Source organism: Centroberyx affinis, unplaced genomic scaffold, assembly GCF_046629955.1.
Source record: "Centroberyx affinis isolate AG114_WGS23_722 - 3 ecotype Tasmania unplaced genomic scaffold, CSIRO-AGI_Caff_v1 ptg002083l_1, whole genome shotgun sequence".
NCBI classification, from domain to species: domain Eukaryota; kingdom Metazoa; phylum Chordata; class Actinopteri; order Beryciformes; family Berycidae; genus Centroberyx; species Centroberyx affinis.
Genome location: NW_027280410.1, coordinates 79,637 through 204,176, shown reverse-complemented (window position 1 = coordinate 204,176; position 124,540 = coordinate 79,637). Strand labels below are relative to the sequence as shown.

The 124,540-nt window shown below is 42.3% G+C and overlaps 5 protein-coding genes across 8 annotated transcripts; 2 read left to right on the top strand and 3 right to left on the bottom strand.

Annotated features, from left to right (window-relative positions):
• The first annotated feature begins 16,768 nt into the window (after positions 1-16,768).
• bnip2 (BCL2 interacting protein 2) lies at positions 16,769-28,579 on the top strand. 4 transcript variants are annotated; one of them, XM_071531442.1, is made up of 11 exons: positions 16,769-18,047; positions 21,171-21,266; positions 21,399-21,466; positions 21,566-21,754; positions 24,473-24,655; positions 24,851-24,953; positions 25,036-25,167; positions 25,332-25,418; positions 25,536-25,634; positions 26,290-26,325; positions 27,827-28,579. In XM_071531442.1, the coding sequence occupies exons 1-11, from the start codon at positions 17,680-17,682 to the stop codon at positions 27,882-27,884; spliced, it is 1,419 nt and encodes a 472-aa protein (XP_071387543.1). In that variant the 5' UTR covers positions 16,769-17,679; the 3' UTR covers positions 27,885-28,579. The 4 variants fall into 4 exon arrangements, with proteins under 4 accessions (XP_071387543.1, XP_071387544.1, XP_071387542.1 ...); XM_071531443.1 differs by having other exon boundaries at positions 16,769-18,050; positions 21,578-21,754; XM_071531441.1 differs by having other exon boundaries at positions 16,771-18,047; positions 21,578-21,754.
• Positions 28,580-29,853: 1,274 nt separating this feature from the next.
• On the bottom strand, positions 29,854-31,135 carry gcnt3 (glucosaminyl (N-acetyl) transferase 3, mucin type). The gene has a single exon (XM_071531448.1). The coding sequence runs from the start codon at positions 31,078-31,080 to the stop codon at positions 29,854-29,856; it is 1,227 nt and encodes a 408-aa protein (XP_071387549.1). The 5' UTR covers positions 31,081-31,135.
• A 536-nt stretch (positions 31,136-31,671) lies between these two features.
• LOC139654391 (proprotein convertase subtilisin/kexin type 5) lies at positions 31,672-45,494 on the bottom strand. Its single transcript, XM_071531447.1, has 16 exons — positions 45,284-45,494; positions 43,023-43,226; positions 42,859-42,927; positions 42,618-42,660; positions 39,854-39,999; positions 38,693-38,887; positions 36,741-36,827; positions 36,456-36,654; positions 36,101-36,324; positions 35,680-35,922; positions 34,987-35,232; positions 34,152-34,347; positions 33,741-33,946; positions 33,434-33,534; positions 32,596-32,767; positions 31,672-32,519 (listed from the first exon to the last, which is right to left on the bottom strand). The coding sequence occupies exons 1-16, from the start codon at positions 45,462-45,464 to the stop codon at positions 32,137-32,139; spliced, it is 2,895 nt and encodes a 964-aa protein (XP_071387548.1). The 5' UTR covers positions 45,465-45,494; the 3' UTR covers positions 31,672-32,136.
• A 1,720-nt stretch (positions 45,495-47,214) lies between these two features.
• otud7a (OTU deubiquitinase 7A) lies at positions 47,215-89,925 on the top strand. The gene is made up of 13 exons (XM_071531455.1): positions 47,215-47,331; positions 63,676-63,802; positions 65,921-66,074; positions 68,776-68,961; positions 69,076-69,294; positions 70,842-70,943; positions 77,259-77,386; positions 77,897-78,009; positions 79,743-79,870; positions 79,965-80,114; positions 86,369-86,483; positions 87,170-87,254; positions 87,721-89,925. The coding sequence occupies exons 3-13, from the start codon at positions 65,990-65,992 to the stop codon at positions 89,293-89,295; spliced, it is 2,886 nt and encodes a 961-aa protein (XP_071387556.1). The 5' UTR covers positions 47,215-47,331; positions 63,676-63,802; positions 65,921-65,989; the 3' UTR covers positions 89,296-89,925.
• A 5,606-nt stretch (positions 89,926-95,531) lies between these two features.
• Positions 95,532-114,022, bottom strand: klf13 (Kruppel like factor 13). Its single transcript, XM_071531451.1, has 2 exons — positions 113,228-114,022; positions 95,532-102,388 (listed from the first exon to the last, which is right to left on the bottom strand). Exons 1-2 carry the CDS (start codon positions 113,664-113,666, stop codon positions 102,084-102,086), a joined length of 744 nt encoding a protein of 247 aa, XP_071387552.1. The 5' UTR covers positions 113,667-114,022; the 3' UTR covers positions 95,532-102,083.
• Between the last annotated feature and the right edge of the window lie 10,518 nt (positions 114,023-124,540).

Genomic DNA, 124,540 nt, shown 5'->3' with positions numbered 1-124,540 from the left:
ACCATGCCTATGATAATATATCTTAGAGTTAGAAATATCACAGGTGTCTCATACATTCTAGCAACATAACCTTGGTCAAATAACTTAATGAACTCAGCATCACATTCAAATTCATTATAAAGAAAAACTGTTGGTTTTGAACAGTTTAGGCACCTCTCATTAGAAAGTCAAACATGGGATTCATCATTGTAATGTGTTTCCCCCCTGAGGCAGATATTCATGTAAAATAGAAAGAACATGGCAGGGCACTCCATGTTTACAGACAACAAATCATGTTTGTCAAAACTGACAAACCCAGCGTGAGACAAAGGCTGTGGACTCCTAGTGATCTTAACTAGGAGGAATCCATAAACACATGTTCCCTGCAGCGCACCATCACTCTGCAGCCGGCCTGACGTCAGAGGACAGGGCTCAGACTGTCCACAGAGTACAGCAACTTTGCAAACAAAGCCCCAAGTCCAGCCTCTCGGAAGTCCCGACTTTGACTTTCTCCTAGCTTCGTGTCAACACTCTGCTCCGCAACCCCCTCCACACAAAAAAATACCACTGTTACAGCACAATTTGGGAGTCATTCATCAAATAAGACATAGGATTAATTAAGCCTGAGGACTGAATTAGCCTCCCTCTTCACTCATCAAGGTGTACCCTTGGCCTGGGGTTGGAGTCGGGGGTGGGGGCTCGACGCTGGTGGAGAGGGGTGTGGGGGCAGGGAATACATCCACTAGCATGTGTTTAGCACACCCAACATTCACGCCGGGACAAAAAAATGAAAATCCCTTTATCCCCAATTTACATATGATGTATGACAATAAAAAACTCCAGAGGGTAATGCTATCACAGTGCTGTTCATTACATATTAGCTTTATAGCAGTATATTTACAAGGGTTGAAGGCCTAGTAGGGAAAAAAGTTGGCAAAAGATTGAATGAATTTGATTATACACAAACAAAACTTCTACCTCAGCAGGTTCCCATTCACACCAAAACAAAAATACCCACTTTTTTTCCATGTATATGTGTTGCTCATTTTGCTGTTGAGGGCCCCAGCATTGATTATCACTTAAAAAACAGTCAACAGCTATATTCATAAAGCATTTTACATCACCCCAGTGTAACATCTGGTACTTCACCATGACATTCAGCCTAACAGTCTTTCTGTAATGTTTTTAATTTAACCATTTCACATTCAGCACAAGGACAACGACAACAGGAGCACAACCTTTACACACTAGACAGAGACTGACGCCTCTATTCGTATTGAAATGTGATGCATGTATGTCTTATTTGTTGTACTGGCTTTTGTACTATGTGTAAAGAATCCCTCCCCTCTGTATATACAGAGGTATGACACACATAACGTTCATACCATGTAATGAGTTCATTAGTCCATAGCATCCTGTCCCTCACTGGAGAGGGTCACGCTTTTGATGAATGGACTGTGTAGCTTGTAGCTTCAGGCTAGGATTCAGCACCTCAAGAGGCAGAGAGGACCCAACCTCGGATAGAGCTAAGAAAGAGAAGAAAGAAAGGAGGAAATGAGGGAGAGAGAGAGAGAGAAAGAGAGAGATGAATTTGGATTACCCAGGAGTTCTGTCTCCCCCGAGTCCTGTATCTGAGAGACATTAGGAATCTAATGTGCTATTATTCTCCATCACCCCCCTAAGCCTAAAACATCTGTCCTTGGGGTGTCTCCAGTAATAGACAAGGGCTTTCGGACCCTTCACTAAGACAAGACAGCAGCATCTACAAGGGCCCTTGACGTCCTGCCGACTTAATCTGCAAGTGCTTCCACAAAATTGACATTGCCTAGAGAGTAAAGCAATCAGCAGAAACGGTGTTACAGAGCATTTATATTTGAGCTGTGCTTCCACAGACAGTGAAGCCTGACCTTTACAAAACCTGGCAAAGAATTACATTTCTTTTCACTGTTTTTTTTCTAACTTTCAAAAGGATTTGCTTTGTCATTTGAGTTTCTTCAAGGTTATCGGTAGGCAGGTGAGTTAATTCAGGGGATGTGTGGGCGTGTTATATCGAGATAAAGGCCCTACTGTTCTCTTTCTCTGTTTATCATGTAGGACTGCTGGTTAGATTAATATGCAATATTAAGGTTTTTGCAGTGGCTGCTAATCGTTTCCTCATTGCTTCCACGTTTGCATCATGGGAAGTTTTAGGGAAGTAATTGTGCCCTCTGCAAGTAACAAATATATTTTGTCTGTTTTTGAAGATATTCTTTAGAGTGCATAGGTTGCAAAGAATATTGTATTCCATCTTTTATTCATTTAATTGTGTAGCACTTTGTAAGTTGCATAAGAAAAGTGCTATATAAATAAAGTTTCTTATTTTATTATTATCTGGATTAATCTTTCTTCACACTCAACTCGTGCTTCTCTCTCTCTCTCTCTCTCTCTCTCTTCTCTCTCTCTCTCTCTCTCTCTCTCTCTCTCTCTCTCTCTCTCTCTCTCTCTCTCTCTCTCTCTCTCTCTCTCTCTCTCTCTCTCTCTCTCTCTCTCTCTCTCTCTGTCTCTCAGCCACGATTACAATGTTTTAATGAGAAAATCCTATTCAGGTGAAACAGTCTACAGCAGTTGTAATCAAGGTATCTAAAGGCCAGAGCCCGTGGAGCACCAGTAAAATCCTGTTGCTGCCCATCTTCCTTCCCCTCTCCTGGCTTTCTGTGACCTCAGTTGAAAGCAAACCTGTGGACATTTCTGTTGAAATCCCTAACTACATTTTAAATCTAAATCACTGCATGAACTCTGTTGTTACTTGTCAGTGCCATTTGAATTTCATCGGTTAGATCCCTGCGTTAAGTGGTATGCTAAAGCACAAAATGCCAAAAAAGTCAGAGGTCATAATGCTGAGAGAAGATGATCCAGTAATGATCTAGACATAAAACAATTTTCTTCAAAACTTTTTAAAGGGAAAGCTAAATGCTCTGCTGCTCTGCTTTCACTGTCACATGACCTCTGATCCAGCTTGTAATATTTATCATTTAATATTTTTGCTACATAATTTATATAATGTCCTTTGTGAAGCAGCATTTTTATATCAAAATAGTCTAGTGATTACATGGATATTAAGGCCTAGACTTAATATTTTTTTTCCTCTACATCTTACCATTACACCGCTACAATAGAGGGAATTCACTTTCACAGATTATTTTGTTTTTGTCTATTTTACTCCACGGCGTTAGAGGATAATTGCTGTCATATGAACAGAGATGCAATATTCATGATACTCGTTTTTAACATGAAAGATCAATTAATGCAGGCATAGTATTTGATGTTGTATTTTTACTAATTGAATTAAATCTAGTCAAAGAGCAGAAATATTTGTCTTAAAGGCTTTCAGCCCCCCAGGCTCTAATTATAAATACATCTCCTTAAACAGAAAATAATACATCTTGATTCATTAATTATTGAAGAGAAGGCGAAAAAAATACTATGGATCATTTACATACCCAGTGATTTAACAGAAATAATGTTTCATCATTACACAGTACTGCATAGCAACAATCCTGCTATGAGATATGTGTCCCAGTAGATCCATCACACAGAACAGTGGGAAGCATGCAACCTGTTTAAATAGGAAGTTTCTCTGTTAAAGATATGGGGTAGACTGAACAGATGGCCAAACCTGTGTCTTTCACTACTGTTTCTGTTGAGCAATTAAAAGTTTCTGGCTGTTTTTCTCCCTTCCCCCCCAAGTACAGATTGCAAACATGACAAGAGGTCAAATATCTGCAAGGAAAAAGGAGTGGAACAACTGTTCCATCGAGCTGCCTTGGCCTCAGCTGGTGTGCAAGCGGACGAGTATTCACCTGAACGAGGACTGGTAATCACCCCACACCAAAGTGAATAATTAGTGTAATAATTACCAGGCTTAAAATGAATCTGTGTGCTGCCCTCTCTCACAGTGCCATCAAGAATAACAGGTGTTGAAAGTGCCTTGAAGGGACAGAGATTAAAGATTATTTCGTTATCCTGGGTCTCCTTCAGGCACAACTGTCTTGTGTTTTATCCTGTCATCCACAGCCAGGGTCGTGTGGGGGCTCATTTTCCTCTGGCTTGGCAGTTTTGGGAGCTGGGCATTTGACAGAGAGTGAATGTTGTTTAATCTGGGAGTGTGAGCTGTCCTTGAGCTTCCTGGACACTCCATGTCCACATAACCTCCAGCTACATGGAGTTGGGTTGTTGTACTAATGGTTATTATTAGCTACTACACTGTGTTTTTTTTCTAGAAAATATTTGCTAGTTATTCTGGAACAACACATTTTGTATATAGTAAAAAAAATGGTGAAAGAAATATCATAATCACAATCGGAGTAATATTAAAATTTTAATAATTACACAGTGATGATACATATACTGATGTATAATGGTGACCAAATTCATATTGAGTTTACGCCATTTACATCAATAAATTAGACTATATTTTCCTCAGTGAAGACAAATTAAAACTGCTTTGACATAGGCTGTGATATCAAAGGTGTGGACAATACTTATAAGATTTCTTTAGTAGCCTATAGGCTGCATACAGTATATTCTCTGTTTTGATTTAAGCAATGAAGCAAGTGAGCCTAGGGGTGTTTGTTCTTGTAGGAATTACTTAAAGACTTGTCAAGATGCCACAACTACTCCTTTGCTTCCCAGGCTCTTTCTCTGTTTGTTATGCAGACTTACTGTGTGTTTTTGAAATTGCTACAGCAGGTGTAACAGATCTTAGACACAGCAATTCTAAATATTTGTTTGCAATCGTTGACAAAGTGTATTTTGTATTTTAAAGTGGAACTGAACATTCCTGATAGTATTTCTGACAGCAGGGTGTCCAAATGGCCATTATTTTTCAATGTCACTATGCTTTGTAGCCGGGAACAATAATGCCATGATATTCCAATCCTACACAAAAGGATCCAGCTATATAAATAGCTATTTGTATGGAATTCCAAAGCGTTTCCATTCAGCACGAAGTAGAATATGTGAATGTCTATGCAAAATCAAGATGAATGTGGGGTCGAAACAGACATTGGTTGATTATACTATCAGTATGACACGCTGCACTTTATCTTTCACTGTGCCCTGTTGTCTTATAATGTTGCATCATTAGTTTCCCTGACAATGATTTAGCAGTCAGCCTCCTACCCCATTGACCTGTGCTGTGGTTAAATGTAACCTTCTTTTAGCCCTGGCCATCATTTGTCACTTCTGAGCTGTCAAATACACACAAATTGGACACAAGCCGCCATGGCCGGTGACAGGGAGACACAGAGGGGCTGGAATACAGAAGCAGGGCAATCAACTGCATCTATTACATTTACATGGTCTGGGAAGGTTAGCAAGTTGTTCCTGAAAGATTACCACCTCTAATTTCTTTGGGGAGGATGGGACCTTGGTTCTGCTGCCAAGCCTGCTTTTCAGGTCAGGGCCCTCTGAATGTTAACTAAGACCCAGGAGCAGGTCAGCAGGCAGGCCAAGGGACCAGAGGAAAGACTGCCCCCTGCTCTTACACTGGCGGCCAGCAACTCGTGCAGAAAGTTGCCATCCATCTTTGGCACAATGCTAATGATCCATTCTGGGAGAGGTCTGCGGTTAGGAAGGCTATCCAGGTAGCTCTCCACTGGTGCCTCCCTGCTGCTAAGTGCAGCACCAACTCTGAAATCTATGCCAGCAAAAAGACAGGGTCACTTACCAAAAAGTCTCCAGTATTCCTTCAAGACAAGGCAGATCTGTTTGATGTCCTCACAGCCCCTCTTCAACCCTCTGGTTGTCTTCTTAAAGCTACGCTGCAAGAAAATCTCAAGAAAGTCTCACATAATGCCACAAAGGGTGCCTTTTGCCTTCACTTTTCTTTTCAAACTTTTACTTTGATCTAAATAATTCAAGAGTTTCAACTCCATCTAGGGCTGTGATGAGTACCGCAACTATTACAGAACCCACTAGTGCTTCTGCAACTCTACCCGTTATGGCCCTAAATCATGTTTCAATCTATAGCCAGTCGATTTCTTTATTTGGCTGTGGCCAAACATTAAATTGTATAAAATGGACGAGCAAAATATGATAATAGTCCTACTTTAAAATAATCTAAAATATTACTTCACTTGCATCTATGTGAAATCAAACTGCCGTAGACAAATCCAGGCCCATATAACCCACTTAAATACATAATACATAATATGTATATACACATACATATATAGATATATCACACAATTAAAATTATGTATTTATAAATATATATATATTTACTGTATATACATATGACAGCTCCCATAGCTTCAGTACTGCATTTAACCTGCAGGCATCTCAATTCCTATTTCACATCCTAGTAATCTTTCTTCCAGTCTGATACTGACATATTGACATAATGTACACATCATAATACACACCTATATTGACATAAAAGACACAATACACACCTATATTAACACAAAAGACACCTTATAATACACACCTATATTGACATAAAATATACATCATAATACACACCTAGACTGAAGTAATACACCTCCTATATTGACATAATATACAGCTCATAGTAAACGGGTATGTACAGTATATTATTTGTCAGAGGGGGTCCCCAAAGCATTACTTTCTTATAGCCTTAGCTCCGCCCCTGGAGCATACTTAAGATCATATCGACTATGTTTGATAAAGATAATATACTCTCATTCATCATGACCACAGTTATGTCATTAGAAATACAAAAGTAAAGAAAAGAAGACAATAGAGTGTCCTGCTCTTGAACGATGTGCCTCATGTCATTTTATCTAATTTGGTTAACAATGAAATGGCCAATTAAAAATAACTGCATTACTTTGTTAATAAAGCAGAGAGACTGACTCGAGGGAACATTTCATTGGCAGTTAATTATGCACTCTGGTATCCTCAGATGTTCTGAGCAAATGTACAGTGAGACTGTAAAGCTGCTATTGTGCTGTGGTTTCAAGTCATATTTGCATAATACAAAGAGCACCATGTGTTTTGCCACTGCCTCCACATGCAAAGTCTCAGCATGTATACAAAAAAGCTGATGCTATTTGTATCTAAAGAGATGCTTTAGAAATACTGCATACCTTATCAGGTTCAGTTCCTGTGACATAAAGGAGAACTCCCTAATGAAAGCCTAATTTGGCTTTCATAACATGGATATAATTATATTATTTATGTTGTCAATACTATACAACCACAGGTATGCAAAACAATACAGTGAAAGATTAATGCCCACTATGTATGGTACCATGTACTGTATGTCTAACTGGTTTTTAACCTATGGTGAAGTCCAAGTATGTCCAGTCAATCAAACTTCAACCCAAATTTTAAATTAAAATGAAATTTAAATAATTTTGACAACTCATAATTTTCCAAAGAAAATTTAACTAACACATAATATGGCTTAAAATCCAGGAAGGAAGGAGGAATTCCTTTCTATTTCTTTATAATTTCTATATTTCTTTCTATTACCTGCACACTTAGTGGTGTTGTGCTGTAAAGTCCTCTGTTTTCGTGTCTTTCTGTGGTAAATGATGCTTGAAAAGCAAGGAGATCGCTCACTGTTAACCATATGGTTTTATGCAAAAGGTCACCAACATTTCTAAGGGTTAATATCATACGCCCAAACATAGACAAGAGGGACCCATGTATATTAATGATAGTCTATAATCCCTTGTGCGAAGAAGACCAGTGATGGCAAATCAGTATTCTTTCAGTGTTTTCAGTACATTGACAGACAATGAATGGGTACTTTTTTCGCAGTCTATTCTAATTACCAGACTAATATGATGAGATAAGTAAAACAGATTTAGACTAAGCCAAAAAAGTCATTTTAAACAATTTGTCTAATCCAGTGGCTGAATACTAAGTAAGTATTTTTTATTTACTTCTCTTGCCGTCTATCAGTGATTAATCAGATAACCAATCATGTGACATGCTAGACTGAGATGAATTGAGTTGTCTCGCAAAGTTTAAATATGTAAACTTCACAACTGTTCAAGGGTAACATTAATATGTGATTTTTCTCTTAGGTATGATTTTTCCATTTTGTTTTGTCGACATCCTGGTTTTCTCTTTACATTGACAGTGAGCAGGATCAGTCTCCCCTCAGCCAAAATAAGAAATATTGGCTTTTAACCGCCACATAAAAGCGCAAGGATGCTTAAGGCCATTCCAACATTGTGTAAAAGCCTATAGGGATTTATACAGAGTATAGTTTCTCACAAATCTGCGGTACGTACCAAAACAACTATCACTTTATGTGAGAATTAGCAAATAGTTATTATTTCCATGACATAAAAAGGTCCATGCCAACATGCACTAAAATAATAAAATATTGAAACGTCTATGAAACATAAATGTGAAATCTTGCTACATCTGTCTCTTGCTAATTGAGTTGCTACCAAGAATGTTAGGACTCTGGAGAATAATTTGTCAGTGCAAAACATCGAATGGACCAATTTATTGCTTGCTGCAGGCTGTAGAGTTCCAACAGTCTTTGATCAACCTTTTTAGGTCAGTATCTCTCGAAATACAGAGAGGAGTATTACATAGAAGAGAAAATATTTCATCTTTTTAAAAGACAAGGAAAAGAATTTTTGTAGTCACATTGTTTGGCTGGAGTGGTGAATAAATTCTTTATAGGGCCGGAAACCAGGGAAGAGTGGGGAAATAGCAGCTTCTGTGCGAGATATTTACTGTTTTGTGTGGATGATTACTAAAACATTTATCATAAAAAAGTGACAGTAAGAGTAATTATAAGTTTTGCTTCTTCCCTCTCACTCACTGTACTTGTAAGATCAATGCACTGACAGTTACCAATAGGCTTTTCCTACACTCTAAATTAAAAGGGTGCTTCAAAGGGGTTTTTGTAGGCTCTGGGGTTGAAGAATCTTTGATTTGAAGGATTCTTGACGTTCTGACAATGGTTCTACAAAAGTGAAGTTGTTTTGGGGTTCAGTGATGTGTCAAAATGCTATTTTTTACCTAATATACTGTGAGGATTCTTTATAGAGTTATGGGTAGGGTGCAGGCCTTTAAAACAAGTGTCCTCAGTGCAAATCCACATTTCAATTTAGGGTTTTTATGGTTTTACTGTATATGCAAATAAGAAATACATCTTCATGACCTACACTTGACTAAATAAAAGATGAATGAGAAATTCAAATTATTTAATACAAAAATAAAACACATTGATAGAGAAAGATAAATCAATAGATGGATGATAGATAGATAGATAGATAGATAGATAGATAGATAGATAGATAGATAGATAGATAGATAGATAGATAGATAGACAGACAGAAAGACAGACCCAAATGGCAGCAAGAGGTAACTGTTTGAATTTTGATGACTGTAATACTCAGAAATCTCAGAAAATCATGTGACATCAGTAAACTTTACACTTATCAGACCTAAGTTTCTTCCTCTAGTGGCTGGTTGGAGTGAAAATGGTGATATTAATGATTTACATTGACAGTTACATTGACATTTACATTGACAGTGAGAAATCTTTTTACAGCAGGCTCAGCCATTGTTGCTGAGTCCAGCTTTCCCTGGCTGATCTGAAATAATAACATGCTCATTCATGAGGTTTTTTTGTTGTTGGTGAATTCCACTGCTTCCCGCTTTCTGACAGTAAGAGCTGACCACCGATGAGCCTGTGCTGCCTCTCCCTGACGCTCCTTGCCCCGCATGTGTAGTACCAAAGACCGTCTATGTTTTAGTACCAGCCACCCTATGTGGTTACCATAGCAACAGACAACAAACCTTGTAATGCCTGTTTCGGTCCAGTGTTCCTGCTTGGCCAGATTGTAGCATTTGACAGTAACAGGTGACAGCTGGCTAGCTCAAAGTGCCATACATGCACTAACATATTCTAATGCAAATAGCGCTTATATATTATATATTCCATGTAGGAATCAAAAAGGTATTACGTATTAGGTATGCCTGATAACATGCCAGTTACTCCCAACCTGCTTGCCTTCTATTAGAAATGAGTTACATCCGTCCGCTTCACTGCCTAAACACATCACAAGGGTTTAAGTTTATTTGGATCCCCATAAGCCTTTGCAACAAAGTGCTAGTCTCTCTGCAGTCCTCTTGCACGGCCAATAAAAAGAACATAGAGAGAGAGACGCACAGAGAGAGAGAGACAAAGACACACAAAAACACACAGAGAGACACAGAGAGTGAGACAAAGATGTGTAATAACACACTGAAAGACAAGGCCACAGTCAGACAACAACTTATTTAAAGCAATGGATTCAGTTTCTATAGCTCTCAGTAAGGCTTCAGGAACCACCACGAGGAAAGAGAAATGGCTCTTATGATACAATTTCTTTTGGTTTCATGTGAAAAATGTGTTTCTATCCACAGGAAAACTTGTTTTAGAACTTTGATTGTTTGATGACTGTTGAAGGAACCAAAACTAGTTTCCCAGTGGCATCACTCCAAGTTGCACTTTTTATGTGTATTTTGTGTATGATCTCAGTCAAACAGATCTGGTGGTTATATTGTATCAGATCATAAGAGGCAAATGAAAAACCTATTGGAGTGGTATTTTCTTTCAAAGATGCAGTAAAATAGTATGCAAAGAACAGTTTAACACACCTTTACCATAACCATGGCTACATATCCTGAAATACAGAGTGACTTTCTTACTGCTGCTAAATAATTAATATTTCTGATGTAAACAATGCTTAGTCAGGAGTGAATGAATGTAATCAATTAATTTTCTTTCTTTCTTTTATGTATTGCCTTTTACTGCACTTTATGGGCAGCACAGTTCCATAACTCAAGTGACATAATAGATGTTATACAGTATGCTGCACTTCACACTACAGCTGGCCTTTCTCTTATCACGTAGAATTCATTCCTAAAATGGCCATGAGTCTATGCTGATCACCACCTTATCCCATTTATTATATCTATGAATGCTCCCCAGGTCACATGGCTGGAAATGTTTAATTATGCTGGCAGTAAAAGGAAAAATTGAGTGGTACATTTAAAAATGCTAAATTGCTGTAATTAATTTGGGGATGGTATTGGGAATGGTAGACTTAGACTTAGTTAGTGGAAGCCGATCCTCCAGTGTCCTTCAGAAACGCTGCCTCAACACCACTGAGTCAGGCCATCTATTGGAGACTTTGGAGACAGCTCATGTTTTTTTGTTTTTTTACCACAGCATTAGACTTAACTGTTGGTCTGTGCCATATAAATCTAAATGAGGCTGACTTTGATTCAAAGTTTTTATGGAATTCAAAGAAATATTTAGATTGATGCCCATGCTATCATAAATACATGATGCAGATTAAAGCCCTGTGGCAAAAATCATCAAACATTAACTTGCGACATTGACTGTAAAACAGCTGTACAAATTCCAACTGCCATCACAACCTAACCACAGAGTTGATGTCTGATTGATTATTCTGTTTGCTACACAATGCTTCCTCCAATAAAAACCTGGGGTTATCAAACTGAAAGGGCTGCAAGTATCAGCTAAGGACAGACATGCAAACTAAAACATGTTTGCTTGGAAAATATCCACACTCCATAATAGTCAGGTCATATAATTTATTTCTCAGAAAACATTTCAACAAGGCCCTCAAGATATCAAGTTGTAGAGCCCACTACATCATTAGCTCACACATGTACAGGGTCTCCGAGGACCTTTAATTTGAGTAGGAAAAGTCTGTTCTTTCGCTATGAGGTTAAAGAGAGGGTGACAAGCGAAGAAAATCACAGCGGAATGCATTAATTAGGTAGACCTAAAAGCATATTTATCAAAGGCTAAGCCATATGGGATTTATCGTGGAAAGGATCCAATAAAGAAAGGACAGGTTAATAGAATAAAGGGCCTTGAACAGAACGTGTGCTTATACATAAAATATCAACCTGATCTCACACGTAAATGCAACATTAGGATGTAACGATTAAAACGTTATGACAAGCAAATCCTCGCCAAATGAATTGACCTTCATCTAGTTTGACAGTGACAATGGTCTTCCTATGTTCACTGTGATTAAAATGTCAGCTCCGCACCGAACCTCTGACTTAATTCATCTCGGCATTTGAAAGATTCCACATGAAACGGACCAATATTTGCTCAGAGTGAAAGACTGATTACATGAACTTGAATATGATGATATTAAATATAAATATTTCATGAAATCCCTTAATCGCAAAACAGCACAATGGTCCATAGAGGAGGTAACAGCACTGTGATTCTGGCAGGATCATCTAAATGGCGTCTATCACAAGTGAATATGGAGGATTCCTGTAGCTACTGATGACTGATGGCCCTTCAGCGGCGATCAGGACAGAGCGAGCTGATTGAGAGAGCCTATCTTTACGGTGGAGCCATGGAACTGTTAACAGGATGTGATAGCCTGCGTCCGCTGAGTTGAGCTGGGAAATAAAGCTGTTGGGCTCCGGCTGCCTTCCCATCATTCACAGAGGTAATGATCTCTGACGCAGTCTGGCTTATAAGTAAGTAATAGTCTGTCCACAGGTTACTAAGGGCATGACACAGCACTGCTGACAAAGTTGAACTTGGACAGACTGTATGAAGAACACTCCATTATCCTTGAAGCATTATAATAAAGATTAGGATATATTGTACCACACCTAAGGTTCATGGGAAAAAAGTCAGAGAATATAGCATCTGATTTTTTGCCATGCCCACTTTTAGATTTTTCCTTCTGATTCAAGAAAAATGGAGCTGTTGATCACAATGACTGCAAAACTAAAATATGGTGGATAATGATAAGAAACTTCTACATGTCATCACAGCTCAGCACTTTTTTGTGATAAGCGACACTGAGAGACTATCATGAACAATGTTGGTCATGATGATGACCAGAGATAAATGATGATAGAATTATATTCTTCTTGAGATCAAAATGGAGGCAAGAGTATACTGAGAGGAAGCAGTCAAAGATCTAGCTCCACTCAATTATCTTTAGCAGGATAATTAATCAATTCAGTATGCACATCCAAGTCTCAGAGGCGCCTTTGAGATAATTGTTCTCATTGACTTGAATAATTATTTGTTTGCTGATTTAATTATTTTCGCATTTGGAAAACAAATGAACGTGTGCGGATACATACTCCAGATTTTTCATTTGTTGTTGTGAGGTGAAATTCAGAAAAGATGGCAAATTTATGGCTTTTATCTGAATGTACACTATCACACTAAAACACTGACATCATACTAAATAATGCAGAATGCCTTTTTGAGAAATTCACTGCAACCCTATTCAGAATTTATATTATTATGTGTTTTTTTTAGAGCCCTAACCTCAAGTTGAAGAAGACCAGTAAAACATAAATGGTTTCTGCCTTGTGGCATCAATACAAACCACACTGAACCAAAGGCTAATATTTCTCAGCTATTAGGTCAGCCCTGGGTTACAGACCCAGTATGCCCATGTAATGACTGGCATGTAGCAGACAATTGGCCGAGGCATCAGTTCACACCATTGTCAGTGTGCTATGAAATCCAAAGACCTTATGGCTACTGCAGCAAATAGCACAAATTGTGAGGGCCACTTTAATGACACTCACTACTATTTATCATGCCGTTTTAAATGTTTTGCTCATTTGTTTCCATTAAATATTTCATCTTCCCTTAAATATTCATTTAACTTCCTCTTTAAATTTTTTACCAGTCTCTTTGCAGTTGCTATCTCCTTGCCTCCCTTTTAGGCTTTGCAATCATAAATAATTATTCATCTACACCCAGAAAGAGATTGCATAAAACATGCACATGAATCCTTTTTGTCTTTTCTCATTAGAGATATACTTCGAGTAGCCTAAATACTTCCCGCTACCCCACTTATGGAAATTGGTTGGAGAACCTCCCTAATGATACTGCTTCACAAATAGGTTACAGCTTCCATCTCTGATCATAACATTCACCCCTCCTTTCATGATGAAAGGAGGGGTCTGTTACAGCATCTGTGTTGAGCTCTAGAGTTCTGCTATTACTTTTAAAAGGAGGAATAGGATACATCCTGCATCAGACAATGCATCTTTATTTTTTATCATTTAAACTAACTGGTAGGCTACAGCATACCTGTGTGCACAACAATAGCTGCTCCACTGCACTTATTTGTGTGTTGATGAGAGAAGTTTACAGTGATAAGCAGAGACTGAATGAAACACAAACACTGGAATATTGCACTTTCATTAGCAGGCTGTTTTCTGCTGGTTCTTTCTGGCTTTATGGTAGTTTTTCTGGGAGCTTATTTTTTGCTAAAAAAAAAAATCTTCCAAAGCATCATCATTTTGAGCATACACTTCATCATCCTCTGTGTCAAAAAAAAAACACAACATCAAACATTTGGAGGATTAACTGAAAAAGCAAAGTTAGTACGAAACTAAGAAAACAAGTTCAATCAAACTAAACTGACAGAGCAATGCTACACTAGACAATTTCTTTCTTTTTCACTGAAAAAATACAACTACAACAAGGATAAAGAAGAGCTTATACTTTACATGTACATCAAAAGGCAAAAGCAATCAAACTTTCAACGCTATTAACATTGTATTGATATTTTTTAGTAAATCTAATGAAGTAAATCTAAAAAATATTGAGGATAAATTATTCCAACTCTTTTTTATAATTGGTATAGCCTGGCTCACTAGATTTGTCTTGGCTTAACAGGCAACATTTGTCTTTATTTGTTGGATAATTGCAACATGACTCATTAGCAAACAGCACCATGGTGGAAGGTGGAAGGGAAGCATAAACTCTCAATTTGACTGGATTATCCTTTTGTGATGAGGCCTAATGATCCAACAGAGTAAATAGCAATGTGTTAATTAGAAATTACACTGAATGATCCGCTGCACACAGAGGAGGTATTAAGCAGGCTTCATCATTATATTACATCTATAGCTGTCTTTCCTCTTTCACCACGAGGCCTGATAATAAAACATGACAATTAAAACTGACTATCCCCAAAAGAGAAATTATGCTGCATTTGTTGCAGTTGACTTCTTTCAGTAAGGAAGTCCGAACCAATGTTGATGCTCTAAAAGCTAAATCAGACTGACACTCTCTCTACTCTCCACGAATGGATACTGACATTAAGGCCGCACTTGAAGGGTGATTGCAACAATAATGACATGAGAGTATCACAATTAAAAAGTAGTGTAATACTCACTGAATCACAAAGCTGATTAAACAACATGTGATAAATGGTAAATGCAAATATATCCATCTCTTTTCCTTTGTCAGTAGCACAAATGGGGATCCCATGTAGCATTTTGTGTTAATACTGTTATTATAAAATATTAGCAATGTTCTGCTCATAACATCACAGACTTTGCTCCTGCTTGCTTTTCACAGGATTTAGAGTTAAAGCAACGGCTGATTCTTATTAATAAAGGCCGTCCCCTAGACTTCAAAACTATAGTAAGCATCTGCCTCCACCTAGTGGCAAAGATTTATCAGTCAGTGATGGCAGAGGTAAGACGCACCTGAGGTTTGAATGACTGGTGTGACACATGGCTGCCTCAAAGTCAGATACGAATCTATGGGAGGAAACTAGTTTCATTAATCACAAATGACATAATGAAATAAATAAAAATGTAATGTCCTTCCATGAACAAATTCAAAATTAAAATTAAAATCATTATTTGTTGTCAAAGCTCAGTGTTCTGTGCGTCTTTACCCAGTTATCAACATCAGTGTAGATATTTGGATGCTTGTACACAGTGGCATAGGCCTACACAAACACACATACCACACACACACACACACACACACACACACAAACACAGACTACTGACTGTATCTTGAATTTCCCTTCTAAATCACTGTTACTCAAATTTAAACTGTTAAGTTCACAATGTTATCTATTACAGATTTATAACTGCATTATATGTCCTACTACCACACCATTACACTGACAATTTGACACTTCTAGTTGGACTTATGGACTGTTGTGTTCTGCTCTCATGTAGGCACATAAATTGGTGTCTAAAAGCAATAGCGGTTGACCTATGGATATGTGTTTTTGAAGGCACCTATACTGATATTGTTTGGATTGAAGCTGCCAGTAGACAATATTTAGTGCAAATATTCAATCCATGGTAAGAACAAACAAACAAACAAACAAAAAATACTAGTATTCAATTTTTTCCCCAACATTTTTTGCAGGGTGGAAAATCCTCTGAGAGAGCTTTTAGACTATGGGACAGTAACTCTCAATAGAAACCCAGGATAATACAAGTACTAACACTAGTAACCTACAGCTAAGCATAAAACATGCATAGTTGTGTGGAATCCAATCAAAATATTGCATAATCAATTCAGGTTAGGACTTCCCTTGGATAACCAGTGTAATACTGATCAATTACACTCTAAATATATAATCAGACAAACTGCATCATACCCATCGTGACTGAGAATGACGACACAGACGGGGCATCTTTCTTTTTTTTTTTAAAGGCCAATATCAGCCTAATACACGGCAAATCCTTGCAAGCAACACTTTTTCAGTTAATTTTCACGGTCAACAGAGGGCAGTGACAGTTCGTCTGCTCTTGGAGGGTAAACTATGACGGGGCAGGGGAGCCAGGTTTGATATTTTTCCACATTTTCCATATCTTTTAATAGAGCAGTAAAAACAATAGAGTCATCCCCTTGCAAGGATGTGACAGATTTTAAACTACAGTGAGAGAGCAATGCGTTTCATCAATTTTGTTTTGATCGCGTAGATTTTGGGGTCATGCCATCAAAAATGGCTGGTGTTCTTAAGTTACTGAATGTTAGTGATGTTTTGAGAACTATTGTGCTGCAAGAATAAAAACATTGCTAAACAAATGATAAGATAGAACAAATTATTAATCAAGATAACAATGCTCTGAAATTTTAGAGTGCTGTTATCTGCTTGAGAGATGACGGAAGAAAGTATTAAAACCAACCTGCTGGAAATACTCAGACACAACTGGCAACTCTAATAAAGTGCACTAGCTCGTGTTAGCTGGAGGAGAAGTAACAGCAGAATGCTTTCTAGCCGGCTAACAGTTAGCAAACATCAACCCTCTGCTGCTGAGCAACTGTACCGCTGAGATTAATGGAAGACAGGGTTAGTAAAACCAACTGATGCTGACTTTATACAGTACATGGCTTCGCAAACGCGTCTACGTTGAAAATTAGCTCGATTTTATAGTTTCTACGTGGCGTTAACTGGGTAACATTACTGGGCTAAGTTACGTTAGCTAACTGTGGTAGCCAGCGAGCTAACGTAACATTTGCAACTTTGGCAGGAGTGGATTGTAAAGGAAGGAAGGAAAAGGATAAGTGGGATCACTGCGCACCACTGCTTATGCAAAGCTAGCTAACTTTTTGGACTCCTAAGATCGTGCTGTGACGCATTTAAAAAAGCAGACCATCTCTGAACACTGTAAGAAATGTAACATTATCTGGCTAATAGGAAATGCAGTTAGTTGGTATAGTTAGCTGTCAACGACAAGAGTCCCCTTGGCTAGCGGTACAGCTAACGATAGCTAGCACGCTAGCTACCAACTTGTAAAGAAGTTGTGTTGTGTCGGATGTAGCTTAGCTAGCTAACTGATTTAAGTTAAGTAGTAAGCCAGTGTTTGGAGTATTAGTTTAACATTTCTGTATCAAAGACTCTCACTCTGATCAGCACAAGCAACTAGGCGACGGGAAAACTCATGGCATCGGATGTGATTGAGAGTGAAGTGGTGTTGAAGGGTGTAAGTGATATGAATTTGAACAATAGTAGCCCAGATCTCGACACACCCAGCAGGACTTATCAGGAGCTGGGAAATAGAGAGACTTCAAGTCCTTCATCATCTGGAGTATCAGGAGAGGGTGATGAGGAGGAATTAGACGAATTACAACACAGCACCGTTTCCACCGTTGAAAATGGCGAAGAGGCACTTCAAGAGAGTCCAACCAAAACAGGAGGTACGCCACAGGAAAGGACAACTCCAGACAATGGACATACACAATCGGGGGCAAGAAGCTCAACTCCAGTCAGTCTTCCCCAGCCATGCTCAACTTCTGGACCCAATGGAAGGTAGTGTCTGTGTGTATGTGTACACCTTTCTATTCGGTCTACATTTTGGTAACTTTTAAAATACTAAATACTAAAAATACTAAAGTCTTAATCAACAGACCCAGATCCATTGGGTGTAGAGGCAGTTCAATGACAGGGAGATTGCAACCAGAAAAGCTGCCACTAGTTTTGAGTCCCTGTGGCCTCTTTCCATAAAAAGGATAGGCTTCTTTTCTCACAGACTACAGTAATACCTGAACCATTTGTATCAAACCTGGGATGCATGCATATCTTCAAGTCCTCTAGTATCAGTACAATGTTTCAATATACTGAATTTGAAAATGTTTTAGCCAACAAATCGTTCTCCAACATTATTGTACATATTTTTCTGATTTTTTACTTCTTGGCACACACAAGTCCATAGGAGCTCAGCAGGAGTCAACCTCCAGTATTAGCTGCTTAAGGATCTCCGGCTCAGGATTCCCCCCAGCTCTCAATATCGCTAAATAACAGGCAAACTTCTTTGAAAGTTGGACCCGGGACACATAATGTGACAATACTGCCAGGGTCTACTTTGCCTTGTTTGTGTGTTAGGTATGATTATTTACCCTAATTGTTTGTTTGCCAGTGTTTCAAAGCCCAAGTGGTGCTGACTGAAGCCCCAGTGCAGTTTGACCATTCATGCACACTAAAATGTTTGTTTTGGGACTTGAGATTTTTTTAAAATATCAAGATCTTATGCAATTTTCCCAGGTTTGATGAGTAAATATTCAGACGTAGCCATCCAGGAAGTAGAGTAAAACAGCTACCCATAATGCTCTGCAACATTAGTCACGATGGTAACACTAGTCACAAAACAACAATATGATGTTAAAATGGGTCAGTGTTCTGAGTTTCAGCATTGAATTTAGTACAATGAAAGTGTAATGTATCACTTTTTTTCACACACAAAGTCTGGTTATTGTAGTTTTCAGACAAAGCCATTGTTGTCTAGTGTACTGTCAGTTAGATCAGGGCTTTTATAACAAATTATATTCCTCCCGATTAAAAGTTAGACTAGCCTACATCTATTGTGTTTCCTTCAGCAGAGTAACCTTACTGCTACCTCTACTGTCATTCCTCTATTTGTGGCCTAGCAACCCAGATCTAGGCTGGTATTAAATCAATTCCAACAACTGTGTAGGCTGTAGTATTATCTACGAGTAACATCACATAGGCTAGATATAGCATGACTTGGCCTGACCTTTTACGGATAAGAGTTTTCTTTCTCTGTGATCCTTGGGAATATCCCACATAGCTGATCACTATCTGAAAAACTGATGTGATGCTGTTGACTGTGTTTCTGCTCCCTTAATCTTTATATAAACTAATCACATCAGTAGGTTTATTGACAGAAGAGTCATACGCTTAAGCTTGCAGAGTACTTCACTAAAGACAAATTAGGCTAATCTGCATCATCAAGTAGGCCAATACTAGGGGCACCCAAAACTTTTCCATAGCAGGACCGGCCAGCATGCAGTGTTAAATGAAGGAATCAAAGTCAAACATGGGCAGTATAATAGTACGCAGCACACTTTTCATTATGAAGATAAGAACATTACATGGGAGTAGACATAGGAAAGAATAGGTGTACACAGAAGAAGAGGAGAGGAGAATCATTGGTGAAATCTTAATTCAGTCATAACCAAGAAAAATCACACAGTGCTATGATTTAACATTTTGGCAAACCTAATGGGCACATGATCAACATTCAGTCATGCAAATCCTTTCACCATGGTCCAACATGTATTGATGAAATCAAGTTAGCATACACTAGAGCTGCAACGATTAATCGATTAGTTGTCAACTATTAAATTAATCGCCAACTATTTTGATAATCTATTAATCGGTTTGAGTAATTTTTAAGAAAAGTAAGTCAAAAGTCCCTGATTCCAGCTTCCTAAATGTGAATATTTTCTGGTTTCTTTACTCCTCTATGACAGTAAACTGAATATCTTTGGGTTGTGGACAAAACAAGACATTTGAGGACGTCATCTTGGGCTTTGGGAAACACTGATCGACATTTTTCACCATTTTCTGACATTTTATAGACCAAACAACTAATCGATTAATCGAGAAAATAATCTACAGATTAATCTACAATGAAAATAATCGTTAGTTGCAGCCCTAGCATACACTTGGACTTGACAGCCTGCTGCTGAATTGTCAGTGAGGACTGAAGCTTTCTTGGCTAGGCTATTCTTTTTTGAAAGGGACCTTAACCAAGAACATGTGTGTTTACATTCTCTGAATCAACCAGCTCAAGTCAACCCCCATTTATCTGGGATTTATTTTAGCTCACTAGTGCCTCATTATGTTTTTTTTAACTGTCACCCAGCTACCCATTTGACTCCCTACATGTGACTGGCCCCAGCTACATGTAGCCAAGCCTCTGGTGCACTTTGGTGGCAAGGGTTCAGTTTCAAGAAACCACATTCCTCTGGTACTTCTCCCTCTCTCAGCTGGATTTCAAATGCAAGATGCAGATTAGCACTATACATAACCAAACAGCTAAACTGATATGTTCTGAAATGTTGAGCACCGAATGCTCAGAATGTTTTTGTGTCTGGGAGTGCAAGTACAGGCGTGTTTGTGATTAATGCATCAAAGGGAGCTTTGTACACTGAAGATACAGATACAATGATTAGCATTAGTAAGTAGCCTTATGCTTTACAAACTAAGCCTTTAACACACTGCTTCTTAGCCTACAAGCTTTTCAAGAAGCCAGTGATCTGATTATGAGCCAGTTGAAAGCTGAAGGTCTTGGAGAGATTCTTAATGAACATGGCAGACTGTGAATTGAGTATTGATTAGCGCTGCAACACACAGCATCTATTGAGGAGTGTAATGCTTTTCCTCTCCATATGTCAGAGTTTTAGACTTATCGAAAAAAGGCAGTAAGCCCATGTTACCTTTAAGGATTGTACAAGTCACAAGCCACAGTTCACAGATAAGCGATTATGTGTTTGGATTTTGTTTGTTCCAGATAATCTCTCTACTACCCTTGCTCTTGAACTTGGAAAGTTCATAGCACAAGAGGGCCTTTTAGCTATCAGAGACTATCAAAGAAATAATAATGCTATAACGCTTTTTTGTTTTTCCCAGTTTGGAGCGCCAGGAGTCAGTTGCCACAACAGAGGCGCGCTTAAGAATGGAAGGGGTTGAGCTTAAGGAAGAGTGGCAGGATGAGGACTTCCCAAGGTATTTTGTCAAACAGTCATGCATGGTTCTTGGTGTAGGCCGTTGTCACACATTTGTTTTCTGTGCTCTCAAAGACACATGAATCACAGACCTGTTCAAGGACTGCTCACCTTATATTGGTTTAATTGTTAGGCCCCTGCCTGAGGAAGAGGAGCTTGATGATGAGCTTTTTGCTGGAACTTCTGGAGAGGGAGACCCAGGTAACTAAACAGATAAGAGTTTATGGTGCATTGCTACAATGACCCAGGGGAATAGTAATTGTTCTTACAAATGTTATTTACAACCCACTGATGGCTCAGTGTCTTCTCTAGGCTATGCAATGAACCACGGCAAGAAAGCCAAAAAGAGGCTCACTGCTCCAGACATCAGCCTTAATCTGGACCGTAGTGAGGGCTCTCTTCTGTCTGATGAGCTGGACGAAAGTACAGAGCTGGACCTCGATGACATAGACACACCCTCAGACAACAGCAACGAGTTTGAATGGGAAGGTAAGGATGTCGTGTTATATAATGACAATCAAAAAAAAGGTTTATTAGCTTTATTGTCATGTTTCTATACAAAAAGGTGCAAACAATAAAGATTGGATTGATTTAAATTTGGGATGTACTGAGAGGTATGCAAAGCCACGCTAATATTGGAAGAAGATGAAGTCTTAAGTGTTGTGAGTTGTGTTCATGAAAAGCTTTTCCCTCCTGTGGTTTATTCACTGGCTTTGACACAGAAGCAAGTGTGTTTTCACACCATAAGTCTCTTTTTTTCCACTGGTGAGAATCTCTGCGTTCCTGGGTCCAGTTCCTGAGCATATTCCTTACTTAATCTTAAGAGTTTGGTTAGGCAGTTAACTGCCTGAAGTGTAGTTAAAATGTACTCTGTTGTTTTTGTGTTTCCACTCTGCTGCCTTCCTCTTTGTCGCTTGGAAGAATTGTTTCCATTCTCTGCCTGGAAACAGGCTGCAGGCCAGCAACATGTTTCTCTCTTCCTTGTGGTAAGGTCTCCTGGACAGCCGTTGTTTTCTCCCAGCCATGAGTCAATCAACCAAAACTGTCCAGATTATGTTCCGCCTTCAATTACATTGTTTGAACAAATCAAAGGGTGTCCTGTGTTGCATTCCCTTTTTTTATTTTCAGTGAATGTTTATGAGCATGTCATTATTCTTTTCCCCTCAAATTATTTTATTGTTTGAGAAAAAATCAACAGTAACTTGTCAGTTACAAAGTTGTTTTTATCTGTGTAATAATGCTGCAATTAACAGTTATTAACCATTTTTACATTAGTGGTGTTCACAAGTTATTCCAAGTGTCATATACTTGTTTTCACAAGAAGTGACATGATAAATACATTATGGCCTAACAAAAAATGTGTGACGAATGTGTGAAGGATAATTCTGGCTATTTTCAACCTGACCTTATTTTACTCTTTTCTTTTTTTCTGGTTTTTGCCATCATGATTGATTGTATTCAAAATTAAATCACATACTTCACTGTAGAGGTTTACCTACCTGCAGTCACCAGGAGCACTGCTGTCGAATACATACCCAGACAGCAAACACAATCTCCAACAACTGGCCCCCAAAAAGTGATTAAAACACATCCTTTCAACATAATAATAATACTCACATGCACAGTTTTAGGTGATAGTGTTACTTAAACTAGTATGAGCTAGTTGGCAAGTAGATTGTTCAAGTACTCTGATGCTATCATACTGGATTTTCTGTAAATACAATGTGTCTGAGTATTTAAAAACATGTTTAACTGCAGTTTGAGTGTTGTTGTGTTAAAAGGACGTGGTAATGCTTTTTGGGTTCAACTGTTGGAGATTGTGTGTACCCTTTTGGTGTGTATTGGAGAGCAGCGCTCCGGCGAACTGAAGGCGCGTAAAGCTCTACAGTGAAGTAAGTGTTGAAAATTTGAACACAATCAACCGTCTGTGCTGATGGCAAAAACTAGGAAAATAAGGCCTGGGTTGAAAATCACCTGATTTATGCTTTAATTGGGGCTGTATTACACATGCAATGTTAGCAAAGTAATCTTGTGCTACACAAATCAAAAACTGAAACAATACACATTGCTCATCATTTGTTTGATCGTTAGATCCTGATAAAAGTATGTTGGTGTGATTTTGTTTGTCCTTTATACTTCTATTCCATCCTGCTTGTTGCATGCTTCATATTTAAAAAGAAATACATAATCATTTGTGGTGTTATTTGGTTTGCCAATTTTGTCAGTGACTTATTGAGGTTTGTTTCATGACTATTTGAACATGTTGCCCATGCTATAAACCTAGAGAGCTTGAATTGAATGTCACGTGGTACCGTTTGCTGGAGAAGTCCCCCCCCCCCCCATTTTAGCCAGAGCCCCAACATAATTCTGTTGCCGATAATTGCATAATGCTACAAAGAAACAGCATTTGCTTCCATAATTTTACATATTTCCAGTTGAAATAGGATGTTGGGGTGGGATGTAATGCGGGCAGAGATCATTCTAAAGAGGCCAACGCTGTAAACCAATGGGATGTCTGTTAGGGAGAGAAAGGCAGTTTTATTTGATGGGAGGGGCAGAGGGAGGATTGTTAAAAAATCTGTGATGGTATTATTGGTTGGAATTTTTATGTACGGCATGAAGTAACCACTGAAAATTCACAGTTTTCCAGTAAGTAAAAGTAATGGGATTTTGATATAAAACGTTAAGAAAATAAAAAGTTAGCACATTTTTTGGCGTTATTGTTAAATAGATGGATATTGTGACATAGAATATTAGCTGAAATGGTTAAAAAATCATTTTCTATTTCATTGGGACTTTAACAGTGGCTCATGTAGTAGGCTATCATAGTCATTATTCTCATATACCGTTACTGTATATTTGTAGCACAGTAATGCTGACCTTAACCTGAAAGAAAGGAAGAAAGGGAGACATGACCTTTAGATGTTACTGTTGGCGTTAATTCAGAGACAAGAAATGTTATCCAGATATGAGGGGTGGAAGTAACAAAAAAAAGATATAAATAAGTGTGATGAATATGCTTGTTAAAAACAAGTGATGAAAGTGCATGTGAATTGAAAAATTTGGTGATAAATTGTCAAGTGATTTGAGGAATCCAAAGACGATTTGATTAAAATAGATATGATTTCATGAAAGCAAGACACCCCTCATATATCCAGAGGCTGCAGTGACCAAGCTATGGATTTAAAGTTCCTCTTTTCCTTTTAGATGATCTGCCCAAGCCGAAAACCACAGAGCTGCTGCAGAAGGGTGTGGAGTCTGTGCAGGAGTACTCTGCCTCAGAGGAGAGGGAGGAGGGCCGGCGCTGGAGGGTGTTTCGCATCGGAGACCAGGAACACAGAGTGGACATGAAGGCCATTGAACCCTACAAGAGGGTTATCAGCCATGGAGGTCAGTGGCTTTTAAGTGTGTCTTTGCTCTTTTAAGTTCCAGGCAGTTGCAAATAAACCCAGAGAGATGTTTTGCATTTGTGAACAGAGTAGTCTTTCAATACGATGGAAAAAAAAAAATTATGAATAAAAGTTATGATAAGGAAGATTGTGTTTTGGCACTGAAACATCAATTTTGTTTGATTTTCCCCTGCAGGTTACTATGGAGACGGGTTGAATGCCATAATCGTGTTTGCTGTGTGCTTTATGCCTGAGAGCAATCAACCAAATTACAGATACATCATGGACAATCTATTCAAGTGAGGATTTATTTGAACTCTCTTTTTTTCCTTTGTGAGAGAGCATTTTTGAACCTGTGCTAATGGGATTTTCCTCTCTCAGGTATGTCATTGGCACACTGGAGCTTTTGGTTGCGGAGAACTATATGATTGTGTATTTGAACGGGGCGACATCTAGAAAAAAGATGCCGACTGTCGGCTGGCTCAGAAAGTGTTATCAACAGATTGACAGGAGGTGAGTCAGACGGGTTCCTCTGAAGTCGGTCCTCACACTCATGACACTCATGACACATGACCCAATCCAAAGCCCACTGGTTTATTTCAGACACAATAGCATCATAATATGGGATGAGATCTTTGTTGCACTGTTGACAGCTGCTCTTGCTCTTTATTTTACAGATTAAGGAAGAACTTGAAGTCTTTGATAATTGTCCATCCTTCTTGGTTTATTCGCACCCTCCTGGCACTCACAAAACCCTTCATAAGGTAACTTTGATCTTCAAGGTTATGAGAATAATAATTAAAATATATGTATATATGTTCTTGGGTAACCTGTTTTTTTGGATTCTAACATATTTTGTAATATTTCCTGCCATTTCTCAGCTCCAAATTTACCCAGAAAATCAAGTATGTGTACAGTTTGACCGACCTGGCAGAATTGGTTCCAATGGAGTATGTGTCTATACCAGATTGTATCAAACAGTAAGTATGCTCCACTCACACACGTTAGCACTTTTCAAGCTCATCTCATCTCTTTGCAAAGAAATAGAAGGGTGTCTGCAAGTGCTTGAACAGTCTTACAAGTTTTTACATTTAATGATATAAATCCAAGGCCTGTAAGGAAAGTTTTTGGGAGATTGACCCTTTGGTCAACTTCATTTTGGAAATGAGTAGCAGCTCTAAAGCTAACTGGTAAATGAGATTGAATGATATGTTTTAGGTCTGGCAGTTTTGTGTAGGAAATTGGTCAAATTTACATGAAATATATCAAATCCTATTACCTTAAATTTGATTTGAACTGACATTAAAAGTCTTAAAAAGTGTCATTTAACTTGCAGAAACATTTGAATTGCATCCAATATAATTGAATAGAATTGCATCCAGAGGATTTTGTTTTATAAACTACTATGAAAGAATAAAACTCTTTCTTGATTTTCTACTGTCAACTGATGCTGAAAAGTCACTGCAGAATTCATTTTTGTTGTTTTTGTCTGAGATGGCTTAGCCTGATGTGGGTGTATTCACGTGGCAGCGGAAATTCTCCTTGTATCAAATGTTTTAAGGTGCTCTTTTGGATGTTTGGTTGCTGTTGGCTGTCTTTCTCTATTCCTTAACCCCATTTCCCTGCCCCCTTAAGGTTTGACGACGAAAAAAATAGGAAAACCCGTAAAAGGTATATGCACTTTCACCCAGGGCTTCAGTCTAGGCATTTTTTGCATTTCACAAAACTAACAATGAACTGATTGGTTGGCTTTTAGGAATGCAACTATACACCTCAGTCTGTCTCAAGTTTTTGCTTTGAGTGTCAGTCACTTTCTGGCCAAAATCAATGACTTTTCTTCCCCATTATCGCACATTTTCCTTTGAATTGATCTTTGAGTGTTCTTAACAAGCAGGTTGAGTAGTTGTTTGATTTTTAAAAATAGATAGTTTGGTGACTGTTTGACAAACCAAATTCCATCTCTGAGCCAATTCTGTGAATTTCATCTCAAAGCCAATTCATGTGAAATTTATGGAATTTATTTATTGATTACCATAAAACAATACTAGCCTTAAGTATGTGGTTTAAAACATACCATGTACTTCTTTATTTTCGTCACTGGATGCTCTTCCTACACCATGCTGCTGGCTATCACAAAGAATTATTAATTTGTGTCATGAATGGTTAGAATGATGATGTGGAGGTTTAGGCGCGAGTAGTACTTACTAGAATGTTTTTAAAAATACAGGTTTAGAATATGACGTGGTTCATGGTTGGTAAGTATGTTCATGTTTGTGTAACTGAATGGGGTGGAAATATTGGACTGCGGTCTGACTTAGTCACTGTGGTGTGTGTTTGCACTGTAGCCATGTCCTCACATGGTCCCTTCAGTAACTAGCCCTCACCGAACACCTGGCTTGTTCATTCTCACAGCTCTTTGCATGACTCACTGCATACCTACTCCTTACTGATGTTTGTTAATTGTCACAAACCTTTGTCAGCCTTGCTTATACAGACAGACTGGATCTGTGCATTACTGATAAGAAGCCAGCGCTTACTTAATGTTAAGTTAAGAATGTGCAGATATGTTACAGAACATCAAATGATGAGAAAAGGATGTCATAAAATAACTGGCAGTGGCAGAGGGCCCCAGTGTTGTAGAAGAGGTTCTGTGTTGTGTAGTTTCAGTGTTTTCAGTAACTAGAGCATGGATAATATTTTAGTCAAGTCTTTTCAGCTGAAAAACGGCAACAGACTAAATCATGCATTCATTTGTTTAGACGAAATGCCTCCGATATGTCACAAAAAACACATATGATACACATTGTATTGTGAGGAATATTCTCTCACTCCCATTGAAATCCTTTTGTAATTGTGTAAGGGCAATGATCACAGCCACTCCATGATCAGATGAAATAGTAGTGGCTTACAGTGTTTTGTGTTCACTATAAAATCACTGGATTTTATAACTTCTGTGTTTGATATCTTCTAGATCTAGGGTCTAGATCTAACTAGTGCCACCTGGAGGTGGCTGACATGTCCTGTGATTCCTCAGAAAATAGATATCCTTGGTAGTGTAGTAACCTGTTATTACTGTGATAATCAGTTAGCCTAGCCCCGTTAGCTGTGACTCCACCCCAGTCTGCTCCAGTCTGCCCCAGACGTCTGACGACTACTGAATCTGTCTGTGCAGAATCGACCAGGACATGCACGGCAAAGTGGAGATAGCAGCTGCTGCTGTTCCAGAGTGACTTGGCTGGCCCTGCGAGATCTGGAGGAAGAGAACGATGAAGAATGTGTAGAACCACAGCCGCTCATATGTTGATGTTCTGTGCGATGTAACTGGAGACGTAGCTCTTTGTGTCAGAAAAGTGCCTTTTGGAAACTATGCTGCCTGTTACATTGTGGAAGTCTTTGCTGTGTTACTGTCAAGCCGCTTGATCTCCAGTTTTTCTCTCATGTGCTGCCTGAAGCATTTTTATAACCTTTTTATGTACTATACCATGCCAAACTTAGATATTGATGTTTTCCTAGTTACTGTTGTATCTACAGTGTATTTAAGGCACTCTGTTACAAATGGTTGATGCATGTTCTGCTTTATTACATTTAAATATATATTTATATTCAAAGGGTGACAAAGGAGAGAGATTAATATATTTTTATGGTTGCTCTGATTTAAACTGCATTTTAGGTCTCCTGACCCATTGAGTGGCATTCTTAGAGCAGGTTTCACGGCACCGTTTCCACTGTTCAAGTTCACTGCTGAAGTTCATTGTTAGAATCCTGCCTTAAAATAAAGAAAATAAAGTTTTCTTGATGTCCCTCACTTGAATGTGCCCTCTGACTTGTGGAGGGACCGAGGAGAACATTTGTGAGCTACAATCTGAAGCAGAGATGTACTGTAGGTCAAGGCTTAAGATGACATTATTTCCTGCAAGTAAATTGATGGATCTACATAGTTGTTTTGTATTTATTTATTAGGTATTGTGCCATTTTTGCAATGGTAATTTCACAGTGAGACCATTTGCATTATTGAAACCGGGTTCTCCGCGCATCTTCCAGCAAAATGCGGCTGAATCAAGTGCTTCTCAGGTTGAGGACAGCAAACTGCCAGAAAACAAAAGGGACTGGAGCACACTGATAGATTCACAGCCGTTAAACAGACTAATGTTTCGACACTACTGTTTCTTCATCAGAGTCAAAGTGGACAAAGACATGAGGCAAACAACATATAGTCAACCTAGACCAGGTGTACAATTGTCATTGGATAATTGGTTGAACAGGGTTTCAAATCTATTGGGTAATGAATCTAAGGGTGGGAGTTGCCCTAACAACATGTCAGAAACAAAAGAACATAGACCTCTCAAAGTTACAAAGATAAAAGTACAAGTACAAATATCTGTCAAATATGACAAATTAGAGGAAACATGACATATTCAGTTCTTCATTTATGCCAAAAGGCTAACATGTCAGAAACAAAAGAACACAAACCTCTCTTAAAGTTACATAGATAAAAGTACAAAAAGTACAAGTACAAACATCTGTCAAAGTGTGCCAAATTAGAGGAAACATGACAAACTCAGTTCTTCATTTAAGCCAAAGGGCTCCACTGTATTCAGAGTGTGAATCCAATATGCCTCTCTGCGGAGCAGTGAGTTGATGATGTCACCACCTCTAGGAGAGGGTGAAATTATTTCTATTGCCCAGAACGTTAGTGATGCTGCAGGGCCGTGGTAAGCCTGTGCATAATGTTGAGCAATAGCATAGTCAATGTTTTGTGTACGTATTGCAGTCTTATGTTCAGATCTGCGAATCTTTAAATCTCTTTTTGTTTGTCTGACCATTTGCATTGTATCAGAAATTGTATAGCACCCAGAACTGTAACACTTTGCTTAATATCATGAACAATGTTTGTCAAGACTGTTTTATTCAATAATACAATCTCACAACTTGTTGATAATGACCACCAAGGTTAAGTAATGCTCTGTAGACCTGTGCCACTTTCAACCCACTAGATGGCACTGCTGACCAATAAAGATTTCACTGAAATCAAATAGGAATATTAGAATATTTTTAAATATATTTCTCCAGTCTCCAGACATCAAGTCTGTAACATTATTTGCAGTAATATTTACAAAATTACTTGTCTACCTGTTCTGGCTGCCATATGCATTATTACATTATTAATAAACTTAAACATACTTATAACTTTGATACACTTTACAAGAAACCAAGCGGATGTTCTGGTGATGACCGATTGCGAATTGCTTTGAAGTGAAGGAATGACTCGAGACATCTAATGGTAACGTCATCAACCTCTGGATCAAACTTATTCGCAATGAGGTGGTGTTGTTGAAAAAGCCACTGGAGGTCACCAGCCCCGTATATACAAACCTCTCTTCTGTAATTCCCAGTGCACGGAGGGTACGGGGCTCCTTTCTTCACATCTCCCGTCAAATAGCTCCACTTCACCGCCCGAGCGATGGCGTGCATGTCTGACTCGTCGTACTTGCTGTTGGCAGGCAGTGACCCAGGCACAGAGGGCATCCTCTGCAGAGTGGCCCACATGTGCTCATCAGGGCTGTATGTGTCCTTCTCCCACTCCAGAAAAGCCCGAACCTCTCTGTTCTCTAACACGTGTCTCACAAAGTCTCTCGTCACCACAAAGTAGGCATTTCCTGAGAACATGGGGCTGCTGATGGGAGGGGGACTTTTCAAAGTATTCGTCCATTTGATAGCGTTGGTGACATTGTAATGATACTGCCAGCGGCTTTTCTTGTGGTTACTGGTGGCCTCAGACTCCAAACTGTTCCTTCCATTGAGGACCTTCAGTGCCTGAACCATCTCTCTATTGGTTTTGATGGGGAAGTCTGTCCCACAGGTGTTGAGCAGGTACCTCCACTGGACAGGTGACTTCAGCAGATCCTCCATGCAGTTAAGATCCGCTTGCACTCGAGACCACGAAGCATAAATTACACTTTCTAATTTACTGGCTACAAACACATTGGGGAAACAAGAAATAATTGCCTTCACAGCTTTCTTATATTCTTCAGAGGTTTTCTGGTCCACGTGCACACAGTAGACATTCTGAGGATTGTAGACGGCGCGCAGGAGTCGTTCAAACATCTCAATCTTCTCATGGATCACTATGGAGTAGGCAAGGGGAAAGTCTCTCTCCTCCATGCTGAGGGGCATTGTAATGAACCCTCTATTTTTGATGTAAGCCTGACAGTCCTTTGTCATATTAAGGTAGTAATCCTCAGGTAGAAGTTTTCTTCTTTTAGATGCCAGAAGCCCATCAAGTTCGCCTTTCCTCCCAATGTCTCCCTGGATGATAGCCGAGCAGCCAGGCAGGTCATCAGAGTATTGCTGTGGTACTTTGAGATGAGGCAATAAATGCCTGTCGGAGCCAGTTTGCCAAAGCAAAAAGGAAAGGAGCGTACACATGAGGATGAGAAAGATGATCTTGATGAATCTCTTGCAGTCTGATGGCCTAGTAAGAGCCATGTTTTCGTTGTGTGCTATAAGAAATAAAGACTGCTGCAAGACAGGTTACACTGTCTACACTGGACTTTATACTTCAAGCAAGTTGGGAGAGGCTCATGCGCTTCATTTTAAAATGGCAATGCAAATATAATCACCCCCTTAAGTAGGTGTGTCAAACTATGTTGTAAGAGGAAGTGTCAAGGAAATATTTCAACATCTATTTGCTGTTAAATAGCAGAATCTAATTAACTATGTCCTGCTGTACCCTATGACCACTTTTTGAGCAGAGTAAACTTCTCCAGCTCTCTAAATGTTACTGCAGAGTTCAACATATACAGTAAAGATTTCAACCTTTACACAACATCTTTACATGAGGGGTTTATGTGCTCTGAAACTGAAACAATTGTATTTTCTTGAGTTCTTAAACTGGTGTATTGTGCACATAAAATTGTTTTATCAGGTGGCATAGCCTCATTCTGTTGCACACAGTGATGCATGTCATATTTTCAATATCCTCATATCATCTTACAACACATGCTCAAAACAGCAAATATCCCTCTCATGGTAAATAGCCATCATCCATGCAGCCAGTTTTAAAGGTGTGTTGAGGGCATGAATAAAGTAGAAAAGAAGCCTTTATTGTAGTTATATTTCTATTTACAATAACTGGTATGGAATTTAGTCATTACATGATCACTTCATTTCACTGTTTAACTCACAAATACCTCTTCTACTAATGTGCAGCATACAGATAAAGTCGTTCTACATGATCATTTCATTTCACTCTTTCATTCACAAAAGCCTCTTCTAATAATGTGCAGTATACAGATAAAGGCACTTTGTTGAATAAAATTAATCTCACCAATAGTCAAAAAGCAACACAATAGATACCAATACATTCCATTCTAAAATTCAACTAAACTGCTTTGAATCCCCCTAATCTCAGTCTTGACATTGGGATGTGTACATCCACAATACATTCCTTAGCTACTGTAAGCTCTAGTGGGTGGGATGCCTCTAAGATCGGTTGAGATAAGTGCTCTCATCCACATACTGGTCTGCATCAGTGTCCTGCTCGTGGATAAAGCTGTAGCGTCGATACACTGATCCCCCCTTGCTGGTGTACACCACATCTGCCTCGTCCCCACTATCTGGCTCGGGCACGCCGTGGGGCATACTGCTGCTGGCACTGCCGCTCAGTCTCTCATAGCTCTGGCTCCAGCATAGCCTCTTCCTGGCATGGGCCTTGACCAAGCCAAATACAGCTAGAGCCAACCCCAGCGCCAGCAGCAGGGCGACGGGCAAGGCGGCCGAGGTGTGCTTGAGAGCTCCGGATGACATATTCATGCCTGCTGCCTGGTCGTCTCCTGACTTGGGCTGGGGCGCCTCCACACACAGAGCTAGAACAAAAAAACAGCTGTTAGTAGGTGGTCATATCTAAGCAATCCTTTGTTGCTTAAGACTGGCAGGGACTACCTGAGCGAGTGTCACAAACACAGCAATCAGTGTCATTCCCTCCAGCCTGGCAGCAACGGGCGCAGCGGTTCTCCACAGCGTGAAGGGCAGAGTCACGGGGGCACGTCAGACACTGGTCCGGTCTGGGGCCTGTACAGTGTCTACAGGAGCTGTCACAGGGCTCACAAGTCTCCTGCAATGGCAATGATTCAAAAATAATAATTGTACTGTGTAGTAGAAATTATACCATTATATACCATTCTATTCATTATGTATTAAGCACAATCTCATTCCTCAGTTGAATGCTGTCTCTGCTTTCAGTAATTTTCCATTCTCCACCAGTTTGAGATAAACAAAAGTTGAAAATTCTTATCAGAAGAAAGATAAGATCCCTAAGATAGGGATGGGCCAGTCTTTCTGGGAATTCAGCTATAAGACAGAGACAAAGGCTTGGTTTCTCGCCCTTTGCTGATCACACCTGTTGTGAAAGCATCGTGCCTTGTCTGCAGGCAACAAAGATGACAGAAAGACAACTCTACTCTCCAAGTCTCTTTTATTACAGGAAACTTCCACCACATACTGGCCAAATATAAGACAAATATGTAAGTTCTAAGTTGCATATATACATATTTGAAATGCATATTATGGAGGACCAACAATCCAGCAGCATGTAATTTATGAATATGACAACGAATATGACAAAGACACTTTTACAGTTTTTCTGCTTTAGTCAGAAAAAAATGCGTCCACATTTGTACTTTATAATGAAATAAGATTGTAATGGTTATCTTTTGCCTTTATTTATAATGATTATGATAGGGTTAATGCAATGGAGCATGACTCCTGGCTCAGAGCTCACCTCGCTTGAGAAGTACCTCCCCTCCTCACAACGCGGATAGCAGATATTTTCCTTTAGGGTGCTACCCCAGTCGCATGTCATGCATCCCTGAGGCGAGGCATCTGCAAACATACATACAAATGTCCTTTTACCGTCTAACCTAAGAGGACAAAGGAATGGTAAATATGTTCACACGTAGGCAAGATATAGGCTACAGGTGGACAATAGGCTGTGATGTTGAGCTGCACCTTATCGTAATTGCAATCGTGATATCGTAATCAAACACAATTGTAATAAAAGGCTGAAAATTATGTTTCATGGCTGGTACCTGTGCAGGTCTGGCAGCTGGTGTGGCACTGTTTGCAGACATGATTGAGCTGATAGAAGCGGTGTGGACAGTGCTGAACACACAGCTTGGTGCCTTGCAGCTCCAGGAGAGGAGGGGAGCAGGCCCTGCAGGACTCGGGCCCTGGTCCCGTACACAGCTCACAGGAATGATCACATTTCTCACAGCTGGAGCCCTCTCTGTAGTACCTGACAAGACACTAGAGGATCAGTATTAACGAACTAGATGGCATTCAGAAAGCCTGTACAAGCACAATTCTCCAACTTGCAGACTTGTGTGTTTAATCTAGGCTTTTACATCTGTAGGCAAAGGGTGGGGAGACTGTCAATAGAGTTTGACAAGAGAGCTTGTGTTTCAATACAAAGTAAACATTTCCTGGTTTGGGCTTTTTACCCTTTGGGACAATGGGAGACACAGAGGGGGAGGAGGCGCAGGTATCCTGGAGAACAGCTGAGGCAATCTTTAGGCGACGCCCCGGTGCAGGTGGAACAGACGTGGTCACATGGTGAACAGAACCCCAGCTCTGTCCCATCAGCTTCCTGCCTTGTGCTGTACGTGCCAGCCGGACACTCACTCACACAGGTGCTGTCTGGAGAATAGCACACACACACACACACACACACACACATAATGTCCATCATACAGAGAAAAATAAAGGTGGCAACTGAAGAAGAACCATTTCTGTCTCCCCAAAGATCCTTTCAGACCAAGGCGTATGGTTATTTTCCAAATTTATGCCATCACCCACCATCAAATATCTCAAATAGGAATGAAGAACCCTTCACACTATCAAAATATCCATAACTGCTGATCAATTTCACGCGACCTTTTAAGCTGGACTGAAATGTGATTTTTACTACTCGTCTATATTTATTATACTCGTCTTTATTACTTGTTTATTACTTTATTAGAACAAGTATATTGCTGTTGTCATGTGAAAACCTGGTAACTCCAATTGTGGGTGATTTTCAGGATTATATGTTACCCTATGGGTTGAGAAAATTCTACCACCCTTGACCTTATGAAACCCTTTCAAACCCCATTGGATAAACTTAGAAATTAATGATTGTCAAGCTAAAAACAAGCCTTTTTTTTAGTTCCTGAAATTACATTTGGGATATGGATTTTTAGATGTGATTGACTTTTCTGTTGATTTTTTAATTGTTTTTACACTCAGAGCCCCTTTACTGTTTGAAGTAGCAGCTGAACATGAGTGGAGGCTGCTTACTGTGGAGGTATTTAGGCACAGCGCAGGTCTGGCATTCATCGTGCCCCGGCCCCTCACAGGAATAACAGTGGCGATGGCAGCCCATGCAGGTGAACTGGTCATCGTGCAGGTAGGTCCTGGGTGGGCAGTCTGTGTCACCTGTCACTCCACACAACAGTGTGTTTGGGTCCAGCACCAGCCCCTTCTCACACTGGGTGCACTGGTTCGCCTCAGGACCCAAGCAGCTCGCGCAGGTCTGGTGGCACTCTGCACATAATCAAACAAATCGGAGTGCTGAGCGTCACTTCAACGCTGTGTCACTCTATTATTATGTTGTAAATTATGTAATGATGTTTGCCTTTCCAGCATTGTTCCACTATATTGGTTTGTTGTTATAATATCCCTTACCTTATCCAGGATCCGTATCCCACCCTCAAACCCTCATAGCTATGTGTTTGTTTTTGCCACTGTCCTTTTCTTGTGTTTCTGTATCTTTTGTTTCTTGTGATTGTTAAGCACTTTCTAAACTTTAAATGTGCTATACAAACTAAGTTATATACATTTATTATAGGTGAGGCACCCATGCACATGAACAACAAGACATCATTTGCAATTCAAAATGACAAGTGCAAGACATAACATGTACAGAAGACTAATAAATCTAATATAAAAATCTAACATAAACAATTTAAATCATAATATGGAGAGGCTCACCTTGACATTCCATGGCTGCAGTCTCATAGTAAGTGGCAGTGGGGCAGTCCTTGGAACACACCCCTTCATACAGTTTGGGGGTTAACGTAGAGCAGGTCTCACAGTCACCTGCCGCCGGCCCTAAGCAGCTGCCACAGGTGGCGTGGCACTCAACACACAGGCCGTCCTCCATGTTCTCATAGTAGCCCATGGGACAACTAGCCTTACACACACCATTCAGCATCAGGTAGAGGAAGCTGCATTCTGAAATAATGATGGGACAGAGGTAACAGAAACAGGAGAGATTTCTGGTCGTGGTACATGGTGCCATTCATTATTCATTTTAAAGCATTATCCTTTTAGAATGAGGGGAAAGTGGGGTGGATAAACACTCCTGTTTTTCTACTGGAAGCTTAGATGGCCCAGATGGCTAATAACTCACTGAAGCAGGTCCTGTCGTCTGAGCAAACGTCACAGTGGGGGGGGCAACGCCTGCAGGTACCGTCGTCTGCAGGATAGGTCCGCAGTGAACAGTTGAGTCGACACAAACCACTCTCCAGGAAGTGGCCATCAGCGCAGGACAGACACTGGGACTTGGTTCCATCACATGTCAGACAGGAGCTGTCACAGGCTTCACATGATGCTTCCGCTGTCTCAAAGAAACCTCTGAAAATAAATGTAGGAGTCAACTGATAGGATAAGAAGGCACAGTAGGTGGAAATGAACATGCTGTCTTTACTAGTGTTTTTCTTTTTTCTGCTGCTTGGATTTGGTCAAATGTTCGTCCTTATGCTTACTCTGGGCAATTAGACCAGCACCTCCCCTGGTGGAGAAAGAGTTTATAGCTGCCTTTGGAGCAGCTAATACAGTTATCACTGGTGTCCAGGCAGGCCTCGCAGTTTGGCGAGCAGTCCTCACACAGCTGAGTGGCAGAGTTGGCATAGGAGCCTGGCGGACAGTGTTCTACACAAGAACTGTCCTGGTCCAGGAAAATCCCTGTGTCACACAAACACACAGTAAGTGATGAGAGAATGTTTCAATCCTTTGTCATGGCCAAAGAGAGCAAATATAAATATTTATACCTGTGTAACAAGAGGAGCAATCCAGTGCTTGTGGGCCAAAGCAGGTCTTACAGGATGCATCACATGAGTGGCATTCACTATTTTTCCCTGAAATTAGAGCAGTGAGCAGAGCAACCTCATTTTACATCATGCCAGTTTGACAGAAAGCAGGGAAATATACAAATCCCATTAAAGGTTAATTTTGCACCCAGCCTACTGCTGGTTTTGAAAAATGCAAGAAAGTAGGCATGAAATACTGGGGAGAGGAGGGGGGTTTGAGGTTGGGCCAGGGTCTCAAATCTACCTTTATACTGGGGTTGTTGTTGTTTTTTTTACCAAATTATATATCTTAGGAGAATTATCCACAGTACAATTGTACACAGCTACATCTCCAACTGAACACCAGCTGCTCATTTTAACCACTGGAGGGCAAACTGAGCCAGGTTTAGTGAGATAAATAGGGTAAGGGCACATTTGTGCTCAAATGTTGACAGTATGACCGACATTGTTGTATTTCACAACTAAACAGCACTAAATACCAGTGTACAACTAAAAAAACTCTTTTAGTGTGGAGTTACTCTTTAAAACTCTTTAAAAGTGTTACTGGAGTTTTTCCTCCTTTAACTATCTTTGCCACTAGGGGGAAGCATTATAAGCTATCAGCTTGGTGTTGCTGAGGTTCAAATGATTAAATGATCAGAGACGATCAATAACAAGATGGAGCACTGGACTGGGTGCTTGTTCTCATTGTTTGCTCACCACTGATACAGTGCATTTTCAATGTATTGGTGTTAATGGGCAACTTGTGACATTTTCCAACTGCAAGGAGTAAATCTTTGCGTGTGTGACTCATAAATAAGTGACCCATTATAGTATATAACCATTGTTGGTTCAGTCCTATTATATGCCTTAACTATTTAAAGTTATCAGTCATCGGACAAGGACATCAAAAAAGTATAATGTATGGCAAAGGTAACATTCAGTAATCCTACTTCCTATGTAATAATTGTTTTGAGGTTAGAAAATCAATTGAAACAGGTTTTTTACTAATAATGGTCAGTAGTATATGGTGTAGAAAAATACCCAGTTGAATGACGGTGCTCTTGACAATATACATCCAGACTCACTGATCCCTTAAACTAGTGGTTCTCAATCCTGGCACCCGGGACCCAGAGCCATGCTGGTTTTCATTCCAGCTGTATAATCAGGGACTGATTTATACCTGGGATGCCAAATGAATCCTATTAACTACCAGGTAGGATTGAAAACCAGCAGATCTCTGGGCCCCGAGGGGCAGAGTTGAAAACCCCTGCTCTAAACAATAGCAATGTAAATAATCAAACCACTGAGGTAGGAATGTAAGTGATCGACCTGACTTCTGTAGGGGTTGAAACAATGGAGTAAGACCATCTGTGTTCAAATTAGCGAAACTGTTGACATAGACAGCAAATGGGACAGCAGGTAAAGAACCCTGTGCTCGAGGCAGAGAAGCCTTGTCAAATTGCTCCACTGCAATTAACTGAAATGGCTCTTAAATGGCTCTAATATAACATAAAAAGTGGTGTAGTGTGTGTGCAGCAGGGTGATGTAGTGAGTAGGGAGACGGTCCAACTGTGTTCAAGCCCCTGTCTCAGCATCTGCCTTGCTGAAGTGTCCTTGAACAAGATACTGAATCACTGGGTCACTTTCCTGTAGTTGACCCCGACCTCTGACCTCAAGTGAAAAGATCCTGAAGGGGATCAATAAATGTATTCATTATAATCACTAACTCTGTCAGGAAACTCAATTGTGATACTTTACTGACTCGGCTTTCAGCTGAAATGCTTCACATTGGACTTAATAGCCTGTAAACATGATTTTGATTTAATTATAACTATAAAGTCAAAGACAGTGTTCCAAAACAGATGCCTATTGAGAGAAATGAACAACATGAACTAGTTCAGATGAGCCCCTATCACAGTCGTTCCCCTCACCGTCAAAGTACTGGCCCAGTGGGCAGTTAACCAGAGGACACTGTCCGTGGAGAGGGGCGTTCCCACCAATGCACAAGTTGCAGTCTGTGGACCGCGGTCCGTGGCACGACTGGCACGAGCTGTGGCAGGACTGGCAGCGCCATCCACTGGAGTCACTGAAGGTTTGTTGTGGGCACTGTTTGACACACTCTCCACCTGACAGGACAGAGCAGCAGAGAGGAAGAGGACATGATCCTTTTTTTTTCTATTTTACTACTGTCCATTATTGAAACATAAACCATTTCAAGAAAGTGACACTACATAGTAAAATTTCCTCCATTCATTTTAAACAGCGAAGCACAATGTTAGTACATACAAGTAGTACAAACAAGTACAATCAAGCCTTTATTAAAAAACTGGTTCTGTGTGGTCCCAGAAAAGATGACCTTGCACTCATCTCTCTGTGTCTCCATTTACTGCATGACTGTCTAAATCCTTCCCTCTATTGCTCTTCTCTTCTCCTCTGTCTGCCCTTCCAGGATCTCTCGCTCTCCAAATTCCATCCAACTGCCCAGGCAGGAAACAGTGACCTAGATCTTTTGAAACTGGACCTTGGACTAGCCTTGGCTGAAGAGGAGAGAATGAGCTTATCGTCCATGACTGGATCCTGTCTGACGCACTGTAGAATCACAAGCCCATGAAATATGGACTATCCTCCAGCAGGCATACTTATTTCATATTTGCAACATAAATGACGCACTGTGCATGAAAATGTTTGGTAGCTTGTTACTCTTGCATGCTAATCTTCTTCTTTATGATTTAAAGGCTTTACTTTATGGTCTAAAAGCTTATATTTTACCCAGTCGCCCATAACAGAGAACACAGTCATGTCCATCCCAACATCCTAATTTCCTATTTGCATAAACCATATATTTACATATCGCATGCCTCAGATTTGCTGACGTGGAAGTGATTTGCAATCCAAATGAAGACTCCGTGCCAAGATTGGTCCTTTAACAAGAATGATTGATTACCCTCATGTACATAGTGATTTAGGAGAACATAAAACACAAACTCAACACATAGTAATGGGGCGAAAGGGTCATCTTGTTGTTTCAACCCTGTAGAATGTAATCAGCACCCCGAATGAATAGAGAAAGTGATATTCTTTCCTACTGGTACCATTGAGGAAGTAGCCAGTCTGGCAGGCCAGGCAGTGTGTGTTGATCCTGCAGTCGGTGCACGGTGTTGGGCAGGTCAGACACACACCCCTCCCCCGGTCCTCATAGGTGCTCTGGGGGCAGTGCCTGCGACACTGGTGCCTGAAACTGTTGAGAGAAATTCTAATTTAAAATCAAATACATGTCTGTTGAAAAAACTCTTTTTTGAAAAGCCATAATAATTAGTAAACCATTAGTCTAGGATTAGGCTTGGTGTTTGTCTGTGAAACTATAACTGGCTTTCACAGTAGCTATTAAACTAGAGGAAGTTTTTTTTTCTTTATGAAGCAAGCATCCAGAACAAAGCTTTTGACAGATCAAAGAGCTGATGAAAACTATAGTGATTTAATACCACACGTCACTTTCAAAGCTTTACAGCGAAAGAAGAATGACGTTGCTACAGGCATTTTGTTCCCACTTGCAGGATTCTGAGGCCAGACGAACTGAAACCGGAGAAGTGGCAAAACGCACCACATGGAAGACGCAATCCCAGCATGCAGTGTGCCGGTTGTACAGCACACCTGCAGCCGTATTGTTGACTTCAATACATTCCTCAGTCAAAAGGTCCACTCAATCAAATGGCAACGAGGATGACAAACAGAGATGAAAACATAATGTAGGCTGCTTTTGTTCAAGCCTATCATGGTTCTATTCTCTTCTCAAGGCAGAAAGTTAATTGGTGTTTTATTTGCAGCCTGGAGGCGGAGGGGAACTTTTCTGTCATTAACCTGTCCTATCGGTCCTCCAGGGCTTAATTGAGCTATTAAACATGAGACAGCTCTCCTCAAAAAAAAATCTAGCCTAAAGCAGCTGAGATATTGAGTTGCAAAGATGTCACCCATAAAACATTAAAGCAGGAATGAATCCTAGTTTGAAGAAGACATACTACTCTAAATGAAACGTGCACAGCAGCAGTGAGCTAGGAACTTATACAACATTTACTGCTGCCTTCCCTGCCACCTTCCTATATGAGAGAATCTGACCGCTGACAGCCCGAGCCACACTTCCCGCTGTGTTGCCGTGGTATCGGTGCTGAGATGCGGCGGTTGTTTGAGGAGGAACAGCTGGAAGCGCCACACTGCATCCATCATCGCACTCACAATAGCAGCTCGTGCAGACCAGGCCCCGTCTCTGGCCTGGAAACACTAGACTGCTTAAGAATCTGTGGGACGTTTATGAATCCCCCTGTGCAAATATTGGACTATCCATTCCCGGAGAGCACATCAGCATTTCCAACGCAACTGTTGTTTGGGGCTTTTACTTTCTTGAGTCGAAGTTAGGAGAAGGTAAAAAAAACAGGTAGCCACTGAAGATAAGAAAGCTTGAGTAAATGAAGAATATAAATCATACAGAAAACAGGTGGATGTAATTTCTTGGTTTACCTCCACTCAACCCCTTAGAGGGGAAGGTAAATGTCAATAAATACCAAACATCCATCACACTGGGTTTCTTTTCTAAAGGCAGTGGTCTTCAAGAATGACAATCCACAGGGTACAAGTTATGCCTAGTTGTCTTAGTAATTGAACCACAGTTTTCATCACTAAATGAAACCGCAAATGCTGGAATTTCTTATCAAAGAATGGTGCTGCATTCTTCCAGAAGAGTTTCGCACATGAAGGGCACATGAGAAGACAGTGCGGCCATTCCTACAGTTCAGGATGGCCCCGCACTCTTAAGATCCTTTTATTGATGATTGCTTTGTATTGGTAGTTGCACTGTCTGTGTACTGTGTATGTAATGCAGCCACAAGGTTGCACTGAGACATCGCTAAATCCATCATTGTTAAAAGCAAGGCCACTGAGGAAGCAGACTGAGCATCTCACAGCGCCTACAGTATGTAAGAACAATAAAAAGGCTTTGAGTGTTTTGAAACAGTGGACTTTCCTTCAACTCTCCTCTGCTGTGACTCACATGACGAGAGTCACTCAAGATGATGCAGCCCATGTAATCATCACACCTGCTACTGACTATACTTTTAACTGAATCCTATGTCGCTTATGTTCTCTCTCTCTCTCTCTCTCTCTCTCTCTCCCAAAACACACACACACACACACACACACACACACACACACACAGACATACATACAAGGTGAAGTGTCTCTATGAAGCAAGCAGACTACACTTCTATGCTCAAACCAAGGCTCAGGTAACATTGCATGACTCGGAATGGTGGGTAACCTGACTCACACAATACCAGGAGGCCTAAACTCGGGGGGGAAGAGCACAATCGGAGGTCTGTTCTGGCTCTGTAGCCTGTTTTATGCTGGGTCCAACTGATAAGCCGGAGTAAACAGAAATACAGCTGAAATATAGCTTATCAGCAGTGTAAAGAATAAGCAAATAAATTCTACAAAACAATTGATGTATGTTTATAGAAAAGTACCCTACACAAATGCAGCTACCTAGCTCTTAATTTAGCAGGGCAATGACAAATTCAGTGAAAAAAAAAACAGTTTAAAACTCAACTGGGGGACAATTATTCATAGGCAATATGTATAATGTCCAACATTCAAAATCTTTTAAACAAATGTATGAATAAATCACAGCGCCATGCCAAATTATCTTCTTTGTGTAAAAAAGATTCATCTCATTCTATTAAATGTGAAGTATATAAAATAATAGATAAGATTGCAAGTGATTTTCTAGTGGAAGATATGGGAGGACAGAGAAGTCCACTGAACAGAAGGGATTGATAAACTGGAAAAGAAAAATATGAGCAGACTCACAGAAAGTAACCTTCAACACAGCTGTTGCAGATCTCAGGGTCGTCTGTGTAGAAAGAAAAAAAAAAGTGAATAATTAGAATTTATCCTGAGGAGCAAACCCATGAATAGGTTTAGTTATATTATCCTTCATAGTGTGCACCATTATTATCAGTCTTTTAATCAACATCGGCAAGCTTCCTTCCATAAGAGAGGGAACAGTATGGTATTGTTAGCCTGGTACTCTGCAGCATGCGTGACTTACTTGTGGAACATGTTTTGCAGCCCATCTCACAGTCAATGCACTCTCCTGTATCAGGATCCTGGACCTGCCCTGAAACATAAAGACACACAGAACCTCTAAACCCGGAGCCTCCACCCTGTTTTTCTCTTAGGTTACAGCCAATTATGAGCGTGCTTTACATTTACCTATGTCACAGTACGCCGTTTGGCAGACCCCATTCTGGAGTTTGTAGTGCTCCCGACATTTGGCACATATGTGGGCATCGGTGCAGAGTTCACAATTGGCGATGCAGGGCAGGCAGGTGTAGTGACCCCTGTCAGGATAGAGCCCCCGGGGGCAGTGAGCCCGACAGCGACCTTGGTGGAGGAAGCGCTCCTGTCCATCTTCATCTGCGGAAGGGAGGACACGGAAGACTTGTTAGCATAAAGCCTGCTCCACTTTCTCCTCTGATGAGGATGCCATTAGCCATAAGGCACTCCTGCCAGGAAATGTCTCTTCCAAATGTGGACTCCTCTGAAAGTGGGAATCAATGAAGCCCTAGTAGTAAATGAGGGGGTAGAGCCAAACGAGCCTGGAGATAACATGGAATGGAGGAAAGATGATAGGACATGCTGCCAACTGTGAGAAAGTTCAATGCCTACAGCAAACGACAGCACTAACACATACTGCAGTGATTGGATTTATTTTTATTGGAAAGAGAGACATGTCTTGTGGCACAAAGACTGAATCACCAGCTATTATTTTAATTCTGAATTAAGAATGGAGGCACAAGAATGCATATAACATTTCATTACACATGCATTACTGACAAAAATACAGAACAAATGGATCTCAAAACCACGAGCAACATCATAAACTGACCACACAGGCCAGCGTGTTGACCGTATGGCCTGCAAATAATAGAGATCACTTCCTGACTGATGATGCTGTGACTAACATATGTAAACAAGGGCAATCAGAGGCACATGAGAGAAGATCAGAGCTGCGGGCAGAGACGGTGTTGTGTCTTGGCCCTACTGATTAATGCTCCGCCACCTGCCACTAGCCTAGCTGCGGCACCTGAGGCGGCTCTGGAAGCAGCTGAGTTACAGTATTGTCACATCTGCTCAGCGCTGCAGAGAAGATGTGTGAGACAGGAAGGAGAGGGCCCACAAGCTGCTGCCTTTCTCCCCTCCACCTTCCAGAGGCTTCCACCTCAGCAGGCACACGGAAATGTGGCTGCTGTATGAGAATTCAGCCGGTTCTATTAAAAACATTAAGATTGTGAAGGGTAGATATTGTTTGATGTTCTTTGATGAAGCATCTCGCATTAAAATGTAAAGCTCCTTAGTTCGCACACACCCACACATACACACAACAAAAGCAAAAGTATACCAAAGTTTATACACCCAAAAAAAAAAAAATCTACAGTGCCGATAGCCCACACGAATGCAATTGTCATTTAAATACATAGTCAGACTCAGTATAAATAGCACTCAATAGCCCCTAAACATGCATAATTCTGATAATGGCACCCTTCAGTGAAAAATACATTCTCAGGAAACAGAGGAGGGTGAGAGAGAGAGAGAGAGAGAGAGAGAGAGAGACAGAGAGAGAGAGAGAGAGAGAGAGGTTGAGCCCAGTAGATTGCAACAGTAGTACTTGTAGCCCAGGGGGATATTTTTCCCTTTCCCTCTGCTTAACAAAGGCTCCATTCTGACATGATCAGATTTCACTGTGAAAACTCAGGAAGAACCATCACACCTTCATTTCTATTTCCATTTCAAAGCTGCTCCTTTGGCCAGAAATCAACCATTTCTATGTGGAGGGGGAGAAAAAAAAATAGAAAATCTCTGTGTCTGACAGAGCTTAACAATGGTAAATGTTAACCCAGAGGTGAAAGCTCCTCCTCTAATTCCCCAGCCTTTGAGCAACTCTGCTTTGGTAACCACTAAATAGCGCTGCTTTGAGAAAACACCCTCTCTGTCTACTGGATTAATGAGTCAGTGACATGGCTTTGTTTGAATCTGGCAGCTGTGAAGCCACAAGTGAAGACAGAAGAACTACACAGGCTATTGGCAAACAATCCAATATTCATATAGAAGCTTTTTTTGGCATCTCCCATAGACAACATTAGTATATCATTAATATACAGACAAGTGGAATAGCCTCATGTAGATTTGAAATCATATTTAAAATTCAATTGCCATATGATCATAGGAATATAGTCTTAACTTCAATGTACCTAGCCTTTATTTAGCTAGTGATTATTTGTTGCCCATTATGCTTTGTGAAACTAGACAAAAACCCATTACATCTCGTCTCAAGTGCATCGTGTCAACGCATAAACACAGGCAAAATTACACTATAACACCCCGTAGCCTATTTCTTTTTATTAATCCATCGATGGGTTTGTGTTGTTATGTAGAATAGTAGTGTATGTGCAAGAAAAAGCACAATTACTCACCAACTCCACAGGTAGTGCATTCAAACAGCTCGTGCCCGTCGCACTCAGAACAGGTGGGATGGCAGAGGACGCACTGGTTCTTCAACATAAATTGCCCGCTTGGACAAGACGCCGAGGGTTTACATCGAATAAATCCGACACAGTACAAAATAATACACGCGGTGAAGGACTTCATCGCCATGCCCGAGGACTCGTGGAAGAGAAAAAAAACGGGGACAGTCTCCAAAGGCGCAGTGTCCGTGCGGCAGGTAGTAGATCGATATGGGGCTCTGTGACACCAACCCAGAAATAACTTGCTGGACCAGTTCGTTCAAGCAGGACTGGACAATGAGCGTGGATTTGTGGTCAGGCTTTCATAAATGACCTTATCAGAAAAAAGAAGAAGATGAAAGAAAAAACAAACAAACTGTGTTTCTGTGTCACAACAATTTTAAGGGAAGTGTAAAACTAATAGATAGATAGATAGATAGATAGATAGATAGATAGATAGATAGATAGATATGCACATGAAAACGAATGTTAATTAGCTAGGCTAAATGTTAAATAGCTACATCATGAGATAAAACAGTCTTTTTTTTTTACTGGGAATGTAATGGCAATGCAAATTTTTCCTATTTTAGCAGTGCAAAGGATGACAGCCCATACAGAAAAATTGCATTTTGCATAGGCTATAGCCTACTTCAGAACGTGTACATAGATGTTCCAAACTATACAAAAACTGACCAGAAATTACTTGTACATGTAGATTGCCTTAATATAATATATATATACATATACATATAAACATATGTATATAGACATATACATATATACATATGTAGCCTATATATATATATATATATATTTGAGCGGCCAAAAGTTTATGCATAGGAATAAAATGTATCCTATCTGCAGTGTCAAATTCAACATATTTTGGATTTGGCATGCACATAATTTATTTTAGGCCTAACCTACACAGGCCTATATCTTGAAACATAAAACATTCACACCTCGAAATCAAACATGCAAAAGCAGCAAAATGCTGTACCAAATTCACATTCAAAACGCCCTTTGTTAAGAAGGTGCAAATCTGTCTATCAGCTGACTAGTTCAGTGTCAAATCGAGATTACTGATTGTAGAACGGGAAGTTCCTGTCCTCAGTTCTGATTGGCTGAGACACGTTCGGTTGCAAAATGCCTGATAAACACACACCTGCTGTGACCGCAGTTAATATTATGACCATTAGAGTAGAGTAGAGTACTATCAGAGTACTATCACCTGTCATACTGCTACCTGTGTCGCTTAGCAACCATGACGTCGTTTACACGAAACACTTTAGCTATACGTAGCCTATTGTGTGTATTGAATATTTAATTATCAGGATATTTAGACAAATTATTATTGATTAAAAACAAAAGATGAATTGAATATTTGTTCTTATTGAATAGTGAGAATTCATACTGCTTTGCAGTGATTTTAGCGCAGTTAAAAGACGAAAGCACGCCCTCTTGTGGTCTATGGCTTCCTGGGAAAACCGAAAAATTAACAGAAACACCACTCATACCGTGTTACTTACCACCTCAGCAACCACGTTGTTTATTGTTGTAAGATTGCCTGGGAAGAATAACATTTAATTAGCCTATTATTATTACTGGCCTATAATACTTTTATTGCAATATTATTGTTTATTAGGCTATTATTGATTAAAAGTCATATATTCAACATTTGCATTCTTTCTTTTTAATGCTATCGCCATTTTCTAAAAGCAGTAATAGCCTCTAAACGTCGTGCTTAACAGAGCTAAAGCTACGAAGGTTTCCGGCACAGTGGCCTCTCGTGGCTCCTCGCGGTATTAACCAATAGGAGGGCGTGGGCCAAATCTCTTCACCGGCTGACGTCACACGACAGCGGCTCCTGGAGGAGGCGTGACTTTGTTCTGCTGCAGCGGAGAAATATGACATGGGGATGAGAGAGAGTGAGACAGCGACAGGCTGATAGGAATTAACTGTTCGTCAGAGGTCTGGACTGGAAAACGTTACGATGGGGAGTAATGAGTGAAAAGAGCACGGTAAGACACAGACTGGGGCTTTCTGAAAAGACAGGCCAATGCATGGCTCATTTGATATTGAACACAATACCACTGCAGACAGGTGCACCTGCCTTTATGCGAGTACGTGCCTCGATGTATTCAACTTGGTAGTGCGTTTCAGGTTCAGTGCGAATACCTTTATTTTTGGTTGAATGCAAATGCATTGCTGCCAGATATCTCACCGAGGGTTAGGGATGGAGCCGGAGTCTCGGAGTTGCATACAGCAAACATGGATGTAGTAAGCTATTGTATGTGTGTGCCTAGTCACAGACCTGTATGATGTAGGAACATAGCATGTATATGGAGAGCTGAGTAGATTTTGTGATGGCAGCATGTCTTATAAACATGTCTTAGCCTATTGAGGCTGTGTAGCCGTGAAGGCTAAGGTTCTCTATACAGCCATGGAATATTAATCATCATAGTGTATTTTGGGCCGGATGGCTTAACATGTAGATGGTTATGAAATAGGCTACATATGTTTAATGGAATGTCAGTTATAGCAACCTGACTTTTGGCTATCTATTCAGTCCAAAATGTAGCTTACTGTAAGCGCAAATTACACTGCCTGATTTAATTTTTGTGGCCATTTGTGTTTGTATTAGTGTTCCCTGTTTCACATGCAATCATACAACTACACCTGATCATGAGTCGACTAATTAATTACTACAGTATATTCAGTGAACTTCATGTTCCCTGACATAGGCCTACATTATAATACCTTAAATCTATCATTAATATCCAGCTTATGTTCGAGCTGTGTATAACACCAGTGTAATGAACACTGGCCACATTGTATAGCCACAGTTTCCTGCTGCTCAACTGCAAGACAGTGGATCAGATCAGATCAACTTGTTTGTGTCTGTATGCAATAGAGCAGCCTAACTTATTCAGGCCCCTGCTCTCCCTGTGCGAATTCATTAGTTGGGTTTGTGAGATGGGCAGTTGACAGCAGTGGAGTCTGATTTGGAGACAGATAGAACAATCAGGGCAGAGCTACAAAGCAGATTCCCCGGCTGCCAGGCCGGGCCAGGCCATGCCAGCACCACAGAGGGCTTCAGTGCACCGGGGCACTGGGGAGAGGGCGCTTGGCACCTGATCAGTTACCACAGTGAATTCTGTTCCTGTCACTGGCATTTAGCTCCAGAAAAGCAGAGCAGAGATGACGGTTGTTGTTGAACTCAGTTGGGCTTTCATGTCACTGTGGCAGTGCCGCTGTATCAAACTGCTCCTCGACTGATACAAAATGACATTCCTTTGCAAACATCTGTGCCAATTGCCCACTGCCTACTTCAAAAATCTTTGCAGAGAAATTACCCTCATAAGCTGTCATTATAAAGATGCTTTGATTGCTTTATGGTAAAAAAAAAAAAATGCTTTCACTTCACACTTAAGATGTACCAGAAGACTCAGCAGTGGATCTGTTTTCCCACTGGAATCATTAGACAGGAATCTAAGAGAACAATCAAAAGAAACCCATCTTGTGGCTCCTGAAAAGGACCTGGAAAGGGGCCTAAAATGTACCGTTACCTTTCAAAAGAATTCCATCTCTCCCTGCCCGATTCCCCCAAAGTTTAGTCCTTGAGAGGAGATGAAATGAGTCAAGTGGCCCATGGCAATCATGACCCAATCACTGCACAGCTTTGAAGTGGGCCCTGTTCTTCAGACATCTCCACAGGTGGGGAAGCAATGTTAAGTGTTCTGTCTGCAGGCGGAGGGAGGTCAGCTAGAGGCCATGGAGGCAGCGAGAGGGGCTCCTTTCACACACATGAAAATAGGGGATGGTGGAAGAGATAATGATTAGTTCACCTTTTCAGTCTGACTCACTGTGGTCTCCTGTAAGTCTGTGGAGGACATGGGACTTGATGGTGAATACGGTAGATACGCTTGGGGGATTTTGTCTCAACACAGTCAGCAAACTCATTCTCAGATCTGTGTGCAGATGTGAAACGGACCTCCAGTTCACAGAGAATTGAAGTTGTAGTTGTAATAAATCCTTACACTGGTCTATACTTGCATGTAGTGGTGTAGGCTCAACAAGGTGAATGCTGGGAGATGTCTTTTGATAGAAATATGAGCTGTTATTCGAATGTAAAGCTAGATATAACAGTGTTTTCTTGCAAAGCTAGAGCTTGTTTAACCCCTTGTATTTGTCATATTTTGGTGTCTGAATTGCTGAAGAGGTATGGGATCCCACATGGTTTATGACAAGCGGGGCTGAACTGCTCATAGCATAATGTAGACCATTATTTGACTCTCAGGGGTCAAGCTGTTGAATCCAGAGAAGGAGATGCTGAAGCCAAAACACATTGGCCTAAAACACAACTGAAAGGCAGTAGCTATGCTTTTGTCTGTAGAGTGATTACTTACATTTCAGCAGTCATTATCTAGCTTTGAAAAGGAAATGCTCCGCTACATTAGAGCTACATGAACTATCATTGCCAAGTGTCTATTTGACTGAAGTTGATGACATTATAATTGCAAGGTTTTGTGGCTGAATATATATTCAGAAAACTTTATCATTGTAATTAGTTTTTATGAACCACTGCTGAGCTGGAAACTGGAGTTTGAAGTACAGTGTTATAACATGCATCATTGTGGAAAGTGTGAGATTGCACACAAACCAGAAATTTACAGTAATGGCAGAGATCTGTCCTGGTTATTTTCTAAGAAGGTAAAAGAGAACTAGCAGTATGACGCTTGTCAAAGTTCCAGTTAGCTCTATGTTTTTAAGATAGATGATGTCTCTTAGGAATCTTTTCTTGACAACCAAAGCTCGGTTGTTTGTCTTTGTTTTCCTCTCAATTCTCTGACTGTACAGTGTGTGGTGGGCGGTTTCGATGATGTATTTTGAATGTTTTTCGGTTTACAACAGCGGCATATATGCATGTTTTTTTTTTTATAGTCACACATCGTCCCAGGTTGAACTTTCAACACCAATAAGAGAGGGTTATGATTAAGGTTGAAAGAATTACACCCTCAGAAAGAGAGACTGAGTGTTGTGTGTGTGTGTGGGAGAGAGAAAGAGAGAGAGACAGAGAGAGAGATAGAGAGAGAGAGAGAGTCCACTTCCCCCAAATCTTTATGCTAATGTGACAGAAGCAGCAACAGGAGTTGGATCGTATAGCTCACCAAGAAGATATTCTCTGTGACAGCCATAGACTGTGTGTGTGTGTGTGTGTGTGTGTGTGTGTGTGTGTGTGTGTGTGTGTGTGTGTGTGTGTGTGTGTGTGTGTGTGTGTGTGTGTGTGTGCCCCTCCACCTAATTGCATTTGTGTTGCTCCACTTGTCTGGTGCTGAGTCTGGGAGCAGGCTGGCTGCTGGAGATGTCTGCCATTGTAACACTCTCCCCACAAGGCCCACTGGGCACAACCATCCCCTTTCCTGCCTTGAATCAGGAGAGAACAGCTCCTCAGTCAAACAGAGCGCTGCTGCACAGGATTCCCCTGGTGACTCAATTTACATTCATGCAGGCCCACAGCGTAGGTCATTTTCATTCATTCCCTAAAACAGGTCATGGCCCCTTTTCTATGCAAAAAATGGCAGTGTTTTGCTGGTATCTCCATTTGGGAGATACCAGCTTATTTCCGTCAAAGAGGATATTAAAAGGGAAACGCAGGATAGACACAATTCCAAGAAAAAGAAAGCAGTAGCTCTATTGTTCAGATTGCTGTACGTCATTCATTTTCTTAAACAGAGAAAAATGCTCCGCTGGCTCTTCTCAATGTCACTGGCCTTTGTTTCATCTCCACTCCATCAGCACAGCACATCTCAAGTGTTAAATTAAAGCCATTCATGCAACGTTGCCGAGGTCATTTGCCCTTTCTTCCGGCTCTTGTAACATTTCTCCCATCTTCTTTTTTTCCCGTCTGGTGACTTAAAAGATGAGGAAGGAAGAGTTGTGGGAAGCTGTGATTCAACCTGCGGGTCAGGAAGGACAGTACATTTCATAACCTTTATTTATTCATTGAAGGTTTGTAGAGAACACATGTTCGTTTTCAACAACACCCTCCATTGGCATTCATATAATTGTACATACTCATAAGTAGCTCACTGGAGAAGTTGGGGTACAGGTCTGCACGTGCGTGATTTATTCATCCTGCACCCCCCCCACACACACACACATACACACACACACACTGCTTTTATACGCCTCTCCCACTCACAGCCACAGGTTTGCTTGCTGACCCCCACCCGTTACCTTAAGATTTAGTCCCAAACCCGAACACCCGCACTCCATTAAAATCTTATTTAGGGCTTGCTCTACAATTATAGAATGAGTGGATAATATCATGCTATTAAAAGTTATTGTTTCCAACAGTTGTTACAGACAAATGCCTATCAAATAGACAAAGAACAGGATTATGGCTGCAGGCGCAGCTTAAATAAAATGATTAATAATCAAAAGGAATATAACATATTATGCTACACAGTACTATTATCTCACAAAATAAAAAAATAATAATATCCCGATCTAAAGAATATCCACAAAATAACAGGATATTAATCCTTAGGCTATGTTGTGAATAAATTAACTTATAAAATAAATTATTAAACTAGCCTGTAAAATTAAAAGATGAAACATTAAATAGCAAAAATCCCTTTCAAAATGAATTACACTACAGGCACCATATCATTAAGCTTTTGAACTGTGGGGCTACACATTTTTGCTAGCATTATTATATCACTGCAACACATTTAGTCTATTTCTGAAGTTGTCTGTGGATCAATAGAAGGTCACTCATTTATGATGGTCTAAGCATGGTGCATCTTTCCCACACGCACTGACTGTCCTCTCTGTGTGCACTGGAGCCAGGATGGAGAGAACCTGTCAGGTCAAGTTGTTCAGTTCAGGGAATTGAAATTGGTCAGTTTTCTGATGAGGGTCCAACTTCAAGGACAAATATTCAGCGATTTCTGTGTCCAGGACCCTTGGCTGTGGAGCAGCAGCAGGTCCGTCATCGTCCCAGATGGAAAACAGATGGCATGCGGCTCTCCCTGTGGCTGGAGGTTGTTCCTGGACCTGGGTAGTGGGAGTGAATGGGATATGCACCTGATTTTACAATAGTCTGCATCACCTCGTTGATTACCTCGTTTCACTAACAAAGACCACGCCAGTATGAGATTTATTTAGATGGTTTATTGAGGGAAAGAGGGGTCGAGAATGGAGAGATGAAACAAGGGTTGAGGGTAGAGGGATGAATCTGGGGTCGAGATGAAGGGATGAATCGAGGGGGTCGGATGAGTTGGGGTCAATGGTTAGCTCGAGGAACCAGGGAATTGAGACTCAGGGTGGGGGCACTGTCTCGCTGATGGGGAGTCTTCTTCTCCATCATATCCCCCTGTTGTTCCTGTACTGAGAGAGAAAAGCAAGGGGTTGGGGGGGAAGGATGAGAGAACTGAGACTTACGAGAGAGAGAAAAGGTCATGGTTAGGTGTGTTTAAATAGGGTGGAGCAGGAAATTGAATGTGTGCTTGAGGCGTAGTCTTGTTCCCGAACTTTAGTTATAATAATAATTACTAACTTCATTTAATGTCCTGAGCTATCTGCTGTACATTTTGTGAGGTTGTTGACAGGTTGGGTAGCACTGCACACACATCAAACTGTCCATACTTTGCTCCCATGTTCACCACATGCTCATGCAATAAGCCCACTCTCAGTGATGATGTCAAAAGACTGAAGGTCTGTATGAACCAGTGCAATGGATTTTACAATTGTTTCCGCTTTAGGTGACTCACAGACTTAATAGACTTTGCCCTTTAGCCACTACATATACTGTAATAAGGTTTGCTAGTTAGGTAGCATGGTGGCATAGATTTTCATGTGAGCATAGTTTCCAATTTAGTTTACGTAAAAGCATTGTACTTGTGGTGATGCAGACAGATTCTATTACCTTTAATTCTTTTATTATACCCACAGCATCCGTAAGTGACTGTACAAAGTGCCTTGCTGAAGGACACCTTGATCGCAGTTGTTGTGTGAGGGGCAAGTGTTGGTCATTGGTAACTACAAAAGTGGTGGACTGGACTGAACCATTAGTGGAAAGCTCACCACAGACCACAACATTCCTGTTACATTTTTACGCCTTTTTTGTGCAAGGAGTTACAGCAGACACTAAATTAAGAATTAGGTTATTTGATATTACCCTCTCCACCTTCGTGAGTGTGCAGTCATGTGCATGCACAAACACACAATCAGTGCAAAAGGAGTGTACCGTAATACAGGTGTTGTGTGATTTATGATCTAAGGTATAATAGTACTCAAAGTACACTCTTCTAGTGTGTTTATCCTTCTCTATAGTACAGTATAGTATTCTTTTTGTGGGGCTACTGAAATTCTGTTGGTGGAATATGGAAAAATATACAGTTTCAACTGAGTATAATAATAATTTCTTCATATTCCATATGGTAGCTGCTTGTTAAAAGAAGAGGAAGCAGCACACTGTACATGATTCTAGATGACAAGACATTGTGCCTTGCACAGTATGCTATTTTCCTATTTTTTTTTCATCCTGTACAATGGTACCAAAATGAAATAATCAGGTTGACAAGGGAACATAAAGTACTGTATAACTGCTTAGCTATATATATGTGTGTGTGTGTGAGTGTGTGTGTGTGTGTGTGTGTGTGTGTGTGTGTATGGAAACAACGCGTGCTTTTACAAGAGACATCCATTACGCAATCTACTGTATATACATCTTCTGGGCTTGGATGCAGAAAGCAATAATATGTCCCCAAATATCATTGATCTGTAGGTGATGATAATAACTCTCACAGACAAAGCCAGTAAATCTGCTGTCATGTGTTGGCAGAAATATTTCAGGGTTGAGCTACATGTGGGCTTTGAGCTGGCGGGGAAAGTGTGAGTAATAGATCATCTGAGTTGAAGCTCAGCTGTGTGTCTGTAGCTGGTGGTTCAACCCTCTTCAGGACACCCTCCCTCAGCACAAACCCAAATAGGCAACACCAGCTGGCTTCAGCTAGTAGGTCTGTTTATCTCACGTGGGATCAGAAGATAAATATTCACATAGCAAGCAGTTCTTTTACGTCACTTCTGTGTATTCTTAACGTCTTAGCTTCCACCCTCGAAACACCCCTCTCACCGCGTAATTAATATACCTGACACAGGCTGGTAAGTGCGTAATTCATATACACAACATACTGTTGAGGCCAGGGTTTTTACATTTCTGTGGCTTTATCGCCTAACCAAGCGGAAGCCCAGGAACCTTCTGCCTTGTCACAGCTGTGAGCTTGTGGCGCTCTGCTGGAAAGAAGAACCCAGTCAGGAAAACGAGGTATTGGCCACTATGGAGGGACTGACATTTTCAGGGGTTACGCTCTTCTCCTGTGCCCCTCAGCGACCAGCTCTCTGTTTGGGTGCACACACAGCTGAGCTGCAGCTCTGTTGGACCAGAGGGAATGCCTTGACTCTAAGGTTAAACTAAAGACGTATCAGTCTTAAACTTGCTTCAATAAATGGATTTATTGCATATATATTGTGTAAATCCTGACCCCTTCTTTTAAAACTTATATCCAGCCTGTCTTCAAACCCTTGTGCCTGTAAACCATATTTTTGACTAGTATGGAGGCTACTGTATAATTTCTGTATAATTTCTTGCTCTGATGATGGATTTAAATTTAGATTCAGCTGGCACCTAGCCTGACCTTCTAAATTGATCACAGCCACTGAGAGGATTTCTAGGAACAGGCTTCCCTCAGATAGATATATACCGAACACGCTGCTCATGCTTTCCACTGCAGCGTAAATTGAAATTTGCCTCAAATATTAATGTGATGATGCATTTAGTGCAAATTGTCAACAACTCTCCATTCCTTTGCATATGATGTGCTGGCTGTGTGCAGCACAGCAATGAGATGTAAAGTGACATTATTGCTTCCAGCAGCATATTTCTCTCAGTATGTGAAGGGCCAATGCACAGAGGCCTGTCTTCTTTAGGTTTAGAGAGACAGAGAGAGAGAGAGAGAGAGAGAGAGAGAGAGAGAGAGAGACAGAGAGAGAGTGTGTGTATCAGTGTGTGTGTGTGTGTGTGTGTGTGTGTGTGTGTGTGTGTGTACACGTGTGTGCATGGCTTCATTACAGTGCTGAGACAGACCCTGTCTAGAGGTCAGGACTTGGGAATATTATACTCGCTTTCTGTTGCCTTGAATACACCAGGAGGAGTTAGTGTTTGACATAGTACAGACGATCCTTCCATCTGCCTGGCTCTTCCTCTGTCTGTCTCTCCGTCTGCCCGTCTCTCTCACTCACTCTCTCTTTCTCTGTCCATCTCTGTCTCCAAGGGGACGTCATACAGACTGACTGATATCTCTCAGGGTGCTTTGAGGTCACAGCAAGGAAATGCGGTGTATGGGAGTTGGAGGCAAAGGGAAAGTCCCGCTAGTGAATAGAGCATAATGGAGGGATAAGGGGGACTCGGCACAGTCCCAGGTGGTGACGAGAGAGAGAGAGAGAGAGAGAGAGAGAGAGAGAGAGAGAGAGGTGGAGAGATGGAGAGAGAGAGATGGAGCTCTCAAAAATCAAAATGGCTTAACTTGATGAGTTGGTGCTTGGTGAAGAGCCCTCTCTGGAATATGTACTTTCAGGGTATGATTGAGACAGTCATACATTCCACAGGCTGTGTCTATAATATCCCCTTGATGACAGTGTATGCACACACACACACACACATACACACATTTACTCTCACTCTCACACACACATACCCCCTACACATCCCTGGCTAAGCGCTGGTGAGACAGACACACAAACACACACACACACACACACACAATCACCACAAGTACAAGCTTGCCATTGTGCCTGCAGGAGGAGGAGGGACAGAGATTGAGGCTGACTGATTGATATGAAGGCTGAATAGCAAGTGGTCCTTTCACTCTGCATTGAATTCACTGATTGAATCTTGTGCTCTCAAGCAAGGACTTTGAAATAGCGGAAGTGCTTAGTTTGTAGTTTGGCGAGACATTATAATATCCCATTACATGAATTTCCCATGCCACTTGAGTGTGCTGTTTTATGAAGCAAGGTAATGGATTATGTTGATTATTCAGTACTGATGCAAGGTGGAAATGGTCTGTTTCCCTGGAATTTTGTTAATTTGTTTTTTCCATCTTCTCCACAGAAAGGATATTATGATTACTCAGAGTGGAATGTAACAGTAATTTCCATTGTTGTAATTTTTTCTGTTTCTGTTTTTATTCACTGAATTACATTAGCTGTAGCCACAGAACAATGTTTAAAACCTGTTGTCTGCTTTTAGTGCTTTCCATCTCTTAGCAGATTAAAGTGTCAAAGCTGGGTCCATTGCTGTTTGAAAAACACAAGCATTTTCTTTCTCTGTAGAAAAGCACATTGTCGGACCATAACTGAGAGGGTGGCTTGACATTTTGGTGTGCACAGGCATGTGAATAAGCACTGAATGAGAATGCCATCTTTTATTAGCTGTCTTTTCTGTTTCTGGCAGGCCTTTGTGGAAGCACTTGCTCTGTTGGCTTTGAGATGGGTAAACACACTGAGAGCACAGTGAGTGGTGAACATGTAATAAAGCATGGTAAGTGTTTGTGTGCGCACACGCACGTTTGCATACTCACACACTCGTGCACTCCAGAGGGAGGGGATCATACAGTGTTTATCTACCAGTGTTGGACACAGCAGTTTCAGCCTGTTTGTGCTTGGCCCCACTAACTACAGTTCAGCTCACCCACTGGTGACGAGGCCTCGGCCGGCTTGACAGAGCTGTTTGTTTGAGCCAGAATATAAGACTTTATTCTCTGTGCGAGCGCTTGAAGAATCCAAAACACTCTGTCCAACAGAGGAGGGATCAGACTCCTAGAGGTTTGGTTATCCTAATTTGTCTTTCACCAGCAAGACCACATCTTCTGTGCGACCCTTGCCGGACAGGCCTCTCGCCGCTGTTTTGTAATTTGGGCTCAGGTTTCCTCAGCATTGACTCTGTGTAGCAGCGCTGTCTGCTCTGCTCGGGAGCTGTGGGGTGAGGCAGCCCTCCATATGCAGGATGCATTGAATCAGTCACTGAGACTGGAAGTGTTAGAGTGCCGAGTCACAGAGATAAACTGACTTATTTATAAGCTTTGTTTAATATTGTATTTTGCTCCTTATTGCTACATATGGCATTACGCAAATGTCTAGAGAGGCCTCTTCAGCTGCTAGGCCAAAAGACGACACATTTTATGAAAGCTTGCAGCGATAGAAAAGCAATTAGCCCCAACTGTTTAGTAGCTCACCACTTTGACCAGACCTCAGTAAATGAGATTTGTGTGACTGGTACACTGATATTCTGTAAAAGCACAGCCTTACTTTGCCACAAGCATGACAGCCTACAGCCAAAATGTTGAGCCTAATGAAGATATGGCTTGTCTCTCCTCTCCTCTCCTCTCCTCTCCTGACAGCAGATGGTCTGCCACTGGCAGGTTCAGCAGCAGCTCCCCATGATGTGAGATCCAGTCTTAAAAAAGCAACAATTCATCCACTCCTCTGACTAAACAGCTTTACACTTTGTCAAGTTAAAATGGGGATTGCTTTCACAGCAGGGCAGGGTGTGACACAACACCTCCCTCGTGACAGTTTGTGGGTTTATTGAGAATTCTGGATCAGCTCAGTGCCGCACGAGAAGACACTGAGTGGGAGATGTTTGTGACATTTTGTTTTAGATTTTTCACTGTTTGTATTGGCTCATGTTTCATTCTTGAAGCTTGCCCTTTTCAGTGTTTCAGTGTTTTCCATGAAATAATGAGAGTTAAAATGTGCCAGGGCTTCCTTGCCCAACTAAACCCTCCTGATTGATAATTGATCAGAGAATATTCAAAACATATTCAGAAAATTCAAAAATCAAAACTTAAAGTGTAATGATATAAATAATATCTGTCTTATGACATAAAAATCCACATTTCTTGTTTATCTTGTTTATATATATCGCTTAAGATAAAATACCAGCCAGATTCTTTCTGCATGTTTGAATTATCTTCAGTCCATCGCTTCATCTCTTGATTTCTTGAAATCCTTAAATTGTGAGAACCACAATATTTTTATGCTATCACATGCCTGTAATTTCACATCTTTCCTTTTCAAACTCGGCAGTGGAAATGACTTTCAAGTGCAATTTTTCCACCTGAAGGGAAGTCATTTTCATTTTTAGCCCCAAGACAGCAGGGGCTGTATGAGTGGTATTGTCGGTGGGTCGGTCAGTGGGTCGGTCCCTCTGTTCACCACTTTATGGGTCACGTGGCCCGCAGGGCGTTAGATTGGAGACTCTCAAGCGGGAGACTCCCGGCAGAGACGCTTCCACAAAATTAAACGTCGTGGGGCTGTTAGACTCTTAGTCTTATTAAAACATTTCTTTTACACACCCTCTGTCTCAGACTAAATAAGATTACGTTTTGATATGTGTTTTCTAAATATAACATAATATAATTGCATCATTGTATTTCCTAAATCATAAGCCATCGAATGCCTTTTAGCCTCTTACAGTAAGGGGTTTCATTTGAATAAGAAAACAAAAATTGATTGTTGAAGGTGAGTTAGCTGATTCTAAATATCCGTTTAGAACTGCTAAAAAAAACAGCTGTTGGTGATGTACTTTGAATTCCTGGATTTGGTGTATTTTTCATATTCTCATTGGTAATTGGCCAAGCATAGACGATGTGACATCACATCAAGTTATTTCCAGCACAGCTATATACAATGGAGTTTAATAGGACACAATCTTTCAACTGGACTCATATTTTGCACCGACGTTCAACAATCATGCAGGGAGAAATCCATCGTAGAAGATATCAGTTTCTCCACCGACAGTGGCCTCAATAGACCATAATGCAATGCAGCCACAAGACATGGTGCACAAGACATGGTGCACTTTGACAGACGCCCCAATGGTTATGAACTAGTTGGCTAGATATAGAATATGCCCATACACCCACCTTTGATTGAAAGCAACAAGGTCATGCCCGTTCTCTGGGAGCTGTTGAAAGGAATTGTGGGAAACGTAGGAAATCACTGACATAAGGAGTAGACGAGGCAGATTGAGGGAAAGTGGGTACACCAAAAAAAGTTGATTACAACACTGCTGGATTGCACTGAACATCACAAATTGGTGATATTTAACAGTGTAAATATATCCAAAGGTGGATTTTCCTTTAAGGCAACAATATTTCATTGCATGCAGTCCAATTAGAGCACTCAAGTGTATGCTGACATACTATATATATATAGTATATAAATATATATAGCCTACACACTTCCCTGTGAAGAGGGCTGGTGAAAACAAGGGTTACTCCCATGCATTTTCAGGCAAAAGATAAACTGGCTTTTAAGAGACTATTATTACTTTTTCAATGTGCAAACCCATACACTGCCGTTCACCCACAGTAGACATGCATAGCATTTCCAGCCACTTTCCAGTAATGAACAGAAGATTTAGTGCAAAGAGTAGAGTAGAAGTGTTTGGAGATTGTACGGTATGTGCACCTCCCACCTGCTGTGTATCTTCCTCGCATGTGGGCGCTCACCGCTCACTATGGAGACAATTGTCTCAGCTACAACCCGTCCTATCACTGAACAATGGGTGCATGTACACTATGGAAAAAATAGTCTCTTACAGCAGTTTTCCACATATTACTGGATAGTATAAGAATTATTGGTTGATTGCAAGATGAAATTGATCTTAACAATGGAAATCTGGCTAGTTCTCCACATACTATTCATCTAATAATTCCTATACCTGGACACCATTGAATGTTATTTATTATTTGCTCTGACTAAACAGTAACCAGTGTGCAGATAGCATTGTCACATGAAGCCGGAAGTGGGCGAGTGGTGTGCGGTGACATGTTGAAGATGCTTTGACTAAAAAGATTGCCCAGCATTTTGTGGAAAGTTCTCCCTGTCATATCTCTTTTTCTGGCTCTCAGTATATTGTTTTTTTTTATGTTTATGGAGAACCAACTGTCCACTCCGCTGTTTTTTCTTCTACTGTAGCTCTTTGCAGTAAGCTGTGGAGAGGAGGAGATTCACCTTCCTAACCTCTGCACATACAGAGCGATCTGGCTACAGAAAACGTGACTCAGTAGTGAGCAGTATTATGTAAAGTGAATCAGAACTTTCCTTGGAGAAAGGCAACCACAGCAATGTACTATGTAAAGGCTGCAAAACAACAGATGTCTGCAAGTTGTCATTATGAAGTCTTTTGTATTTTCTGTTACAACAGGACATTTCACACTTTTTTTCTCTCTCTCTACTGGTGGGTTGGATGTAATAAAAGTCCAAATGGTATTTTATTGAAAAGGAAGCGGTGGGTGGAGTTTGAGGAGCTGCTGTATTAGCATGCATGTATGTAGGCTGGCTTTGCATATAATTATCAAGGTATTTCTCAGACAGATAGAGCTGAAAACCACTCTTTGCCATCAACTCTTGCAAGTAAGTTCTATTTATTCATTTGGACAAAGTTTACAAGAGAAGTTTCTCCTTAGAAAACCAAAAATATGCTAATACCGTGATAATTACCACAAGACTTATTCACACGAGACATTTCAGAATCGGTAAAACACCTGAACTGAACAATTGACACAGGCTTATTGTGCTTGTGTGCACTATGGGTTGTAATTTCCTGTTTTTCACAAGTTTACATGTGAAACTTGATTGACTAGTTGAATTTATAATGTTGCATGCTGTAGGACTCGGTGTAGTGCTAACAGTTGTCGTTAAATACACATCACACGTTAAATAGTCAAGTCAAATCGAATTTTACTAATATAGCACAGTTCATACCAGGGCAGGTCAAAGTGCTTTACAGACAAGAAAATTAGAGCATGTAAATACACAAATACATACATATACACATGTACACATGTACACATATAGTTCCCCTTCACCTGATATAAGTGCTGTTTGCTTTTTGATACTTAGTCTAAATTATAAATATCAGCAATGTTCTGTTCTCAGCAAGGTAGACCAAGTAGCCCTGGGGACTCTTGTATAATAAGCTCTCATGCACAATTGTTTTTGCCAAATTATAGTTGTTATGTATTAAAAATGTATCTTGATGGCAACATCTGGGTTTACAAAGATTAGATAGCTGGAATTTTCATTTATTTATATCATATCTGAGGCTGAAGGGATCATCTGATGGAAACTAGGATACAATTAGCAAATAATTTATATTCGAGGCTCGGATTCCATACTGAAGAGCTGCAGTGTCTGTGGACTGTTGCTGTTGTGTGTACTGATGCTGGAGGAGAAGTCAGCAGTCCTCCTGTGTTTGTGCAGGCAGATGATTAAGAGATGAGTTCTCTGTCTCTGTTTTTTACTGTCTACAAATGTGTCCTCGTAAATATGGAGGGACTGCAGGCAGAATGCTCTGGGGTCAATGGACCATGGAAGTAAACAATGCAGTTTGTGTTTGAGTGTATGTGTGTGTGTGTGTGTGTGTGTGTGTGTGTGTGTGTGTGTGTGTGTGAATACAATAAGGAGAAAACACAGTTCAGACTAAGTTACTAATGCCAGATATGGCCTCCTCCTCAGCAGTCTGTTAGAAAAGCGTCTTGAACAGAAGCAGGTGAGAGAGCAGAAAGCGCTGATCGCAAATAAGATAGTAGCTGCTTGCAAGGACAGTTTCCCCCCTGTGGTCTAACACTTTCGTGCTCGTCTTGAAACCACAAGAATACAGATACAGCTTACAGTGGACTCTTCTCTTTCAGTCTCTCTCTGACCTCAGTATAAAATACATTCTCAAGCTAATTACTAGTGGACCTCCAAGCTAGGCCTTTCTTACAACAATCAGCAAGGTATATCAGTCTAGTGGGGAAGGCTGAAGAAGTGATAGTTGTGTCCATACTATTGATGATGAGGGTGGGAGTGATACAGGCCAAGCAATATCAACAAACCAATCCACTGTGTCTCAATTCCAACTCCCAACAGTACTAAAAATTAAGTTATTGGCTACATCAAAGGAGCTTCCCAGACTCTTTACTGTTTTTTTTGGGGGGGGGGGGGTTTCAGGAAATATTCAGACAGATATTTAGCCAGATTTGCTATTCAATAGCATTAGAAACCTAATTGGCTAATCCTACATGACCTATACCCCTTACACCTGTAGTGTCAATGTAGGTGAGGAATCTGTCTGCTGTTAAAAGTGATATGTAAGTGCTATGGTCAGTGATGTTGTGAGAGATAGACTGTACAAATAAAAAGGGGAAATGTATGTGAACCTTTTTGCTGTTCATGTGAATTATGCATGACCCTGCAAGATATTTCAGTCCCCAGTTATGAGGGCTTTGACACTAACTCCTCAGCACTTCTCAATGCTCTGCCGACAGGGGAGGAAAGCCAAATGTCCACTGAGTTTCCACTGTGCCTGCTCATACACTCTGCGCCCACTCTTGTCTGGGTATTAACTCTCACCATTTCCATGCATGTGTGTATGTCCCTACACACTCTATAGTCACATGTTACTTTGTCTACCGTGCCATGCAGGATCATCTCGGTGCACAGCCGTGACCTTCTCTACCTTCACAGGCATCAGCATGTGTTAGCACTCTGTTACATAACTGCAGAAATCGTGAAGCTAGCAGCCTAGCACTGCAGTTTCTTAACCATGACGGTGGAGTCACATATACCTGCATCTTAGGATGAAGCTGAAATGATGTTGATGCCATAGGAAACAACATCAGAAAGCAGGGAGTTTAGAAATAAAAAAAAAACTGCTAGTTCCCAGGTTTGAGGAAATGTTTTTGAGCAATTAGAAATCAACCTGAAACTGTCATTGCAGGTGTCATTGTACAGCATTTATAAGTCAGTGGCAGTTTATGACTGCTGGAGTAGACCTATGTCAACATAGCACACAATTGATTTTACTTGTAATAAAGTAATCATGTTTCCCCAAATTAAGCAATAAGCCATGAGAGGTTTTGCTTTACTGTGTTTTTACAACAGCTGAGAGGCGATGTTCGGCACAGTGCAGAGTGAGCACTAAAGTGTGCCGTCAAGTGATTAAAAAATCATCATTAAAAAAGAAAGTCAAATGCAAGGCAAATGTCCAATTAATTTTTAATCTATAATATTGAAATGTCATTCTTCTGCCAAACATCTGTTCAAGTGTTGTTCTTGAACAGTTGCTAGACAAAGTGGTCACAGGTGTATATTGGGTGTTTTACAACAGCTTTAAACTGAACTCAGCCAGTCAGAACTAAGGGCCGTTGCTTTCTGCTTTCAACGTGTGTGTGTGTGTGTGTGTGTGTGTGTGTGTGTGTGTGTGTGTGTGTGTGTGTGTGTGTGTGTGTGTGTGTGTGTTTCAGGGTTCCCTGCATCCCCAGTGTCTTCCTTCTGTCTGCTGCCGCTGAAGCCATGGACTAGAGCCATGTCTGGTCCTGACAGTCCCATGGTCATCAGATGGCTCATCAACCCTCAGTGAAAATACAGAAAGTATGTTTGATATGTTTCCCTCCATGAATAACTAACACAGAAAAACCTGAATCAGAAGCCTGTATTGTCACTGATAACAAAAAATAGGCTTTTTTAGTTTACTGTTGTAAAGTTTGACAAATATACAATTTACTCATTATGATTAATCACTAAACTGGACAGTCCTCTGTTTCTTTTGCCCACATGGTGTTTTACATCAGACAGAAAAACATGCAGTAGGATGATTCTGAGTCATAATGACCTCCCATAGGGAAAATGGTCTGAATAGTGTTGTTCTCAGAGGAAAAGATGAGGTCATGACTTATAATATTCAGCTGTTTCTACGTCTCTCTCCTCACCACTAGACTCATTGCTTTTTGCTCTGCAAAGCAATATCATGATTTTCACTTCATGTTCAGCCTATTATTCTGCTCAGAGTCAAGTGTCTTCCCCAAGAGAAAGCTTAATGATGTGCACGCATTTTGTCTCTGAGGTCCTCAAAGAACGGCGACTAGACTGGCATTCATTCCCGATGCTGAAGTTGTCTTTATGCCAACCATTTAACTACTAAATCCTTCGCACTTCTGAGATAATGTCATATGGGGTCACCTTTGATCTGACATGGTGTGCATCAACCATAATGTCATGGTCTCACTCAAAGGCCCTGATCAACATTGGTTGCATTATTGGCTGGAGCTGACTGGCCGGTGTTTCCTTTAGCTTGCAAGGGGCGAAACTCTCTCAGTACAATAATTCACATGCAACACGATGCAAATGGCTGACAGTAACTAGGTCAGCTAAACTACAGCTTAAGTGCAGCTTTGACTCATAAATAATGCATATGATAAAGACTAAAGTTGGTGGATCTTGAACAAAGATATTTTCTCTCTGATGCCAAGGATCAAGCAGTGCTCAGCTGTGTTGTGTGGAAAGGTTTTTATTTTTATTTTTTATGTGTCCTTAATTTTGTGTGGAGATAATCTGTGCTCACTAATTAAAATCTGAGACTGCGTCAGATTCGGCCATGGTTTATAAAGATGTACCATGATGACCTGTTCACCCTTTTATCAGTGGGTCCTGTGAGAAGCTGTGAACACGACAGACTAATCCATTAACATTCTTTTAGCCTCAGACGCAGGAAACAGCAGCATTTGTTTTGCATCATCTCTCGTCTGTCCATTCACTGCAGTGAGTCAAAACCTGATGGACAGTCACGTCACGTGGAGCGCTGCTAAGAGTTAGACTCTCTCCCCTGCTCACTCCTCAGAGCCATGGGCCGGGTATCTGGCAGTTTCCAACGCTGCTCTCACTCCTGGGTCAAAGCCAAGGAATGGTCAGCCTTCAAACCACTGGTCCGCACACAGAGGCCCGGTGTCAGCGCTGTAAACCTGTGGGTGTTTGTTTCTTCACTGACAATGCTGTGAGCGCCGCTCCTCTGACACCCACGCAGCCTCATGTGGAATGGAAGCTATGCCTATACTCCCGCATTCCCCGGGCCGAGGGAGTGAATGTGCGAGCGCGCCATGGAAGTGTTGTTTATGACCTTGAAGCGAGGCAATGCATGTTGATCATTAGAGTCCGAGTGCTATGTAGCCATGATGTAAACATGTTTTTCCAGCTAGGACCTAATAAAGAACATCGCACTCCTTCGACCAGCGCTCAACAACAGTGAGTCATCTTTCCTTTCAGTCCAGCTCAGAGTGCTGATGTGGTTGAAGATACTGGATCATACCCAGCAACCCCCGTTTGACCCTTGGTGGCAGGAAGAGGGTTAGTGTTGTTATGAGCGCGGGCGATGGGCCAGAGCTGCTGGGATAGGCAGGTGTGTCCTGGATAAGGCCTCTGTGTTGTTGATATTACATCTCCGCTGCTGGATATTATGTTATGACCATTAGCAAGAGCTGGGAGGAGCAGTGGGAGTGGAGTGCAATTCACAGTACGTTCAAGTATGTGTACTATGAAGCATTACACATCAGTAGAAGCAGACTGAGACTGTTGGCAAGGATGTAAATAAGAAGTGTGATTAAATCGGGTAATTATTTTCTAATAGGGGTTAGTGAGTGATGGACACTGGTGGCTGAAATGTATTTAAGACGCTGTGTGTAAGACCATTTGTGTTTCTACTTTCTGCCTCTCTAGATGAGAACGTGAAGGCTGGCGTCCACCAAGGCCACCGCTGCACCCTGGGCAGCGCACACACATGATCACATGACTCTGGACATGGACGCGGTCCTGTCAGACTTTGTTCGGTCCACGGGGGCAGAACCGGGTCTGGCTAGAGACCTGCTGGAAGGTAAGACACATGGCGCTGCCCTTATGTCCAAGACTGGAGACTCTAGGCCAAAACACTGTGCAGAAGACTCAATTTTGGCTGCGATTTTCTATTTTGATCACCTGCTCCCTGTTCTGCTATGGCTGTACTCAACCGAGCAGAGGAGACGAGAGGAGAGGAAAGGACAGGAGAGGAAAGGGAAGGAAAAGAAAGGAAAGGAAGGAGGAGAGGAAAGGAGAGTGGCCTGCAGCAGCGAGCCAGCCTGCTGATTTAGAGGCCAGTGTGACGGTTTTACGAGTGCACTCCCCAGGGTGAGCTTTGTGCCCATTCATTGGAACTCATTGAGGAGTGGAGTGCTACTGGCACTTGTACAGCTTACATATAGTACACACTCAGGAAAAAACAGGAGAGCAGAAGTGCATACAACAACAAAAAGCTGCCCATATGGTCATTGGTATTGGCTTCAATATCTAAGGTTAGTACAGTAGTGATGTTTTATTTTTTTCCCCAAGGCCACATGTGCAGTAAGAACTGCACAGCATTTATATGTTTCATGTTGACCAAGAGCATGTGGATTCCAGGATCTGGTCAAACTGCAGTAAAAAAAAATATTCTCATAGCTCCGACAGTATTCTAACCTTTGAATGCAGATGCAGTGTTGTTTACTTTACTGGGATGTGCCACTGAAGCCTTTTCACACTAATCAGCCTTCCATTAGGATATGAAATCCTCACAGAGTGTTTGTGGGAGTGGTGCAGTACGTGCTTGTCCTCGCATCTCTGTGTCTTTGTGCGTATAGTTTGCACCCTGCGTCTGGCCTGACAGATGAATGAAAGTGTTGGGCATCTCTCTCTCTCTCTCTCTCTCTCTCCCCCCCTCTCTCTCTCTCTCTCTCTCTCCCCCCCCCTCTCTCTCTCATTTTTTTCTGGTTCTCCTTTGGCACTCAGCCACAGGGGCATACTAGTGAGGCTAACGGACACAAAACAAGACAGAGCACTCAGACAAGACAGAAATGGGCCTGGATGTCCGGTTTCAAACAGTCATATAATGCCTGCTGCTTATTTCTGCCGTTAGCTTTCCAGACCCGCATCAGTCAGCTGCTCTGTGTCACTCTGGTCTGAGTGAGGAAGGTGTGAGGAGACAGACAAGCGAGAGACAGACAGGCACATGTGGTGCTTCCCCCTAGAGGCTGGTTTATGCACTGAATCTGCACCATAGATAGTATCAAAATGTTTTGACCTCCATTGTCAGATTCATTGTGAATCAGGATATTGATACAGGTCTAAACACATTACCGAGGCACCACTCCTTAGACTGAAAGGTGGGGTTTTCAATTTTCACAGGTAACTTACAGTTGGCTATTGTTGAGGCACAGGTTGAGTGGAGAACACAAATCTATTTTATGCATTGGTGGAGGAAATATAGTTTTCTATAAGTCTCAGTGTGCCTTTACTTGTATATGAACAGTAAGCAAAGGTAATTATCTCAAGAAAATTTGGTTAATATTCTTAGTTTTGTTTTTTGTTTTTTTGCTTAAAGCCAAATTAATTCTTGTAATTAAATAATTCAGTTAGATTTTACAGGAGTGCTTGCGCATGATGATCTAAACTCAACTTCCACTGTCCCTGTAGGGAAAATCCCCATACACACACACACTAAGGAGCCGGTTTAATTCAAAATCCTGTAATGAGAAAACAGGAATCAATTTGGAGTTCAATGCAGCTAGTGTGTTTCTAATGGAGGGTTTAATGAATGTACATACTGTATAGTGCAGATGAATATATCAGTATTGTTTTTGCTGACACCGGCCATTTCAAATGGAGGAGCAAGTCGGACATTAACAAGGATGAAACAATGCTTTACATGCTGCATTGATTGAAGGCTAATGTTTAGCAGCCTGTGAAGATGATGCATTAGGTGCTGAGTGGCTGCGATGCTGAACCTTGAATTGTATTCTCGGATTCGACCAGCTAAAGCATAGAAATCCATAAGGCGGAATCAGGTTTGCATTGATTGACGCGACTGACGATGATGAGTGGTGCCAGGTTTCATCTTCAGACTGCTGAGGCCATGTCTGGAGGAAAGAGGACCGCTTCCTCTAGGTCTCTTAGACAGGGAGTGAATTAATGTACCCTCCCTCATAAACATGCTCACATTACATGCAGGCACACACTTGCTGCGTCTCTGCCTCCTAGATGTTTTTGATGTAGTCGTAGGTGTTAATGTGTGCTTTATGAAGCACAGCTAGTTCCTGTGGCGTCAGCCCACTGAGTTATAATAAGACCGAGGCTTGACTTGTGTCTCCTAAACCTGGAAGGGATTTCTGTCAGAGAGACGGCACCCAGAGGAGACAACTGGTGTGTGTGTGTGTGTGTGTGTGTGTGTGTGTGTGTGTGTGTGTCAATGTGAATGTGAATGTGTGGGTGTGTCTGTGTCTGTGGGTCTGTGTCTCTCTTGCACATCAGGATATTGCTGTCACTTTGTTATAGGATCTGTTTCACCTCACAATCTTAATTTCTTTGGCACCGCCCAACCTCTAGCCGTTCTCTTTATGATGCAGCGTATTAACCTCAGACAAAAGCACTGCGTTTATTTTACATGGGCCATATGGGCTACATATGCCATTACAGTAGATTATTAGTGGAAATATTTATCTCTGGATATTCCTATTCACTGCCAGATGGCCATCAACCACACCTTTGTCTGTGTGTGTGTTCTGCAGGTAAAAACTGGGACCTCAGTGCTGCTCTGAATGACTATGAGGAGCTCAGGCAGGTCCACACTGCCAACCTGCCGCAGGTCTTCAATGAGGGCCGCTACTACAAGCAGCCGGAGACACGCGACACACCCACCCATGTCAGCAAGATCGATAGGCCGTGTGCGCAGAAGCAGGAGGACAATGCACAAGGTACCAACACGGCAATATTACCACCGCCGATGGCCTCGACATGTCTGTGTTTGTATTTTTTTGGTTCTGACGGTTGTCTTTTTCCATCCCAATCTCCCTTCGTCTCCCCTCCAGAGAAGCGGCTGTCCCGCGGCATCTCCCACGCCAGTTCTGCCATCGTCTCCCTGGCGCGGCTACATGTGGCCAGCGAGTGCACCAGCGAGCAGTTCCCTCTTGAGATGCCCATCTACACATTCCAGCTGCCAGACCTCAGTGTCTACAGTGAGGATTTCAGGAGCTTCATAGAGAGAGACCTCATAGAGCAGTCCACCATGATGGCTCTGGAACAGGCTGGTGAGTACTATAGACAATAATATACTATCCTACTGCTGATTTGAGATATGTAACAGGATCCTATGCATCTTAATGCAATCTTTATTGCAGCAGCAGCATTTGAAACTTCAGACAAACACCAGTGCAAGTCAATAGCGGAGAGAGAGAGAAATACGGTGAGACTGAGAGTGAAACTGAGAGCAAGACAGAGAGAGAGAGCAGAGCAGAGTCGCACCATCGTCTGGAAGCAAGACAACAAACTAATTCAAAGCATCCACAATTCCCAAAGGATTCATCTTCCAGCTAAAGCTTTGAACTCACGGAGAGAAACTAGTTAGTGAAGTTTCAACTCTTTCAGCACGCTCTTCCACACAGAAGGTACCAGAGACCACAAAGGCTTTCTCACCTAATTCTGTTCAAGACTTGGGGACAGTCAACCGAGCAGAATATTGGGGCCAGTAAACTATACTTACATCCACATTCCTGTGTTATATAAATACATAAATTAGAGAGAGGCTGTCCTAAAAAAAGTCTTATAAATAAAAGTTTACCACTGACTGAGCCAACCAGCCCTGGATTTACAGTTGTAACAAATCTCACAGCACCATGATAAACTGTATCTAAATTGTATCCATCACAAACTGCTTGTAAAGACACAGAGCTGAGGCATTCATATAAAAAATATTTCTATAATTAAGTAAAAGTAAATGAACCGGTTTTATTTTAGCCTCACTCCACCTGATCTGGGATATGTGCTTGAATCTCAGCTGTGATAGTGCATGTCATGCTTTACAGGTTATGTGGGGGATTCATGAATATAACATCATTAAACAGACTGGGAATTAACATTTGGCCATCTTTCCAGAACTGGGGAAAAGATTTACTCCGATATCTAATAAAAACTAAAACATAATAAAATTAAGGAAGACAGAACAAAAACATCTGCATTTCGAGCACATCTACACTGAGGGGCAAATCATTCAGAGCCTCTTCTGTGTTTACTGTTGTTAAATAAATGATGCACTCGGATCACCCGGGCTCGGAGCAGTGAGGCTGCATGCAGTAAAGCAGCGTGTGGCGCCCAGGGCCGTGAGGCAGCCCTCGCTCCCTCAGGGATGCAGTGCTGTGGGAGGGGAGTGATGGAGCCAGGCTCAGGGGAGGAGAAACTGGAGATACTGTAGGAGGTATATGGAGGAGGAAGACGTTCAGAGTTGTTTTGGGGAGACTGCTGAGCATTTGAGGGTGGGTGCAAGCATATGGGCCGTGCTAATCGTTGCCTACAATGTTCAGCTATTAAGGCGCTTATGCTCGCTGGGTAATTGTCCTCAATGGCCTGTTATTTGTACATGCTCCAATAATGATAGACTGAGAGACATTAGGTTGAATTAAATATGAGTCATTTAAAAGAACATGGACTGCTAGACTGAAAGCAGTGTGTTGGTATCTATGAACTCCTTTCTGTTACTTGTTCTTGTACCAAAACTTCCAGACATCCTTGTTACAGACAGGCAGAGTTCATCTTTAAGGTGCACGCAGCCTGTCCAAGACTGTTTTCTCCATGTATGCAGGTCGTCTGAACTGGTGGTCCACCATGTGCACCAGCTGTAAAAAGCTGCTTCCCCTGGCCACCACTGGGGATGGGAACTGCCTGCTGCATGCTGCCTCTTTAGGTGAGCTACTCATGTATACAATACTTAATATATTACAGTAGTATTTGGTGTAATGTAACAGTCCTTGAAAAAAAACATTCAGCAAGCAGCTTGACGTGGAACAACTGTGCAATGTACATGAGTCAGTGTCACAGCTGTCTAACAGTGTCAGCTCCATGCCACAGCTGCTGAATCCAGAGGAGAGAGAGAGAGAAAGGAGGAGGGAGAGGGGGCGATGGAAAGGAGGGAGGGAGGGAGATAAGTGACCTACAGAGAGTAGGAGACCGTCAGCTGCAGGGTTCGGGGCTGACAGCCTATCTAGGGCCAGGCTGAGGAAGATGGCCGACTCCCCAGTGTGAGGAGTGCTGGAGCAGGAGAGGAGCTTCTGGGGATGGATGCACCAGACCTAATGTAATCTGCATTGACAGACAACTAAGGCCCTTTGATGAGTGATGAAAGGCATTTTTAGACATGAAGGGAAGAGCTGAGGTCGTCTCAGAATGATTAATCAACGTACTTATGTGTCACAACGCCAGTTCCGTCCACCAGAGGGCGCCAAACTGGACTTCCAACTACCAGCCTGATCTCCACCTGCACACCTGATTCCATTATTCTCATCAGTCTACACACCTGATCCTCATCACTCCCCTACATATATATATATATATGTATATATATATATGTGTGTACATATATATATATATACCCGTCCCAGTTACTCTGTGCTTGCAATTCGAGTCTCTCTCGTGTACTTAGCTGTTATCTGTTGTTGCCAGTATAGTAAGTATATCTGCCTCTCTGTATCCTGTACCTGTCTGCCTGCCTGCCTGCCTGCTTTCTGGAATAAATCAGCATTGTTCACTCCTACTACCTGTCTCTGCTTCTGCTCTTGGGTCCTGGTTGCTTGCCTGACAGAATTGCAATTCCAAGGCGCCCTTCAATACCAAGGAGCAGCTATCAGTCGTCATGAGCATCAATTATCTGAGATTCACACTACTCTGCTCCACATCACTTCTACCCTGCAGCAGTTAACCCCCGACTCCTCTACCTCTCTACTTGCTGAAGGCTCAGCTGTTTCTGCCTCCCATCGTCACCTGTCTGGCCACCAGGAACCGCGCTTGCCAAACCCAGAGAGATATTGTGGTGATTCCGGTATGTGCAGGTCATTCCTTGCTCAGTGCTCATTAATATTCGAACTACAACCATCATGTTTCGCCACTGAACGTTCTCGGATAGCCTATGTTATTACCTTTCTAACTGGTAAGGCTTTGGCCTGGGCAACTGCAGTGTGGGAGCAGCAAACTGAACTGTGCTTTAATCACGCTCTGTTTTCTGCTGAAATGAGAAAAGTGTTTGATCGGCCACTGGTGGGAAAAGAAGCTTCTAAGAGACAGGTTGGTCTTCGTCAAGGGTCCAGATCTGTTGCTGATTACTCCATTGAGTTTCGTACTCTAGCTACCGAGAGCGGGTGGTGTGAGACCGCTCTCTACAATGTCTTTCAGAATGGATTGTCAGACCTAATGAAAGATGAACTTGCCTCCCGAGAGTTGCCTGAGGACTTAGACTCCCTGATTGCCATGGTCATACGTATCGACAACCAACTCAGGGAGAGACGCAAACCTAATTATTCACCCTCCTTCCGGTTCAACCCCTCACCTCGCACAGATGAAAGTTCCAGCTGCCAAGGACTATCATCAGTCGTCCGTCCTTCCTTCACTTCCCAGTCCATTGCCCCAGAGAACACAGAGGTGGAGCTGTGTTGTTGTATTATGGTCAACCTGGTCACTTCCTCACCAAGACTCACCAGTAAGCGAGAGGATACTGGTGAGTCCTATTAAAGCCTCTCCCCATTGTTCCAATCTCATGCCTGCTACATTCCGCCTGAATAATCTGATTACTCCTGTTAAAGTGCTTATTGACTCTGGTGCAGAGGGTAATTTCATTAATTCCTCCCTTGTTCACCAGCTGAATATTCCTACGTCCCCTGTGCAGACACCACGAAAAGCCAACGCTCTGGATGGTCGGGCCATCGGTATGGTTTCTCTCTCCACTGTTCCTCTAGAGCTCTGCATATCAGGTAACCACTGAGAAAACATCCAACTAAGCCTGATCAACTCTCCATACGTTCCTGTCATATTAGGCCAATCCTGGCTTCAGAAACATAACCCAACTATAGACTGGTCCAACAGCTCTATTACGGGCTGGAGCCCATTCTGTCACTCTGTCTGTCTCTCATCAGCCCAGCCATGTGACCTCTCTGGTTCTTCCACATCTGAGTTCTACCCTGACTTGGCTAAAGTTCCTCCAAAATACATGGACCTTAAGGAGGTGTTCAATGAGTCGGGCAACCAGTCTTCCTCCCCATCGTCCTTATGACTGTTCCATTGATCTGCAGCCTGGTTCCCCACCTCCTCGTGGCTGCCTGTACTCTCTGACTGGTCCGGAAACTAAGGCCATGGAGAAGTATGTTGGTGAGTCTCTTGCCTCAGGCATCATTCGGCCATCCTCCTCACCTGCTGGAGCCGGTTTCTTTGTCGTAGACAAGAAGGACAAATCTCTGCCACCTTGCATTGACTTCCGGGGTCTCAATGACATAACGATTAAGAACAGATACCCCTTACCCTTCATCTCCTCCGCCTTTGAACCTCTCCAGGGGGCCACTGTTTTCACTAAGCTGGATCTTCGTAATGCCTACCACCTGGTGAGAATAAGGGAAGGCCCCTGCCGTCTTCCAGGCCCTAGTCAATGATGTGCTCAGAGACATGCTTAACCGGCTCATCTTTTCCTGCAATCTTCAAGAACACGTCCAACATGTCCGCCAAGTCCTGAAACGTAAGGTGGAGAAATGTGATTTTCATACATCCTCGGTTCCCTTCCTCAGTTACATCATCTCTGATGGTAACATCCAAATGGACCCTGATGAGGTAAAAGCAGTCCTGGACTGGCCAAGGCCCACCACACTGAAACAGTTCCAGCAGTTTTTGGGTTTTGCCAACTTTTATCGCAGGTTCATTAGGAATTACAGCTCCCTGGCTGCTCCCCTCACCGCTCTCACTCCCCAGTTTTCGACGTCAGCTTGGACCACTGACGTCGAGGAAGCTTTTGTGGAACTTAAGCGACGATTCTCCTCTGCTCCGATCCTGGTTCATCCCCATCCTGATCTCCCATTTGTGGTGGAAGTAGACGCTTCCAATACAGGAGTTGGAGCTGTGCTCTCACAGCGTATCGCCCAGGACCAAAAACTCCACCCATGTGCCTACTTCTCCCATAAACTTTCCCCTACAGAACAAAACTATGACATTGTCAACCGGGAGCTCCTCGCCATCAAGCTTGCCCTGGAGAATTGGAGGCATTGGCTGGAGGGAGCTGCTCATCCCCTCCAAGTGCTAACCGACCACAAGAACCTTGAATACATCAGTGGTGCCAAGAGACTGAACTCTCGGCCAGCCAGGTGGGCTGTTTTTCAATCGTTTTAATTTCATTCTGTCTTATCGTCCTGGCTCCCGTAATACAAAGCCTGATGCACTGTCCCGCCAGTTCTCTCCTGACTCTGCTCCCCAGCAACCTGAACCCATCTTGCCAGACTCCTGTGTAGTCGGAGCCCTAACCTGGGGAATTGAAGCTGAGGTCCAGGATGCTCTACACCACCATTCAGACCCATGTAATGGACCTCCCAATCGTCTGTTTGTTCCTGATTCTCTTTGTTCCAGGGTGCTCCAGTGGGCTCACTCCTCCAATCTGGCCTGTCACCCTGGCACTCGTCGAACCTTGGCTCTCTTACAGCAGCGTTTCTGGTGACCCTCCATGCGGGATGATGCCCAGTCGTTTGTTTCCGCCTGTCCCACTTGTGCTCAGAATAAGACGTCCCGGCAGCCTTCCTCTGGTCTCCTTCAGCCTCTTCCGCTTCCTCACTGACCCTGCTCCCACATATCCCTTGACTTTGTCACTAGACTACCTCCCTCAAATGGTAACACCACCATTCTCACTATAGTTGATCGCTTCTCCAAGTATGCCCATTTTGTTGCACTGCCCAAACTGCCCACAGCCAAGGGTACTGCTCAGCTGGTCATACAACATGTTTTCCATCATCATGGTCTCCCTAAAGACATTGTTTCAGATCGTGGTCCTCAGTTCATCTCCCAATTCTGGAAAGCATTCTGTCAACTCATTGGTGCCACTGCTAGCCTTTCCTCTGGATTCCACCCCCAGACCAACGGCCAGACAGAGAGAGCCAACCAGGACCTGGAAACTTCCCTGCGATGTCTGGTCTCCTCCAATCCTACTGCTTGGAGCAGTAAGTTGCTCTGGGTAGAATATGCCCACAACACTCTTCCGTCATCATCTACAGGTCTGTCACCTTTTCAGTGCTCCCATGGTTTTCAGCCACCTCTATTCCCAGTACAAGAAAGAGAAGTTTTTGTTCCATCTGCTCAAGCCTTCGTCCGTCAGGAAAGCCCACTCTGTACTGCTCCACTCTTCTGCCAGGTATAAGCGCCAAGCTGATCGTCACCACATCCCTGCGCCTAGATACTTTCCCGGTCAGAGAGTTTGGTTGTCTACTCGTGATGTTCCTCTACCAGCCTGATCTCCACCTGCACACCTGATTCCATTCTTCTCATCCGTCTACACACCTGGGGCCGTATTCACAAAATATCTTAAAGCTAAAAGTAGCACCCAACTTGCTGATTTAGGAGAAACTCCTAAAAATAATGTCCGTGTCAGTCCTTATTTTAGGACTCCTAAATTTTTGGTCGAAGAGTATTTCACAAAGCGTTTTAGCGCTAAAACCAGCTCCTAAATCTGTGAAAAGTTAGGGGTAGTCAAGAGGACTCCTAAGTCACTAAGACCAAATCACAAACAATCCTAAAATGGCTGCTGTCGGCAATCCGCCTCGTAATCGGGTCAACATTTTAGAAACATTTAATGACACTGAGCTTTTAAAAAGGTATTGCCTTAATCGCGAGGGTATTATGATCATAGAGCTAGTCAGGGATGCAGTCACTTCACCAACAAACAGAAACAACCCAATAACACCGGAGATCAAGGTTGTGACAACTCTACGCTACTTGGCCACAGGGAAAATGCAGCTATGATTACATGATTATGAATTATAGATTACATGTTAATATAATCTGCGATGACGTGTATAGCAAGGTTCATTTATGTATAAATACATTTATGCTCATATTTGTATAGGCTGAATACATTGAATGATAGAGAATAAAACATTGTGTTTCTAGCATAGTTGAAAAGAATTGGTCTAATGTCCTATTACCTGTGGCAGTTGTTTGTCGCTTGAATTCTGCAATCTCTGCCCTTGCCTGAGACTGCAAAGAATACCAGCGCTTTTCACACTCATCGGTCATTCTGGACAGAAGTGGGAAAGCCGCATTCATTTGCAAGCATATTTTCCCACGCTTCTTTTTAGATTTTTGAAGTTATCCCAACTCCAAATTTTTTTCTTCCTCTCATGCACAAGTTGGGCAAGAAGTAAAAGCTGTTCTTGCGTCCAGTTTGGTTTTCGTTTTCTTTTGCACAATGTAGCGTCACACGTCTTACTATCAGCCATGATTATTCTAGTCTGATAATTAAAAGGCTGCTTATCGATCGAAATCAGTGACACCTAGCCTACATTTTTATTTTAAAACCTTTATTTGAATATGGCAACATGATACCTCCTACAGTATTTCTATGATGAATTCACTGACAGAGACCCATCTCCTATCAGCCAATCACTGTTTCATGAAACACGACATCATCCATAGCAACGAGGTCAACCCCGCCCTTTCTCTTAGCTTAAGATTTCTCCCCATTCCTTAGTAAAAGTTGGTCTCAGCAGCTTCGTGAATAGGTTTTAAGAGGAAACTCTTAGCTAGGAACTTTTAGTGCTATTTGGGAGTCCTCCTAGTGGTAAGATCAAATGTTTTGTGAATACGGCCCCTGATCCTCATCACTCCCCTACATACCTGTCGCCCCAGTTACTCAGTGCTTGCAATTCGAGTCTGTCTCGTGTACTTAGTTGTTATCTGTTGTTGCCAGTATAGTAAGTTTATATGCCTCTCTGTATCCTGTACCTGTCTGCCTGCTTTCTGGAATAAATCAGCATTGTTCACTCCTACTACCTGTCTCCACTTCTGCTCTTGGGTCCTGGTTGATTGCCTGACACTTATGTATGTTGGAGCAGTTGAGAATTGAGTTTTAGCCCATGTGTGCCTCTGACAAGCGTGTTCATGTCTTAAATATGTGCTATGGCATGACTATGATGTTATTGTGCCTTTTTGGTCGCATACATCCTCTATCCTAACATGCACTAATGATTGTATGTGTGTGTGTCAGGGATGTGGGGCTTCCATGACAGAGACCTGATGTTGAGGAAGTCCCTGTACACCATGATGAAGAGCGGAGCTGAGAGAGCGGCTCTGAAGAGGAGGTGGAGATGGCAGCAGACCCAGCAGAACAAGGAGGTCAGGAGAGCATCCATCTTCCCACGCTGCACCTTCTAAATGCATCACTTCCACTCTTTCGCTAATGACACATTATTAAATCCATATGAGCAGCAAGGGACCAGCCCCTTCTAGCCTCTGGTAATAAGTGTTGATTTTAGCTTCCTGGGTCCCATATTTGGATTAATGCCGCAAGGAAAAGCTGCTCATTTTATTCATCTATTTCTTTCTTTGATGCCTACATTGGTAGCAGTGTTAACACTGTCAAATCCTCTGCATTATCTCCCCCTTCTCTTGATATCCATAGATTAAAGTATTTACCATCTATTAGAAAAGATTGCCAAAGATGGGTCAGGCAAAGAACTAGCCTGTATGTATTTAAAAGTGCCTACATGTGTGGGTGTACAGAGCTTCAGGAAACAACCTTGTAGATGGAAGTACAGAAGTGGAATAATAATAGGCATTATGTGGGTGAGCATGAGCACGTGCTTACCAGAATTTCCATTTTCCTATATGTGTGTGTGTGTACAGTCAGGGCTGGTGTACACTGAGGAGGAGTGGGAGAGAGAGTGGAATGAGCTACTGAAGTTGGCCTCCAGTGAACCACGCACTCACCTCACTAAGAACGGCAACACCAGTGGAGGGTAAGCTATTCAATACACACACACACACACACACACACACACACACGTATCTCTTTTCCCAAGACACAACACACATTACATTACTTTAACCAGAATCCAGCAAGGTTTACTCAGTAATCATTGTATATGATAAACAGAGGGAAACAGAGCAGCAAAAGGCAAAATGTGCAACATCAAGTCATCATTAAGTCGCTGCTCAGAGATCAGAGAGCACTATTGGTTTCTTGCTGCCCCAGTGATACCCCCAGGGTATCACTGTGATCAATGTCCTCAGACTGGCTGCCTGCTCGCCCTCTCACCCCACATCACACCACCCTGCATTACAAACCTCACTATAGGCCAGTCCGCATTAAAACACAACAGAAGGCTTTAGAATAAAAAAAAAAAGAAAACCCTGACCTTTTCACTGAGATGGATTTGTCAGGGAAACCCATTGCTCTCACTTGCACTGCAGTTCTCTCAAATTGTTTCCTTGATTTAATAGCATAGTTGCAGCTCACATGTGACACTCTGCCATCTACTGGTTATCTTCAGTATTCATCATTTCTGGTGTGACAGTCAACCCCGAGCAGCGGAGCAGAGTTACTTTCAGCTGGAGCAGGTGATGCGATTTGTGCTCACCCCTGTTGCATAAACAAGTGAGTGAGTGGGTTTATCTCAGGCCAGAGAAGCAGGTTGGAAACTAACTCTGGTTTCCTCCTCCTACACACAGAAACCTTGTGGTTTTCTCTGTTTCCATTTCCACTGAAATAAACATACAGTACACACGCTTGCTCACACATAAGCTGATTGATATGGTGAAACAAAAAAAACAAAACAATAATGAACAGAGAAGATGACAGTCAACTGAGCACTGCAGTCAAAGGTCTAAAACAGAATGGAAAAACTTATTAAACTACTTGCTGTGGGTTGAAATGTCATGCAGTCTCAGTAGGTTTTTGTGACTGGCCAAACAATTACCATTCTTATAGAATGTTGACTGCAAAGTGAAATGTGCAATTTCTATTGCCAAACCTCATTACACAACAGACAAAGACTGTTCCTTTGTGGTTTTGGGTGACAGCAGCAGCTGAAAATAACACATCAGTTTGACATTGTTGATTTATAGTAATTCACAGCGTATTCACAGTATCGATTTTTCCAATACCACCATCTCTATCATTGAAAACATCCCATTAAAGAGTATAATTTACTGATTTAGTCTGGTGGTTTTAACCTCTCATTGAGTTTGACTGTAATACAGTAATCAGGTTAGGGATGTTTGATGGTCCTAGTGTGCGATGAGCCCCTAAATAGGATGAGTGGGATTCACATATTAAGAGGCTCTTCATTAGAGTGAATTTGGCAGCGTGGCTGTTTGTGCAGTTGACAACTTAATTGTTGCACATCCCCGGGTCCCCTGATGGTTGCTCTCTCTCTCTCTCTCTCTCTCTCTCTCTCTCTCTCTCTCTCTCTCTCTCTCTCTCTCTCTCTCTCTCCTCTCTCTCTCTCTCTCTCTCTCTCATGTATGAGCAGATGGGACTTTGTACGTTGTAGTCTTTACTGTTAAAGTTAGCCTGAGGGCAATGCTGAAAACGGATCCAAGTTGATCAGATCCAATTACACAGCAACATGATTGACAGATACTATTATTATTCTGGGTTTCTGTAGATGTGATCCCGTAGTCACTACCTGTTCTCATTGTATCCCATGATCCCAGCTCCAGTACAGCGTTGTGTGTTGTTTTCCTGCAGGGTGGATAACTCCGAGGACCCGGTCTACGAGAGTCTGGAGGAGTTCCATGTGTTTGTGCTGGCCCACGTGTTGCGCAGGCCGATTGTAGTGGTGGCTGACACTATGCTCAGAGACTCAGGAGGAGAAGGTAGTCTGCATGTTGTCTCACTCGTCGTCTACATGCATGGGATCTCACAAGCAGTTGGATTGAGATTAAAGATGCTGTTCTGCCCAAATTCCAGCATTTGCTCCCATCCCATTTGGAGGGCTGTATCTGCCTCTGGAGGTCCCTCCGAGCCGCTGCCATTGCTCCCCCCTGGTCTTGGCCTATGACCAGGCTCACTTCTCCGCCCTGGTGTCCATGGAGCAGAGAGACCAGCAGCGTGAGCAAGGTAAACAACGGTCCATCATCACAGAGCCCAGAACACACATAGTCACATACAGTCTTGATAGAGAAAGCTGATGAGATCTGCACCAAATTCTTGGGATTTCCTGACCAGCTCTTAAAAATCCACAATATCACAGTCTCGTAATGTGCAATGGTCAGGCAGTTTCACTCTTTGCTTTTAAGTTAGTGGGTAGATTGAAAGAGAGAGAGGGAGAGTGGTCTGCCTGTCCTTCTAGAGGTGAATAATGTATGAGACAGCCGTCTAATTACCTGTGATCCATTATTAAAACAGGCCAGCAGACAGCAGGAACCAGGGAGTGGCCAAGAGAGAGAGAAAGTGGACAGCGGGACTCTTCTCCTTAGTTTCTGAACATTGACCAAGCCTGGTTGTTTTGTGTACAGTTACTCTCTCTGAAATGCCACTGTAGGTTAAATGTGGCTCGCTACAGTTGGTGTCTAGCTGTTTTTTATGCATTTGCCTCTTCCGTAAGAGTTTGTTTTATGGTGCTTTGTAGAGCATATTGATTTTGTTTTATGCTATGGAGAGCGCGTGTTGATTTTTTCTTGTGTTGATTCACTTTTAAAGCCCCTATGTGTACAACATTTACCTCAATATTATCATTCTGAAATTAATTTTGATAGCATAGTATAATGGCTGTAGAAAAATCAGACCATCGCGGGGAAAATTGGTTTATTCTAGGTGTTGCTTTCTGTTATGTTTATTCTGTGTCTCTGGGTCGGGTACGATATGAGGGAAATGTGCAGGTCGGACTTATGGCACAAAGGAGAAGTCTCAACCGAAACAGGAAGAGGATTGCCTCACTCTACTTGTTTGTAGCATTGAAGTATTATAATATAGGCGAACAAATACACAACAACTAAGCATGCTGTCCAGTCCCACAACACCTAACTAGGTGTGCAGCATTAACTGTTGCTGTAGTTTAAGTTATTACAGTCCTGAAATAATCAGGATAACCACATTATTCACCATGTATTGTCAAGAAGAATGGATCCACTCTACTATGCTCTACTATACAGCTATGCTCTGGTTAGCTGTCTTTCAGTATCATTGTAGCCTGTTAGCGAAAAAGTTTCATTGGCATTTAATTTAAATGGCAACGAATTTATATAAATTCCATATCTGTTTGGCTTGCTCAATATAGTTGTAACTAAAATATTTGCGAGAAAAAATATCTTTTGTCACACATAGATTAGCCACCACAGTTACAAACACACATTGTAATACAAACATTGAACGAGTAACATCACTCAATACATGCTGAGAGAGCGCTATTTCATTAGCGTTGGGCAAACTTAAATTCCAAACCAGATACTGATGATGTAGTTGTAATTTTTTTTAAAATGTTGTTACACATATCCTAGATTAGTGTGGCTAGTCAGTATAGCACAGACTTTATTTTTGGTGTTTCTTGCAAATCCCATTCGTATTTTCCATAGGGGTTTTGGATTACAACCTGTATGGCAAAAAAATGCAAACATTACTGCCTACAAAATTACATCAGACAGATTCAGTTCTCCATTTCACATCACCTCTTCTGTTTATGTCTTCTCTCTGCAGTCTGCAGAAGGGGGAAGTTTCAAATTCTACTGGTTGTTGCTTTAATACTTGCCTATTCAGATTCTAACTTTCCCATTCGAGATGCATTGCCCATGCTCGAGGTCAGAGTAATCCTCACAAGGAGTTCCTTTAAGTAACAAATAGAGTGGATCTCCTTGACAACCAGCCTCAGTAGTCACAGCACTCCTCTGTATCTGCCTCAGTGGGTGGAACACACTTGTCATTTGCGTGGGCAGCTAGCCAACTCTCTCTCTCTCTCTCACTCTCTCTCTCTCTCTTTCTCTCTCGCTCTCTCTCTCTCTCTCTCCCTCTCTCTCTCGCTCTCTCTCTCTCTCGCTCTCTCGCTCACATACACAGACACATTTACACACACTCTTTCTCTCTCTTCTCTCATTTGCTTTTCTTGGTGTGTGTGTCTATGTAAGGTCCTATTCTCGGCCTATAGACACCAACCTAGTTATTAAGGCAGGGTATGACCGCTGCAGTCTCAACAACACAGCAGACTAGCAGACAGACATGATTACTAACCTGCCGTTCCCGCCCTGAAGTCATTCTCCATAAAGCCAGCAGCACATCAAAGCCAAACTACACCATAGCCCGTAATTGTTCAGCGCTCCCACTTTTATTAGGGTGTTTTACCATGGCGGAGGGAATTCTCCTTTTGTCCAGCAGATGGTGCTTATATCCAAAGAACCCACAGTGGCTCGATCACAAACTCGGTGCATGACCGCACTTAGTCATTCTGGTACAAGGTGTCCTCTGATCGGATCAGAGTGCATTTTGTCTGCAGTCACTCTGCAGAATGTTATCAAAACACATATGCTTAGCTCAGTGCATTTATATATCATGTGATGAATGATATTACCTAGCAACACACAAAACTGTCTGCTGTTCTGTTTCTCTGCATTCCCATGGAGGTAAGAGGTGTAGTTTTCTGCACAATGTTCAAAATGAATGACATTGCCTTTTTGGATTATTCCCATATTCCTGGGTTACTGAACAGTATGATGTTGCCATATTGGCGACATCAGTAACCTTGACACTGTTCTGGTACAGATTTGCCTTGCCTCCTCTGAACAGGTGCCAGACAGACAGATAGGCAGAGGTTCGGACAGACAGACAGACAGGCCTGATCTGCCACAGCCAATTAGGGCAGAGTTGCCCCAGCCAGCCCCACGGCCCTCACCACATCACCACATATGGGCAGGGTCCCGGGCTACCGGGGCCCCAACAAACCAACCCTCTCTCCTCCCGTCCGCAAGAGGAGACAGACTCCTTTCACAGGCCGGCCACTGTGTGGGTGTCTCAGGTGGAGGGTCGCTCTCAGTTTCCCCCCAGCCAGTGAAGAGCAGCAGAGGCGCTGCTGGCCTGTGTGTGTTCAGGTGCCAGAGGCCGGGTTAGAATACTGGCTCTTTCTTCAGCTCTGTCTGTGGAAGATTATAGTAGAGTCCCTCCCAGTAACCTGAGTCTAAATCACACTGACACATCACGCCACTGCCCCTTTTATGGCCTGCTTGCATGGCTGCTGGGGCTGCATTCATGGTGGCTGGTGGATGGTGAGAAACCAACTAGGGAGGGGTGACCAGAGTCAGGGGTTACTGCAAAGGATGAGGACTTTCTTTTATTTCTGTTTTTTTTTCTTTTTGAACACATTAGTTCCCAAAAGAGCAGTTAAGTGTTTTTTGAACCCAGTGTATGTTTTCTATCAGCCAACTGCTGCTCACCTACTGTGTGATAATGACTGGCTCCTCAGTAGCCGCCACTGGCCATGCCTGTTATCGGCTTGTTTTTGCTCCTGTGGTTAAGCGACTTGTGAGTGGAGCTGGACCTTCGGAAAACTCTGGAGCTATTTCAAGCTCTGGTCCCAGTATCAAAAGACGTCCAGGTTTTCTTTGGCATCCTGTGATCAACCCTCTAACCCCCATTTCAATGAAGTAAATGGTCGTCTTTTACACAAAGACCACCTACATAACAGTGTGGTATAGCCATCCTGCTCTGGCTAGGTTTCACTGCTCTGTCTATTAAAGACATCCAATGTCTTACTCACCACGCAGTCAACATAATTATATCAATATGTTAATGAGATATAAAACTTTTTTGTTGTTGTTTTATGTGTTACTTCAAATGTGATGCACTTGTAATTACCACCATGTTTCTGCTGTTAAAATATGTGTGGCAAAAAACACAAGGCTTGTTTATATGCATGACTGCTGTTTACTGTGGTGAATTGAGCCCTTTAAATCTGCAGCTGTGCAGAGTGGCCAAAGTCAGGAATTCAAATTTGTGCATATTCCAGACAGTACAAATTGTTCTTGAATAGCAGTACAGAGGAAACCTTGACTCGGTGTGGTTGCTGTCAACAAAGTTTGTGATGGGTGACTTTGTCCTCTAAAGGGAGTAAACTAAAGAGAATCAATAACCTTCTGTTTTCATATAATAAGGCACGGTACACTTGAAATACCCACTTTACACATGCAAAAAAAAAAACATATGCAAGATATTTATGTCCAGTCAGGTCCTGTAAATAAATAAATAGAAATGTTTATTCACCTCGTTTACAACAGCTGTTTCCTCACAGGTTACACCCAAGCTTCCTGCCCCTCTCTGTCTGCATCCCCCTAATTCAAAGATGCACACTGAGCGATACGAGCTAGCAGCTATGTTGCTGAGTACACAGCTCGCATTCCACGGAGGGCTATGATGTCATCCGTGCATATGCTATGGGAATCGGTCGTTCAAGGACAGCAGAACAAGGCTGCCAACAGGGATAGTAAATACATTACAGCACACTTTAGTCCCCCAGAGCTCAATTGGCAGTGTTAGACGTTGGAACTGGACCAGGCCCAAACGGGAACAACAGCGCACACAGCACTTCGGAATGGCGAGAAGGGAGGACAGCTGCATCGTGGGAGCCGGGACGCAACCCCGCAGACCTCCGCTGCCCGCTGCATGACCTGAGTGGGAACTGAGTGGGAGCTGGTTTTGCGTCGCCTGTGTCTCTTCGTGTGTTCGTGCATATGATCGCATTTGTTTTTTTTTAAATGTTCTTAGCAAGATACTTCTTTAAGGAGACGTCCCACTCCACCCATTTTTCCCCAGATTTCAGCACTGCCATGCCAATATTTCCATGTGTCTCTGGCAGCCCAGCCTGACTCTGTAGCCAGGCTTGCTAACGTGTTACCAGTGATACCTTTTTTAGATAGTTGGTGTGAAGTGCTTTTTAATTTACAGGTATGACGCAAAGGCAACCTTGAGATCTGATGACAAATTTCCAGACAAGCTCAATCCCTCAACGGTGCTATTAGTGATATATTTGCTCTGCTGATGGAATTTGTTTGCCAAGCGTCTAGTGGCGTCAGATAGAAGTGATCATATCAACAGAGAGGGCAGACTAGTCTGGGTGTGGCTGCACCGTTTTTCTGTGGGGGGAAAAAAGAAGGCATCATCATCACTATTTTTGACTCCCACTCAACACGCACAATACACACCACACACACACACAAGCAAACAGAGACACAAGAGAGTGTGAATGAAGATTTGACTTGCAGTTTCATCAGTGACACAGGAGGGGCCGTTGCTGCTGGTGTATCTCTCTCTATGAAGCCTGCAGAGCAGAGCGGCCTATTGGCAGTGAAAGGATTGATGAGGCAGGGAGGAGACTGTATGTTCCATCTGGGACTGACAGTGAAGGCTGGAATGTCCTGGGCCTGAGCAGCCTGTTTCCCTCTGCTGTCATGTGGACAACAGCCCCCACACTAGGTAGCCTGAGGAGAGCTGTCAGGTGGGCCAGAGGGTCCAGCAGTCCTCCTTACACTCTGATTGAAACACACACACAAACACGTACACACTCACGCTGTGCACACACACGCACGCCTCCCACGAGAGGAAACCCGGGTGGGTGTCTGTTTTATGTTCTGTGTCCCGTGATTAGTGTTGAAAACCTCTTCTCGCAGCAGAGAAGCAGATCGTATCAGCGGAGGATGAATGAAATTATTTCAGTGCCTCTGCTCAGATGCTGTACTGCTGCCTACGGTTGCACAATATTACTCGAACAAATCATCACATCACAGCTCTGATCATAGGTGAGAGAACCACTCAGTTCCTCTGAAGCGGTAGTGTCGTCATGCCAAACTCCCACCACTTCTGTTTCTAGTATTGGTGCGTACATACCTTAGCGTACAAAGCTTTTCCAAGCCCTTGCTTGCAGACTGGGTCACCAGACTTTCCCTTTATGTGACAAGAGTATGTAAAAATGTGGAAAGACTGGCTGCAGTAGGCTAGACAGGCTTGTACAGTAGCACCAGTCAAGCAGGACAGGCACCAGGCCTGTGTTATGGGAGAAGCAACCAATTTAAAGGTTTTAAGAGTCATGGCTGAATGAGGCCCCTCGCTGTCTGGATGAGTCAGTATGGCTATTTATATGTGGAGAGTCAGTATGAGTGACACTCATTGGTCATGGTCACTTCTCTGCGTAGATGATGCTGGATAGAATACACCTACAGTATATTTTACCCTCATAATATGTTGGGAGCCATCTGGGATAAGTAACACGTGGCATTATTCTAGTGTCGGAGATAAAGTGACACCATGTTGGCCTTGTGAGCATGGGCAGTATGTACTGTAGTGTCCCTTGGTAAAGCGAGACCAGACTAACGTGCTAATAATCTTATCTCTTCCAGCTGTTATCCCTCTGACCGACTCGGAGCACAAGCTGCTGGCACTCCATTTCGCTGTGGATCCTGGGAGGGACTGGGAGTGGGGGAGGGACGACAACGACAACGCCAAGCTAGCCAAGTAAGACCTACAGTATATCACAGGGAGTGGATATACTGCATGACACAGAGATAGAGGCGCTGTCTGCCAAAGTAGTCCCATAAAGAGTGAGAAAGTGCCAGGTCCAGGCCATGGGTGCTCTCTCCGTCTATACACAGGGCTCTTGTGGGGGATTTAGCTCTGCTTATGGGCTCCAGGCTCTCAGGTCACTTCAAAGAGTGAGCAGAGAACAAATTGTGAGTCATGTCAGTCATCTATAGGGTTTCCCAGGAATGGGCTTGCTAAAGCAGAAACACCCTCACTGGATTGGCCCCATAGTTTAAGAATGAGTTTATGTAAGGTTTTCTGTGTCACATTCCTGCCAGGCAGGGGGTTAGCTTATCCTTTAACAGGCTGCAGTATGAACAATCCACATATGAAGCTTTGTGAACCCAAACTATAGATAAACACAATGAAATACAATCCTCAACACACTTCACACCATGCCTGCATAGTTGTTAATTAGGGGTTCCACTTTGTGGAAATGGGCGAACGCAGGGGGGGGTTTATGCAGTGTTTTTCAAATTTCTGTAATTAACTAATTCAATTTTTGTTAGTTCAGTAAATCATCAAACAATGTCATGAGGATTTCGTTAAAAGAGTTGTCAGATGTGAAGTGTGGTCATAACACTACTTGTTGTTAACCATGGCTGCATATTATCCTGCAGTCTCATCCTGTCTCTGGAGGCCAAACTCAATCTGCTGCACAACTACATGAATGTAACTTGGATCCGAATTCCATCTGAAACAAGGGTAACTTTTTTGGCATGTGTCGTGTTTGTCATGGTTAATTTAGCTCAGTACAGATACTCCATTCCAGATGGTCTTGAAATCATGCGATCCTATCAGTTTTGTTTTATTGTCAATGTCAGGATGCAATTTTACAGTCAGTAACTCACAAAATCATTTATGAATGCTGATTAAGAAACATAGTTAAAGCAGAGTTTGTTTGCATCAGTCTGAACTATACTGTGAATCCATGAAGGCTCTCTGTTGATAAAGTATTGAATTGTCCATTCCACCAAGAGGTTGTGAAAATGTCACAAAGAAATTATTGTTTGTACAGTGCTCTCTGTTATGTTTCTCACTGTGTGTGTGTGTGTGTGTGTGTGTGTGTGTGTGTGTGTGTGTGTGTGTGATGTGTGTGTGTGTGTGTGTGTGTGTGTGTGGGTGTGTGTGGGTGTGTGTGTGTGTGTGTGCGTGTGCGTGTGCGCTGTAGGCTCCCCTGGCTCAGCCAGAGTCTCCCACAGCCTCTGCAGGTGAGGATGTCCAGTCTCTAGCTGAGTCCATGGACTCTGACCGCGAGTCTGTCGGCAGCAACTCCAATGTCAACACCGGCAAGCCCAGCAAGGAGAAGGACAAAGACAAGCAGCGCAAGGACAAAGACAAGAACCGGGCAGATTCTGTGGCCAACAAGCTAGGAAGCTTCAGCAAAACCCTGGGAATCAAGCTGAAGAAGAATATGGGGGGTCTGGGTGGCCTTGTGCATGGCAAAATGAACAAATCCAATTCTGGCTCAGGTCGTACCGGGGAGAACGGAGGGGAGAAGGTGAAGAAGAAGGAGTCTAAGACCACCAAGGGAAGCAAGGAGGAGTCAGGCCAGTCAGCCAGCTCCACCTCTTCTGAGAAGGCCACTAGCCCCTCCCCTACAGACAGAGACAGACCCTCTAGCTCCTCCCCCACTGAGAGACAGGACAGTGCAGGGAGAGTCTCGGGGGACAAAACCCTTGACAACTGGAAATACAGCACTGATGTCAAACTCAGCCTCAACATCCTGCGGGCTGCCATGCAGGGGGAGCGCAAGTTCATTTTTGCAGGCCTCCTCCTCACCAGCCATCGGCATCAGTTCCACGAGGAAATGATCAGCTACTACCTGACCAGCGCCCAGGAGCGCTTCAGCCAGGAGCAGGAGCAGAAGAGGAAGGAGGCCGAGAAGAAGCCCCCTGCCCCTACTGAGGTGGCTGTGAAGAAGCCTGAGCATGAGAGTGTCTTCCAGAGGGAGAGGTCCGACAGCTCGCCCGCAGAGAGCTGCTCTCCAGTCCTGCCCCACCACACCCACACCTACAACCACAGCCACAACTCACAACCTCCACTGTCCCACAAGATGCAGGGCAGGAGCAGCCCCACTCCTGCAGCCCCCCTTGTCTCCATCCCCATCCCACCTCTCACCCCACCACTAGCCTCCCACCACGCCTCTCACCCAGCCCCAGCCCCTGCGCCTTACTCCTCCCCCAGTATTGGTGCTAAGAGACCCGGGCCCATCCCCGTGTCTGCCCACTACAGCCATACACCGCCCATCCAGAGGCACAGCGTGATTCACTTACGAGATGTCAACGTGCAATCCTCCAACTTCCAGGACGACCCCTACAAGCCAGTGGTGGGCAGCCTAAAGACATGCGCCACCTATCCCCAGCAGAACCGCACACTCTCATCGCAGAGTTACAGCCCTGCTCGCTTGTCGGGGGTCCGCACTGTTAACACCATAGAGCCCCTCTCCTACAACATGCCCAGCGAACACAAGTCCCACACCTACACCAATGGATTCGATGCGGGAGACATTCAGGACTGCCTGGAGTTTGCTGACGAGGACCCCTCGGCTCACACCTGGCTCAACCAAGACAAAACCAAAGGGCGGAGCTCTGGAGGCCCTTTGTACTGCTTTCAGCAGCGCCGCTGCAAGAGGGAGAACTGCTCCTTCTATGGCAGGCCAGAGACAGACAACTACTGCTCCTACTGTTACAGAGAGGAGCTGAAACGCAGGGAGCGGGAGAACAAAGTGCACAGGCCTGCATAGCCACCACCGCCACTTCAGCCACTTGTCAGCTGGTCCAACCTAAGGCCACAGGAGACTGAGGAAACAACAACACCATCTGCACTCTGCATTTAGCATAACATAATGGCATACATTTTCCTACTCTGTTGAAGAATGCTCTTCTTGTATCCCTGTTGCCCCGCCCTTGTTAGTAAAGAGTACTACTTTATGATGGGGGAAGCAGAACTTGAAACAGTGAGCAGCTTTGGCCAGATATTGTGCTATTTTTGTGTTTTCTGTCTCATTGAATTTAGTCTTTTACTTGTTTTAGAGTAAAAGTCTGTCCTGTGCTGTATTTTCTGTATGTAAGGGAAAGTCCTGTATTTTTCAGAGTACAAAAGAGCTGTGTCTCATCTGGAGGGAACATTTTGGCTATTTTAATCAGTTTGAATGCAATACTTCTGCTTAGTTCTTCGAAATGTGTTTGTGGAAAAATTGTAGTTGTTTTGCGATCAAAAGAAATACAACGGGAGGTAAATACTAAACTTATAAGCAATAATTTGGTGATTTTTGCTACACCCTCTCCCAATTTTGTCTATGCACCAATGATAGTTACTGTAGGTTAACTGTGTCTTGTACATTGTAAAGGATTGTCACAGTGTGCTTTTGTAAAAGAATTTCAAATCCAGGAATAAAAATGAACAAAACTTATGGATTATAATGTTGGATTAGGATCTAATGTAAAGATATCTCATTTGTAAAATATACCTTTGTTCTTACCATGGTGCAAGGGTCTGGTGTGTCAAAATTTGACTCAAAATGTTGTGTAAGATATCACAAACTTATGACCTTAGTCAAACTCCTAAATATCACAAGCACTGCCAAACTGACTTCTTTAAAAAAAAGTTACCATCAGCAGTTTTAAATTGCGAAATGTACATTATGTGCCAAACACTGAATAATATGCATGGGATGAATTGGTTCTCAGATATGCAGTGTTTATGGTGTGTTTCTCTGAGTCGCCTGTTAACTACCCTGTCGGTAACTGTGTTAGGTGAGAAGAATTGTGGGTTGTGAAAGCAGGCTGATGCCTATCTGTCTGAAGTGTAATTACGTGTCTCTGCCCCACACACAACACTGTGTGCAATCATGCTATTAGCACTATGTGGTGACCTACAGTATAGATGTGTCACCGGTCCAACGTGAGATTGTCTGTTCTTCTTACATATCTAGAGGCCATTTAAAAGAAGCACCTGCTGCTAAGAGCACCTCAAGCCTTTTGTGATCATCAGTGCTTTAACCAATCAGTGGGTTTCAAACCACGGGCCTCCAAGTGCTTTCTGCTCATTCAACATGACTACTGTAAAGACGCAGTGTTTGTGTTGCTGTTTGTTCTGGTGATGCTTGGATAATATACCACGCTGTCCTTAACTGAGTGTGTCCTGGCCAAGGATGTCCACTGCTTCCTCGGTTTGCTTCTGTCTTTCTACACTGCAGTGTTCCTCCTCCTTGTTTCTATATGTGACCAGTTCATGGACTCTCACCATGTTAGGACTGTAAGATATGATTTTGTATTCCTTTGAGAGTTTTACACTACTTTAAATTATTAATTTGCACATTAGGTACAAATGTAAATATGAAAAAAAAAATAGTTTATTGTTACAAATATGATGTGTCTGTGTCATTTTTTATGTATGGAGGTGTAATAATGAGAAATCTAGAGGATATAATTTGAATGGTCAGTCTGAAGAAATTTTAACCAATATTGTAGTGCAGAGGGTTTTAGAAGGGTGACATTTTGAAAGAGTTTTTATAACTTGCTATTTTATATTAATTGATGGAACCAATTAAATCGCATTGGTTTGTTTTGAGACTCTCATGCACTACAATAAACATCTTTTTTTCTTGTCTATACAATGTTATATTCCTTTCACATTTCTGGTTAGGCCTAAAAGCAGTTCAGAATGAGTTGAAAGTACTAATCAACTAATCAACACTGAATTTGCTTGTGGTCTTTTAAACACACACTGAAGAGTATCACTTTAACTGTCCCAGTTTTTGCTGGCAGTTGCTGCAACAGGCGCTCATACTTAACCAACATCCATAAGAAGCCATCCAAATTTTTAGAATAGGGAAGTTACCATGGTTATTATGATGGTCAGAATGAATGGAAAAGGTAATTAATCTTGAGTTCTACTTTTAGAATAAGGCAAAGAAAATGGAACGAAAGGAAAATTCCCACCAAAATCGGCCTGAGGTTACAGAGTTGAGATTGTTATGAGTCAACTGCCAAGTAGGGCAGCATTCCAGAGCCGCGTTCCTCCAGAGACCGGCGACAGGATTGCTAATACACAGGGAAACTGGCCTCCAAAAAGCAACATGACATCTGCAAGTGCGTTAATGTCAACTACACTCTCTGTCCCAGTGTTGTTGAAATCTAGTGAGGGCTTGTTGGCTGTGAGTGTGGCATACATCAAACGCCACATATCGAACGCCACATCAAAAGAATTCAGAAGATTCAGAAGGTGTATCCAAAGAGAGGTGTGATAATTTCATGTCATCAATGTCATCGTAGGTGTGGATGACTTTAATTGTGGCTTAATCCCCAAAACAGGGAGCAGCCTATGAGGAAAGACCAGTAAGACAGCCTGCAGTGTGTTTCATCCTAGCTTATGAAAAAGTTGTTGCCAAAGGCTTCCAGTCCACATATCACAACTGTCAGTGGAAAACACTGTATATCCAAAAGTTTTTAGAAATTCTGAAAAACAGGCTTATTTTTAGATTGACGGCCATGCATTTTTGAAATTATACAATGGGTTATGAAAGGGTTTCATAAGCCCAAGGTTCATAAGATTTTCTCAACCCATAAAGCCCCATGGCATGGAATTTCTCAATTCAAGAAAGGCAGGTGTTCACCTAACAATTGTGGTGTGTTTGCTGAGAGTCCTTTCATTTTGAAAGGCTGAGCAGAAAAACGCTGCAGTAGGCTGACAGTGTGCGCCATAGTGCAGTGTGTGTGTGTGTGTGTGAGCCTAGAAACAGACTGACAAATCAATCCCTGCACTGTCTGTCAGGATTCTCAAATGACCTAATTTAGCGCTTATATGTATGAACCTCTAATGCACCACAAACCTTGGGGTCTGTGGTGCTTTTCAATAAAAAAATCTGGGTCATTGCAGTTAGTTATGGATCTCTCAAAGAATAGAAAGTAAGAATGGAAATGAGGGATGAAGTTTGCTTTTTAAAGTTTCCACAGTTCATATGACTAGCAGGCTAGTGCATCCTGAGTTGGTGGAGTGAGAGAGAGGAGAAGGTTGCTCTGTGGGCAGCAGCCTGTTGTGTGTGGGACGAACTGCATGCCTCTGAGCGGAGTCTCGTGACTGGGCTGGTAGAGAGAGAAATGTGGGTTAGAGTCAATTCTCCAATTGTTTCCCCATGCTCCAGGTCATGGCTGTGGACTGTGGCTGCTAATCATATGGAATGATTTGTTAACTTTTGAAGAATTGACATTCAGGATGAATTACATTGTCAAATCCCCATGTGATGAATAATGTTAGTCACACGTTTGCATGTGAGGGTCTCGCTCCTTAGCAGTGTATCCCAACCCCTTGTATCCTCCCTATTCCATAACAAGTGTTGAATGAGACAGAGAGCATTGTCTTCCCATTTCTTTGGATCCCCTTTTCTTAGAATTTCCTTTGAATTTGCATGAGGGCCCTCCCTGCTGTTCAAAGCAACAAAGAGCTCTATCAGGCGTACAGCAGTCTTTTGGCAGGCCTCTCATCCTCTCAAAGAGGAGAGAGCACAGACTCCATGTTGCCAAATGCATTGAAGTCATTTCTAAACCAAGGCGCTTATTAAAAAACACAAGAATAATTCTAAACTGCCTCATATTTCCCTTTCAGACGCATCTGTCTCCTTTCTCACATAATCAAAACTCATTAGAGGCCTTAACACAACAGAATAGTTCATAAATATTGATTATTTTATGGTAAGCAGTTGTCTCATTAAGATACTGAAATTAAAACATGGAACAATTATGCATTTGCATGTGTATTAATTGAATATCTTAGATCCTCTTTGCACTGTATTCACCAAATCCGTCTTAGTTATCAGCTACACTGTATGTTACTGACAGTATTTACAGTAGGTTTTAAGCAGGGTTCCTGTCTTTGATGCCTCTGCTGCAGTGAGCGGTAATGCCAAACTCCCCCCCACCTCCCATAGCTAAGCCTTGTTCTCAGCCAGTGCCAGCCTCCAATATCTGAGCTCATCCCACCCCCTCCACAGGAGCGAGCGCCAGCCCCGCCATGCACTGCACTCAGGAGTGGGTGGCATCACATGGCCCTTCAGCCTGCCTTCTGGGGTTGGCATGGTGGAAGAGGGAGGTATACACATGGGCCTCTGTGTGAATAGGACCGCTGCTGCTACTGACCCCCTTCTCTCTTTCTGTGGCTTAATTCCACTGTGAGTCAATCTCAAGCCAGCGATGCCCACACACCGAGCGCAGACCCTTTCGAGCCCACAGAGTCTCCCACGCAGAGCTGGAGTGCGTCTGGGTGCGCCACTCAGCGCTGGGTAATACCAGCCGCCCCCACACCTCATCCTCCTCTAGCTCCATCTCTCTTACACACATACTCTCTCTTACACGATACTATGCATCCAAAATACTCCTCATTAAGCTTCTCATCAGACTGCAAATAGGTGCATCTGCTTACAGAATTTTACGTAGAGAAAAGGTACTCGGAAGTTGGTAAACCAAAGAAAAAGCTGTAAATGAAGAGATTCAGTCAAACTGAAACCTCCTCTTCCTCCTCCTCCTCCCCCACATCCTATCTGTTGAGTGGAGAGAGAGATACCAGCAGAGATGTGTTTTCACTCCGAGCTCGTATAACTCTCTATGTTTTGCCCTTGGCATCTGCAGCACTATAACTCACTACGGAGGAGAAAATGTGTCATCCCGAGAATAAAGGCGTGTGATTGAAAGACATGTAACCCAGGGAGAATATCTGCTTACCCAACACACCCAGCAGAACCCGAGAACCTTCCTGTAATGTGGCGTGATATGTGTGAGTTAGCACAATCAGTGATCTGTAATGGGACTCTAGATAACTGTTGCATGCTCTGTGGGTCAATGTTCAATCCAAGAGAAGACTTGAATATTTAGGAGCTGAATTTTCCTTGACAACAGCTCCCTGGCAACATTCAAAGCTGACGATAACACAAATTATTACTTTAATATTTAATAGACACATAAATATGCACATAAAAAGTCACAATACAGAAGTGGCTCATGTTGCCACACATAAACGTGAAAAAGCAGAACTGGAACACACTGTAATTCATTGAATGCACTGTGTGCTCTGGCTGAGATGGCACACAGAGTTGTGCGGAGGTGCCAGGGGTGGCAGCTTGTCTGTTGCTGTGGCATGGTGTGCCGGTGGCTCCAACCTGCCTGGAGACAGGAGGTGTACAGATTGAGCAGGGAGCACACCAGGCTCCTCGTCAAGAATTTTAATGCCCTCTTTCTCTTCCTTCCTGTTTCACTCCACATTGGGTGATTCACTGTAAGCGGGAAAGACCGTGCCTGTGATCTCCGTTGGCGTTGGTGGGCACACTCAGCCGGAGAAAGGGATTAAGGCACGTTGGCAGAGACTGTGCAGTAAATTCAGATGGACTGAGAATACCGACTTTCCGGGTATCATACTGGGTTCCAATATTTTTAAACATGATTTGAATTGTACCATGCACAGTGGGAAGGTGCAGTTTGTATTGAATCAGGCATTCTCGCCAAATCACTGGGTCTATAAGGGAAACTTAACACAATCTTTCATTCTATTTGGCCTGAAATAGATCCTACAATAAGGAAAGAGTCCCCAGCATTTGGTGCCCTGCCCATTGTTATTACCCCAGCAGTTACTGTAAATATTTGCATGGGTGCAATGAGGGAACAAGGTGTACTTCCTGTTGCTAGAATAATACTGAAGCACATGACAGCTAGGCTTGTGAAAAGGCGGTGTAGTGGAGAAATCTGCGATTACTCCACCCATTTTGCCTCTTTTTGTGGTTCTCAAAGCCTTCTTCATGTTTGCACAACAAAAGGGTGGATCTCTGGGGTGCCATAATGTTTTATGCCTTTACCTAAGCTGATTGTGACTGCAGTTCCTCCAATAGATTGATGCAATATTTTACATAGTTGTAGATGAGGTACATCCTTAGACTGACACAATTCTTCCCTTCACTGATAGGGAAATGAGCACAAAACAAATTGTAGCTGCTTATTTTATGAATTTATTTCCAAATGTAAACTTCACTATTTCATGCATACAAGTTATGACAACATACATTATTCAACAATCTGTTATTTTTCATATTTGCATAGGACATGGTCACAATATATTGTCTAACATGTAAAAAATAATGCCATAAAAAGGTACAGCAGAGCAACTATAGACCAGCACAATGAATGTGTGTAGAATCCAAGGAACTGTACAACTGTAATACTTGAGTGTAGTGATTTTGGTTTGTTGAGAGAAACAAGATGACACCTGAAAGTTATATTGAGGTCATAGCAGAATGTACTGGCCATAGCTGAGTCAGAGTTATTTACAGAATAGATTATATTGGTGCTGGGAGAGGAGAGCAGCACCATGGAGTCACTACAACAGGCAACTGATGGTGATGGGCAGAGGAGAAACACACAGAGGTATCAAGCAAGTTAACGTCACACTGAGGAGGTACACCGAGGACAGACGGGTACGGGGAACAGAACCAAAAGGCTGTCTTACATTATAGAACATATAATCAAAGGGAAGCCATCGACAGCACTGTGTGCCGAATAACCCGGAACAGACAAATCCTATGAGGGCAAAAAAATATCCAACGCTTGATCAAGACCGTTGCCAGCGTGCGTTTCTACAGTAAAGAGCAAACGCTGCACAGTGTCAGTTCAGGCAGTGGAGCAAGACCACATGGCCTACAAACCCACAAATATGGTCTGTGGCCATGCCTTGCTGCATGTTCTTAGGTAACTCAGTGAATCTCATTTGTGTTTCTTGACTTTTACTCTTATTCAGATGAGTAAATGGGTTGTTCATTCAAGTGACTGATTAAAAAAAAAAAATAGTTGCTTATCTGAGGTTCAGAAAAAAGGTCCACGTCAAGCACATCAATAACATCCATTGAGCAACACGACCTAGCATAAAATCGAACCCAGGAGTCAAAGCTGTGTTGGGTTCAAAGTTACTGCAACATTCATCTTTCCCTTCCAAGCCTTTGGTAACAACTTTAAACTGTGGAGCATCAGGTGAGGCGTGAGGACCTCAGGCTTCTGCTGTTTGATCAGTGGAAGCGTGAGGTCTTCCTCTCTGCTCAAGAAGCACTCTATCCTATCATGGCTGCCTCCTAAATATTAGCAACTATCCTCACCTTAAAAGCGTTAGGCCTTTTAATGAGGGAAGACACACACTGTATCTTCTTGTTTTTAAATCTTGAATGCATGATGTTTGTTTGAATTGGCTACTGAAAGAGACTGCAGAGTAGAAAGGAGAGAGTAAACCTGGGAATTATTGACAATGAGAAACGTACCTTGTGCACAACTCACAATATGTAAAACCTCACAGTCAAGACAGAGTACTACTCATTACCTACAAAAATGCAGTGATGCATCATTTGATGTAAGCAGCACATTTATAGCAAATGCAATTATCAATCCTTTGGAATGGTTGGGCTTTCATTATAATTAAGATTGTTTATGTCAAAAAACAAAATACCTGTAATAAGCCATTATACATTGCTTGTGTATTGTACAGCAAAAAAGAAAAAAATTAAATAACAAGAAACCAATGAAAATAAAGCTACACAATCAAAATGTTTACATAAAGCAGAAAAGAAATATCTTAACTTAGAACACTTGCATATCAAATATGCAAAGTTGCTTCATTCAATCCTGTACATAACATAAAAACATGTCACACTTATAAAACTGTACACGTTTGTTAAATGTCTGATAGTAGCTAGATTTTGCGCCCTCAAAGTTTGTATCATCTAAATGAAATTACCATTATGCGTTTGGCACACAATTGCATCTATCATGCTTGTACTTTGTGATCAGTTATTGAGTCATTCAATCAGGAAGTTGAGACAGTCTGATCAGTGATATAATCATGTTATTAATATGAACTATTTTTATGATCAATGTTAATTTACATAAGACCAATTAATTTATTCACAAAAATGATTAACACCGTGTAATAGCTAGTTAACTATTCATCAGTTAGGGTCTTCTTTTAGAAAATATTTAGAACTAATTTATGAGTGATTTATAAATCTAATATATTGTTAGCATCCTGTAGAAACCTTGTATCTCCATTTTGTCATTGTTTAAAGTCCATTTTCTCAGACAGACGTTGAAAGATAGAGATAGATCATTAATCTCAGTGGGATTACCAGGTTAAATTAAAGTCAGTATTTTACAGACGACATCGTCCCTCACACAGAAAATGTTTCATGAAACTCTGACCAAGACAAAAGTATGAGGGTCAATAGGAAAATAATGTTTTAAATCAATCTAGCATTTTTAAAATAATCATAATTAAGTTTTTATCATTTGCAGGAAAGATTACGTTTTGGATTTACAAGGATTTGCAGGACCTTGACAATATGGGATAATTATATTAAAATGTAACCCAGTGTTTTCTTTACAAAAAAAGAGCTTTGTCATTCAATAGGGAGAAATAAACCACCAATTATTTGTGCTACCCATCTAGCAAACAGCTAAATGATGGATGTTTCAAAAAGATATGAAGGTACAACAGAAGTCAAATATTTTTCGGAGGTATGATTTTGAAAATATACAATATGAAACATTTCATATTAGACAAAAATACATGATAATAAAAATGTCATGACTACATTGCTAACTCACAATGCTGTGGTCTCTATGCTTATGGAAAACTTTTAAAAGAAGCTAAATAATAAAGCAAATTAGTCACTCCAACTGAAATTGATGTACATAAGAGGTCAGGAAGTTTCCCTTTCTCATCATCACTCCCACCCCCCTTTTCATTTTCTAACTTGGAGAATCTTTGGATAACAGGAATAACCTGCATCCTGACATCAACAGAGCATTCAGTGTTTCTGATTCGAGGGGCGAACCCCCACTGGGGCTAAAATTATGCTAACTAAAAAAAATTGGTGCCTTAAAACAGCCCCCCAAAAAAACAGTCAACCATAATGCTATGATAAATTCAAAAGTATAGTTGAAATGACCTGAAGACAATGGAAAAAATCAGAAAAATCATAAAATACATCAAATCAAATAATAGAAGAGACTATACACCTTTCTCCACAGAGGTTAAGTGAATAATGATTATTTGACAACAAAAGCAAGTACAGTAAAAATGGACATGTACAAAACTGTGTTCAATGGCCTTTTGTGTTGAATGATTCAAGTAGATTTGGTACAGTGAAAGTAAAAGTTATTAGACACACTGCCTGTGGAGGCCTATATGTCAGTGGTGCAGTCTGGATGGATAGACTAGGATCAACATGTTGAAGTTGTCACAGTCAAGGGTTTTTAAAGGGGCGTTTCATTTAAAAACATCTCCAGAGCGCCCAGTGCGTACTAAGGTGTAGCTGGACTTGTAGGATCTTGAGAAGACATACTAGGCAGGAGCTGGGCCTGTACTGAGGAGTCCCTGTGTTTCCAGTGTGGTCGCACACTGACCAGCAGTGAGCGTTATGCACCCAGGAACACCAGGAAGTGCTGGCAGAAATTAACTGTGCAGTAACTGATGTTAGCGTACAACAACGAAATCCACAAACTGTCCCGTATCTGCTTTGCTGATGTTGACCCTGAGGTAAATGTGCAGATTATGGATTAAGAAATGATTTATGTAACCTGCTTGAGGGTGAGCCACTTAGAATTTTCTTTTTTTGCATGTTAAAAAAATATATACTACAAATCGAGTCAAAGATTTGACTAGACCAAAAAAAAGTGAGTTCATGGATAGAAACCACAAAAGGCTGCTCAACAGCGATTTGAAGGACTTGTTTTTGAAAATCAAATGGTAGACCTGGATGGTAAATGTCTAGGCCTCTCAGTGCTTCTTTCACGGAGAGCTATTGATCAGTGGCATTCAAAGTGTCATCTTGCAGCCTGGAAACTATTTAACAGAGTTCATCTTACAGAGGAGGGTTTTTTTAATTTTTTTTTACATGTGGTCTATTGAGGCAACTACTGCATTTTATCTAAATAAGGGATGTTCTCTTTCTGGAGGATGTGATGAAGCTCATGATTATGTGTGGCTTTCTTCACAAGTTTAAGACAGATGCCCGCTGGAGAGATTGAGGGACAAGGCCTGCCATTCATAAACTTACACCTGCTTGTCTGCCCCAAAAACCCTCTACACAGTTGGGGAGACATGCATATAGAGAGGAGCACGGGATTATAGGGAAAGAGTTGGCTGGGTGGGGAAGTAGAAGCTGGGGCATGCAATTTATAATGATGGCATTGGAGCTTGGCAACAGTCTGGAGGGGCTGGACAGGGCCAAACAACATGGATGAAACTATTTCTGACCGTAGTGCTGAAGCATTAAAAGAAAATGTATGCATAACGCAGACTGGCAGGGCTGCAGCAGTTTTGATAGTGGTGCCCTTTTCCATGGAAGGTTTACTGTGCCTTTTGCCTGACTTATTGAGGCATGTCTGTCTAGAAACACAAGTCAGCTTTCTCACGGGACATCTGAGCTTCACAGGCAGGAGGAAGTGAGGCTGGTGAGCACTGCACTTTGCTGATATGTTCATTTTGGTTCAAAAGTTTTTACAACAGTTTAAAAGCCCCCCTTGTTATGAGTGAGAAGTTTAAAAGCAGCTGTTTGAGAGCTCGGGAATTTGAAGCGATGTATTCCTTGGCATTGTGAAATTTGACTCCAGCAGTAGTAGAGGATTTATCCCTGTGCTTAGGATGGAGTTGGATACGTCCCACCCATACTGCTAGCATTGTTTAGGTAGTACTGTTGTTGATACACTTCTCTTTCTACTCTTTGTAAAAACAGGGGATACCCCAGAGGTTGGATCAACCCAGTAATTACAGCAATTTTTTTTTCCCACAGTTTCTACTGGCGGCCAAGGCAAACGTGGGAGAGGGAGGGAGGGAGGGATTGAGGGAGGGAAAGAGGGGATGGGGGGTGTCTGTGCCTGGGTGTCTCTTCCTCTATGCTGCTCAGCCCATGATAAACCTTGCCTCTTTATCTGGAGCCCTCTGGACCTGCCCTCTCTTTCCTGCCTCCTGCAGATAGCTGCTTTGTACACTTTGTGCTCCACCGAGTCGCAGCCCGGCCCGGCTCTGCCCCGCGCCGCTGTAACACTCTGGCCTACATTCGCCCCCAAGTTAGGCAGGTTTTTCTGCGGCCCAACCTGTGGTTTGGCAGGGTTGGAGCTTTTTACTGCAAGACTCATTCTCTGACAGGACAGGTAGAGCCAGACGGGTAGGGAGGACTCCCCAGGAATGGCATGTTACCACCGCTCCTGTGGGTTGTGAATAGCTTCTTGTGGGATGCAGCTGTTTCCTCCAGGGAGGCCACAAAAGGCAGAGCCAGGAGGAGGGAAGTGAGCGGGCTGTCTGGCTCTACCTGTGATACTGCCGACCGCCAGACCCGAGCCTCAGTGAAGGGTGGCTCACAAGACTGAATAGAAAGCTTTCATTCACTCTTGTCTTTGGTACTTTTTCCTATGTGCTTGTGTGAGGGATAAACATTGTTTCAACTAAGGTCCCCTTTTTTGTAGGTTTCGCGTCAAATACTGGCGCTGATGATATAGCGCTTTTTAAAAAAAGAAACAGCTGCTTTGAAACTTAACTGTCTCTACTTAAAGGTTCTAAAGGTTCTTCAGCTGAGTATATTTATAAAGATTGTTACCCTCCCAATGCAGATTTACAAAGAACATGCTGCACATCGCTGTTGAATGAAATACATATTTAACCCAGTGTAATGGTAACTGAATATTAACATTGCAGTGGAGGAACAGGAGCATTTTGCTGACGGAGGTGGAGGTTTGGGGATTGTTTTCATAACACACAGCAATTACATTTGAACCCCCAGTAGATGCTGAACTGCTTCACACACAAGGGAGAATATAACATGAATTTGTGTATGAATGACTGTGTGACCAGGGCTAGTTTCCTTGAACGTGAAAACCAACAAAAACAAAGCAAAGAGTGCAAATTGTGTTGAGTGTAAGGCTGCTGTATGTATGTTTCTCTTCACCATGTTCATTCTTTCAAGCTAACAAGGCCATCCCTGAGCAGGGCGTAAAATTCAACCCCTGTTGAATTTCAGAGTAAAGTGATGCGTATATTGTGCAGTCAATGTGAGTACTGTTAAGTACTGTGGTACTACAGAAAAAGCAACTGTCTTCAATCCTGAGGTGTATGTGTACCCCTTCTCCTCACCCGTTCAAAAAAGACAAAAAAAACAAAAACAAAAAAAAAACGATCTGATAAGACTTGTCAGTGTGTCTGTTTTTTTTTCTTCTTCTAAACCTTGTTTAGTTGACTGAGAACATACCTTGGACAACTAGCCATGGTCGGAAGCTAAAAAAAATACAGACATATGGTACAGAATGTGAATATTGCCATCTGGGAAAGGCATTACCTTCTTTTAGGATCACACGAGTAATTGCACTACAATAAGCAGGTATGTACAGTATGGTACACCACAGCAAGCGCAGGATTAGCAAAGGGGGGTTGCCGACAACTGTGCAACACAAGTGTTATGAAGAGAACACAGGCCTCGTAGGTTGGAGGCGGAAAGTGCGACCGGGTTTCAGTTTAAGGCGAGTTGGCTGGGCTGAGGGTGGGGCTGGAGGCATCGGAGCGGCTGTAGTCGCTGAGGGAGCCGGGGCGCGTGTTGCTGCCGTTGCTGCCGCCGTGCGGCCTCTTCAGCATGCCGGGCTGGAAATCTGAGTGGCGCCGGGCGTGCTTCATCAGGTGGTCGCTGCGCATGAAGCGCTTGTCGCAAAGCGGGCAGCCGAACTTCTTCTCCCCCGTGTGGGTACGGTAGTGGCGGGCCAGCTCATCAGAACGGGCGAACTTCTTACTGCAGTCGGGCCAGGTACATGGGAAAGGCCGCTCTCCTGTAGTACAAGGAAGGAGACAGCTGTCAGCATTTCATCAAAAGTAACACGGCTTAAGCTCAACCTTTAACACAGATTGAGATAGGAATCATTTACATAAGACTGTTCAGGACTACTAACAGTGTGAGTTAGTGACATATGAAACAAATGAAAAAAAACACTAATAACTACTCCCAGACTTTGATTATGAAACTGGCACGCACAACACTACCAACGGCTTGCCAAAACACCAGAGAGCAGTGATTCATTAAAAGGTGTTTACAGGTCGACAAGTCCTGAACACTGCCATGCATCGCTAACAGGTATTTTCAGAGACGACTAGGCCAGCTGAACAAGACTGGGCTGTTTTCTGTTTGTACTCCTCTCTGCGTCATCAAGACACAACAGTCAGGTTATTGACAGGTCATCACAAGTTTATCACAAAGAAACTCTGTTCAACCCGCTGACTTAAGCAAAAAGTAATCATCTCATCTTCAAAAACACACTCTTCTTGAAATACAACTGAAACAATGCTATTTTGTGTTTACAGCCAACTTGTTAGAATATCTGCCTTTTCCTCTGTACCTTTGGAAGAACGTTGCTGGAAATGAATAAAATGTTTACAAACAAAATGAACAAAGGTTTTTCTTTTCATGCCACATGACGTCTTGGGTACTTGGGAACTTAGGCTACAGATGTAATGAAATGGAAGAAAAGGGAGGGGAGGGATATGACTAAGTACAAAACCCACACAAGACACCTTTAAAGTATTAGGTAAAGTGAAACGAGGAGGCTGTAAGTGAGCCATGGGACTTGGGGTAAATCACCTAAAAATTGGCCCTGTGCTGGAGGAGCAGACACACGGTTTAATTATCTAAGCTCCAGATGCTAATCATATTCACAATGGTTACCCAGCCCATTTTCCACCATGCAACTATCTGTGACTGCGCATGGGAAATTATACCCTTCCCCCTCTGTCAGGCAATAAAAGTGGGCTTTGACACACATCTACCCAAAGCCAGATGGTACTATATATCATGTTGTGGTTTCCTTCCATTCTGATGTGGAAACAGTGTGAATGGAGTCTAAATTCCGTCTTCTGCATTCACTGGCCAGTATGGCTAATGCTGTATTCCTTTTAGTTCCATTTCAGCGATTTTCTGCCTGACAATAGCACTCTAATTTTACCAGTGTGACCTTGCAGTACTATCCCGAAGGGCAGCACATATTCCTTTAATGTTATACTTCTTCACAGAGAATAAGATCAATCATTATGTGCAGAACTAAACCAGGGATTTGAGATATGAAAAGGAAGAGATGCTAAAATGCATGTTTATAGGTAGCATGACGAATGAGCACATAAGAACAGGCTGCCAAATGCTATCTTTGTTCTGTGGTTTCCCTCAGGGCCACAATGGAAACAGTGCTGTTCAGTATCAAACACTCATATGCTACCTGATGCCAATGAGCCTCATAAACAAGAACTCAGTGCACTAGGAGCCACGGTCCCTCCCCCTATATTGCATGCTTACAAAACATGCAGACAGACAGAGCAAGTCTAGACAGCACAGTCTGTGTTCCAGCCTCAGACGCCTCACCTCAGCTCCAGACAAACTCCGTCAGCCCTGCCCACTACAGTTCCTGCTGCCTCTTGTAGGCCTCAGCCTTGACACACTGTGGCACGCACAGATACATCCATATACACATGTATACACTTCCCACAGGCTTGCAAATATGCCTCCTTTCGCCCACGATTAATTCACAAAACATCTATCCGCACATGTACTGTTCTCATTCTCCTGCTGGAGTAAACACACAAAGAAACACACAGTTTCAAGTTATCTTTCCCACAAAGAGTTACAATATATAAAGATGAAGAGGTCATGCTTGTTTGACCCTATTTGAAAATTCTGGATCCAAACCTCCTCAGAGCATAGACAAAAACAGACAAAAAGATTAGCCTTTTTGAGGTATTCCTATCACTTTAGAGACTTATAAAATCACCTCTGATTTCCTACCTTATTAACAAGAGAAACAGCCTGTGGTGCCACCTGGCACGTTATTGGCTAAAAAGTAGAGCTAAGCTCTGCAGGCTGCTTAAGGCTCAATAACCAGTGTAACGGAGCCAACAACATTAATATTTAACCAGACACCAGAGAGCTGGGCTGAGATATCCAGTCTAACGGCCCTGATACAGTAATGCAGTCATAGTGGAAGCATCAGGTATCCAACAGCAACTCACCGAGACGCTTCATACTATTTAGAGCTCCATGAGTTATAAAGAAGAGACAGCATAACAGATATACTGCCCATTTTTCCCCCTCCACCAAGCTGCTGTTCGTGTGCTATGACATTTAGGTCAAAACTATTATTATGCATAAAAAAGCAAAAACCAGCTGCTTTAATGTCAGCCTTGAAACATTCACTTACATAAAGAAAAACACGCAATGTCCCAATTAATTTTGCACTTGTTTCATAACACAAGGCTTGGGATTTCTATGAGGGTGGTAAAAAAAACAATTTCTGGTAACAATGGGGAGGTTTATGGAACAAACACTTTGATCGTGAGGGGAAATGATGATAGGGGCTATTACACTCAGCGGTGAGAGGTTGTCACTTTCACAGATATTTCAATAGACTGCAGCCACTACTCAGCATCTCCATGAAAAAGAGAATCCGGTTGGCCACTCCCCTCGGGCCTTTCTTCTTCCCATCTAGTTGCAGCGCCTTCTTAGCAGGGCACCGTGGCGACTGTGATGCCAGGGCCCACCGATTGGCCAGCCCACCTCTGGCAGCCTGCCACATCCACAGGGTGTGGTTTGTCTTTCTCAGAATGTGTGAGTTACAGAGGGCGAGAAGCGGGGGAGTAATTAGGGAAGCTTTTCCCTAACGAACACAGTGACCCAGTTACCCGTAGAGTTACATCATGTACGCAAACTGTACCTCTACTAAGCACTAGTGTCCCCCTCCAAGGCGATGTGATTATGTCACAGGTACTCTTGTTATATAACTGTTCCCTTTGGGGCCACTGGGTCAGTAAATAAACAGCTCATCGCAGCTCCTCTCCCTCTATCCTCCTCACATTCATGTCTTAAAAACTGACTCCTGTGCCTCTGCAGAAATGGTTAAGAGTAATGGAATCTGGGTAGGTCCCTGGGGTACAAGGGACACTGTCTGAGAAGAGGAGATCAAATCGCTTTTTGACGTGAGCAGCGGAGGACTCAGTCACCTGCTGCAACAACAGCTACCAGCATTTCAGACAAGAGCAGATAACATTCCTGATGTTTCCTCAGGCATGGGCCAAACTCTCACACAGCTTACAGTTGAAAGCCCCATGTGAGCCTGCCATAAGAGTGCTAGAGTAAATAGCACTGCAGGCTGAGAGAAAAAAAAACCCCGATACAGTTCCTGTGGATACGTCAGAGATCACCTTGAAGTTAACTGTGCTCTGTCTGCACCTAGTACGTACGAGAACAGGAAATGTCTTTTACAGAGCTCAGAAGCCAACAAAGACAAGGTACACACTAAAGCTGTATGGACTTTTACAAGCCAACTGTGTCAGTTAGAGAAGGGACAGTGGGGTTAGAGTCATACTGAGCATCACAGCTCATTAGGGTTAGAGCTACCTCACCTCAGTGCTGGCTTAGTGGCACAGCCAGCTTGGCAACATGAAATCAGAGGGACACCACAAACTCCAATGGCAGGGCTCATCAGAATCCTATAATTTACTTCCATGTTTACAACTATGACCTGGAGCCAACCGGGAGCCAGCCAGCCATGGGGCTTCTGGGTAATACTAAAATGACTGCTCAGTCTCTCATCAGGCTTTTACCCGTGACATTCGGGTTCACTAACACCCACCCAGGGACACGACAGGGTTAAGTTCCCACCCAACTGTGCCCAGCCTCTCCCTCCACACACACCATCACACGCCAAGGGAATGTAAACACAAACATGTGTGTGGAAAACAATAAATATACATTAAGGCTAGCAGTCTTCTTTTCATCATTGCAGGCAGGAGCACCCGACTTTAACACGCACAACATGCAGCCCCCACTTACACAAAAAACAACAACAAAGGCTTAGAGAATTCTATGCGGTCTGAAGAAAAAAAAAACCTTGCTTCATGTGAAATACATCAAGAGTTCAGAACAACTGTTTGTGTGGCTGTTCATAAATGAAAAATTAACTCTGTGGGAGAGGCGTCAAATTACCGAGAAAATCCCTCCATGTTTTCTCAAAGCTCCCATTCAGACTTTGATTCAAATATGTTTGAGAATAAGTCATCTCTGCAGGAGTAACAAAGAACCCATGGGTGGGTCAGGTGTTCGTGATGACGACTGGCTCAAGCTTGTCAGGAGAAAGCTCCAAAACCAGCGAGCATTTGATCCATTATCATCTTTTGTCTTTATTGAGAGGACCTTGCTTGCCACTGAATAGGCTGCCTCCCCTTGTGGGCCTATAGCTGTCAGGTTGTGAACAATAGCAGCAGCCTCGCTCCCAGCAGGAGAGGCACTCCTGTAATGCATTTCAATCAGACGGGCTGCGCGTACTAACCGTAACTCACTCCCCTCGGTCTGCACTGCACAGGGCTATTGACATTCACCCACAGACATGCAGCGGGGTCGAGGGTGACTGTCTGATTCCTGCAGACACTTAGCCATACATTACTTCATCCCTTTAACTCTTTGGGGGGCAAGGGATAGCTTGACTGCATTGACCAGCTCATCACATTTGCCTCAATTAGTTTGAGTGGGCACTCTCTTTCAGCCTTGAGTGCAAGCTAAAATGACCCGAAGCCTTGTTGTGTTGCAGGCTTGTTGTGTCTGCTAATCTTTTTAACCCTGGTTAACTAAAGACATAGAAACAGCTGCAGCCATTAATGGGTGTTTACAGTACGTCCACAGAAGCACTGGCACAGGCAGGTGGGAGCAGGGATACCCTATCATCCGTGACTCTCACTCACGCAGTACAATGCCAGCTCATTCCACTGATGGAGTCTAACACTGTGGCTCGTATGAGATAGATATCCTCGCTACCCGGTATCAAACAAAGAGCCACAGCCCTGCTAGATCCTGAGAGGCCCCACTACACCGCATAGAGATAAGAGGAGATACAGGCTGGAGATGGTGCCTGCCGTCCAACGTCTTATCTGATACTCTGATGGAGAGTGTGACAGGAATATTTTCGTGTCTCCGTGAGAAATAGTTATGCCCCCCCCCCTCTCCCCCGAGGCTTTGCCCTATGCTCCACAAAATGATCCTCGTCTTCCTGTGAGGACCACACCCCGGTGTGCCGTGGTCTGCCATGATCTGATTTATCACGCAGAGAAGGGGGGACACACCTTACATACCAATGTAAGGAATGTAAACATCCCAGTTGGAGACAAAACGCTCCATCTGACATCACGTCCACAGTACATGCGGCCATTCCTCCCTTATTCAAGCCACGCTGAATTCACCACAGAGGAGGACACAGTCTCAAAAGGGACCTTCTCAGTGCCGGGCTGGCAGGGGTGTTCTCTCCTGCAGAGGTCACAGCCCTGCAAACGTTAATCAGATTAGCTGCAGATGCAGCTGAATAAATGACCTACATCAATGGAGGGCATTGACAGTCCTGGTATCTAACCCCACCCCCACCCTGCTGTACTGTATGTTCTCTTTCTTTGTACTGCAGATCCCTCCCTTGCGTGTGAGATGCGGTTGGCATTTTTTTGTACAGTGGAGGTGAAAAATGCAGTGTTCCACAGGTCTAGATCCCTCTCTTCCTGCCTTTGGTAATCGACACCCCGCCACAAGCTGCGGCCAGGGCCTGGCCTCGCAACACAACACGCTCCAGCACCTATTTTGCTTTGCATTAGAGCAGGCTGAAGAACAGTGGGAGGGGCTGCGGGGAAACAGACAGAGCAGCTTTTATAGAACTACTCCAGAGCTAACTAAAGAATACATGAGCTCTGTGGCCCATTGAAAACAGCACAGCAAGGCAACTGTCTGACAGGGGCCTTTCAGTATTATGAATGTCAACCATGCTTGGCTGCTTAATCACATTTGAATGGGCTGTATATACCAACATCAGTCAGGAGCTATCCTACCATCAGCTTTACATGTAGGTATAGGATAACATATGGACAACATGGATCCCGCTACACTCCTTGGACATGGCAACCTAAGCCTGTCACGGACAAGGATCTCAGAGAAAAACGGCAGCAGTACTGACCCAGCGGATTAGAACAGGCAAGATGGTAGTTCCAGTTTGGTTTTATTTACATCCCAGGGATCAAGTAGATTTAACTAATACCTTGTTTCCATTGGACACATACTGTACAGCTACGTGTGACCTGCATGGGCAAACCAGATTTAATTTACAATAGCCCCCTTTAGCAAAACTTAATCTGATAGCAGGACAGAACACTGGAATTTATACATTGGTGAATTCACACAAAATTTCAAGTGTAATATGACCAGAATGAAGATGACAATTGGAGACTGTTTAACACCTCCTGACAGTAGAGCTCTTGTTTTATTACACTGCAGGTGGAAGTATGACCTAACTTGGTAGGGAGGGTGGAAATCCTGCCGTGTGGCGGGTAGACAGACTGACCTCTTGTGCCCCAATAGAGTTGTTACCCATCCCCAAGCCAAGGTCAGGCTCAAGGAAGAGCAGCAGGAAAACCCCATCTCCACCCTGCTACCTCATCACTGCCACCAACCACACAGGAACACAGTGCGCTCTGTGCAGCAAAGCAGGCCAAAAATAAAACCGCTGGCAGAGATGTAGTGTGTATAATTCCTGCTTCATTTTCCATGTGGAATTTGGGATAATTTCATGTTAAAAAAAAGGGCCATTAACCACAGTTATTTAACTAAAAATAGAAGGCATGCATGTATAACTGGGTCTATATGGTAGTGGAACTGTGCTGCCAGGTGGTACCACTTATTTTTTAGGGCAGTTGGTGGGGGGCTCTATGACTCTCTCGCAGTATTAGAGGTACCCCCAGTAAAGCACAAAAGAGATCTAGACAAAACGTCAAACCAACTGTAAAATATGCCATTAGCCTCTTTGTCTTTGAGAAATATTGACCCTGTTCCTCCCGGTGACTCGAATAGTTTTGCCCTGGCCTTGCACACTGACAAGATGGCCTTCTGTGAGGCCCAGCTGTGGGGGGCACAGAAGGCTCAGGCTGTTCTTTCTGAAGAAGACATGACTTGTAATGAGCTTGTCAGGGGCCATCTCTCCTTTAGAGATGGCGGTTTGCATGACATGAGCAGAGCAGAGTAATGAGGCTCCACAGAGAACTCCCTGTACTCCACGACCACAAGACACCTCTTGAGAAAATGGGTCTGCATCATTAGAGACTATTACGCTTCTGAAGACAAAGGGTTAAAAAAAGAAGAAGAATGAATTAAGTGAAATTCACTGGATCTAGGTAAAGCTCCTTAGAATGAATCATTATCTGTTTCACCCTTGCTGGTTTTATTTTAAGCACTAGTGGTCACATCATTCTTTTTGCCTTACTTTGTTACAGTTTACTACAAACCTGAGTTTATCTGTGCATCAGCATTACATGATCCCATTTTCCATAGGGTAGGACAAGTGTATGTGTAGGAGAAAAGCCCCACCTCCCGCTGCAGGAGATCAGACAAAGCTGTCTGGTAACCTTAGACCCCCAAACTGCTGCGGATTCCACGCCATCAAACTCAATGCAGTATAATGAGCGATTTATATTCAGCGTGTACTCCCATGTCTGCTACATCCTGATGTCCCTCTCACACGGCGCCCTAACAAACTGTGTTGGTGGATAAACCTAAACTGAAACCCACTGGTCCCAATTGACAGGGCCTTTAAAGTTCATCTCATCAACATGTGATTTTACTATACACTGGTGCTTCTCATTTAAGTTTCTGTGTAATGTAAACCATCACATCATAATCCACTCCCATTCGGAAGTTGTACAACTAATGGATTAGTTTAGTCTCCACATCTGACAGCATCATTAAACTAGTCTGGCATGCGGTGATTCAAATCACAAGGTAGCATCACGAGGTGAGCAATCGCACAAAGTACTGAAGGTAATCAGTATGGGAGTTGACTTTACATTAAGAACTTATCACTGCATTACAAACAGTGTAGAGGTGGTGTGGAAGTGAAAATAAAATACTTTGCCAAAATGTTATTACCATTAGGGGAGAAGTGAACTTGATAGTCTAGAATTTGATAGGTATGGTAAATACCTGGAAGCAAAAAATCCACTTTTTTAATTTCCATACTTTCCACCTATACAACTGATAAGTAGCAATACTTGTAAACTGCTTCATAGTAGTTAATAGCTAATAGCTAATGTCCATAAATTACATAAAATAAGAACATAAAAGCAAAAATAAGAGAAACGTCTCATAGTTATCCTTGCATGGTTTGAAACAAAGAATATGAAGCCTCTCCCAAGACATTATTAAGGGGTGAAGTTCATTTTGTACTAATACTGGGATTGATTTTTATGTAGTGTAGCTATACATTGCCAAAAAAAAAACTAAAATGCAGTTAAGGTTCCAGTTCCTGATGCACTGTGACAAATTATATACAGGAGGATTGTAAAAGCTGGGACGATGAGGCTTTGGGCGTTACAGGAGTCAAGTAAGGACGCCTGGTCCGTGGCTCTTTGTTTTGTGTCTGTAACACAGTGTTCCCCCATCAATTAGATAGTGGTGGTTGGCTGGGAATGGGCAGGAATCCATTCTCTCTTTACTCTGCTAGTAGGGGCTGAAGGGAAGCACACTGACTGCTAGAGGCTGGCTCACTGAAACACTGCAAGTTCGGCTGAGGCAAGGCGGCTGAACTCAGATGACCCACATTCTCTGACTATCCAATCAAGTAAGCAGAAAGAATTCACAGGACACAAACCAATCGCAGAGCCAGACACAGGAGCGTACCCCAACAGAAAGGCAGCCAAAGGAAAAGCTTAATAGGCAAGAGACAAGGGCAGGGCTGATAGAGAGCAATAAAACTGCACTAAAACAGACACAGTGGTGTGGAGGCAGACGTTTTATTTCTGTGGGAAATAATTTAAGTAAGGTAACTGGAGGAGTATGCCCCCCCCCCCTGTTTATATATTACATGGAACAAATCAATGCTTCATCCTCTCAGTGTGTTGGACAATGAAACAATGACTAAACAGCACTGCAGTCATGCTATGCACCAAGCTACAGCTGGTGTAACACTAGTGGCAAGTATGTATAATACCAGATAAGGACTGAAATTTAACAATACCACCAATACAGAATTACACCCACCCCTCTGTAAAGACAAGTCACTGCAATATTCCTATCGGGACTTACAGTGTGTCTGTGATGCTCATATATATATATAATAATGACCTTATCATACTTTATGGTATTCAATATAATATAATGGATATTATATCTAGTTTATGGCTTTGCTGTGATATTTGAATATATCCTTCTAAAGTTTATTACAGGATGAATGTACAAAATATTAGGGGCACTCACTCGTTTCATTAAGTACACTGATGGGGTGAATCCAGGTGAAGCTATTATCCCTTATTGATTTCTCTTATTAAATCTATATCAAGCACAAAGGATGAGATGTAGATAGAGAAGGATTTTTAAGCTTGGAGACAATTGAGATGTGGATTGTGCAAAAGGGGCTGCAGCTAATATGTTGTATGTATTTTTGTATATTCAGTGTAGACAATTATAGTGAAGGCTACCAGCACACCAGGGCTATTTCTATGGCTTTGGTAAAGCACATATACATAGACATACACATACAAAATGTTTCCTATGTGTTTCAGAGAAGGCTGTTATTCTTCGGTCTGTCTGAAAGGATGATGTTGATCTAAGTGTGTGAAGAAAGAATGACAAAAGTGGGCAGAGTGAGTGTGAGCTGCAGCCTATAGAGCAGAGGGAAAGGCTGCTCCAGCCTCGGTCTGGGCTCTGCTAGCTGAGTCTGTTGCTGGCCAGATCAGCTGGCAGTCTGTCTAACGGGGGTGTGGCACATCACAACAAAGGGCTTTGGGCAGACAGGCGACTGCACAGCTATTATCAACCCCCCAATTTGAGTTGATCTACATCTTTCCCCCCCTCAGAAGCCTATCCTGCGGAATGCAAAGAGCAAATATGGAGGTACGGTCCTTCAGGAAGGTCAAATGTAATACATTGGTGATCTGGACAGTTTCCTCTCTCATTTGATGACCTTTCTCCCTGCAGTGTGACGGTACTATATACGACTTACCGGATTGATTTTGGAAACTTTTGCATGTCCATGTAGTGTAGATAAACCTATCAGTGCTATAGGCTACATGTGATCCACACCATGTTGCTGAAGAAACATTTTCTGATGCCATTAAACACGCCAAAGTTTGACTTTAATTAACACGCACAGAGGAAAGCTAGAAATGTGAGTTTTGTTCTGCATTTGCACTGCAGTGTCAACTCGTTACAGTTCAATGCAGGGGGTGCAAGAGGAAAGCCGTGACAAAGCTCAGAGTCTCGAGTGGGAGTGGGAGTGGCACTGCTTTCGACTCCCTCCCCCGAAATTAAAAGGACATTTCGCAAAGTTGTAGCCAACTTAAAGGAACAAAGCGATTATAAACTGTACATCGGTGTAGGCTACATCTGCTGATCATTTCCATACTGGCTGGATACAAAGATACAAACACATATGGCTCAATGAAATAGACCAGTCAATCAAGCACCTCTGTAAAAACATCGTTTTGACTGTAAGAGTATTCATATTCTTTAGCGGTATTGTCATTTTAATTATCCCATCCATTATCATAGGTAACGGAACTACTGTAAGTCATGTTCAATACAGCAACAAACATTTTCATCCAATGAAACTGACCTGTATGTGTCCTTAGATGGGCTTTGAGGTGGGATGATTTGCCATAAACTTTTTCACAACCTGAATAGTGGCATTTGTGCTTTTTCTGAGGTGATTCTTGTTCAATTCGACCCCTCAATCTTTTGCCTCTTTGTTTGAGCGAAGGATCGGAGATGGTGGTAGGTGTGGCAGAGTTTCCATCATCTATGAGGTTCGGCATGCTCTCATCCTTTATTTTTGCCTGGTCGGCAACATTGTTGGGAGTCTGCTGGTTAAAATCCGCCAGAATCCGCGCCACCACAAAAAGAGAGGAGTTATCTTTTACCAAAGGCTCTTTTATTTCCTCTCCGTTCTTGGAAGAGGACGGGATTTCTGGTTTAATCTCCCTATTCCCTTTAGGAGCGTGAACAATTGCACGACTGGACATTGAAACAAGGCACTCTGCTGCAAAGTGATCCATTTTGTCTTTGAAACAGCTCCCTCTGCTTCTTTACGACATTCAAAAATAAACTGATAGCGTGTAAAAAGTACTTGTTCCGTGCTTCCCTTTGTGTAGTGGTGGTGGTGTTGAGGAGGAGGAGGAGGAGGAGGAGGAGGAGGAGGAGGTCGCTCTCATCAGAGAGAACTGACTTTATGATCTTACCCGGCTTTCCAATATCATCAACATCCTGTGAGAGAAACGTCTCGGGTAAAAACGCAGACAAACAAAAAGGCAAAGTCTCTGTTTAGTGCAACGACGCCGGTGACAACAACTCTAAAAACTTGGATGTGGTAACTCCCATCGCGGCTCCAAAACACTCTCCAGCATAGTGAGTGTGTCTCCAGAGCGCCTGTTCCTGCTGGTTGTATCCATGCTGGGGGCGTGTCGACCGGCAGCGCTTGGCAGCATCGTCAGAGGAGCCGCTCATTCATTGGATGCTGCTTGTCCTTAAATGCACCGCACAACTTCAGTCACTTGAAAGTTTCACCACAGGTTGCCACCGTGCATCCAAATGATGAATCTCACGGGCGACGGGGGTTATGTTATGCATTGCAGGCACAAAAAAATACAAATTATTTGATGGTGTATGGATTGCAATTTTTGTGTAGGCTACTTTGACTTGTATTGCACACGTACACACTGAGCTGTTACTGTTTCATAATATGTCCACAAGCTTAGTGATGGTACATAATGCAAGCAGGTCGCTCTCTAAAGAGATTAGTAAATTGGCAATCTGAGCATGTGTGGCACCATAGTGGACCTTATGTAAAAGCAGAGCAATGTCAGAATTCCTGTTAGTACACTGACGGTACAAAATATTACTATTTTCATGAAGTACGCTGATGAGGTCAATCCAGGTAAAAGCCGGTATCCCTTATTGATTTCCCTTATTAAATCTACACCGGTCACAAAGGACGAGATACAGATAAAGAGATGCGACGAGTTACAGAAGGATTTTTAAGATTTGAGATGATTGAGATTATGCGAAAGGAGCTGCAACTCATCATGAGAAGATGTCCCTAAAGTTTTGTGCATTCAGTGTATTTTAAGAGTGTCACCATCTTGGAGCACTCAGCACACTCTGGGCCCGCTGGCCAAGGAGAAGGTGCAGCAGAGAGCTCCAATGTTTCCAACAGCAGCCACATTATTGGCTAAGCTTGCTGCAATTCCACAAGGGGAAAATAACTCTTCTTCACAACCTCACCCAGGCTTTTAATTACATTCTAGCAGAAGAGAGCCTATTGGTGTAACCGTCACTGGCAATAATGTTACAGTTTTTCTAATTCCCTTCCAACCTGTTAATAAATCCCTCTATTTTCACTGTATTCCAGTGTAACCAGAGCGCACTCCCTTTTTAAAATTGGACCATCAATTTTGATTTATAAATGTACCGATCGAGACAGACCTGGAAAAGCTACATCATATGTGACTGAAAGGTGGCCAGGATGACTCAAAAATGCCATCCAGGGGTTGATGTGCTTAATGATCATGGTCCATTTTCAAGTAGAATATTCCAGTCAATATAGCATCAATAGCTTGTGCATTTTGGGGAGGTGGCAGCTTCTTTTCAGTGAACTAGCAATGTACCACGGAAACCCTCCTCTGAGCAGACTCTGCGGTCCATGCCAATTGAAGTCCAGCCAACCACCACAGACATTATCTTCTTCAATTTATCCTCCGGCAAGAGAAGTGACACCAGTGTGGGGAGGAAATAGTCTAGATGGTTTCAAAGTTGTGTGATATGCAGACACATGTCATAAGACACATCATCATTTATTTCACGGTGCTATCAGCAGATTCAGTCATATACCCGAATTTCCAGAAACCTGAAATGAAATCCATAGAGGGAAGTTTTTTCATTTGTTTTCAACTTTAGAAATTCAAACATAGAAACTAACTGGGTGTGGGAAATAGTACAAGCCAATAAGTTCTAGTTGAAAACAAACCAACTGATGCAACTGTAGCTGTTTGGCTTTCAGGACGTGCTTGAATCATCACGACCCTGTTAACCCCACCCACCCAGAACCCACTGATTAAGTTGAACAAAATTTCAGGATAAATATGTCTCAAATTAGGAACACAGCAAAATTGTACTGGTTATACAATGTATAGTGTGTCTGACACTGAAATCCAATAGCCTACTTTCATTTGAAAATAATTATTTTTAGTTTCCAGCGTCTTTTACATTTCAGCTTATTAGTTTCTCATTTATCCATCTCACAGCCCATTTGATAAGAAATAAACTTGCACTCTGCCGATACAGGATTAGACCTGCTCTTCTGCAGCAGCTGATGCTCTCCTGTGAGAATGAATGCACACTTTCAGCACTGTGCACAAAAGCCCACACTAGAAAGTTCCCAGTATTCAGTGTGAGCAAGGCGATGTGGCATTCAGAAGGCCATCTGGCTGTATTATTTTACATATTCTTTCACCACAAAAACTCTGTGTTCTTGTGTTTCATGTGGCGCTTTGGCGGCCTTTTCTAATGACAGCTCGACAAGAGGGTAGTTCCTCTTTCACAGGGTTACTCCCCAGAGTTATATAGAAGCTGCATGTGTTTATCAACTCCCAGCGGGTGTCGAGCACAAGAAGCCCAAACGAGACAGTGAGGAAATCAGTTGCAGCTTATAGAACCGAACCTCTGAAAAGGTAATGCACACCAGTGTTTGCCATAAAAAAATCACTGTGAATGCATATCATCTAATCGTTTAGTATGTCAAAACCATTCATCTTTAAACTGAAGTGCATTTTTTAAATCATTTAAATCATCTAAAAATTCCCATTATAGTATAACAGTGAAACATCTCTCTCTCTTCCTGTAGCTCCAGCAATGTGATGACTCAAGAGACCTTTTGTACATTCCCAAATCCCAGCACCCACCCCCGGTGCACAGTGTCCAAACAGCACTGTCTGGGACTGACATGAAGTTCTCAGGCAGGGACAGTGGTTTGATTGGCCCCTTCACTTTGTGTTTGTAATGGGAGAGATCCTGTTTGAGCACAGGACAGCCTGACCAATAAAACTATCTGGCTGGGTCATCCTGTCAGGGCCAACAAAAAAGGGTCCATCTTAACAAGTCATTTAGTCTCATATTCAGCTTTCAAATCTTATTTTTCTTAAAAGAAGAGAAAAATTCTGCAAATAGGGTGATATAACTCCACTTGTTTCCAGTGAAGTTTCACTTGTTTCAGGAATTTTCTAGAAATGATCACTAGTATCAAGAAAATTACACTTGATTCTACAAAAGTCTTGAAACAAATTGATTTGCATTGGAAACAAGTGAAATTATTTAACCCCATTAGCAGATTTTTTCACTTATTTTAAGAAAATTACTCAATAATAGACTACATTACTTAATTACTTAGGGAGTTAATATGGAGATTTTTTGCAGTGCAGACTCTCAGGGCAAAAAAAAAAGAAAAAAAAAAGAACCATAATACAGTGAAAAACCACAACTGAATTTAATTGGGTGACAGTATTCTCATGACGGTGTGACAAGTGTGAATCACTGATAGGGGTGCAGCAGGTGTTTGGTGGTGGAGGCCTTATTCACAAGTTTGATCGCTACCTTTAGGCAAAAATTGTGTCAAACACATTGCCCTAACTGCATAAACTTTTCTACCCCTTTCATAAACCTAACCCTAGGCCTAATCATAACTTATTCCTTTCCATGCCTATCCATAATCTTATTTTAGTTCAAGTTTGCTGCAAAGGTAACAACACTGTGAGTACATGAAAAAAAAAAAAACACCTCTCAATATTAGGTTCTTTTTCAGTGAAGTGAATTTTGTTCACCCACCCACAACATTTCGGTGACCGAGAACTTCCTTCTGGGTTTCTTTTGAACTGGTGTAGAGCTGCTGCTCGGCCCCCGGAGCTTGTCAAACTGCCCCGTCATCATGGAAGGAGAATTTACTCTTATCAGAGCCAGAGAGGTCATAAACACTTAAGGAAGTTTTAGTGCAGCTATCGCCACCTCTTTCTGGAAATGAATGGATATCAGCTGTTGGGTCATAAGAGAATGAAACTGAGACTGAGCTTGTCGTAGTTAAAATCTCACCAATTTTAGTTTCAAGTAAAATTCCCTCCTTAAAATAATTTCATATTATTCAAGTGCAAGGAAATAAAACAGCATATAAAGGCCGGGCCTACTTATGAGCACTATGCCGTTTCATGTTTTTTGTTGTTGTCTTTCCTCAGTTTACTCAGCCTTAGTAACACACCAGCAGCCAGGCCCGATGACTAATGATGACAAGAAGAGCTGAGAGGCCAAATGGAATTTTACCTTAAGAGAGAATTAGTCACACGGAAGAAGGTGTATAGATATTGAAGAGTAAACACATCATTTAAGTCCACAGGGCAAGCAACTATTAAACCTCCACCCACCTCTACAGCCTCTCTGTAACAAAGAGCAACGTACGCTGGCATGTCATGAAGTCACGAGTGAAACGCTGCTCCTCCTTTCTCTGATTGTAGGGAAAATAACCCACATTTGCCGGTAAAGGTATTGAGGTCGAATGAAGTCAGTAAGGTGTAGCTGAGACAAGTAAACAAGTCCAAACTACATGTTATTGTAAGAAAGTGTGGCTTGGCTGCTCTCCAGCAGGATATACTGGTAACAACTGCACTAATGTTATTCGCTCCTTATCTCCAAGACTCCACTGTCATAACATTACCATAAGACACAAAGAGCACAAACCTGACACCCACTGTACAAAGAGTCTCTGAGGTTAAACAAGAGGCACAAACACGACAATTGTGATTCAAACCTAAATAACTGACTGGCACATGTACAAATAGGATCCTGACAGGGCTCAAGACTCTGCACCTTTTCCATACTATTCACAAAAATCATCCAGTCAAATCAACCAGTTTGTTTTTTCACCTAGGCTATGTATGATTTCTAGAAAGATTTTGACAATGTTTTCACTCAAAATAGGACAGGATGTCCACAGAACAGATACACTCTACTGAACAACTGTGCCCTTCCTTTTGTTTGTAGACATGAACTTGCCTGTTTTTGTTCAAGTGCTGTATTGCCAATTGATTTACATGATAATTTTGGATTTGGAAAAGTCCAGTAGGGGTATATTGAGGGGAATTACGCCTCCCAATTACAACAATTGAATTGTGGATCACTTTAAATTTTCCAAAATAGGTAAGTGAAATGTATGCAGTATAAGATGGGTAAATAATTATACAAATATCAAGATATATGCAGTATATAATCTATTAGAAGTGTGAATGTGTGAATTTGCAGCATATACCGGATGTGCAGAATGTGCATAATTTTAACACTTTTAACAGGTACAGAAGATCATGTGTCAGATCAGAACATGCAGATTTGAATGATCTGTACATGCTCAGGTTGAGTTGCCATACGTCCAGAAAAAACAATGTGCAATGGTGCCGATTCATATACATAGGATGTACAAAAATGTACAGAAATATGTGCAGAACATAAACTGTGTAAGCTGCTGCATAGATGAATCCAAAGGACTGCAAAAAAGTCCAGAATAGTTTGTGGAGACGATGCAGTGCCTGTTTCAGACCCCCCCTCCCCAGTTAGCTGAGACTGGGGCCATTTGGGGAGGAAGTATTGTACAGTCTGATGGCTGTTGGCACAAAAGAACGCTTGAAGATGCTTTGTGTTGCACCCTGGGGGGAGGAAACGGAGGCTGGAGGTGCTCCATAGCTGCATCAGCTCACCACAGAAGGGGTAGGAGGTGTTTTCTAAGATGGAGTTCAGTTTGGTCTTCATCCTCCCTCTGCTGCTGCCTCCAGGCTGTCCAGGCTCAGCCCTACAACAGAGCCAGTCTTTTTCACCAGTATGTTAATCCTGCCTGCCTCCCCCGCCTCGGTGCTGCCTCTCCGGCACACCACCACAAAGAACAGTGTGCTGCCCAACACTGACTGATAGAACATGCAGAATAGTCTGTTGCATACACTGAAAGAAGAAGAGAGCCTCCTCAAGAAGAACAGTGTATCGTATGAATGAAATTGACGTCTCTCTTGCATGTAGAATTAAATAGTTAATAATCATAAGCCCTTTAATGCAAATGAATGTCCCAACAAGCTAGAATCACCGTCACTCACTTGACCCTAGACCGATGCTGAGCCATGACTATGTACCGCAATCATTGTTTCTTTACATCACAGCATGGTGGCTTTGTCCGCTCCACACAATGCAACTCAAAAGAGCAAAGTGAAGCGGACACAGTTTTGTTTTTGCACCCATTTGCCTGTCAGTAGTGGTCCTATTCAGAGTGCATTGATCAGTGCGGTGGCTGGAGAGCGACGTGCCTTGCAGGCTCTGGTGAGGGGACCTGACTCTCAAACGCACCATTCAGCCGGGCGGCGAGTCCGCAGGCACTGCATTAACTCGCCATGCTGATGCTAGCGGATGAGGGTTTCTTTTCTCTGGCCATTCAACAGAGGCACTTACACTGCATGTCACCCATGAGGAACAAACCTATACCATTCACTAGCCTTACCCAAGACTGGTGAATACCCACTGACTTTAAATTGAACCATAGTTGTATCTACATTAGCTTGATGCGGAATGGCATGCCTTTAGGGGAGTATCAGAATGTAATGAAGTGGGCTAAGCTTAGGGCATGCTGGTGTCAGTTTGACTATACTACTCTCTTTATACTGTATATCTCTCCCTATAGTGTGCGTGATAGATAGACAGATAGACAGACAGATAGGCTAAATAGATAGATAGATAGATAGATAGATAGATTTTGACTATAAACTGCTGCTTCAAATGTCATGTATGCTGCTGTCTATACTTTTGTGATGATAGACTACAAACTAGACTATGTGACACAAACATCTGTGAGCACTTGACTTTGCATGCCTTTATGTTCTGGTCCATTAATGTGTCCTCATCTATAGATCCTGTGTTTTTTTCAGTCTTACTTGCGCATGTGTAATATTTGAGACGAGTAATGACATTTTACCTTCTTTTCTTTCACTTTCGTTCGATTTTGAGAGGTTTTTTTCCCAGTAACAATCATGTTGTAGTTGTTTACTGTTATGATATATTATGTATTATGTATGCCTAGGCGGACATAGACCGCACGTTTAAATTCTACGTGGGTAGAAAGTAGGAGAAGTTGAAAGGGAAACAGCGAGGTTGAATTTCAAAACATACGATTTCCTAAAAGGCACTCTTACATCACATGGCAGTTTTGACCGCCTAGATCGCAGTGTGCTCTAAAGTCACCGGGTTCACAAGTGGGCGAGGCTCACTGACTGGAGCCGTGCACACACAAACACACACAGACACACAAACACTCACACACACACACACACACACACACATACTCAGACTGGTCTAGCCGCGGGGATGCGCACGGCGGGGGAGTAAATGAAATGTGAGAAGTTGATGCGTCTGCCTTAAACTTTGGGAGTGCATCTCAGTATACGTCGTTTTCTGTCACACTCGCCATAATGACACTGTCTACAGGGGCTGCATATTGTTTATCCTCGAATGACCCCGATGCTGAAGAGAGAACATCCCGTTCCTGAGGTATTAATAGCTCCCCTTGCGTCACCAAACTGTGGTAGACTGCTTTGCTAGACACGCGATGGAGCCACAAACGGTGCCAGCAACACATTCTCCTCCAAAGCAAACATGATTATAAAACAGGTAGTCATCATTCTCCATCATCTCCCGCAATTGTGTGTGGGGGTTAAAGCCGATGTGATTACCATTTGTAGGTGTTACACAAATTATTAAGGTTGTGAGAAGTGACTATAACTCGGTCAATGCACATTTGGAGAGTTGAAGTGCTCCATATGCAACTGAAGGACGATTACACACTTTGCATATAGCCAATATGAATCATCCCTTTTTCAGAAAACAAATACAGCATATTTGGCAAATCTTAAATTTCATAAAAGTCTGCAGTGCGATTTTCCACCCAACAGTTCAACCCAGTTTTGACTCAGGATAGAACAGAACAGGCCGATGCAAGTGTTGCTGATGAGCTGAAAGCCATACAATGCACAATAAGCCATATGTTAAGTCAGTCCCTTCCCCCAATCCCAGAGCCAACTGAGGCTGGAGCTGCAGTGAGAGCTTGGCCTGCATAGCTCCAGAGGGAGGGGGGAGAGCGAGGTGGGAGGAGAGTTTCTGTTGCTATGTTCACTGGGAGTCTCCTGTCTGGAGGATCTTTGGACAGGCTGATTTTGAGGGCTGATCTAGACATCCACATAGCAACATCGTATGTAGGTCAACAACATTTAAAACTCCTGAGGCAGCACCAAAATTACACTTTGTGAGATCTGGGGAGGAAAAAATGTTTTCCTGCAACGCCTGCCTGCTCTAAATCTTCACAGGAATGAAAATGATCAGACACCACATAACTGGTATGCAAAAATCAGTGTGGAGCTGTTGGTTTGTGCCTCACCCAGGCTGCTGGGCTGGCACAATACAAATTAAAATTCACCACTCAACACCTACACCCAGTCATACGGGTAGCGCTAGTGGTGGTGTTGGTGTTTTAACTTTAACTGACTTTTTCCCTAACATTGCTGTGGCTGTGGCTCCTCCACACCTGCATACACATGCACAGGGGTGAGGCGTTCACCCCTGGATGACATGTGTTTTAGGATGCCAAGTAAAACATCCAGCGAAATCACTAAATGTATGAAATCATAGTGTGCAATAACTCTGTAAAAAGTAAGAAGTCAGAAATAATTGTGTCATAATGAGCTTACCTTGACTTACAGCATACTGGTTTTAACAGTGAACTGCTGGTTGTGAGTGACTACAGAATTAGTGGTATCATAAAGTTTTAGGTGCTGGTGTCAAGGTATGTTTTGCTGCAGGGAGTGTTGTTACCACATTAGCTTTGTCTCAACCAAGCCCTACTTCCTGCGAATGTGTGGCAACAGACACAGTTTTGCGAGGAATTTGATTTGATTTGCTCAAGGTGAGAGGACAGCAACACTTGAATTGTGCAGGTAATGAAACCTTGGGGAAGCACACAGGCTTGGACTAAAAGGCTCAGGTCAAATAATACACGCAGCTCAAAATGGGAGTTGGTAGAACGCCTCTTAATGACCACCGAGAGCAAATCGCTTTGTGTGATTCAACAGCCAATGGCCTTATTTAATTAAATACATTTCACATCCCAGAACTTAATTTCAGTTCCATAGCACACACCAGAATACACTCGGTCCACCATAGTTGTAACATAACACAAGAGTTTTGTTTGACAGTAATAGGTCCCTTGAATGAGAAAGCTATACGGCCAAGAACAGCCTCTCCAAAGGACTGAAGCGTTTCCTAACTAGTTTAAGTGATTGGACTGTTTGACCTCAGTCAACTTGGGTCTTTATAGATTTGTCTGCTCCTTGAATCTCAACCGATTACCTCATTACCATTTGCTTAGTCCCCCACCACCATCTGTGTTTCAGATCAGCCAAGGCAGTTCTAATTAATACAGTCACAGACAAGAGCCCATAGATAATGACAATGCTGCTATCATCAGCAGGATTAGACAGGTGCTTGTCGACTTGCTTTGGCTTTTATGGTCTGTAACACACACTTTGTCTTCTGCTCAGATGCACAACAATGCCATTTCCTTTTCACAAACGGGTGTTTTTTTCCCCATGTCACAGTGGTAGCCCTGTGTCTTGTGGCAGAAGCACAAACAGGATAATTTGAGTTGCGATTTCATTATATTTAACAGTTATTGTATTTTGCCTATGATGTACTCAAACATGCTGGTCTTCCAAAGGAAACAAAGGGTAGTCTGTCAACATCACTGTGTGTATTTGAATGAAATGACCATATCAGGGTAATTATGAGCTATATGCAAACCATAAAGATAAGACCAATTCCAACTGTTAAAACGTGTGTCTTCATTCAGCATGGAGATTTTCATATAATGAATGGCATTGGCTAATTTTGCTGTTTGGCTTTGCTTGGTCATGTTATCGTTTACAATAATAAAATACAAAGATGTTGTTTTATGCAGATAAGATGTCAGATTTAGGCAGCCTGATCCACTGTTCCAGCCTTAATAGGTTTGTCTGTGGCCAGTGATATGATGTCTTAGGGAGAGGCCATGGCTTTTCATTGTTTGTTCTTCTCAACGGTGACCTTAAACCAAATGAGTCAGGACTGCAGCCCATGTGATAAACAGTTGTCCCCGGCTCTTCTCCACCCTTGTGCTCAGACACACCAAACGACTCCTATCTGGCTGCAGACAGACTGACTGCAGTTTATGTAATCATTTGTTTAGATTAATAAAATCTTGGAAATACGGAATCATTGTATTGTCTACAGTAACGCTGATTCAGCACACTAACCCATATCCATGAGCTGCAGTAATCCCAAGCATTTAGCGTATAAATGTCTGCCTCGCCTTAGATCCTGATGTTTCAGTGAGTTGAGGCTGGAACAGAATATAGGCAGTGCTTATAGCTTTACCGTGCCAGATAATACTGTATTTTATGTATAACCCAGTCAAAGAAAAACTTCTTTGGATTATACAGAGCTAGCATGGGACTGGCAACAGCCGTTGGCTCAGAGGAAGCATTCTAAATATTGACCGATTTTGGCTCGTAATGCTCAATAATCCCGTTCACAGCAGCTCTTTGGTTGCTGAGGTAATCAAACAGGCACAGCGATGGCTATTGATTTTGTGTGATTACATCCTATTCTGACACTCATTTACATTTATTAAACTGTGGTCTGAGGGAGCTCTTAGGAGATCCAACAACCACTGTATCATGTGCCTTTGATTCCTGTGGATCGGTGATTACATTTTTAGTGTTGTTTTTTATAAGTGTAACACAAATTCATGTAAATCATATAAAAAGTGGGCAGTCCA

Bases quoted from the DNA above. Each gene is read 5' to 3' on its own strand.
- bnip2 (XM_071531442.1), top strand. From the start codon at position 17,680: ATGGCATCGGATGTGATTGAGAGTGAAGTGGTGTTGAAGGGTGTAAGT. The intron at 25,168-25,331 runs GTGAGTCAGACG...TTTATTTTACAG, and splicing joins TATCAACAGATTGACAGGAG to ATTAAGGAAGAACTTGAAGT. The intron at 26,326-27,826 runs GTATATGCACTT...CTGTCTGTGCAG, and splicing joins AATAGGAAAACCCGTAAAAG to AATCGACCAGGACATGCACG.
- gcnt3 (XM_071531448.1), bottom strand. From the start codon at position 31,080: ATGTGTACGCTCCTTTCCTTTTTGCTTTGGCAAACTGGCTCCGACAGG.
- LOC139654391 (XM_071531447.1), bottom strand. From the start codon at position 45,464: ATGGCGATGAAGTCCTTCACCGCGTGTATTATTTTGTACTGTGTCGGA. The intron at 36,655-36,740 runs GTATAAATATTT...TGTGTGACACAG, and splicing joins TTGCTCCTCTTGTTACACAG to GGATTTTCCTGGACCAGGAC. The intron at 35,233-35,679 runs GTGAGCCTCTCC...GATTATGTGCAG, and splicing joins TGCAGCCATGGAATGTCAAG to AGTGCCACCAGACCTGCGCG.
- otud7a (XM_071531455.1), top strand. From the start codon at position 65,990: ATGACTCTGGACATGGACGCGGTCCTGTCAGACTTTGTTCGGTCCACG. The intron at 66,075-68,775 runs GTAAGACACATG...TGTGTTCTGCAG, and splicing joins GGCTAGAGACCTGCTGGAAG to GTAAAAACTGGGACCTCAGT. The intron at 77,387-77,896 runs GTCAGGAGAGCA...GTGTGTGTACAG, and splicing joins AGACCCAGCAGAACAAGGAG to TCAGGGCTGGTGTACACTGA.
- klf13 (XM_071531451.1), bottom strand. From the start codon at position 113,666: ATGGATCACTTTGCAGCAGAGTGCCTTGTTTCAATGTCCAGTCGTGCA. The intron at 102,389-113,227 runs GTCAGTTTCATT...CTTGTACTACAG, and splicing joins CCATCTAAGGACACATACAG to GAGAGCGGCCTTTCCCATGT.